At 40.0% G+C, this 142,051-nt stretch overlaps 11 protein-coding genes across 18 annotated transcripts; 7 read left to right on the top strand and 4 right to left on the bottom strand.

The window, feature by feature from the left end:
- Positions 1-5,657: 5,657 nt before the first annotated feature.
- LOC115666482 (wall-associated receptor kinase-like 1) lies at positions 5,658-9,317 on the bottom strand. Its single transcript, XM_056315498.1, has 3 exons — positions 8,201-9,317; positions 7,722-7,823; positions 5,658-7,183 (listed from the first exon to the last, which is right to left on the bottom strand). The coding sequence occupies exons 1-3, from the start codon at positions 9,084-9,086 to the stop codon at positions 5,991-5,993; spliced, it is 2,181 nt and encodes a 726-aa protein (XP_056171473.1). The 5' UTR covers positions 9,087-9,317; the 3' UTR covers positions 5,658-5,990.
- Positions 9,318-30,407: 21,090 nt separating this feature from the next.
- On the top strand, positions 30,408-32,561 carry LOC115683371 (NAC transcription factor 47-like). Its single transcript, XM_030607891.2, has 3 exons — positions 30,408-30,705; positions 30,821-31,125; positions 31,871-32,561. Exons 1-3 carry the CDS (start codon positions 30,540-30,542, stop codon positions 32,384-32,386), a joined length of 987 nt encoding a protein of 328 aa, XP_030463751.2. The 5' UTR covers positions 30,408-30,539; the 3' UTR covers positions 32,387-32,561.
- A 9,676-nt stretch (positions 32,562-42,237) lies between these two features.
- Positions 42,238-44,144, top strand: LOC115683270 (NAC domain-containing protein 87-like). Its single transcript, XM_030607739.2, has 3 exons — positions 42,238-42,691; positions 42,792-43,072; positions 43,323-44,144. The coding sequence occupies exons 1-3, from the start codon at positions 42,529-42,531 to the stop codon at positions 43,977-43,979; spliced, it is 1,101 nt and encodes a 366-aa protein (XP_030463599.2). The 5' UTR covers positions 42,238-42,528; the 3' UTR covers positions 43,980-44,144.
- An 18,272-nt stretch (positions 44,145-62,416) lies between these two features.
- Positions 62,417-65,261, bottom strand: LOC115683410 (uncharacterized). Its single transcript, XM_030607955.2, has 2 exons — positions 63,657-65,261; positions 62,417-62,689 (listed from the first exon to the last, which is right to left on the bottom strand). The coding sequence occupies exons 1-2, from the start codon at positions 65,198-65,200 to the stop codon at positions 62,611-62,613; spliced, it is 1,623 nt and encodes a 540-aa protein (XP_030463815.2). The 5' UTR covers positions 65,201-65,261; the 3' UTR covers positions 62,417-62,610.
- Positions 65,262-72,261: 7,000 nt separating this feature from the next.
- On the top strand, positions 72,262-75,652 carry LOC115683271 (thioredoxin-like 1-1, chloroplastic). The gene is made up of 3 exons (XM_030607740.2): positions 72,262-72,446; positions 72,822-73,160; positions 75,251-75,652. Exons 2-3 carry the CDS (start codon positions 72,879-72,881, stop codon positions 75,527-75,529), a joined length of 561 nt encoding a protein of 186 aa, XP_030463600.2. The 5' UTR covers positions 72,262-72,446; positions 72,822-72,878; the 3' UTR covers positions 75,530-75,652.
- A 6,475-nt stretch (positions 75,653-82,127) lies between these two features.
- LOC115683399 (uncharacterized) lies at positions 82,128-87,506 on the bottom strand. 2 transcript variants are annotated; one of them, XM_030607943.2, is made up of 8 exons: positions 87,324-87,498; positions 84,941-84,996; positions 84,049-84,198; positions 83,635-83,708; positions 83,395-83,449; positions 83,061-83,123; positions 82,843-82,970; positions 82,128-82,616 (listed from the first exon to the last, which is right to left on the bottom strand). In XM_030607943.2, the coding sequence occupies exons 1-8, from the start codon at positions 87,367-87,369 to the stop codon at positions 82,538-82,540; spliced, it is 651 nt and encodes a 216-aa protein (XP_030463803.2). In that variant the 5' UTR covers positions 87,370-87,498; the 3' UTR covers positions 82,128-82,537. The 2 variants fall into 2 exon arrangements, with proteins under 2 accessions (XP_030463803.2, XP_056171626.1); XM_056315651.1 differs by lacking the exons at positions 83,395-83,449; positions 83,635-83,708 and having other exon boundaries at positions 87,324-87,506.
- A 10,985-nt stretch (positions 87,507-98,491) lies between these two features.
- Positions 98,492-101,403, top strand: LOC115683398 (myb-related protein 2-like). Of its 2 annotated transcripts, none has more exons than XM_030607942.2 (7): positions 98,492-98,673; positions 98,766-98,986; positions 99,089-99,165; positions 99,510-99,567; positions 99,679-99,763; positions 99,889-99,943; positions 100,397-101,403. In XM_030607942.2, exons 2-7 carry the CDS (start codon positions 98,776-98,778, stop codon positions 101,150-101,152), a joined length of 1,242 nt encoding a protein of 413 aa, XP_030463802.1. In that variant the 5' UTR covers positions 98,492-98,673; positions 98,766-98,775; the 3' UTR covers positions 101,153-101,403. The 2 variants fall into 2 exon arrangements, with proteins under 2 accessions (XP_030463802.1, XP_030463800.1); XM_030607940.2 differs by having other exon boundaries at positions 99,874-99,943.
- A 3,782-nt stretch (positions 101,404-105,185) lies between these two features.
- LOC115683302 (uncharacterized) lies at positions 105,186-122,370 on the top strand. 3 transcript variants are annotated; one of them, XM_056315480.1, is made up of 17 exons: positions 105,186-105,289; positions 105,456-105,587; positions 110,293-110,430; positions 111,248-111,298; positions 111,444-111,533; positions 111,618-111,764; positions 112,999-113,109; positions 113,415-113,471; positions 113,624-114,355; positions 115,489-115,659; positions 116,756-116,906; positions 118,199-118,338; positions 119,952-120,212; positions 120,324-120,458; positions 120,600-120,781; positions 121,812-121,948; positions 122,081-122,370. In XM_056315480.1, the coding sequence occupies exons 1-16, from the start codon at positions 105,197-105,199 to the stop codon at positions 121,876-121,878; spliced, it is 2,658 nt and encodes an 885-aa protein (XP_056171455.1). In that variant the 5' UTR covers positions 105,186-105,196; the 3' UTR covers positions 121,879-121,948; positions 122,081-122,370. The 3 variants fall into 3 exon arrangements, with proteins under 3 accessions (XP_056171455.1, XP_056171454.1, XP_056171453.1); XM_056315479.1 differs by having other exon boundaries at positions 116,756-116,921; positions 122,086-122,370; XM_056315478.1 differs by having other exon boundaries at positions 116,756-116,921.
- A 3,451-nt stretch (positions 122,371-125,821) lies between these two features.
- LOC115683412 (glucan endo-1,3-beta-glucosidase 8-like) lies at positions 125,822-129,025 on the top strand. The gene is made up of 2 exons (XM_030607959.2): positions 125,822-126,899; positions 127,806-129,025. Exons 1-2 carry the CDS (start codon positions 126,556-126,558, stop codon positions 128,905-128,907), a joined length of 1,446 nt encoding a protein of 481 aa, XP_030463819.1. The 5' UTR covers positions 125,822-126,555; the 3' UTR covers positions 128,908-129,025.
- A 1,448-nt stretch (positions 129,026-130,473) lies between these two features.
- On the bottom strand, positions 130,474-135,314 carry LOC115683385 (uncharacterized). 2 transcript variants are annotated; one of them, XM_030607919.2, is made up of 7 exons: positions 134,597-135,291; positions 133,872-133,926; positions 133,413-133,487; positions 133,163-133,254; positions 132,006-132,087; positions 131,488-131,571; positions 130,474-130,819 (listed from the first exon to the last, which is right to left on the bottom strand). In XM_030607919.2, exons 1-7 carry the CDS (start codon positions 134,926-134,928, stop codon positions 130,694-130,696), a joined length of 846 nt encoding a protein of 281 aa, XP_030463779.2. In that variant the 5' UTR covers positions 134,929-135,291; the 3' UTR covers positions 130,474-130,693. The 2 variants fall into 2 exon arrangements, with proteins under 2 accessions (XP_030463779.2, XP_030463780.2); XM_030607920.2 differs by having other exon boundaries at positions 130,631-130,819; positions 131,463-131,571; positions 134,597-135,314.
- On the top strand, positions 135,284-139,249 carry LOC115683384 (uncharacterized). Of its 3 annotated transcripts, none has more exons than XM_056315574.1 (4): positions 135,284-135,413; positions 136,625-137,126; positions 137,954-138,198; positions 138,407-139,249. In XM_056315574.1, exons 2-4 carry the CDS (start codon positions 136,678-136,680, stop codon positions 138,640-138,642), a joined length of 930 nt encoding a protein of 309 aa, XP_056171549.1. In that variant the 5' UTR covers positions 135,284-135,413; positions 136,625-136,677; the 3' UTR covers positions 138,643-139,249. The 3 variants fall into 3 exon arrangements, with proteins under 3 accessions (XP_056171549.1, XP_056171548.1, XP_056171547.1); XM_056315573.1 differs by lacking the exon at positions 135,284-135,413 and adding an exon at positions 135,571-136,547; XM_056315572.1 differs by lacking the exon at positions 135,284-135,413 and having other exon boundaries at positions 135,571-137,126.
- The last annotated feature ends 2,802 nt before the right edge of the window (positions 139,250-142,051 follow it).

The following is a 142,051-nucleotide window of genomic DNA, read 5'->3' as shown; positions in this document are numbered from 1 at the left end:
ACATTAACTAGCTAAACTACCCAATGCAAGTTAAACATCCTAAACAAGGGATTAGATGCTAACTTACTCGTCTAAAAACGACGACAACGCGAGGACGACGGCAACGACACGAGTTGCCCGTGGCGGCCTCGGCTTGACACGGCAAGCGGCAAATGGCGGTGAACGGCACACGGCGATCTACGGGGCTCAAGGATGGTGGCGTGAGGGGCTGGTGGGTGCACGGCGGTGGTGAGGTGATTCAGCCGTGAGAGAGGGAGAGAGAGAATAAGAGAGAAAGTGAGGAGAGAGATCAATGGTTGAGATTAGTCCTTGATGCCCAAGCAAAGATCAAGGGCTAGGATGTGTTCTTGATGCCCAAGTTTAATCCAACGGCCAAGATCAAGCCTTGCTCTCCAAGTTCCATCCAACGGCCAAAATTTAATCTAACAAACAGGTTTCTAGAAGGGCAAGTTAGCAAATAATTTTCGATGGCCAATTCGTAAAAATTATGAGGCGACGTCCTATAGTTCGGGTGTGATATCCTTGAGCACTCGACACGCGAAATCGGATCATAATTCGTGGCTGAAATCGATCAATCACAACTATAATTTATCTCGAACTAACGGGCGGCCGCTAGAAATAAATTTTTCGATAGCCTTTCCCCTTTGGTTAGTATTCCCTAGGTGATCAGGCCAGAGCGAGAATTAACTAATAGAGCGTCGATGAAATCACCATTTCATAAATCACCAAATTTGGTCGAATTTTCAAGATATCACATGATCTTTCTCATAAAAAAGACTTGGAGTGTCACCAAGATGAATGACTTTTGTCACGCCCCGAACCCCATCGAGCACGCAACACACTTCTCTAGTCGATTAATGCGATGTCCCAGGGTATCGCCGACCCAATTAAACTTATCAGAGATTTAAAAACGATCAGCGAAAGCCACTAATACCCGACAAATAAAAACTGGGGTAAACAAAGGAGAAGATACATATTCATTTTTCTTCCAAACTTATACAATATTCACAATTTACAAAACCACCATACATATGCACCAGCACACCGAACTTATAACTATTAACCATCGACATCAAAAGGATCGATAGCCTGGATATCCTAACTTTCAAAAATGGTACACCTCAAAAGACCTACTCCCAACCCCTACTCTAGCCCCTACGTCCTCGAGATGGCGTCCAGTCCGAATCCGACTCCTTAGAACTCGAGTCTGAATCCTCCTGAGCCTCCTGCTTGTCTGTCGGGTACTCTACCACGTTATTGTCGGTGTGCAACGGTATTGTAAAACGCTGCGGCAGCGGCGGAAGGTTCATCGCTCAGGTCGGGATTCTGAAATTGTTGGTTGAAACAACCATAAGATCACATCTCAATAAGCACACACCCTAAATCCCACCTAGGCTATCACGTACCTCCAGACAATCACAAAACGCAACCACACACACAATCATCACATAGCAGGCACATCAATTGTGCTTACCTGGCCTATCCTGCTTGCATCCTGGACGTTAGTCATAATCACACCATATGCAATCACACGCATGTTCAATTCACATTTCACGTATTCCCGCTTGCCTCATCATATTCCTTTCCGTACCACTCGCCAGTGACCCGCGTTACAGTACACACCTCAGGCCATATATCTCGCCCGCGTTACAGTACACGCCTCAGGCTCAACATCTACCACCTACTGCGCAACCCGCGTTGAAGTACACGCCTTAGGTCGGCAGTCTTCCGGTAATACCGGGCATCGTCCCGTGTTGAAGTACACGCCTCAGGACGGCACAGTTCCCACGATCGCACATGCCACACCACATTCACTTTCTTGCTCATGCACATGCTCAACAACCACCTGCCACTCAGTTGGCCAATCACACGTGGCCCGTGCACGCAACAATTCACATACATTTTTCATGCTTACCAAGCATTCGACATGGCCTATTTGATAATTAATTCAGTCTGGCCCAAGCGTGCACACAAGCAAGCATATTTCAATCAATCAATTGCACAATCACACACACCCAATTTCACCATCACAATTCAGTCATAGTTCAAACACACATCGAACACAGAAATTGCCATTTTTCTCCAACCAAACGGCGGCAAATCAGTTCCGGCCCTTCACGACATTTTCTCACAACTAATCGCCGGTTCTAAATATCCAATTTTCACCCCGATTGGCACCTCACAGCCAAGACCATAGCATAATTTCGGCATTCCCAAGCTCATTTCCAACCATATTAAACACCACAATCCAGTCACACTACCACACACCAAACCGATACCATTTGTCCTTAAATCGAACCCTAAGCTCAGCAATTCCATCCCACAATGTCCGGCACTCTATTCAGTCTCACTCCAGCCCCGAAACATCTTCATTCATCCTCAAATGAACTCATATAACACACATTCAAGCATCAATTCCAGTCACGAGGGTAGCAACTAATCAACCTTGACACCCCCACTATTCCGCTCATAAAAATGAACATCCAAAGAATCGGGGTAAAATTGGGCAGTTTACACAGTGACTGAAATCCCATCAAAATAAATAGTAAATGAACTCCAAAAATTCTAAATTTTGGATATATAAAAAAAACATCTTGATAAACATTTCTTATAAAAAACACGAAATCCGGTTCAATCTGCAACCATGCCTTTTTGTCCCTCGAAGTCAGGCCAAAATCAATTCGCTCTAACAGACCGTTTTGTCCTCAAAATACATTTCTTTCAATACCCAAATCACCTTGAAAAGCCTTGAAATTTTTATATGTCATAGAAAAGAAAGTCTCCCACAACTTTTGTGAAGGAAGTTTATTGAAAATAGATCTCGAAAATTTTATAAAAATTCGGCAAGATAAGAAGGTCGGGATGAACAGTGTTCCGGGCAGTTTCAATACGGTCTGAAAATGGGTTTTCGTACGACCCAAATGGCCTCAAAAAATTCCAAATTTAAAATATGTTATACTTCAAGATGTTGGAAGCAACTTTCATGGAGAAAATTTCCTCAAATTCAGCCCACACAATTCTCCACAAAAATAACAAACCGGACGGGTACAGTAACCGCGAATCAGAGATTCACCTCAAATTTCAAAGATCTGAGCCTTAGTTAATATCCACCGAAATTCAAACCACAAAACTCATTCCCCTAAGCTCAAATGACCATCCAACAGCCACAAGAATGTCCAAGAACACAATAAAGGATCAAGCTCTCCTCTAATCCATTTACAATCACTTCCATCAACCCCTAAACTACCCTAAACCGCGCCTAAACGAGTCCGTTAATACCCGATATCCTAAATAGGGTTTAGGGGGTGACTTACCCGAACTCTAGGCTAACTCGGCTAGAGTGGAAAGCGGCGGCGATCGGCGGGGACGGCGGCGAGCGGCGGCGCAGCTCGGCGGTGGCACGGACGGCGACGGCCTCCTTGCCGTGAGTCACGGCCAAGGGAGAGGGGAGAGAGAGAGAGCTCACGATGAGGGGGGGGGCTGCCGTGAGGGAGAGAGAGAGAGGAAATGAGGAGAGAGAGAGTGGGTCTTAGTCTTAAATGGTCAAATTTGACCAATTCCGGCAAATTACCATCTTGCCCCTCTCTAATCTTTTTAATCGACGGCCCAGATTCGATCTTATCTTGAGACCGATGGCCGAGATCGAATCTTTCCCAAAAATATCCAAGGGCAATTTGGGAATTTCATAAAATTCCAAGGGCACAATTGTCCAACCAAAAAGTTAGGGCAAAATGACCAAAATGCCCCTCCCTCATAAAACATGCCCTTTATAAATCCCTAAGGGCAAAATGGTCATTTTCCTCATTTCTCATCGAAATCGAATTTTTCTGAAGGATCCGGGACAATCCAAAATCGCACGTACCAACCACAACGTCATCCTAACGTCCCATTGTGACTTCCTAATTTATCGATGTCCAATTTGGGCTCAATTAAATAATTAAATTTTATTAAACACAACTCGAGCGTTTCTCAAACTAACGGGCGGCTTGTTAGGGAAATTCGCGTATTCGACCTGTGACTGATAATAAATCGAGTCACGTGCAAGTTCATTCGGTTCGTGACGACTTCGGTTGTCATTTAAATCGCGAGGAACAATCGCTAGATCCGAGGGGCACGATCGTTTGGCATAGGTTCGGGATCGTTCGTCAATTCATTTCGTGGTCCAGCGGAATCACCCGCGATCCACTGCTATGACAGTGGCAAACTGACCCCTAGCTATCCTTGGATCGGCCTACAGTGGCTCAAAATGTCACATCGACGATTTTATGGTCGAAAATCAATTCACGATCGAATTTCCTCTTAGTCACACGAATTTAAATTCCCAGTTAGCCTTTCCCTATTGGTTAGTATCCCAGGAATGATCAGTTCCGAGCGAGAACTAACTACGAGCACATTCATAAAACCCAGTATTTCATAAATCTCAAATGGACAGATTTTCAAGATGTCACAACTTTTCTGGATCCTTTATCATCGACTTCGTTAAGCACATAAGAATTGAGTTATTTATTCATTTCTATACCGACTTAAATTATTCCTTGCATGCATTAATTCTTTTTTATTTTTCCTAGACCAAAATCATGTGAATTCTTGCTCAGTTACATTAGATTAAATATTTGTTCCGCGTAATTGATACAAAATTTCAAATATCATTGCCAATCTTTTTGTTTAGTATTGATTAGCTCGGTCGCTTACACCTTCTGATTTAAAATGAATATGGTCTTTCCTTGCTGTTCTCTTCTCCGTTTCCTGCTTTGATTGTTCCATTTTCTTCTAATGAGTTGTCTGAGAGTATTTAGTTTCTCTTTAATGCGGCTCCGAATTGTGTTGTGCGATTTCTGCAATTCCCAGATCTGTGATTCCAAATTTCTCTCTCTTTTTTTGTTTTTGTTATCGATGCTTTGTTATTTTTTTTTAAAATTTACGGGTCTATTTTCGGATGTGTGGCACCTCTAAATTAACATGAAAAAAATTCTTAGCTCACCATTTTCCATCCATCAATGTGGACAGAATGGACGGAGAAATTTGATTACATCAATTTGGCAAGTTTTAGGATTTGATTGCTCTTTTTGAAAGTTTCTTGACTCAATTGCACTTTTGTGATAGTTTTAGGACCTTCCGGTACACTTATCTCTATGTTTTATAACATTTGGAAGTCTTGTCTCTCTCCCTTGTGCCGGCCAAGATGTAACATGGTCAGTTTGACTGTTCATTTTAGAAGATTTCCACACGGTTTGGACCACACCAATAACATAGTTAGCATTCAGTCATTGTTAGGCAGAATAGAAGATTAAACGCACGTTGGTTTCTGATAAATGATCTTTCTACTGTTATTTATCTGTTACTAGTTCGAAACTTCAGTCATCACCACAAAGCAATCACACATACAATATAGATGGGGTGGTACTGGGAAGTGTATCGCATGATATAAATGGTCGTATGCTCAAATTTATTTTCTTGGTTGTGCTGAAGTCATTTTAACCATGATGAATAAATGCGACACATGACCATAACTGACTTGAACCCATGATACATCTCATGAAATTCTGCAAGTAACAAGCTAATTGATTAGTGAAGGCTGGTTCAACAAAGATGCTTCTCCGCAGGAATACCTGTGTGACTGATGTAATTTCTGCAATAATTATATTGACAGCAGGTAATTGATGAATCTCACGATCAAGTAAAATCACTGCATCATGCTCGATAAAGATGATTGCAATTTGCAAAGTATTTCCAAATTGGCACATCCACTGAATGATAACGCCTAGCTAACTACAAAGACCTAAATAAATTTGGGATAGTATAGTTTAACATTTGACCGATCCGAACTCCGAGAATATAACTTCATAACCAATGACTAACTAACCGAAGTCCTATTAGTAAAGGAACGAGTTTTCCTCCATTCTTTTTTTTCTCTTTCTTTTGGTCTGAAGACCGATTTCCATGACAAACGGAGCAATATGACTCATAAGGGTAAGAGGCAAAACAGATCTTCACCATGTCTCACTAGGTAAAAGCGGCTGAACATCCGAAAATGTAATGACATCCATGTCAATGTTTGACTTCTTAGATGGAAAAGCAGCATCATAAGATTTAGTTGCTTCGCAGTTCTCCTGATTTTGAAGTATATCCGAAGGATTTCGGAGCTTCCTTATCCCCTCCAACTCCACTGCCACTTCTTTCATTGCTGGTCGGTTCCTCCCATTCAAGTTTAAGCACCTTTTCGCAAGGTTAGCAACTGATGCAATCTCTTCCTTGTTACCTTCTTTCAAAACTTGAGCATCGACAATGTCAAACAAGCGATTTTCCTCCATCGAGATTATGAAATAGGTCGCGAGGCTTCTTCCTTCTTGTTCCCTCAGTGAAGAAATTGGTTTTTGCCCCGTTAAGAGTTCAACAAGTACCACTCCAAAGCTGTACACATCACTTTTGTCTGTGAATTGACTTGATTGGAAATACTCAGGATCTAAATAGCCGAAAGTGCCCCGCACCAATGTGGTTACATGAGTTTGATCAAGGGAAACCGACTTGGAAGTACCGAAATCTGCTACTTTTGCCCGATATTTCTCATCCAAAAGGATATTGGTGGACTTGATGTCTCGATGATAAATGGGAATAGAGGCTGCTGAATGCAAGTAGAATAATGCTCCTGCGATTTCAGTTGCGATTCGTAGCCGTGTGTCCCACGTTACATGAAACTCTTGATTTGGGTCATGCAGATATTGATATAGAGTCCCGTTAGATATGAACTCATATACTAAAAGCGGGACTTCCGTCTCCAAGCAACACCCCAATAACTTAACCACATTCCTATGGTTGATTTGTGAGAGAATGAGGACTTCATTTATGAATTGTTCGACTTTTCCCTCGTCGATCACTTTTGATTTCTTAATCGCAACTATTTTTCCATCTGTTAACATTCCCTTGTAAACAGTACCCTGTCCACCTTGCCCGAGTATCCTGTCATCATTGAAATTATCAGTTGCCTTCTCTAAATCCTTGGAATTGAACAATTTGCTTTTCTCAACATTGCCTTCCGGTGAAGATAGCTCGCTTTTCAACAAAAGGCCGCCATTGCGTTTGAAGTACTTCTCTTTAAGCTTGATTTCTTTTCTCTTCTTGATGTATTTGTACAACCTCCACAAGAAAATACACAAAACTAGTGCCCCAACGCCTGCCCCAACCCCTGAATTGCAAAAATTTAAGGGGTAAAAGTGTTGAAAATGTGCCCTGCTTGTCAAGAATCTATGAAGGCACTTATCATCAAGAATTAAAGTGACTCTGATTGATAGGAGTACATATGGAAGTGATCGACCTGACTCTCCAATCATATGGAATCATCTTAACAACCATGAAAAGTTAATTTGTCTCCAGTAATTTTTCAAACCATTGATGAAAGTGAAAAAGTTCCTTTGTAATAATTCCATTTCAAATATGACGAGAATAAGTAGGAATTTTTATATCTTTCGACAAATAAGAACCGACGACAAAAGAAAAGTTCAAGTGTTTTCTTATCTATCAAATATTAGGATGCATAGAAAGTTTCGCGACCGTTTCGATAGATACTGTCAATTGAAACTAACGTATAATCATCAATAAGCTAATGGGCAATCATGTTAAAACAAACGGTGAGGTAAAACAATACTCGAGAACAAGAAGCGGTCTGAAATTCATACTCGAGAACAAGAAGCGGTCTGAAATTCATAGTTACAAGATCAACTTACCAATAAGAATAGCTGTCTTTCTACCAGCGACGCAGTCATAGCCGCCCTGTTTGTTCACACAAATCCCGGAGCACTTATCTGGACCTTCACATTCATTAATATCTGATGACAGATGATAAAATAAACATATTAGAAGCAAAACCCATCTCCTTGAGTAAAATTAGCGAGACTATTAGGTCCCATTTCCTCAAAAGTTGTTAAATCCCAAGCTAAAATATCATGCTTGTAATGAAAGGACCGTCCTGTTCTCCTTTGTTTCCAGTAAGTTATTATCAATATAATTCAATCGATTTTGTTTGAAAGTGCATTCACTCTGTATAATCTTGGGCAGATAAACAAGAAAAAGAAGGCAGATAAGCATGTGTGTGATCACTAAACAGTGCGAATGCATTCTTTTCAGAGAAAAATCTGGGAATGAACAGGCCACTTCTCTGTCTGGTGCCCTTAAATACACGATGGGATAGCATGAAGTATATTACCTTGGCATCCTCCAATAAGATAGGGGTTCCCACTATAACCCCATCCGCAATAGCACTGCATAAATGGCATTTCACTTGAAAACCCTCCATAGAGGCTGTATCTGCTACATCTGAAGGGATCAAGATAGCCTGAGCCATAGCCTTGCAGGATAAGATCAAGTTTGTAGTTGGTATCGTTTGAAATCCCCCATTCCAACACCACTGGAACCGTGTCATTCAAACGCAAATCATATAGACCTGTATCGCTAGACCTCATGAACCATGATCTATCTGCCAGGAAAGCATACTTGCATCCCTGAGGTCCACCTTCTTCTTTGAAATCCACACTAAAGCCCTGAAGGTTAAAGGGGAGTGTAGTCTGGCAACATTGGTCCCTCCCGACACAAGCACTATACCGGCTAATGTTGGTGTTGGTTCCATCACATTTCGACCTGCAACCGACAACAGCAGATTCTGTACTATTCACTGTTGCCAGGGTGTTGCAACCGACGGACATAAAGACGTTCCATGTCTGGGAGAAGACAAATTGACTTCCTTCTAAGCTCACTGGCACGCCAAGTCCTTCGCCCCCACAGCTTGCATTTGAGTAAATTAATGGAAGACTGACCCTAATCATGCCGTTCATGGATCCACGATAATCGGGGAGTGAAATGTTGAGAACTTGTAAATTGATCTTCTTTAGTATGGGAACCGTGTTGTTTGGCTGGCAGACGATCTCGTACCAGTCATCCAAGAAACACCCGGTTCCTATCCCGAAGGGGAAGGGAATGGTGACGTTCCCACACGTTTCAGTACAGTTAGGCCTTGCAAGTCCAGATGCAGCCCCAGATGCTTGTACCGTGAGGGATACCAGAAGCACAAGAATTCGAAACACCGAGCTGGACATGATTTTCACTGTCTCGTGTGTGCATGGACCTAAACATATGGAGAAAGGGGATATGTATGGGCTGAGTCCCTTAATATTGTTATTTATGTGGAAGAGGGGAAGAATTCTGATGTTCTGTAAGCATAATTTTATTCCAGCTCCGCTACTTCCTAGTATCTCTGACGATGCTTCCTTGAGGATAGAAATATCAAAGCTTGATAGGTAGAGGACACCAATTTAAGCAGCCAAGTGTGACTTTTCCAAATTGTGGGGAGATGATTTTGTCATCATCATTCTCATGAGAAAGACACGGAGAGTTACCAAGCTAGACGAGGTCTCAGGCCCCTTTGTTCTGGACCCTATTAAGCATATTATAATTGAGATATTTATTCCTTTTCTTACTAACTTAAATTGTTTCGTGTACGCGTCAGTTCGTTTTAATTCATCCTAGACCAAAAATGTATGAATTCTTCCTCTTCCGCAATAAATTAAATATTGTTCAGCGTCTGCTTATTGTCACAAAGTTTCACATTTCATTGCCGATCTTTTTGTTTAGTATTGAGTAGCTCGGTCATTTACAGTTCCTGATTAAACATGAATGTGGTCTTTCTGTAAATTCTGAATATTAGTCTTAGTTTAGCACTGTTTAGGTTATTTATTAAATCAATTTCTGAGTTTAACCTCGTTTAGAGGCCTCGAACTTCACCGTGTTTCACGATGAGTGAATGGCTGCATTAGAGTAAATTACAGGAAATTATTGCCAATCATCCCCCATCCATGTTTCCAGAGGAACTGAAATGTTGAGCAATTGTAATTCAATCTTCCTGAGTATAGGATCCGTGTCTCCATAATATAGCCAATCTTTCGGGAACTTCCCAATATTTTCCGGATTTTTTCCAACAAAAAAAAATCTCAAGAAATTAACATGATGAGATTTGAAGATAGTTTCTTTTGTTCCCATTAAAGTGTCTCCTTTCAGAAAGGCTCTAAGTCATTTTCAGATTGGAGGAGTTTGAAGACACGTTTTTCGTTCTAAGACAGCCACATTAGGACAAGGCTTGAAAGGTACTGAGAAATGGGATATTTCGAAAACTTAGCTTTCGGAGTTAGAAAAATCCGAAAGTTCAAGACAACTGAACCGCAGAGGTGATCTTTGACTGGCATTTGAGGCGTTAAGGCCATTGCAGTTGTGGGATTAGCGAAAAGTCCTAAGTAATAATCATGTGATATACATATGCAGAAACGTGAATTTGGCATTGAGAAGTCTCTGTTTCCTTTCTTTTTTTGTGCCGCAAGTAGTTTGGTCATGAAAAGAGCAAATCCAATCTTCAAGTTTGACCGTTTAGATTGGACTTCTTCAAAGGCGTACGTTGCACGTTTCCAAGATAATATTTGGTGGCATATTGTCTAGTTCTTCAAGCCGCACAATGGACTCCAAAAGGGACGCACAGTGATACTCTCTTTGATCGCATAGAGGAAATCTGGCAAGGCTAAATTGTTGGAAACGATGAAAGATATCGATAAATATGACTTGATAAAAAGGGTAAAGAGTGTGATCGTATTAAACTTATCGGTATGAATTAATAGAGTTGGCCGAGGAAAATGATGTTTTATTGTTGGGGGCAAAACTTTAGGCCTTCATGATGTGGAGGACAAGGTATTTCTATCATAGCCCACCTAGATGAGTTTAATAAGCTCGTGATGAATTTGAACAACATTGAAGAGGCCCTAGATAATTAAAAAGTGGGGCATAATTCTTTGTTAGAGTCATGGGAGCACTACACTGGTTTTTATTACAAGGGCAAACTACAATTACCTTGGAAGATGTGAAATTCGTCTTATTTTATAATGAGTGGTAAAATAAGTTGCGAAATGATGGTAAGGAATAGGAAATAGCGCGGAGACCGGTGATTCAAGGTAAAGAATCAACATTGGGGGTCTAGCAATAGCAGAGGTAAAAGCAGGTCGAAATCACACCATATAAACTAAGGCAAGCTTGAAGTGCTATGAGTATCACAAGGAGGCCCATGAGGAGAGATTGCCTGAAGTTGAGGAACAAAGGTGATAGGCAAAATGCCAATGTGGTGAATTTTGCCGAGAAAAACAACAGTGATGTAGAGGTCATCCTGTGTGTGACTACCGGGTCATAAGGAGACGAAGGGATGCTAGATTCAATGTGTTCTTATAATATGATACCTCATAGGAACTAATTTACTACTTATCAGACTGAAGCCAAAGACAAGGTGAACTCGATAAGCATAAGCACGAAAGAAAGACAATCTTTCTGAATTGCACTCATCGGAAGCTCAAGCATCCCTATTTCTTTATCTCTTCTTCTCCAACCTCCGAACATACACCACCACTCCAATCATCACAAGATCTACTCAAAGTGGCTTCGTCCAAACAACAAAATTTGGCCAGAGAACATTCCAATTCGTATGGCAAAAGATTTCATCTCCACCAACTACCGCCTTCAACTCTCGTCACCATTAGACATCATTGGTCGCTGTTTCGACGCAAATAAGCCCTGGCATTGCCGTGGCCATTGATCAAATCAGTTCCAGCTTAAGCTCAGAAAACAGAGCAAGGGCTAGCCCTTGCCCATCCCTATTCTCTGTGCCTCTGTTTCTTTTTATCTTTTTACTTTTGTCTTTCTTTCTTTTCTTAATGGCTATTGGCTGAACATGTTTTTGTTCAGTAGTGAGTGGATTTTGTTGTTTAAGCACTCATCAGGTAATCGAAGACTAATGACTCCTTGCTCTTCTCTTTCTCTGTTTCCTGCTTTGATTACTCCATTTTCTTCTGATGAGTTGTATGAGCGTTTTTAGTTTCTCTTGGTGCGGCTCCGAATTGTGTTGTGTAATTTCTGCAATTCCCAGATCTGTGATTCCATATTTCTCTTCTTTCTTTTTTTATTTACTTTGTTTATGCTTCGTTATTATTATTTTTAAAAATTTATGGGCCTATTTTCGGATGTGACATCTCTAAATTACGTGAAAAAAAAATGTTAGGTAACCATTTTCCATCCATCAATGTGGACAGTTTGGCAAATTTAAGGATTTGATTGCACTTTTTGAAAATTTTAAGACTCAATTGCACTTCTGCAACAAGTGTTAAAACTCCGATGCACTTATCTCTACGTTTTATAACATTTGGAAGTCTTGTCTCTCTCCCTTGTGCCGGCCAAGATGCAACATGGTCAGTTTGATTGTTCATTTCAAAAGATTTCTACACGGTTTGGACCACACCAATGACATATTTAGACGTTGAGTCATCGTTTGGCAGAATAGAAAATTAAACGCATGGTGGTTTCTGATAAATGATCTGTCGACTGTTATTTATCTGCCACTAGTTCGAAACTCCAGTCATCACCACAAAGCAATCACACAAACAATATATATGGGATAGTACTAGGAAGCCTATCGCATGAGATAAATGGTCCAATGCACAAATTTATGTTTCCTTGATTTTGCCCACTCAAAATCTCCATTTTTCAGTGTCCTCGATAGATGGAACCTGCAACTTCAACCCTATCATCGCTCATGCCATGACAGAAAAATGAAATTTGAGCACCAACCGGTATAAAAAGCAATGTTGCATACAAAAAGGCGAGTCATCAAGCACTTGGTTGTTCACTTTGTAAATTCATGGAAGTCAAAAGAGATCTCTCAAAACATTTTGCTTCTGCATTCTTGAAACATTTTGCTTTTGATACATTAGGGGAGAAGAGCCAGACATATATGTCCCGGAAGAACATGTCGTATCCGCTTAGGATATCGATTGAAACATATTTCTTTTGCTTTCGCGTAAATAAAAATTAGACTGAGTATCGGGAGGCTAGGGTGGCAATGGCCACTGCTCGCCCCTTTAAGTTCATCAATACGCATACATACATATCTATGATAAGTCCCATACAACACTAATTGATCGGCACCCAAATTATATATGAGGAATACTCTTTTAAAGAGCAGAGGGTCGTCGACAACTACTTGGCGTCCAAGTAATTTCCTTCTTAGTAACAAGGAAGTCCATCATAAATAGATATGTCTCGCGTTTATGAAATGCTCCAACTAGCTTCATTGACCAAGGCGCCTCAAAAGTTGGATGGTCAATCTTATATTTGGTACTTGGTAATTTATGGATCAAACTGCGGTACTCAACCCACACACATAAACCAAAACTCGGCGAACCTTTTTCCCAGATCCTAGTCCATGGAACCAATATGCGATCACAGCCGTTGATCAAGTGCGACTCTCAAATTGGGCCCACATAGTTAGCGATTATGATGGATCCGGTCCACAGAGACCTGGATCCAGGCAAGAACTTTGCGCGAAACCTGCGCAAAACAGGTTAATTTAACAAACATCTATATGGAAACCAATTTGTACGTAAACAAACATGGAAAGATCGGCATGGTGCCAACCAATGATGACTTGTAAAATCCCATGGTCTTCAAGACCGTTATCAAATGAGAATTTATTTTAGAACTGACCATTGGCTTAGTCTCCAACAATGACTGAAGAAAGAAACGATCGTTCCACAGCTAGCTATTGCGCTCACGACGACTTTCTTTAGACAACAGGCTTCTTGGTGGTCGGCAACCCCACTGAGCTTGGCTGGGTCATTGGTCTCATCCTCGCCCGTTGTCCACGAGATCAATGATCTCGCTATTCGTAAGGAATCACGGACTTGTTCGAGGAATGAGCTCAAGACAGGGTTAGGTAGCTAGACGCCCTTTTCTTCTGTTACTTGTTGAACCCAGCATATCCGAGGATGCTTCCTAGAGCAGAATTGTCAAAGCTTCAGACCCTTCCTGGAGTAGAAAATTCTCCACTGAAGTGGTCGCCTATTTTTACCAGCCAAAATGAGAAGAATGTTTCGATCAGGTTTGCTTTGATGGCAATAGCGACGGACTACTTTTCAGTCTCGGTTAAGGATATGAGAAAGAAATTAATTGAAAAAGAAAACACAAACATGATGAGAATTGAAGATATTCTCTTTTGCTCCCCAGCGAAATGTCTCCTTTCAGAAGGGCTCCCAATCCATTTTCAGACTGGAGGAATTTTTTTTTTTTTTTTTTTGGTCTAGTGACTGGAGGACTTTGAAGATTCGTTTTTTGCTCTGGACAGCCACATCAGGACAACGGTAGGTGCTGAGAAATGAGATATTTCGAAAAAGTTAGCTTCCTGAGTCAGAAAAGTCGGAAAGTTTCAAGACAACTGAACCGAACACGCACAGGTGACCTTTGACCCGCACCAGGGCATTAAGGCCATTGCAGCTGTGGGATTAGCGAAAAGTCCAAAGTGAAATACATTTCAGAGTCCAATTCTTTGACTGAGAGAAGCAGAAGAAGACTCGTTTTAACTTGCTTCCATGCAGACTTAGACATCGATATCACCATAATTTAGCTACCAAAATGTCGCGGAGCGTCTTATGGCGTTTGATACGTGCACCAGTTCTCATATAATCCAGTTTAGGCTTTTTCCGAACCAAGTTTGACCAAAACTGGAGACTAATCGGGTTCGGATCGTTTTGGTACTATATAATATGAAGGGTAGTTACTTAATGGTATTCCAGCAAACGAAAAGAACAGAGTTATGCATATTATCATGCATGTTTAATGGATTTTTGACGATTGTAAGAATTCAGTGTTTCAGTTTGTGAGATTGGTTTATTGAGTTCTCTTGAGATTACAAACCATACTCAAGTTTTATATTATGATTGAAACCAAATCAACCAGAAAAGATCGAATGTTCGGGTTCAAACCTCATAGTAGCGAACATATGTGGAACATGTGCGGACGATCCCACAATCCGCTAACATGTCTGCATCGTTACACAACTCAATACATATATATCGAGGTTGTAGAGCTTCCTCATCATCAAAAAAAATAAGCACGCTGACCTTGTAGACAACCCATTTTCTGGAGAAATACCATTCGAAATTATATTATCCCGTGGCCTGAACTTCTTAGGTCGGATCATCTCACATAAAAATCTTCGACGGTGTAATTGCCACCATATCGGACTGCATTGGCACAGCGCGAATACTGCCTTCTCTGCCCCATTGTTGCATATGCACTGCAAATGGAGATAGAATCTTTCACTCCGCACACTTATTTCGCTGTTAGTAAGCAACACGCACTGTTACTTTCATTAATCGCTTCTCAACTGACTGTTTAGTGTTGCAGCATATTGGGAGCGCGCGGCAAAAGTTTGATACCTTCACCTGGGGAGATCGCCAAGAAGAGCACAATTCCCATCAACGTATTCAGTTGAACAAACATTCTCTCGAAAGCTTAAACTAATGAGTTATGGGCCAACTAGAATATATTAACTGTTTTACACTACATTAATACTCCGTTGTGGGGTTTTTCCTAACACAACTTACATGTACATCTCAACAATTTTTCCCTCACGTGTGAGCTCAGTGTTAGGTTTGCTCCCTCTTAATTCAGGCATCCTTATGCATCAACTTACCTCAACTTGAATCTCCAACATCTAACTTCTTCTTTGGTCTCTTTCTCCGGACCGAACCATGAAGCCCCACTTCATCATTGGTCTTTTTCTCCAAACCAAATCATGAAGTTTGTTATCGGGCCCACGTTGCTACACTACAATGCCCACTGCCCGGAAATTACGTAAGTCACTAGATTCCTTCCTCGAGCTATTCACCAAACACTAAAACAGATTAGGAAGCTCATTAATCCATCATCAGCTCTGATACCATTTGTTGAGAGCATGCAACAGAGCCCGATACTTTCATTCGGGAGATCACCATGAGGGAGCCCAAGTCCGAGCCCATCAACATATCCAGTTAAACCCATCTTTACTCAAAAGATTAAGCCAATGAGTTATGAGTCAACTAGGATGTATTAATTGCTCCACACCACATCAATTCTCCAATGTGGCAGTTTTATAACACAACTCACACGTGGATCTCAACAATCTTTCCCTCACGTAAGAGCTCAATGTTATGTCTGCTCCCCCTTAATCTAGATATCCTTTTGCATCAAAATATGAAGTTAGCCACTAGGCTTGCAATGTTACACGATAATGCGCACCGCCCGGAAATCACGTTCAACTTCATCGATCATTGGCTCTGATACCAATTTATTAGGAGCATACATAAGAAGCCTAATACCTTTCACTTGGGAAGATCACGAAGAGGGAGCCCAAGTCCACGCCTGTTAACATATCTAGTTAGACCCATATTTACTCAAAATTTTAAGTCAATGAGTTATGAGCCAGTTAGGATATATTAACTGTTTTCCGATATGAAATTTCTCTAATACAACTCACACGTGCATCCTAACAAGGCAACCCAGCAAATGCGACTAAGACAACCAAAGAAGTTTCTTTTTATCAAAGATATAATCATAAAAAAGTAAGATCTATGCTTAGACCACAATTCACTATAATGAAGTTTCTAATGCTCTCAAGAAGAAAACCTTATGACCGTTACAATCAATATTGTGGCATGCTTGTCAATTACGTCATGAAGAAATTGCAACCATTGTGGAGCCGTGACAAACTTTTGTGTGTTTCTCTGCGAGATTGATAGGGATTGTTTTACGAGTAATTGTTAGAGATAAACACTGTGTGAGTTACTCAGTGTAATTGTGAGCTGTGAAATATTGAGATTGTTTTAGTGATGCAGGTGTGTTGTAATCTTTGTTGGATCTCTTTGATCTATAATGAAATGATGTATTGCTTTCCCCTTGGAGTTAGTCACACCAACCAAATCATGTAAAATTCGGCACCCGATTTATTTCCTTATTTTGTATGTCATTATGTTCAATCTTTTGTTTTCGCAATTGATATCGAAGTCAGGTTAGGCTGAGTTGAAGTAGATTCAATGGCGACAGAAGAAGGAAATGTGAAAATCGACACATTTGATGAGAAGGATTTTTTATACTAAAAAATGCAAATTGAGGATTATCTATACCAAAAAAATCTGCACTTTCCCTTGTCTGTAGAGAAGGCACGATTGATGAAGCAAGCTAATTGAGATTTCTTGGATAGACAGGCCTTTATGTGTTATTTGACTGACGTTGTCTTGTAATATCGCTTTTAATATCGCATAAAAAAAGACCATTACGAGACTAATGAATGCACTGTCAAACGAGCATGACATGCAATTGACAAAGTCTACTTGATGGCACTTCAGCTTCATTTAAAGATGGCGGAAGGTGCATCGATTATAAAGCATGTTAATGAATTTGAGTAGGTGAAGATAGAGAAACTCGTTGTTTGATAGATGGGCTATGGATTTTGGTTGTTCTTTTCATGCTACACCAAGTAAAAACTGTTTTCCAACTTATTAGTGCATGGATAGTGGTAAAGTGCAATTGATGAACAACACTATGTGCAATGTGTTGGGTGTAGGCAATGTCAGAATCGGAATGCATGACAGTGTCTTGGAGACATTGACTAAAGTGAGGCATCTTCTACAGTTGAAGAAGAACTAGATTTCTTTGAATGCCCTGAATTTAGCTGTGTGTCAGTATAGTTTAGAAGGAGGAGTTATAAAGGTCATTCGAGATGCCCTAGTGATTATGAGAAGAATCAAGCGCACTAGCCTATGTGAGCTTCAAGGGTAGATAATGATGGATTTCACCATGTAGACATCAAATGCTCTACTCGAGAGGTTGTATTGTGTTGTACACGCTTGGGTCACGTTGGCAAGGGAAGCATGAAGGTTATGATTGAAAAGAATATGCTATGTAGTTATATGGCCAAGAAACTGAATGTATTCGAGTGCTCTAACTTGAGCAAACAACGGAAAGTACAATTCAATATGATTGTCAAATAAATCACAAAGTTGACAAAGTAGATTCACTTGAATATTTGAAGGGCATTGTGCTTTCCTTCAAGGAAGAGTGTCAAATTTATGCTAATAATTATATAGAACTACTCGAAGAGCACCTCAATGTTTGTGCTAAGGCACAAGATTGATGTTGTTATCAGGATCAAACCGTTGAGAGCTTTAATTGAAAGGAATACTGGTAAGACGATCAAACATGTACAGACTAACAGTACTATAGAGTTTTGCCCAAAATTGTTAAATGAATTCTACATAATAGAGGGCATAGTGAGAGATTGTACTAGTGCTAATGAACCACAACAAGTTATAGAATTGATGAGCAACAAATTACTAAAGACTACGCATAAAAATGCTCTTTAATGTTGGTATGGCTAGGACATTCAAGGTGGATGTACTTAATACGATGAGCTACTTAGTAAATACATCCCCATCGACTGTGATTGAATATTCTACTCCTAAGGAAGTGTGAGGTAACATTGCCTTTTATTTTATTCTTCGAATATTTGGTTGCTCATGTTATATTTGAGTGAGTGATAGTAAACTTGATGAGAGGACAAGAAAGTACATAATCTTAGGCTATCCACAAAGTGAGTAAGGATATCATTGTGGTGCCCATAACTAAATTCACATATTGTTAGCACAGAGATAACATTTGATACTTATGAGATGAGTGGTTGTTGCGGTGTTATGTGAATCTTAACGGTGTCAGGCTCAAAGTGGAGCTGCTACCAAAAACTTCTGAGGTAGCGAATGCTAGCGCGATGATTGGCATAGATGGTTCATGTGGTGAAATGAAACCTCTAGAGCCAACGGTTGTTGTTTCTATTGATTTTGACAAGGGATCTCCTAACAAATTTAAATGCAGTGGTTTTGTTTTATAGGTGATAGAGGAGCTTGTGTATGAAAATCCAGGTATGTAGCTAAAAATACAAGTAGATTTGGCATTCTAATGAGGTGCACAGTAATAGCAAAGTTCAAGCGCGACTTAGATTTAGAAGATGTAAGTGGCAGTTGAGGAGCTCATGAGAGATTGTTGGAGATTAGGAGCAAAATTCAAATTCCAATAAAGCCATTGTTACTTGGCTCAAGCTCAAGTCAATGTAGAGGTTTATTAATTTAAGCCGACTAATAGGAGCTTCTTATTTTGAATTTATATGGGTGGATTTTGTTAGTTCTTGCTATTGGTGGAACAATCAATTGTGCGGCTTGCTTATGAATTAGATCCTCAAAGATTGCGAGTGTTTTGGAGGAGTGACGAAACCTTGTGGGAAGAATATGTTTGTTTCTCAACGAGATGGATAGAGATTGTTCCGCAAGGTAACGTGAGGGTCAAATATTGACTAAGTTATTAGGTGTTATTGCGGTTGGGAAATACTTGGTGTTTGAACGACTCAAGGATCTACTGTCTGTTGTGTCACCTTGATCAATAGTAGAAGCCTATGATGTTCTTCTTGTGGAGTAGGTCACACTGACCGAACTATGCAAATTCGGTCTCCAATTTATTTCATTGTTCTCCTGTTTATTGTTGTGTTCAAGTGCTTCTTTTCGCAACAAATACTCTGATCATTTCTTTCAACACATAAAGCAGAATTGGGGGTCCATCACGGGTAATGAGCTAAGATACACTGCATGGCAGAAACTTCAGATGTGCTGGCTGCGCAAGATCGCCTTGATTGATGCAGCAGCATTGCTTCTCTAATGCCATGCCAAACTGAGCACGCAGTCAAATACGATATTTGGTTCAAGTCGGGCTAGAGCCCATGCAAAGAAGCATTTAGCCTTGGTTGAATCCAATGCCCAATGAAGCCCAAATTTGGAGGATATTAAAACTCCCCTCGGAGCCACATCAAAGGACGACCAATGCCTTGTTCAAGGAGTATTAGATAACCGAAAATGGGTCAGGCTCACAAATACCAAAATTTGCCACTGCATCCCGTTCAAGCAACTTACTCTCTACTTATTGACAGTGAAATTGGACTAGGAATATAAACAAAATTTGATTTGGAAACGAACGTGTTTTTGTTTTCTCTTTTTCAAAGTCTTTCATCAAACAGGCTGCATTTGAAATTTTAAGTTCATTACTTTACCACGACGGCAAAATCTGTGGATCGAAGTTTATGAAAACTCTAAGCACGATGTGTATCATTGTCTTAAATCGCTATATCGTACAAAAAACGTACCAGATTCTTGTATGCGGAAAGAGGGTCTGCAATATCCAGTGTTCTGCAGACTCGCTCCCATCCCCCATGCATGTCACAGTTCAGAGTTCACGCATTTCCTCTCAGTTTCTTCATAGGTAAAAGGTTTGAGGGAAAAGAACCCGTCCATACAATGTTGGTCTCTCAACTTTCAAACTCAGAAGGAGATTAATCTCTTAAACTTGCCTTTGCAATGAAAATGAGCTAACTGCCCCGTGCTTAATTTGCTAGCGTCACTTGAGAATGAATTAGGCGTCTTCACCAGATTTTGAGAGGTGTGTTTGGTGTTTCAAAAATAAATAAATAAAATCCGGTCACCAAAATGCATGTTTACTTTTATATTTGGGTTAGGTCGGGTATCAACGGAGACCCAACCCGTGTTGACCCATTAATACCCAACACTAGATGAGGTAAAGTTTAGTATCTGATGTCGACGAGATGTCAAGTATAAGCCAGAAAATTTGAAGATGGACCTTTTATAAGTTCTTTCCCTGAAAAATATAAAGCCCACGATTCTCCTCTAGCTAAAAAAATGAACAAGATGTCGACACACACTCCCCTCCACCTCCCCCCCCCCAACCCCGGGCTAAAGTTGCATCGAGTTAAACTCAAAACCATCATCCAATGAATCATGTCTGACTTCGACAAATTCAAATCCATATCAGATAAACTAATGGCCGTCAGCTCTTTCAAATTTTTATGACGTCGAAAATAAATTCCCTCTGATGATTGCAAAAACCTAACCAGAATGGTTTTCTAGCGTGCACCCTATCTTTGACCAAGTATAATCAACAGCTTACCATTTGTTGCTCCTATTATATTGCTATCCCTGATTCTGGGATTCAAACCCTAGTTAGATCATAAGAAGGTCTATTCTAACATAATATATCATATTTTAGGCTGCTCATTTCGTCATTGGCTATGTCTAAATTTGTTTATTGCATTGTACAGCTCATATCTGTGCGAATAATTGGACGAAGGACCGGCAAATTCCATCAAATCCGATTCAGTTTGGCCAATGCATTCTCTTTTTAATTATTTAATTAATTTCGAAGATTTACGCTCTGATATGGTCAAAATATGAGCATAGATGTCGATTACTTTGGAAGCGGTATTGACCGTAAACTTTTTGACTCTTTGATTATTTCTCTTTGTTTATAGCTTCGCAAAAGAAAATTCGATTAATTAAGTAGTATTACCCTCTTGTAGTATTAACAATTGCTATTGAGGTTTTATGTCCGAGGAAACATGAGATCTTATATGCGATTTCTGACGGGTGTTATTTTTTAAGTCTAGACAATGAGAAAGTAATTTTGCATAACAAAATGGGTTAATACCATTAAAAATGCCAAACTTATACCCCATGTCGCATTTGCCTTAAATTAATAGTCTCACTAAAAATCTCAAACCGGTATCCATGACATAATTACCCTGAACTAATTTCTGTATCACAAAAAATTCTAAATTGATGCTCCTAACCCAAATCTACCCTCAACGTCCGATTCCAAGCTGCTAACTATTAGTAGATTTGAGGTAGATGAGTTATGATGGGATTATTTGTGAGACGAAAAGTAATTTGGATAAAACTGTCATGTGGAAGGAAAATTACTTTTAAAAATCTTAATGACACTAATCCTAACGAACTCCTATTTTTGACCTGAATAATAAATTTTGATTGGTAAGAAGTTGAACTTAAGAAAAAAGCAAATTTTTGGTAAGTTTAAAATCGAAAATTATACGGGAATTAAATGGAGAGGCCATTTGCTTTTGTTTCACCATATACAAGATTCAAGAATATGAATATCTTCTTGTTCTCATTTCAACCTAGTTATCCACGATGAATTTCGTATATAAGACTTAAGACTTTCAAGAGAATTTCTAGTAATGAATGGACATGATTCTCTTTTGCCGAACGTAATCGGCCATCTTTTTTACATCTAAAATAAATTCACATCATAAACACGGTTCAAAATTTCAAAAGGGTACTATCCAAATGCCCAAATACAAGCAAATCTTGTAAATAAACTATTTGATGATTGAATTTTCAGCATTTTAACGATTGACCATTACATCGAATAGACAATCTGTTCATGTCTTCACAATCTTTTGGGCATGATTTTTCTCTACCAATTGTTATCGACCTCCTTTAAATTGTATACAATATAAATCCCCATCATATACATAGTTCAAAATTTTCAAGAGGGTCATATCGAAATCCCTAAATACCGGTAAATCTTATTAAATAAACTTTCTTATGATCGAAATTTCAGCGGCTTAACCATTGACCATTGCATTAAAGAGACAACTTCGTCGTGTACATATTTTTATATATGTACATCAAGTGAAGTTATTTTGGTTTGTTTTGCAATTTTCCCCGTTCTTGCGTGGCTGAGAAGGTGCACCGGAAAGACCAACAAGCGATGGAGGACTTTGTCTTTGGGAACGTAAATAATTAAATAAATATAATCCCATCAACCGATAATCGTCCCTTTTTTTAAAATATTTGGAGCATGTGATTAAATTGAAGATATGGATGGAGAAGCTGCGTCAACGTCGTATCTAGTGGAAATCTTTAGTGAGCCTCAATTTCAGTTTGCATCACGGACGACGTATGTCTAGCGAATAACTTAATGTAAAGCATGCCTTTTCGTTGCATGCCATAGAGTTGAAGGTAGTTTCGAAAGAAATCTTAGGACCGACGATCACCAAGACCCAAAAGACTTGTTCCGATCATCATCATCTCTATCTATTTATCTATATATCTATGCACACACTCACGTCACAAGTTCCTCAATTAATTATGCCTAAGTGCTTCCATTACATACAAGAGATATTGGATGCAAGTCCTAATTCTTTTTCTATAATATGTTGCCGAGTTCTAGACCTTTCAATTGATGCAATCAAGTCACACCATTTCCTAGAGATGAAAGCAAGTCACCATGTGTTTAACACCAAAAGTTACTTTAACTAGCAATCGAAATTGTCGATGTGACAACCTTATTGCATTTTCAGTTCATGTAAGACTTGATTGAACATTTCGGTTAAGATCTAGAATACCAATTAAAAGGTTTCAGACTCGATAGGAGATTGCCATGTGTAAGACTTTGGATTTTTAAATATTTCTTGTCATGACGATAGACCCCGAATGCCACGATATAAGCAGACCATGACACAAAATTTAGGACATGAAATCTCTAATTACCATGTGTGTTATCAAAGCTTTTCTGTGATAAGTGGAGAATCGATATTGCCCAAAATTTTGTGAATATGTGATTCACTTTGATCTTTTTCTCCCATAACCTAATGTCTCGCACTTAGGCAAGTCTTGATATGACCAACAAAAGACTTTACCACTCAAAGTTAGTTGACGACATCTTCAATAATATAAAGTCCAAAGTGAGCCGCTTATGGATTCCCACTTGACATAACCACCAAAGCTTTGCACGATTGTCCTTTAATTTATTACTTTATTAGGATCGAGGACAAATTGGATTAGGTAGACACCCTGAGTTAAAAGATGGGCGGCTTGAGCTAATCCGATGATTATCTAAATCTTGAGGAGGATGTAGAGATTTGAAATACCTCTTGCCACGATTTGTTGTCCTAAAATAAGAAATTCTCACCCACCACCAATGTACCTCCTCGATCCATCATCATTCGTGGAAACCAGGAATAAAATTCTCATTGCATTATCTACTTGAATTTTCTTTTTCAGTCTCCATTAAGACCCCTACACAAAGTATCATATCGTGTAATGTACCAAAAATAATATTATTAGGGTCTACACATATAGTTGAAGTCAATTTAGACGTGAGATGATAGATTCATTGGGAAAAATGGACAAGTACTTCGAATGCATTCACAAATAATCTCAACGAGGATCCATTGATTGAAAGGATTAAGATCCTCTAAAGTCAAAGCACAGTTAGGCCGACAGATTAAAACACGCTTGTGCTTTCGATAAATTTTATAAATATCATTATTAATTATAGATGTGTCGATGAACTTATAAGTATTAAATAGATAATGAACAATTTACGTCGTCGCACAGCATAAATAACATGTTATCAAAAAATTTAATGAAGTTAAAGTAAAATTTCCACACTCATAATTTATAAGTATCAAATTTTCTCGCCGCCTAATTAGTTATATAGCTTATAAACATAGAAATATTTTAATAGATGTTTTGGATAATGTATTTTAATTTTTTGAAACACTAAAACAAATTTTCTACCCTTAGATCATTGGTGTTCGGTCCAGAGGTAACCTCACCAAAAGAAAAGAGCCTAGCTCCTACAAGTGTCGGGAGGACTTCACAAATGTGTTCTTTATTTTAACGCCCCAATGCCCGCATGCCCTACACCTCCAATTCCCCATTATATCTTTATCTTCTCTAGAGAGAATGAATACCTTCCGAAAGTTTTACATCTAGGTGATCTTGAGGTCCGGATGAAAACCAAGAAGATGACCACTTTTAAGGATTTGCATGGGTCCCAGTTATATAGCTTATAAACAGAAATATGTTAATAGATGTTTTGGATAATGTATTGTAGTATTTTGAAAAAGTATATCAAAAAGGAGATTCAGAAGGTTTTAAGAAAGAATCTTCTTTGAGAAAAACAATGGTTATGCAAAAAATTTACATTCGCGGCATGGATGACTGTGACTTCAACAGGGTATGAACCAATGAGAACCAAGTGAAGAGGAGCACGAGTGTCTAGAGATAATCAGAAGAGGATGTAGTGGAAGGACATGGGATTAGCCTCATTCGTCCGCCACTTTTTCTCTCGATTGATCCTACGTGGGGTTGTAGGAATCCGAAACAAGCCGCCCTCATGTGACCCGATTCAATGTCGGATTTTGAGACAATCATACAAATGATTTCCAAACTTTAATTAATTCAATATGCAGTGTGGTCCATGAACTTTTAATTTATTCAATGCGGTCTCTAAGCTATAGTCCAATGTACAATATGGTTCTTAGATTTTTGGTACATATTTAACTCAACCCATAAAATACATGAATATGTTTAATGATGTCCTTTCATTAATTCAATATCATGGACGATATTGAACATAGTTTAGGGGCTAAATTGAACAAATACCAAAAATTTAGGAACCACATTGAACAAATTAAAAATATATAGACCACATTACACATTTAGCTACAGTTCAAGGTCCGCTATGAACAAATTAAAAATTCATGAGCCACATTGTATATTTGGTCAAAATTCAAGGACCATTTGTGCCATTTTTCCTCAGATTTTCTTAAAAACATTAGTCATAATTTCATATTTGCTAGAAGGAGAATATTTTTAGCATTCTATGTTCTCAATGTAAATTATCCAATATCCTCGGATATTTATTTTCAATACTTATCAAGGACCCTTCGACATTTATTAACATGACTCCTCGCACCTGAAGGTCTTCTTAATCGAAATATGTATGTATGAAAATTAAGATCAACAACTAATTCATTTTGCGTATCGTCTTTGTCTTTTGTGTTGTATCATTGTAATATATATTCATTTACGACAAGTGATTAAAAGTTCATATACATGAGCCTTTCTAAAAATATTTTGTATCCCTATTATTATCTTTGGATCTCATCAAAAAAAAAAAAAGAATAACACAATGATCTACATGGTCTTGGCCAGTTCACATTGTTGGAGCACTCCTCAGAATACTGAATAAACTCGACTACTGTTGAGTAGTGCACTTTTGATATCAGTCAGGGAGATGGATTAGTCGATATGCACGAGAACTAATTAAGACATCACATGATTGCTAAACCAAAAGGGACAGAAAGATGTAGTGCACAGTCTAGTATTAGCCATCGATCTTAAAAAGTTTCCGAAACTTGTTTGTAAAGCAAAAGGTACTCTATTACATTTCAGACAAAATTTAAAAATTATTCAAAGTGAAAGAAAATATGACAAATTGTACGTAAATCTACAAAACTTGTTTGTAAAGCAAAAGGTACTCTATCACATTTCAGACAAAATTTAAAAATTATTCAAAGTGTAAGCAAATATGACAAATTGTACGTAAATCTACATAACAACATGTACATTTTTGTGAAAGTTTCAAGTATTGCAGATTTTTAAAAGTCAAAGTGCCTCAACCGCAAAATTTTGATTAAGCAAAAATTAAAAGGTAAAATTTTTCTCGTGAAAATTGACCCACGGGCACAAGGCGAGACCATTAGCAGGGCGATGGGGGATAGTACTAGCCTCGCCTTGCACGTTAATCCAATGGATATGTCAATAGGGTCCAAAAAACTATCCTTTCATTGAATTTTAGAAATATATTTTTTAACTCTAGGTGTTTCAACGAACTTGTAAGTATAGGATAAATGATAAATAATTTTTGTCACCCAATAGCGTAAAAAGTGAGTCATAAAATAATTTAATGAAATTAATGCAAAATTTTGACACTCATAAATTATAAGCATCAAATTTTCTCGCTGTATAAAAATATATTTGCTTATACACATACAAATATTTTAATACATGTTGCAAATCAAGTACTTTAATTTTTATGAAAAAAGAGAAAAAAGAAAATTGAAGGAAAAAGAAAAAGAAACAGAAAGGATGAAAGAGAGAAAAGCCACAAAAGTGGAGTCGGTGAACTTAATTTCTGTCCAACCATTAGGGGGTTGCCTCAGTGGTCACCATTTCCCTTCCCAAGTGGAAAGGAGGGGATAGGAAGTTCGATTTCTCACCTTCTCAGAGAATTAGAGGTGGGGACGCATGAGTGAGGGAGCAGAGTTTCGATACGTATGCACGGCACATAGAACACATAGTAACTTATACAATAAAAATAGGATAGGATAGAACCAAACCAAAAATATATATATTAATTTTCATCCCACTTATTCTATACTCACATGACTCTGCCCAAATTTATTGGATAGCAGAAAACGATACCAAAAATTCCAAACTTGTACTTGTGTGACACATTTACCCTCTATCAAGGTTTTGTCGATAAGCACTGTAAAAAATCTGCCTACTTAGACGCCAAAAAACAAACGGTATTGATATGACAACCATTGCCTTAAGCGAAATAACAATGACGTTGTTTTGGCTGAAAAGCCATCTAACGAAAATTGACGGTAGGTAAATATGTCACATAGGTACAAGTTTGGGATTTTTTATGTTACAAAAAAAAAAGATAAATGTGTCACAATAAGTATGATTGAGATTTTTTATGTCGCAGAAAAAAATTTGAGGTAAACATGTCACAGTAGGCATAATTTGTGATTTTTTTCTTATATATTATAAAGCAGCACAAATTTTGAAAAGAGCAAAACTTTTCGGATTCAACGTGAGACAATTTAGTATTTCTTCATTCATTTCCATCCAATCATTTCTAGATCTTAACCCCTCTATTTGGAGAAAACTCATTTTTCTTTTCCTATACATATTAGTGGGAGAAAATAGTTGTGGGAAGTATATGCATTTTGAGGCATGGATGACTATGACTCGAACAACGTATGTGTTGAGATGCACTTGTGAGTTGTATTATAGAAAAGTCTCATATCGTAGAATTAGTGTGGTTTGGAGCAATTAATATATCTTAGTTGGCTTATAATTCATTGATTTAAGTTTTTGAGTAAATGTAGGTCCAATTAGAAATGTTAATGGACTCGAACTTGGGCTCCCTCTTGATGATCTCTGGATGACGGTATTGGGATTTTGCTACGCACTATTAACAAATGGTATTAAAGTCAATAGTAGATTGGTAAGCGCCCAATCTATTTCAATGTTTGGTGAATATCTCGATAAAGAGTCGGGTGACCAACGCGATTTTCGAATGTGGGTGTTGTTTGTAGCAACGCAGTCCCAAAGCAGCCTCCATGATTCGGTCTAGAGAAAGAGATCAAGATGAAGGTAGGCATTGGAGATTCAAGTTGAGCTTTCTTGATGCAAAAGGATACCTGAATCAAAAAAGAGAGCCAGACTTAATACTAAGCTCACACTTAAGAGAGAGATTGCTATAATAGATGTATGAGTTATGTTAAAAGAAAAGTCTCATATTAGAGAATTGGTCAATTAATATATTCTAATTAAATCATAACTCGTTGATTTAAACTTTTGAGTAAAGTAAGTCCAATTGAATATATTGATGAGCTCATAATTGAGCTTCATCTTGGCGATCTCTCTTGATAAAGGTATTGGCCCTCTTGCGTGCGCTCTCAATAGTGTCAACCAATGAGGACCAAGTGAATAGGAGCGCGTGTCTAGAGATTATCTGGAAAAAAATTTGACGTGACCTAACATGGGATGAGCCTCATTCGTCCACTATTCAGCCGCCATCTTTTTTTCTCTTGATTGATGATTCTACTTAGGATTCTGGGAATCTGACACAAGTCGCCCATGTGACCCTAACTATTATTAGGTTTCCTTAAAAACAGCCTGATGCACTTAATAACAAACATCAATAATTTTTAAAATATTGTTTTTTTTATGACATGCTCAAAAGAAAATGTTGTTTTTGTATTGCATAGTCGCAATATATGTTTGACACGTGATTAAGATTTTATATACAGGAGCCTTTCTAAAGACATTTTGTATCTTCAGAATTATCTTTGGATCAATCCATGCTTGATAATTAGTTTAAATGGATCGAAGGAAGCCAGTTATGATCAATCCATATCGGATCTCATAAACACAGAATAATACTATGATATACACTGTCTCGACCTGTTGGGAGCACTAAACCAAAATTCCGGATGCACTAGACTGATGTGGAGTAGTCTAGTGGAGTAGTGCGCCTTTGATATCAGTCAAGGAGATGCACAGAAGCTTTATCGAGACATCACCCGACTGCTAAACCGGAAAAAGAAAGAAAGATATAGTGCACAGTCTAGTATCCCATTGAACTCAAAAAGTTTCCGAGACTCGCTTGCTTCAGCTTATGTTAAAGCAAAAGGTACCCTTTTACTTTTCCACCAAAATTTAAATACTATTCAGATTTTAAGAAACAATGAAAAATTGTATGTAAATCTACGTAGCAACATGTACATTTTTGTGAAAGTTTCGAGTATTGCAGATTTTAAATAAGTCAAAATGCTTGAGATTAAAAGGTAAAAGTAGGTATTGGAAAGGGGGGGTGGGAAATCCGCGCCACGAAGTGCCTTGCCATGAATGGGGCAAATTTTCCTCATGAAAGTTGCTCCACAAAGCACGGGCGAGGCCATCGATGCCTATCAAGGGGGCGGCAGTTGAAGTACTAGCCCCGCCTTGGTCCTTAATCCAAGCAATATGTCAATATAAGGGAAAACTGTCCAAAAAACTTAAATCCATTTCACTTTTGCCAACTTAGTCCTAAACCTTTTAATTGTGTCAATTTTTTTTTAGTCTAATTGTGTCAATTGAGTCCCAAACATTTTCATGTTTTGCCAATTGAATCTATCTAGCCAATTTTGATCGAAATCACTAACATGGACGCCGGCCGTCCTACGTGATACGTTTGATGACAAATGTGACGTGGACATTTTTTAATGATATCCTAATATTTTTAATTTTTATTAATTTTTGTATTTTTCTTTTTTTCTTTAATTCTCTTTTCCTTCTTTAATTTTTTTCATATTTATTTTTTTTCTTTTCTTTTTCCATTTTCCCATCGCCAGCCTCAGGCAAGGGATGCCCGTGCCTAGCCTAGCGAGGGTCGCTTGATCCGGCAAGGGCGACCCTCACATGAAACCAATGACCTCTACCGACAATGGTGGCGGAGGGAAAAAGAAAAAAGAAAAGAAGGAAAAGAGAAGAAAAGAAAAAAAAAGAAAAGAAAAAATTAATAAAATATAGTCATGCCACGTAGGAGGGCCGACATCCACGTTAGCAATTTACGGCCAAAATTGGCCGGATGAATTCAATTAGTAAAACGTGAAACGAATAGTCACAATTAAAAGGTTTACGACTGAATTTACAAAAGTACAATAGGTTTATGATATTTTGGACAATTTTCCCGTCAATAGAATATAGTCATCAGCCACGTCATCAGCCACATCAACATCCACGTAACGTAAGGGGCAAAGCTCCATCTCACGGCGCCATGCGTGCCCTTCCCTAGGTAGAAGTCGATCCATTGGATAAATCTTTGCCCAACCGTGATAATTATATAAAATAAATAACCTCTTTAGCTTAAAATATGAGTTGATTAAGGCGATAGAGATGAAGTCTACATAACAATAATTAAACTTTTCCAGTTGATTTCTTCACATCTCTTGCATTGTTTTTCCATGTAAGAACAAGCTCCCACAACTATAAAAGGGGCTTCCCACATTCCCCCTCTCCCAATGGAAAAATCAAACTTGCCTTTCCCCTGAGTAGGAGGATTACAGCTTAAGTTGTTGTGATCATTGACAAGTTTGACTTCTTGCAATTTAGTTCTTAAGCTCTCCAAAAGAAAAAAGGCCAAGATTTTGAAACTTTGCTTCATCAAGAATGAAGAATTGCCTCCAACCCAATCTCCCACCAGGTTTCAGGTTCCATCCAACAGATGAAGAACTCATCCTCCATTACCTCAGAAAGAAGGTGACCTCCACTCCTCTTCCTGTCTCCATCATCGCTGAAGTTGATCTCTATAAGTTTGATCCATGGGAATTACCAGGTAGCTTTTTTCTTCCAGTGATAACAGCTTCAGTGTTTTTTTCGGATAATTCTTCGCATATATACAGAGCAACATGAATTGTGTTGTGATGCTAAATACTTCTGAATGTTATCAGGCAAGGCGGCATTTGGGGAGACGGAATGGTATTTCTTCAGTCCTAGGGACCGGAAGTACCCGAACGGTGCAAGGCCGAACAGATCGGCGGCGTCGGGGTACTGGAAGGCGACCGGGACGGACAAGATCGTCATGGACTCGTCCACCGGCGAGAATCTCGGCGTGAAGAAAGCGCTCGTGTTCTACAAGGGGAAACCTCCCAAAGGAATCAAGAGCCGTTGGATCATGCACGAGTATCGCCTGGCGAATTCTCCCGTTCCTGTCTACGGCGACAAACCCATCAAGCTGAAAGAGTTGTCCATGCGAGTATGTCAGCGATCTCTTATATTGACATGTGCCTTACGCATGCTTAACACCGATTCATAATTTTTCATGTCGTAAAAATACTTCATTGGGTATCGACCTAGGTGTGATGTTACCGAAGGTTAGGTGATTTTGAGATCATGTCTAAACATATAGATTGAATCGGATATCTCGTGATATGTATTAATCAGATAACTGTATGCCAAGTGTCATTACTTTATTGGTCTCTACATGCATTATTGGAACAAAACCACCTCAGAACTAGACATGAGAGTTTTGTCATTAAAGAAAAAACTTACTTCAAAGGGGACAAAGACATGTCCCTTTTATGGAAGCATTTACTTCTGATCCCCTCCACACAAAAATATACAGAAAAGAATATAATTACCAAGCCAGTAAGATAACAATATTCCCAATTATTAGGTCACCGCTAGGAGGCAATTAGCTAATGGACCCCATTTGCTATTTCTAGAGAGACTTGCTTTCATCACTAGCACCTTCTGGGGACCATATAGTTTAGTGCTAATCTCTCTTCCTGGAGCTGACATATGCCATCCTTATCCTAGTTATTTCTTTAGGAAATTATTGAAGTGATGATTGCTATTAAATAACATGCCAACGCACTCTCATAATTGAGGGTTTTTCTAATGTATAAGATGGAAAGGCCCCACCCAATTTACAGAAAAACTCTTTTGCCATGTGACTTTGATACAAAGATTAATTAAAAACGCACTAATCTTTGTCTCAGTTGGACGAGTGGGTTCTCTGTCGCATCTACAAAAGATCAAGCGCAGCATATGCCCCAGCACTAATGGCGACAACGAGTGATGATGCAGAAGAAGAACAGCACTTCACTCAAGAAAGCATCAGAAACGACCACAACAGCGTGGATGCGATCAAGCCCATGACGATGATGAACGGTTCTTCTTCATTCTCCAACTTGTTTGATGCCGTGGACTTCTCCATGCTGAGGAACATCCTGTCGGACGATTGTAATGGGCAGTGCAGCAATGCTAGTGATGTTAGCGACGTGTTGGTATCGACTCAGGGGGCGAATCAAGTGAGCTTGGATCAGAAGATGTTTCAAAGCCTTCCTCAGTTGACAAGCTACTCGGCTTCGCAAAATCCACTCAAGCGCAAGTATCCGTCGTACGCAGATTCAGAAGCGGCGAATTTGTCGAAGAGAAATCTGATGAGCCAGACATTCTTGGATCAGCCTTTGCTCTTGAACCCACATCTGCATCATCAGTTTCAAGGGTTTTGAATTGCAAGATCGCTAGAAAATTGAGGGAAAAAAAAAAAAAGAGAGGAAAAGTTGTTGCGAGGAGACTCATTGATTTAACTTAGCATATTGTCCCCAGTCCATTAGTGAAAAATATGTTGTGCCTCATAAATAAGAGATATAATGATTATGATGTTTGATCACCCAGATCGGAAAATGGTATGAGAGAAATCGGAAAATAAAGATATGCATATATGGGAAGTGATGGCATCGCCTCACCTCGATCATAGCATTTCGTGACCGAGAAACTAGCCCAATCGTGCCTCTATCATGACCTTGCCAAGTGATGGCGCGGTCGAGCCTCAGTCATTGTGGCCAAGTTTATCGATCGTGGCTCGGGCATGGCCTGGCTTGACCAAGCAAGTGGCCAAAGGCACTTGGTCATGGTCGAGTGCATGGACCGCGTCGAAGGTGATTTCACCATGAATAATTTATATAGCCATTTTTTTCCTTCCAATTTAGCCTTAATAAATACACAAGACATGTCTCTCTTCTAATTATAATTATGGGATAAGTGCACTGGAAATCATAAAACTTGTCACGAAAATGCAATTAAATCCTAAAACTCTCAAAAAAGTGCAATTGATCCGAAAACTTGTCACGAAAGTGCATTTCAATCTTAAAACTTTCAAAAAATGCAATCAAGTCATAAAACTTGTCAAATTGGTCCATCAAGTCCTTCCGTTGATTACACTTTTTGAAAATTTTAATACTCAAATGCACTTTTGTAACAAAGTTTTAGGATTTGATTGCATTTTGTGGAAAATTTTAGGGCTCAATTGCACTTTTGTAATAAATTTTAGAACTCCTAGTGCATTTATCCCTATAATTATCCTACAAGGTACTTCAGATGGGCCTAAGAAGCTTAATGAAAGCAATGGACCTCACATGGATGACCCATAAGACCAGAATTTCAGGCTGTATCTTTGTAATTTGTTTTGAGGGTTCACCAAGGGACAACGTCAGAATCTGTCTCCTGTAATTGATTAATCCAAAAAGAAGAAAGATTATACTGCGGACAAGCTCGGAATCAGTCGAACCGAAAAGTCTTTGGCATCGCATAATGTCGACAACGCAGAAGTCAATCATTTGTGCCAAATCGATTTCGTACTTGATAAACCTCTTTCTTGTCACGGAACCTTTCGTTAAACAAATAATTTGAAGATGTGTGGCCCTTAAAATGACCGCAGCTCGCTCGTTTTGACCTCCCTTGGGCACGATGAATGTCCATCGATTCGCTGTATTCGAATGCAAGTTTCGTGCATCAAGGTGGATACATTGACACTCTTCCCAGATCGTAAGCAATGCCTCTTGCCGTGGCTTTTTAGGAGCTTATTTTGCGTAAGGCCCAAGAGATGCCGAGGTGGTTTGAAGCCAAAAGATTCGCAGGATTTATCATCGACTCGAAAGGAATGTGAGTTGTGTTCGCGAGAACACGAGAACGAGGTCTCTGTAACTTAACCATGATCAAAAGTTATGGCCATGACAAGAATTCTTGCTTCGAGCCTCCTGTGAGAGTCGTGTTGTGTATCTGAAAGCTTCGATTTGAATGATAATCGAAAGAGAATAAATTCGAGAAAAACAGAAATTGACACACCACTGAATTTACATGGTCCGGCCATTTGAAAAGACATGAACAGGTGAACGAGAAGTAGAAGATACGCCAAGTAGTGTAGGTAAGCCTTATTTAATTACCAACTCTGTTCTCGAAATTGATTAGATCATTGCAAAATACAAATTTGACCGGTACAAAAATATTTCATGTCACGATATCTTGTGGGACCACTACCATGAAATATGTAATAGAAGAAGGAAGCAAATAGGAGCTTGAAAAAATTTGAACCCGGGACCAAATCACATATAACATGAGGCTCTTAAGGTTTTTTAAGAATTGCATACTCGGCAAAATTTTTATCGTGTTTTAAAAAAAAATTGCTTAAGATGGTACTTGACTGAAATTAAATGACTTATATTCTGCTTCGTTCCCATTAGAAATATTTCCCACAATCATTTCAAATCTAAATCAGAGTGAATTGCATATATACATGCACATAATTTTGAAAAAGAGTGAGAAAGTCTATTCAAATTGACTTCTACTTTCAATTTTTTAAAATTTCTCAAATTTTGCGGATCTCATTATTTAACTTTTATTAAACACGAAAGACTTTAGGTGGCTCAAAAATTTACGAATATTGACATCTGGAATCATATATAAACTTTTATATTCTCAAATCAAACTATAAGTTACAAGTAATTTGATCCGTGCCAAACATGAATGATCGGACCGCATGTGTGAAGCGAAAAAAGTAAACAAGCTACGGCGAATCTACACACGAAATGGTAAATGACTATACCTATCCTACTAGTCTCTGCTATATCTCAACCAAAAAGAGTGTGCCCTAGCCAGCCCCACGATTTTCTTGAAGTGTTAATGGATTGGGAAAACCCTCTTTTGTTCATCACATCAGTGGTTAAGCTTCAATTTGAAAAACGTGGAGCCACAGCCGTGAAACGATGCACAAAATCTCTTGTCCTTGTCTTCCCCTTTTCTCCCCAAAATGAAAACAACCTCAGTTACTACGAAGATGACACATAGCAACCCCATTATTGTCGTTGCTTTCTCCCTTTTGCTGTCCACTGTTAGTTGATGTATGGTTAGGGTAGTTAGGTGTAGAATTAGAGAGAGAGAGAGAGGGAGAGAGACTACCAACTGGAAAAAGAAAAGTCATGAACAATGACTTTCAAAGTCCCCACCTCAAATTAATCAAAGAAAGAGGATAAGAAGATGGAAAAGAGTATTGAAATCTCCCTTCTTTTCAAGGGTGACATGTGACCAGCAAGCGAAGCTTTCTCCCAATTACACAAGTATTAAATACCTGCTTTCCCGAGTCAATAATCCCATCTGTCCCCATTGGGGCCAACTGTCTCGAGTCTTGAAACAGTGGGTATCGATTGCACTGTTCTGCAAGGTTTTGAAGAATGTGTCCAGCCTTTAATAAAATCAAAACATCTGGTGTTCCACTTGGGTTCCCCCCAAGTCGTGGAGGGTTTATGAGGTTTTTGTGTCTCATCACCAGCTCGAATACAGACAGATGCTGCGCTTGTAAGATTGTTGACGATGGGATATTCTCTCCCCTCCCCTTGCAAGTTTGCCTTATTTTATTTGTTTGATCCATGTGTGTCCCAACTTTAAGTGATTATAATTAGGGGAAATCATTTGTTAGACAAATCCTTTTTCTCATAAATAAAATATATTCGAATGCGAGAAAACAGGTCGAGGGAAATACAGATTGTGGTGTTCGCGTTTAAACGGACTTTTCATGTGGGATACGAGATTTATGCGTCATCATATCAAACGGACAATCAAAGGCAAACCGGGAAAAAAACCGTGTAGAATAACTCGAGTAATTGGACAAATATGAGAAGGGGTGCCAATATTCTCACTCACGAGACCAACGTTAATTTTTTTTTTTTTAAGTTCAAGTTGGATATGCCATATCTTTTACCAATTATAACATATCGCGCATGCGAGGTACATGTATATAAAGATTAGGAATGAGACATGAAATTTGATGAACCGGTGAAATAAACAGAGATGGACTGTAGTTTTGTTATTATGTTATAAAGCCCAACCCAAAAGCTTAAACTTGTAACTTGAGGGAAATCGCGTACACATAAAGAGCATGTAAAATCATGTAAACAAGTTACGCATGATATTTTAATAGATTCAAATGAAAAGGATAACACAATTCCAAGATATTACGCAGTCAATAAAGAAACGGTATGCTTTTACGGTGGTTACATGATACAATTCCCTTCAACATATCAGGCGATTTTTTTAGCTCGTTCCAAATCAATTAACCGGGTTTGAATCTCTCATTCAAGATTTTGACCCTTGAATGCGTCCAAGTTATTTCTCAATAAAAGAGAGAGAGAGAGAGACGAGCACAATATGTAATTCAAAGCAAGCTAATCATATGATTAAACAATGTTGTCATCAATTCCCAAATCAAATAATAATTATCAGATAATGACGTCACCAACTCGTCACCCACCGTGGGGCCTAACTCCGATCCAAGTCCTTTTTATCTTTCATTTGCAGCTTTCGTTGTGGCAAAAGTCGTCACGAGTGACGGTGATTGATTAAAGCATTGTTTTGTTCTTTTTCCCCCCTTCCAATCTCTGCCGTGTTACGGGTCCACGTGATCTTGTGAATTGTGAATTATAATAACACATCATATCCACAGAAGTTTGGAAAACCTAAAACTCTATATTATACATACACACACTTCAATCATTTTCATTTTTCGCCCATTAAAAATTCGTAAGTTTTGTCTCCAAAACCTCAATGCTAGGTGAAAAAAATGGGAGGAAAATATTCGGGATTTCAAATTTTGTCCTTTTTTTTTATCTCGCGATGAATTTAAAACTTCTTCAAAAATTTCCACCCGAGTTTTCCCCTCCCTCGTTTTCTCCCATTTCCGAAACACGACATAAGTAATAAAGGGAACGGATTCACCACACGTATCTTGCATATTCTTTGCACTCTTTCTTGTACGAAAGCCAGGTATTACATGGGAAACACAAGATCGTAACGTTGACAACCAAATCAAACACGACCAACCTAATAGAAACACACACAAAATGACAACAAGTAGGTAGCAAACAATTTAAGTCAATCAAAACTCTCATACCATCTTCAATGTTTTTTTTCTTGTTATTCTATTAATGAGCGCTCCCGGTATACTTGTTACGTATACCAAACTCAGGGATAACTCCCTCTTTAAAATTACCGATCACGCACAACTCGAGACGATCGGCACATTGAAAAACCGGGAAGATTCTCTAATCAGCCACTTAATAAGCATGGCCGGTACATTCGTTAACGTGAATCGCATGTTAAAAAAAAATTAAAATAAGGAGGTGATTAGGTGGTGGGGAACTGCCTCGGGAATTACAGAAAAGCATATTCCCTCTCGGGGAAGAAGAAGCGTCGAGACAAAAACAACAACGTCGTTCTGGTCTCTCTCTCTCTCTCCTCTCTCGAGAGTATAACAGCAACACGTGTGTTGGATTCGCGCGGGCCCCCACATGACTATACTATTATTTGTTAATTGGATTAGCTAGTGCCTTGCATGATTAGCTAATGGCTTACACCACACGAGGTGGGGGGGATGAAGACTTTAATCGAGGTGGGATTAGTATAATCCCGAGAGTTCGTTCGGTTTTGATTTGTCGAAAGGTTGGTTGGTGGGGTTGCGTCGCTCACGAATTCAAAGCCCGATTATAAAAGGAGGGGGAAAAGAAAGAGAGAGAGAGAGTGCGATGAGCTGGCGCTGGAACCGCATTTGGCGGCGCCGGAATGTTTACTTTTCAGATTACGTCACCGCCGCGTTCTTTGCCTCTGTCGCTGGGGGGGCGGCGGCTCCAGCCGAGCCAGGTGGCCCGGCGGCCGCTCCTTTCGAGCCGCGAGCTGTCTGTGGAGGGCGCTCCTCGGGTGGTGATGGGCCGCTGCAGTTCGGTCGATTCTGCAGTCCCACCACCACCGCCACCCCAGTCTTTGGTTTCAACCCTCTCGATATTTTGAACTCTTTTTGTAGCTTTGTTAGACAGACTTCCGTGTAGGATTTTGATGGCGCCGATCGTATTCGATGCCTCTGTGAGAGAGAGAGAGAGAGAGATCGGGGACGGCGGCGGTGGCGGCAGCAATGTTGGGGAGCGAGCCATGGGACGACGATGAGTGAGCAACGGAGTGGCATTACATGGCTGGGCGCGGGGTGGAAGCGGAGAAGGGAGAAAGAGAGAGAGAGAGAGGGTCGAGCGAGATAGACGGAGATTTGAGGATTTGTACTTAAATTTCATCAAGTATGGTTATGTTGATAAATTTGAAATATGTTTATGCTGCGGAGGATCCTAATATGATCGGTCTTTACGATTTTTCATCCATGTGTTAACGAAAAACGATACCTTATTTGTCGTGACTTCTGTTATTATCTTCAGTACACACATTGATCGAAACAGGCTATGTTTTCTTCCATTTATAATTGACAAAACTTTTCTCTAACCAACCTTTAGATTGGTGAATTAGAAATATGTACATCACTTATATGAAAATTCAACTATACACGTGACCCAACTCCTCGGCCTTTTGCTTACCAGCAAAAAAAGGAAAAGAAGAAGAAGAGAAAAACTAAATCGCTTGTTTTGAACGAATGAGTAGTCCCTCAAGAATCCGTTACTGTATAAGATTACTATTTCGAGGCGCTTAATTAATTAGTTTGAACAACACCGATCCCATGTTCAAAGTAATCGGATCACGTCTCCCATTTAAAGTAACGTTGAAGGTCATGTCAAGGCACTTAATTAATTCGAATGGCACCGATCCCGCGTTCAAAGTATTTGAATCGTGTCTCCCATTTAAAAGTAATGTCAAAGGGTCGTGTCCTGGCAACCACCTGTAACTTAAGTCTCATTAAATGTGCATGGGCAGGGCGGTTTGTCGAGTTAAGAAGTTGAAATTCTCCGTGATACAACTATGTTCAAGCAGTCATTTATGCACGTTACATTTGACCAGTACTCATTGATAAAAGTCATAACTCCTGCGGACACATGCTTCTTTTTTCTATCTAGCCTCTCTTTGAGTTCCAATTGCATGTGCCCAACCCATTAGGTAGGCCAACTATAAAAGAGTGTGTTAATAAAGTCGCATTCGATAATTCATGCCATTAGAAAAAGTGCACCATGGTCAAACCAAAATTAAAAGAAACCACTAGAACTGCACTGGCCCAAAAAAAATTTAAATTTTTTTTTTGGGGTGGGCTGCATTGATGCAGTCAAAGTGGAGTTGTTATTGAAATTATTAATAGAAAATAAAGGAAATAAATTTTTTTTTTTTTGCTTTTAATGAGTTTATTTTTGACTTGATGTCTTATCTGAAAAATGTTTGGTGAGTGATTTCTACGGCGTCGGTGGTGGGTTGGCCTCTCCTTGTGTACGTGTGCAGAAGATGGGAATAAATTAGGGGTTTTTTAAGGAAGAGAAGAAACGATTCGATTTCATCTCTTATTGCCAAGAGTTGAAATTCAAAGCTAATCATTTTTGGTCGGTCCAACAGAAAAAAAAAGATTTGTCTATGTATATGGCCGCATAAATGGTGCTTTTCACGCGGGTTGTGTGTAATTTCTATGCTCGTGATATCCTAAGCAAACGAATGGATCGATCGGGTTAAAATTTCACCGCACTCATTAGTTATCTTTTGTAGAAATTGCGGGATCACATTGCTGTTTAAATAGGGGCGAGCAACCGAGCTAATTCAATCAGAAGTTGAACCAGATCGGTCTTACCAACCAATTCTAGGCAGGTCCTACGAGGGATTGGTAGACTCCCGAGTAAAAAATCGGGGAATCGGCCTCGACCGGTTCGGTTCCTGATTTTATACCGTGAATCGTATTTCTACTCCAGAATTGAAATATCATTTTTGAACCGGTCTTCAGCTCTTATTTTTATATTTGCATTGCTTAAAAAAAGATAAATACGTTGAAGATGGGTATTGAAATTCCATTCAATACCTTAACTATAATGTTATAGATTGTTCGCATGATCTATCTTTCTAAAATAGTAGATATTAAGTTAGGCCTGGTTTTCGGAGGTTCCGGGTTCTTGATCCGGAACTTACTTACCTCAAAAGCGATCACCCCTAATGTTAATCAATGTAATGATTAGCCTAAACTTTTGAATTTGACATTGGATAAAATAATTTAGTACTCTTAACATCTACTAGCTCTGACATACTTTATTTTTTTTTCTCTAAAACTGGGTCATAAGGCTAGTTATTAATTAATCTCTTCTGCGCATAAAGTAATTCTTCAAGAAATCGTCATAGACAGGTTTTATTTCCCTACACGGATTCGTCCATGCAAGCTAAGCTATCTTGTTTAAATCTTATAATACACGTGAAGTAATATAAACTTACAAAAAAAGGAAAAGAAAGAGGCTGCTAGATATCGACACGTGTCGCCGCCGGTATGGGGCCAAGTGTCGTCGGCTCGGCCAAACCCTGTGGTTTTGCTGTCCCGCGTTACTGCACGTGCTTTTGTCTCAGCTCTTTCACATGCCCAGCAAGTTATAACGACGTTCTCTCCAGCATAACATTACATTTAATGACACACTTAGCTCTTAATCCAAATTACTTTAGACCCACTAAGAACCAAGACGAACAAGGCTGAATCACACGTGGCTTCTCGAGCCCAGAAGTACATGCATGCGTACGCTCGATTTTCATATATTTAGAAAAGATCAAATCGGTGGGTTGGCTCGCGAAAGTTGCAAAGTACATAAGGGTACATGCCTCATTTTCATTGGAGGGGTGAAAACAGAACCGTCCCAGCCAAAACCCGAACTGAACAAAAATTTCGGATTTTTTCAAATCGGATTTCCTGTAACAATTAAAATGAAGTAAAACGGAATAAATTGCAAGCATATTCAGCGTCTTTGTTAGTATTAGATGTACAAACACAACGAAATAGAAAATAAATGCGAAAAAGAGAAATCAAAACACAATATTTTATCCTGGTTCGCCATTAAATTAGAGCTACATTCAACAGAGAATTTCACTATAATTAGTACCTCCCACCTCTTTATTACAATTTTTAATTATAAGAGAAAGAGATTATATATATATATGCGGCATAATAACTATTCATATGTCTAAACCTAAATTACCAATTAAATACGGATTTAAACTATAAAACCTATTTGGCAGCTCAGGGGCGCTACCCCCGCAGGACTTTCACCTGCTTACCGAAGAGCAGGATCCTTCACGCTTTTTTATCGATGCGAAGTATGAATTATACCTCAATAATCTCGAGTCGGATTTCCACGCGTCCAATTCGAATGTGTGAATACATTACGTTACGATCAAACGCGTTCGTATTCCAACTACACATGGTACATTCGGTCCACATAAAACAACTACTAAATAAAACCTTTCTCGAGATAACCCCGCCCCCTCAAAACATATAAAATTCTACCATCCTCCTCCCCGTTTTCAGACAATCATCCCTCGTGCGCACCTGTCGAGTCGCACCTGCAGCTCGGTCAAGCCCAGCCGGCGATATCGAGCCGAGCCTTCCCTCCCCCATTAAGCGTTGACCATCGACGTGCTTTCACCCTTAGGTTTTGAACGGAGACCAATTCCAAATTTAACCGCGCCTAGGGGAACGTGCAGTGGTAATCACCTCGCAGGGTTAAATTTTTGTTGCAGGTGATTGATTGGCTAGCGATGCGTGACCGAAGAAGCCAAAGAACGAAAAAGAAATGGGGAAATGGAAGTTGTCATGTAATAATTGAATTCAATCTAGACAAAAGGAAGAGGCAGACTTTGATGTCAAAAGGAGTGAAAAAGGGGTGGGTCCATTTCCGCGAAGGAACCTTGCTTTCTTAACCATTTCTTTTTGGTGAAAAAAGTTGATTTTGGTACTCAGCGTTCAAACCATAGAGATGGATAGATGATAGAAAGCCATGAGAAGCCACGAGAGATCGAAGTATTTAATACCCTTTATCCCGTAATTAATGTGAATGTTGAATCGACCATGTTGCTGCGAAGGATAAGGCGTATTCTGGCTAGATTCTACTATTGATTTTTTCTATCAATTGGACGCGTGATCGGCTCGGTTGGCGGATTTTTTGTACTGTTTTTTTCGATATGCTATTGGCTCAGTTGATGGAATGAGGTCTCAGATTAGGAGATTAGATAGCAATTAGTCGAATAAACAAATTAGAAATTCGTCGGAAAAAGAAAAAAGAAGAAAAGAAAAGGGAAACACATAGACATCTCGAAGAAGGTGCCTTGCCGGCCACGGATCTTCAAGAAACGCGAGCTGTGGAAGAAGCTCCCTCTATTTATGCCCCGTCTCCTCCCTCCTTTTACATTTTCTTAACTTCGTTCATCCCATTTCTTGTATCTCTCTCTCTCTCCCCTCATGATCTTCTTCTCCACAGTGCTCACTTTTGTGTGTGGATCGCTTTGATCTTGTTCTTTCCATATTGGGTGCTCTCTTTCTGCTGCAAAAGAGTTCGAGAGTTTGTGAGCTTTTGAGGGACAATCTGTTAGAATTCTAGCTACCATGGAAGACGACATCGTGGACTTGCCTCCAGGCTTCAGATTCCACCCCACAGACGAGGAGATCATCACTCACTACCTCACCAAGAAAGTCCTCAACCCCAATTTCGCTGCTTGCGCCATTGGAGAGGCTGATCTCAACAAGTGTGAGCCCTGGGATTTGCCTAGTAAGTCCTCATCATGTCCAATCTCTCTTCCGTAAAGATCAAACGAATGCGTACTCCGGTTTTCCTTATCCGTCGGTTTCGAATTCGCGGTTCACTGCAGGGAAAGCGCATATGGGGGAGAAGGAGCGGTACTTCTTCAACCAGAAGGACAGGAAGTACCCGACGGGGATGAGGACGAACCGGGCGACCGAGTCCGGCTACTGGAAGGCCACGGGCAAGGACAAGGAGATTTACCGAGGGAAGAACAACCTGGTCGGCATGAAGAAGACCCTTGTCTTCTACAAGGGAAGGGCTCCTAAGGGAGAGAAGACCAACTGGGTCATGCACGAGTACCGCCTCGAGGGAAAATTCTCTTACTACAATCTCCCAAAGGTCTCGAAGGTGCGTGTTCTTTATTAATGATTCGTCGTCTCTTTTGATCGATCTCGCCCTTTTTTGATTTCGCCTTACTTTTTTATATCGTAATTATTATTGGATGCTTTCGGAGCACATTAGTATTTTGTAAAGGCAAAGACCATGTAAAATGAACCTTTATGCTTCTTGCATCTGGTGTGACTTTCTCTGGTGCAAAGTGCTGATTTTGATTCAAGCCCAGAAAAAATCTGAACTTTGTGACACGTTCCTCGTGCAGGATGAGTGGGTGGTGTCGAGGATTTTCCACAAGAGCACAGGGATCACGAAGATCATCACCAGTCCAATTTCGGGCCTGTTTCCGATCGATCCTTCCGGTGATGATGAGCTGCTGAATCCTTCTTCTTCGCTTCCTCCTCTCATGGATGACTCTTATTTCTCGAGGCCGAGCTCAAGCTTCGCGAACAGTGAGAATGAATTCCCAGGCATGACTAGCGCTCCTGCACCAAGATCAGCCGAGGGAAATTACGGGGACGAAATTAATCGATTCCAAAGATTCAATCCAAGCAATACCAACTACCAAATGGACCCGAGTAGCTCGGCGTTCAGCTCGATGTTCTCAGGCCAAGTGCCGATCCCCAGCCCGTCTTTTCAAGGCTCGGTGAATCCGGACTACTACTTGGGATTTGGCTATGGAGGCGGCAATAATCAGGCAATCATCAGAGGGATGGCAGCGAGCCAACACGAGACGCCGGGCCTGGAGAAGATGCTGATCAAGGGAGAGCAGTTCGCGATGTCGAACAACAAGTCCATGGTCAGCCACTCGCAGGACACTGGGCTGAGCACCGACGCGAACGCCACCGAGATATCCTCGTCCGCAGTCTCGAAGCAAGAAGTCGGCAACTTCTCCGATTACCTCGAGTACTCGTGGGAATAGCAGATAGCGGATAGCCCCAGCTGGTCTCGTCACCCATATACATATGATTCATAGATCCACTAGTCTCTTCTCTTTGTTGTTTCGTAGGAATCTCAGCTAGATGATGAGTTGATTGGATTTGTAGCTGTGTTGTACAGATTGATGATGATTTCTGAACATTCTTCACATTCTATTCCCACTGACAGATGATTGCAAAAAACGAAAAAGAAAAAAATAGTTCACACTGATAAATATTAACCGTTCTTATTTATCAAATCGTTTTTACACTAGAGCATATAATATAATCTTCATTATTAGATTATCATGTTCATTTCATATGGTTCTAATATGCACTGATAATTTTCTCTCTCACCATCCTCATTGATAATCCCCAATCAAGACTGCCCAAAAATGCATATCTATGATGAGCTACAGCTGATGTGGGGGTGAGATTAGCAGATGTGCGTGTGTACAGAATCTTCTTGCATCGATCATTAAATCACCAATTCAACGTCGGGTTAACATCGAATTAAGACACGGTACGAATTAATTAATGCTTTGCTGGAGCATGTACGCGCACTGGAATCATCGGCAGGCCTAATTGATATAATGAAAACCCGAGTCATCAAGACCACGAGTTATTCCCTGATTTTGTGCCGTATTAGATGCCACCTCTTGTTATTATTATACGAATTGGGAATAATCAAGACTTTAGACTGGCAATTCTCCACCTTATGCATGAATCTTGGGTTTTCGTTTATTGTCATTTTCTCGAATCATATACAGCTGGCTGGGTATAATAGAAGATTAGACATATCGCACATCGTAAAATTTATTTTTTTCGGTCAACAATAAGGGCTTCGAGACTTCTAAAGTTTAGCGTTTTCGAACCCCGATCTCGAGCGAGGAAAATCATCGCATTCCCGATCCGGGTTTAATCTAATTTTCGGTCTTGAATGTTCTTCTAACTTTTTCCTAAGCTTGGTCCATTTATATTGCGTATGATGATGCAAGCGCTTCCTTCTTTTATTGAAATTCAGCTCAAGGCGAAAAGGGATTACAACAGAGGACAGAAACGTATAGAAAATGAAATTTGAAGTGACACATCGGGAAAACATTTCTTATAATTGGTTCATTTCATGAAGAAAATTAGCAAATCCTTCGGCCTAAGCAAGGCGAAGAAGCAATCGAAACGGCATATTCCTCCTCCTCCTTGCTTATCTCGAGCGCCAAGAGACCCAGATTTGCTGCATGAAAATATGGGAGCTAAGACAAGCTCGCAAGCCACCCCTACGTACTATTTAAGTACGAGTTTAGATTGGATACAATACACCTTCGATAAGCAAAGCAATTTTTCTTTGCCCTCGATGGCGATAGATTGGCATACACATCATCTAATCTTCGAATTATATCCCTTTACATTAACGGAACGCCGTGCCGCGAGACGAAACCAACGAAAGGGGAGAATAATCAAACGTTACGGGATGAAATATGTCGAATTGCCGATCTGTTACGAATTGGAAAGTATCCGAAATTCCAAATCCAAAAGCTTAAGCTGACGGGTGGAGGGGAACCCGCATGTATATAAAAAGCACATAAATCCCGTAGACAAGTTATGCAGGATTAAATTTTAACACTCCCCTCTCGCGTGCATGCCGGGTTAAGAACGACGCGTAAAATTTGGCGAAAGAGGCTACGCTCGCAAGATAAATTCGAGCACAATCTGGCTCTGATACCATGTTAGAATTGTTCAATCCAAAAGCCTACGCTAACGAAAATCATTTGTCGTCGAACGAAATTACATCGTTGCCCCCTTACGAGAGGGGGGAAGGCGCTCCTTTCACGGCTTACACGTCATTCTTATGTCATCTCTTTCTCTTTGTCATTGCTTTTTCTCGACACCTCCGCCAACGTTGAAGAAGATCCTGTATTATTATTTGGAGGAATCCAAGATATGGCGGATCCTTAAGCATTTACAAGACCCGTAGGTTGATGATTTTTCAAGATTCGAAAGGAGAGAGAGAGGGACAATAGAGAGAGAGAGAGAGAGAGAGAGAGAGAGAGAGAGAGAGAGAGAGAGAGAGAGCCTGGTTTCATGGCTTTTTTCCCTTGTGATTAGGGTTGGTTTTTAACATCATAAACCTCTGATCAATGTTGGATTATGTTGATGAGGGAATGATTTCTTTCCGGTTGAGGACAACAATCGTGAGAATTAAGATCTTCTGAACTTAAAGGTATCGAGAGTTTTTTCACAAATATTTATTTATAAATAATGTGTCAACTGTCGAGTAGATCTGATCATGGGTCTGGCGACTCGCAAGCTCCGTTTAAATTGCATGCCTCGCCCCAAGGACACTTATGAGCGAGTTTGAACAAGGATGTTTAGTTATAAAGTCTAACCCGATTTGAGTGAGCCTGCGGCGATACGGCTCGACCCAACCTGATTTTTTTTTTTTTATGTAGAGTTATTTATGCCGAGGTTGGGTAATGCATTAGGCCCGATTTTAGGACCCTACTCATTCTAGGTCCACCCATTGATCACCTCTAGTCAAGACACATTAGGCTAGACTTTTTCCATAATAGTTTTCGGTTGTGAATATGGGTAATTCATCTCTTATAAGGTGCCTGACAAACAGCTTATAGTTGCAACATTTCCATTGTATTATTTCTGTTTGGTATAGTTTTGTATGAATTATAAAAGTGCTGCAAAAGCACCGCAATTTGTATGTTTGTCATATATATTGAAGCCCTACCCACATCAAAACTAGGTGAGGTGGTTTCAAAAAATTTTTTTGTCACCTCCGATAGTTGTGAGGAGCCTGCCAAACACCTTAAGAAGCTGTCGCATACACAAGTTACAATATTTTACATATAACTACACCATAATATTAATTAGTATGAACTCAAGTCATACCAAATCGATTCTCCAAACAACTAAATAAGCTAACGAGTTACAAAAAATAGGAATTAGTGATCTCCGCTTGATATTTGCTATTACCAAAAGATAGATGCTTTTGATGAGTGTCACACACGATTCTCGAGTGTCACCTCAGCCTCCTATGTTCTTTTCATACCAGGCTGAGGTGATCCAAAAGCTTGCATCCCTTTCCTATTCAAATCAACATCACTTTTCCATTCAAATTGTGCATTATTCTTTAGGTGATCAATCGCATTCGTCCGATTCAATTGGGTCCAAAAGGGACATATAAAGTTCCCTAAGGACGTCCTTCACCCTGAAAAAGTATTATATAATATGTATTATTAAGCTTGAAGATATGGTTTACCCAATCACGAGTTCGACAGGCTTTAAATTCTTCGATATTTATCATAACGCAATTATTGGTACATACATGTAATGAATAAACGTCGAGATACTTATTCTTGAAGATACACGGTAGTAAGAGTGCGAATTGGTCTCGAGGTCATGACAAGATCGGTCGCATACGTTCCAGTTTCGACCTTCGCATCAACCCTCCGATGTTCATGTCAGTATGCATAAATAAGAGAAATGAAACAGTATAGTCATAATATGTGTCTTAGCATAAACAGAATAAAGGTGCTGAGTGGTCTTGGCACGTGCCCACTTGTTTGCACGATTCTTGCTATTTTAGTCTCTTTGTAATGTCATGTTCCTTATATTCCGGTTGTTTCGCGGAAATTGAACGACCTAAAAAATATTTTCCTAAAAATGATCGTTTGCATCTCTTGAAATAATCATTCGATGAAAGTTATTTCCATTATCGACACCAATTTATATCTAAATATTTTCGTAAGACGATAAAAAAATATTTCTCATTCTTTCATTTACGTAAGCGACACAAACGGACATTTTTAGAAAAAAATTTATCAAATCATTTATTTTTCGCGAAATGAGTACGCTCGTTTAATGTTAAACTTAATTAGATCCGCTGATCTTGCAAAATGGTTCATGACTCACCAACTAAGCGCAAAAGTTGCAAAAATAAATAAATAAATAAAAGAGAGAAAGAGAATAAAAGGACATCCAACTGTTCAAGGACTCGTTCGCGACTTTTTCATGGCGAATGAGAAACTTCCTTGAAATTTCCCGGAAACTGATAGAAAATGGCCTGTCTGAAAAAAACCTCCAAATAAAGTATTAATTTGTTCATTAAGGATCGAATTCAGGGATGGTCCTTTGCAAGACTCTTTCATATTGTACGAGGAGAGAACCATGAATACAAAATTGTGTTCTAATTTAATTTTCTGCTCGATTCGATCGGTTGAGGTAGAACCCGATGGAAAACGTCGTCTTCAAAACGATTGAATCCGTGGGGAAGAAAATTCGAAAAAGATGATACCTGATTCAAAAGAAAAAGAAATTGAAAGAGATCTTGAAATTATCCTAAGAAATTTCGTGTCCGAAAATAGGTTTTTATAGGGGAGATCACTAGTATTAATTTGTTCTTTGAGCAAAGAATAGTATTAATTTGTTTGTTCAGGATCAAATTCAGGGACGATCTTTTGCAAGACTCTTTCATACTGTATGGGAAGAGAACCATGAAGACAAAAGCGTGTTAAAGTAATTTTCTATTCGATTCGGATCGAGGTCGAACCCAATGGGAAACGTTGTTTTCGAAACGATTGAATTTGCTAGGACGATAATTCGAAAAAGACGATACTTGATTAAAAAAAGAAAAAAAAATTCAAAGAGAGATCTTGAATTATACAGAGAAATCTCGCGTCCTAAAATAGTTTTTTATGGGCAGATCACCAATATTTATTTGTTCTTCGACCAAACAAAATATTAATTTGTTTGTTAAGGATCAAATTCATCAAATTCAGGGACGGTCTTTTGCAAGACTCTTTCATATTCTACAAGGAGAGAAACATGGAGACAAAAGTGTGTTCTAACTCAATTTTCTATTCGATTCGGGTGTCGAGGTTGAACCCAATGGAAAACGTTGTTTACGAAACAATTGAACTCGTGAGGAAGATAATTCAAGAAAGATGATTCTCGATTAACAAAGAAAGAAAAAAGAAAGAAATTGAAAGAGAGATCTTGGAATTATCCTAAGAAATCTCGTGTCCTAAAACAGTTTTTTTTTTGGCCAGATCACCAGTTTAAGAAAGGGAATGTACAGTAAAAAAGACGTGTGGGGCTTTATGCTAGAAAAAGAAAAAGAAGTAGGAATAAGAGGAAAGACGTGTGGGGCTCAGAGAGATCATTAGCCCACGAAAGGACGCATCACATTTTTCCTCACCGCTTGGACAAAATAAACTAAATAAACAAAGATCATTAGCCCACGATTTGTTGATACCATAAAAAATTTCAAATTGGTACACATCGCATTTATCTTAAACTAATTCTAGTGTCACAAAAATTCTCAAATTAATACATTTATGCCACATTTACCAAAAACTGATTTTTGTGTTATTGAAAATTCCCAAACTGATACGCCCGTGCCAAATTTTTCCCAAATTTTTCTTTAAGATTTCGGTAAATTTATTGTCGGTGTACCAATTTAGGATTTTTTTCGTAACACAAAAATTAGTTAAGGGGTAAATGCGGCACGGATGTGTCGGCTTGGGATTTTTTGTGACACGAGATCCAATTTGGGATAAATGTAGCACAAATATATTATGATTTGGAAAATCATTTTATGCTAATTGTGGCACGGGCATATCGATTTGGGATTTTTTGTGACGCGAAAATCAGTTTAGGTGTAAATGCAGTACGAGTGTACCAGCTTGGGATTTTCGGTGATATCCATATTGGGGCGTCTTTGTTTGAATGAAAGAATTTTCCACGAATCACTTTTCCAGACATTCATGCGTCTGGTTTGCTGAAAATGATCAATCGACATACGAGACCATTCACGATCAAAGAGAACCCGCATATTTAAAGTGTGGACATTGGATTCCCAAACCTGAAAGGGGGCAAACATTTTTCTAGAAAAAGATTTTCTTTCATCGTGAAATTTTCTCCCGAAACAAACAGGCCCTCGAATCGGAACGGGTTTAAACATCCTTTTCAGATAAGTCAAGAGGGGAAATTTGAGAAATGTCGCCACCACTCGTGTGGGCTGAGGTCGGCAGCAGAGCAGCCACCAGGCTCGAGGAGCTGGTGCGGTTGGCCCATCACTTTTCAATGAAAAAGGATTGATTGATGGGCTAATAATTAGCCATTTCTTGATTGGGAGTGGGACCTCTCCTTCGAGTCTATCCATCAACCCACATGCCCTTCTCCTTCTAATTCTAGAAACTCTTCTATCCATTTTAAATTTTTTAATTTTTTTAAAGTTTTCTTTATATATTTATGTGTGTATATATATTTGTGGCCCCCCAAGAAATGGACAGATCTTTTGTCCAAATGGCCTCTGTGAATAATTTATGATGCATCATCAGCTCGTGGACCCTTCCTTGCAGATGATTCCTAAAATCTTGCTAACAGTGCAATTAGTATCCATTAGTAGCATGATGGGGGACATTTCGTTTCTCTTCCAACCTTATATGTCTTCCATTTGACATAATGAATTCAAAAAGACGAACCCCGCGAGGTGACGCTCGCGTGCCGAGCCGCAACACGCAGTCGCGACATTAAAAAGCAAATGAAGAATAAATTTCACAACTAATGAAGTGAAGTTCGTATAATATGTACGGATAGATCAATAGATATGTGATTCCATCGTACAAATTATTATTATTCGCGAAGCATTATCTCGGGCACGAGTATTTTGTATGAAAGTTGATATTAGAAGAGAGCCATGTCGTATTGAGTTTCCCGGGCTCAGTATCAATATGACATTGAGCTATGTAGAATGAAAGAAGCTCCCGCCTCGAGCTGCGCTTGAAATCCTCGAAGCTGATGACGATTCAAGACAATGAATCGATCCCGACTTGGCTCCACATGGAGCCAAGTAGTTGGCTGGGGCTCATGCATGCAAAGGCAATGCTCCCCCTAGATCTGTTAAACGGGTGGGTCGGGTCGGGTTTGGGTCGGGTCATAAATGGTCCGACCCAAATTGACCCATTAACCCGCTTTATGACCCATTTATTCATAGTGTAAATATCTCGACCCATACCCGACCCGACCCATATTGCTAAAACACTTTTATATTTAACCTAATCTAGGAATACTTGTTTCTTATGATTTTTTTTTAAAATTATACTGCTAAAACATTTTATGCAATACAAAGCTAGTGAAAATTTTTTATAATTTTTTTTAAAATTGAGGTTCCGTTTGTTTTACGAAAAATGCGACATTTCTAGAAAATATTTTCCATAAAGTCATTATCCAAGAAAATAAAAAAATTAATATTTTTTTTATTTTTAAATCAATTTTTAATTATTTTTTATTTTTATTTTTCCTTTATTTTTGGCCGATCGCGCCGCCGTGGCCTGCGACCGACCACAAAGGCGAGGACGAGCTTGCCGGAGGCCGGCGAAGCTCGTTCTCGCCGATCTCGCGAGGCCGAGGCCTCGCCGGGCCTCGAGCAAGGCTCCTGCCTCGCCTGGGCGAGACTCGAGCTCGCCGGCCTCGGCGAGCTCGACCTCGCGGATCTGGCGAGGTGGAGCCTCGCCCGAGGCCGCGAAGCTCGAGCTCGCCACCTCCGGCGAGCTCCACCTCGCTGGATCCGGCGAGTCGAGCTCGCCGAGGCCGGCGAGCTCGAGTCTCACCACGCATCGGCGAGGCCGGAGCCTCGCCGGGGCGAGCCTCGAGGCCGCCGGATCGGGCGAGCTCGAGCCGCCGGCCTCCGGGCGAGGTCGTCCCGCCCCGGTGGCCGGTCACCGTGGCCGACCACCGGTCGGAATAAAAAAAAAAAGAAAAAGAAAGAAGAGAAAAGAAAAAGAGAAAAATAAAAATAATTAAATTTTGATTTTTTTTAAACGTCTTTATAAAGAGGGAGAGAGTGTGTGGATGGGTCTAGTGGGTGGGTTGGACATGGGTTCCAAACTCAACCCATTTAGACCCATTTATCTTTAAGCTTTAAAATTTAAAACCCATTTAAGGTTGACTCTTTAAAATTAAAGTGACCCATATATGACCCATTTATTTTTAAATGGGTCATATATGAGTTTAAGACCCATTTTGACACCTCTAGAGCCTCCCCCTCTCACATTTCTGTTATAACCCCACACTCTCTCTCTCCTTCCTCTCCCTCTAATATATAAACCAACGACGATGCAAAAGATGAAAGCACACTCTCGCAAAGCATTCCTCTGGCAATTTGCTTTCATCAATCTCTTCTCCATGTTTTCTGCTTTATGATGTACTGTTGTTTCTGCTTCTCACCCCTTCCTTTGTTAGTCTTTGTTTCTAGTATCTTAGAGCGAGATGTTCATTTCCCGTTTCTTTTTGCAGGCTCCGATGGCCAGAGGAGGACATGCCGTATGGGAAATCGACGAACTCTTAAGTGACATCCCTCTGAGAGTGCCCTGTTAGATTAATAGGATTTTTTAATCACATGAACATGAGATCAAATTGATAAATATAACGTACCCGAATCAAAAGAAGTCATCATTGATTCAATGAAAAAGAAGCTATCTCTGTGGGTATGAATCTTCACCACTCTCCTCTATAATGTTCGTGATGGGTGTATATTTTTCTCTCAATAATTTAGTGGAGAATAGCGGAAGCGTGATAATTAGATGCATTCATTCTCCACCAAAGAGAGACCTTATATAGAGGAGTGATGGGACCAACCCTAATCTCAACCGTCCATCATGGTTTAAAATATACCTCATTGGATGTCACAAATATAAAACCCATAATATATTTAATTAAATTGGGCTTGTGTCAAATGTTAAACAATAGACCTGATAAACCACATAAATGGGTTAGACCTCGTCAAGTCCAACATTCTCCCACTTGGCTAAAGGTTCTATTATCGATTTAATTCATGAGATTTAACCCAATATAATCAAGCATATACAACATTCCTTAAGTAAAGTCATGTCTGCCATTTATACAGAAAAGAAATTGAGCTAATAACCATGTTCCAATGCCACAGTACCGTTCTCCGGTTACTATCCCTTCATAAACATTAAATACAACATTTAATGGTTTAATAGTCACGAACTGTAATGTTCATGAGGTCCATGCATAATTGTTTGTTTAAAAAAGCTTTAAAGGTGCACATATAATAAGAAGCAACAAACGATAAATCCAAATCCATTATATAAGGTGATCACAAAATAAATAAAATATGTCATGTGTCCAAAACCATGGTCTAAACTAAAAACTATTAACCAAACCCATACTAGCAACATGTTCTCGAAAGAGATTGGGTGGTAAGCCTTTCGTCATGAGATCCCCAAATATGGCTTTTGTACTAATATGCTGAATGGACACAATTTGATTTTGGACTCTTTCTCTCATAACTAGGTACTTAATGTTGATGTGTTTGAATGCATCACTCGACTTGTTGTTCTTTGAGAAGAAAATAGCTGCCTGATTGTCATAGTAAATCTTCAATGGTCTCGAAATAGTATTAACTACCTTAAGCCCCATAATGAAGTTCCTCAACCATAAACCATGAGAACTCGCCTCATAACATGCTATGAATTTAGCCTCCATAGTGGAAGATGCAGTTAAGGATTGCTTTGCACTCTTCAATGAGATTAGTCCTCCAACGAGCATAACAATGTAACATAATATGGATATCTTGGTATCGATGCACCTCGCATAATCAAAATCATAACAACCAATAACTCAGGACTCTCTTCTCTTGTAAGTAAGCATAATATATTTTGTACCCTGCAAGTAATGAATCACTTTCTTAGCTGCTTTCCAATGACCCATTCCTGGGTTTATTTGGTAACGGCCAAGCATTCGAACAACATACGCTATGTCTGGGTGAGTACATACTTGAGCGTACATAAGACTCCCTCCAGCAGATGCATGGGGAACATGCTCCATTTGTCCAAGCTCCAGTTGATTTTTAGGGCATTAAAGTAAGCTGAATTTGTTACCCTTAACAACAGGGCTACACTGGAAGAGTAGTTATGCATGTTGAATCTCTTGAGAATCTTTTCAATAAAGGCTCTCTAGATAATCTTAAGATCCCTCGAGATCTATCTCTATGAATCTCAATGCCTATCACCAAGGTCTTTAATCTCAAAGTTATGTGAAAGAAAACTCTTGGTCTCATACAACATGTCCTTATCACTGCTAGCAAGTAGTATATCATCTACATACAATACTAGAATAATGAATTTACTTCCACTGATCTTAAGGTATATACATTGATCCACTGCATTTTCTTTAAAGCCACAATTATTGATCATATCATGAAACTTAAGATACCACTATCTTGAGGCTTATTTCAAACCATAGATGGATTTTTTTAGTTTGCATTTCATGTGTTCCTTGCCCTCAACCATAAAAATTTGTCGTTGTGCCATATAGACATCCTCTTGCAAGTCTCCATTAAGAAATGGCGTTTTCGCGTCCATTTGATGTAGCTCTAAATCATAATGAGCTACTAAAGTCATGACTATTTTGAAAGAGTTCTTCTTTGACACAGGAGAAAAAGTATCATTATAATCCACTCCTTCTCTTTGAGTGAAACCTTTTGTGACCAGTTTGGCTTCATACCTTTCAACATTACCTTTAGAGTTTAGCTTAGTTTTGTAGACCCATTTACAGCCTACAACTTTGGCCCCTTTAGGCAAGTTTACTAGATCCCAGACATCATTAGTTTTCGTTGAGTTCAACTCATCTTTCATGGCGTCAAGCCACTGAGTTGAATGATCACTTGTAATGGCTTCATCATAAGAGATAGGATCAATTCCTATGCCAACAGCATGGTCTGACTCATCTAGATACACGATGTAATCATTAGAGATAGCTGATTTCCTTTCTCGTCCCGATCTCCTAAAAGGTTGTTCATCAACGGGAGGGAGAATAGTCTCTATATTGTGAGGTTCTTCATTAGGTACCTCCTCTGGTGGACTGGAACCTCTTGGTGAAGGTAATGCTACACTGGACCCTTGAATAATAGGAGCCAAAACACGATCCCGAGTAGAAACTTAATCTCGGGTTTCCTCAACGTTTACCGTTCTAGTGGTACTATATCAGCATCTTCCAAAAACACAACATTTCTTGTTTCAACAAATTTAGTGGTATGTGAATGGTAGTAAAATCTAAACCCTTTGATCTTTCAGGGTAACCAACGAAATAGCAACTTATCGTTCTTGGGTCGAGTTTCTTAATTTGCGGGTTCTCTATTTTTGCCTAAGCCAAACAACCCCATATATAAAAATATCCCAAACTCGGTTTCCTTTGTGTCCATAGTTCATAAATTGTTTTAATCACAGATTTACTAAGGACTCGATTAAGGATATGCACGGCTGTTTTGAGAGCTTCAACCCAAAGACATTATGGTAGAGTGCTATGGCATATCATACTTCGTACCATATCCATTAGAGTACGATTTCGTCGCTCGGCAAGACCATTTTGTTGGGGAGTACCTAGCATTGTATGCTAAGCAACTATGCCACATCTCTCCAAAAATAAAGCAAAATCACCAGAATTATGACCTGTGTCGGAGAACCTCTCGTAATAGTCTCCTCCACAGTCAGACCTTACAACTTTAATCTTTAAGTCAAGTTGATTTTCAACTTCAGCTTTGTAAATCTTAAACATGTTTACCGCTTCAGATTTATCATGGATAAGATAGACATAGCCATAACGTGAGTAGTCATCGATGAAAGTGATAAAATACTTATGATCATTAATACCAGGAATATGAAAATGTCCACAAATATCAATGTGGATGATTTGTAAAAGTCCCCACTCCTTGTGGCACCATGTTTATTGCCCTTTGGGAATTTTCCTTTAATACATTTAATACGGGTGTCAAAATAAGAGAAATCTAGAGAATGCAGAATTCCATCCTAAATGAGGCGTTCCATCCTGCCTTGTGATATATGGCCCAAACGCTTGTGCCATAATTTTGAGGAATCCTCATTCTCCGATTTCCGTTCCTTATCAGTTTTAGTAACTTCATCATTCACATTTATTGAAACCAATGATTCAGTAAACAAAGAATCTAAACACAGTTTATAGAGGTTTCCCTCTAACAAACCATAATCAATAGTCTCACCATAATAAGAAATGGAACAACTTTTATTCTCAAACTTAAACAAATAACCATAAAGTGTCAAGTTTTGAAACATAAATTAAGTTTATAATAATACTGGGAACATAAACAGTATCGATTAAATCCAAATTGAAATCACTCCCCAACACCAAACGGAGAGTGCCAATAGCTTCAACTGGAACTTTTCCTCCAATTCCCAAGATAATGTTACGGTCCCCTTTATTTTGTTTCTTCCTTGAAAGGAATCCATGTAATAAATTAGTTTTATGTAGAGTTGCACCAGTATAAATTCACCATGTATTTAAAGGAGCATCAACAATATAGGACTCATAACAAACATGACTTAATAAAATATTACCTTTCTTTTCCATCCACTGTCGAAATTTCGAGCATTCTTTCCTTAAATGTCCTTTAGCTCTATAAAAATGACACTTAGGATCGCCTGGTCCTTTCTAATAAGAAGAACTTGCCTTGTCAATCGTAAGGTTCGGAGTACCCTTGTTTCCACAATTACGACCCTTGCCATGCATCTTTCTTTTTCCTTTATATGAACCGGAGGTAATTACGTGAGCACCATCAAGTTGTTTGGATTTCAGCCGCTCTACTTCTTGGACACACATAGAAATTAGTTCGCTCAACTTTTATTTCTCTTTTTGTGTATTATAGTTTATCTTAAAAGGACCAAACTGTGCAAGAAGAGATGTTATGATGAAATGAACAAGGAAACCTTCAAAGATTTCCATATCCAAGAACTAAGTTGAGTGGCAGTATCATTCATCCGCATAATGTGCTCACGAACACTATTGATTCCATTATACTTGAGAGTAATCATTTTGGAAATAAGAGCAGTAGCCTATGCCTTGAAAGTGCCCTCATATTGCTCCTCAATGTGAGCTAGGTACTCAGCATTAGCAGAATCAGGAATGGCTCCCCGGATAGCGATCGTTATGAAATGTTTCATACTCATCAAAGATATGCGGTTGGATCGCTCCCACTTTTTATGAGAAACTTTCTGCTCATTTGAGCTTTCAGCCGTGAGCTCAGCGGGAGTGTCAAGTCATAATGCATAGTCCAAATCCATGACCCAAGAATGATACTCATTTGCTCTTTCCATTTCTTAAAATCTGTACCACTCAGTTATTCAATAGAGGAAAGATAACTCATAATTGCAGTAGGATTGTATGTTAGATCATAAATATTAAATTTATGCACATTAGTACCTTTAGGAAATCCACAAAAATAAATAAAATAATTTAATTCATCATCACAATAAATTGAAAAATAAATAGTTCATTTACATGGAAAGGTTAAATACACAAAACCTTACCCAAAGAAATCCAAGAATCATCTATAGCCTTCCGTTGGGCTGACTATAAACAGGTTCTTTCATAATTTACCAGAAAATTTCATAAGGCAAGAATAAATCAAATTAAATCACTGTTGGGACGTATCAACAATTTATTTGCTTATCAAATTATCATTATACTCAAAATTAAATATCCGTTAGGCCAGTTACGAATTTAATAATGAACATAACATGAGACGATTTTTATCATAATCTAAATCTATTTAAAACAATAATCTTCCGTTGGGCCAATTACTGCGTAAATAGTTTAGATCCACAAAAATAAATAAATAAATGAAATTATTCGACATCATAGATTCGTCCTTGAAAAGTTTAACATAATCCAATCGTCAAATGAATATAAGCAAGTTTTTGATAAAATAATCACATACGATGCCAACGCATCCACGCCATTAACAATATTCGCTTTCCAAATACATGTGTACTGAATAAAAGAGAAGGGATAACACAAAATTAGGCCATTCAATTACCAGATCACGGAACGATAACTAGAATTTACGACAGTAGCTATCGATTTCAGACGTTTTGTTAATACAAACTCAAAAAACATCATAATCAAATACATTATTTGCATAAGATATTTGAAAAAATTGATTATCATCATATATTTATTCCATAATCAATGAAATACTATAAATCAATCATAAAAGGAGCTGAAAGATCATAATAAACCTTATAACCATGTTCATGCGTTGAATAACCAAAGCTTTGATACCACATGTTAGATTAATAGGATTTTTTAATCACATGAACATGAGATCAAATTGGTAAATATAAGATACACAAATCAAAGGAAGCCATTTTTTATTCAATGAGAAAGAGCTTGTGTCTGTGGGTATGAATCCACCACTCTCCTCTGTAATGGTTGTGATGATTGTGTATTTTTCTTTCAACAATTTAATAGAGAATAACAGAAGCGTGATAATTAGATGTCATTCTCCGCCAAATAGAGACCTTATATAGAAGGAGTGATGACTAACCCTAGTGCTGCCAAATCTCAACCGTCCATCAATGTTTAAGATATGGCTAATTGGATGTCACAAATATAAAGCCCATAATATATTTAATTAAATTGGGTTTGTGTCAAATGTTAAATAATAGACCTAATAAGCCACATAAATGGGTTGGACCTCGTCAAGTCCAACATGCCCCTTGGGAAAATCGATGAACTCAGGCGTGTGTTGAAGCTGTGGAAGTCCTACCTCGACGGGCCGCTCTTCGCTAGAAATTTGTAGCTCGGTACGGCCCCACCTCTCTCATCTCTTTCAATGGCCTCTTTGAGCCGGACCGCCTCTTTCTTCCGAAGCACCTCTTTGGTCTCGACAGCGAGCTTGATCCAAACTTTGACCTTGAGCTACTAGACAGCGCCTCCACCACTAGGTTCTACCTTTTGTACCATGAACTCGGCCATGCCGAATTGTTGCACATACCTCCTAGCTTGGACAAGGAGGATCAACGTCTACTGAGCATAAAGGCTGCTTCGACGAGGGCCAAGTCACCTGGCTATGGAACCCCATGACCACGCTTCTCAAAAAACTCCCCACTACTCATCCTGATTTCTCCCTACTTTGGGAGGATTGACCCCAAATGGTTCCGCATGCACAGCGCCTTGGGCTACGATCCGAACACCCAAGAGCATGTGATATTGAAGATCTGGGTTCACATCAACCCCAAAGATAGGGAGGAGCGGCACTACGTGGGGACGGAGCTCATAGAGCTAGGAGGACATGTGGTGCTGTCGGAGCTGAGGGCAGGTGAAAATGGGAATGAGGTGGCTATATCTCTGTATATTCGGTAGCCACATGTGGGGGAAACTAGATAGTGCACCGGATCTAGGTGACGGAAGACATGTACCGCGCGGGGCTTATGGGGAGCATCCCTGGCTGAGAACTTGTTATTGATCCGTATATTCAAGAAGACAAAGTTTGAGAGTTGCTATATGAGAACTTGTTATTGTTCCATATATTCAAGAAAATAGAGTTCGAGAGCTGCTGTATGACGTAGAAAACAGAGTTCGAGAGCTGCTGTATGACATGGAGGAGGAGCATTCGAGGGAGGTGATTGTCCAAGTCTTGCATCGCCCAGATACTTTGCCTGTCTCCCATGCCCCTATCCATTATCTACCTACCACTCTCTGGGTTTGAGTACGAGGTTTTTTCTTTTCTTTTTCTTTCGTATTATACAGCCGCACTTAGTAGCAGCCAGTTTTGTGACTGTTCACTTTGAGCCACTAAATACATCTCTTTTGCTTTGTTATGATGTGTTCACTCTGAGCCACTAAATATATCTCTTTTGCTTTGTTATGATGTGTTCACTCTGAGCCACTAAATATATCTCTTTTGCTTTGTTATGATGTTTGTTATGTGCTCTGGTTGCTCTGTTCACTTTGAGTCACTGAACATATATCTCTTTTGCTCTGTTAGTTGCTCTGTTATGTGTTAATTTTATGATATGTGAGGTGGCGAACTCTATGGGGTTGAATATGAGCATATGGTGAAGAAGGATTAAATACAAGTGTCACAGGTTGATCGATCTAGCGTTCCCTAACCCGTGTGGCCTTAGGAATTTCTTCCCAAGTGAGCCTTCCCACACTCACTTAAAGCTCTGGAATGTATTTTACTTAAGAATGAGATGTGTACAAATGAGGGGGATGAAACCCCTTTATATACAAATACAAGACTAAACGTATCCGTAGATCTCTCCTTGATCTAACGGTGGAGATTGCAACTCCCTATCGGCCAATCAAAAGCCACCTATCTATCGGCCAATCAAAGGTCACCTCCCTATCGGCAATAAAATTACAAGGATGAGATACAATTACAAAAATGACCGCCCCTAGGAGTATTCTAGAGCACATTAAGAAACCTTAGCCTATAATTTGTTTAATATCATCACTGAACTTTAGCCTATTATTCAATGTGGTTCCTAAACTTTTAATTTGTTCAATGTGGACCCTAGATTTTTTATACATGTTTAATATAGTCCCTGAACTATATGAAAATGTTTAATGTAATCCCTGAATTTGAATTAATGGAAGGAATACATTGAACATTTTTATATAGTTCAGGGACTAAATAGAACATGTACAAAAAGTTTAGGTTTAGACCCAATTAATTTACTACATGTTCAAACAAAATTTCCAACTCCATGCCCCCACGGACAACCCCACAATACCAATGTTCTCTCCCTTGCCCCCGCCCCCCAATGATAAAAATTTCCAATTCCAACACCTATGTATCATAACTCGCCATTTCTTTACCAAAGTGTGATTACTAGACCGTGACCAGCAATGCGCCGCGTCGACATTAAAAAGAAAATGAACAATAAGTTTCGCAACTAATGAAGTGAAGTTGATATGAAATGTACGGATAGATCAATAGACATGTGATTCCATCGTACAAATTATTATTATTCGCGAAGCATTATCTCGGGCACGCGTATTTCATGTGAAAGTTGATATTAGAAGAGAACCATGTCGTATTGAGTTTCCCGGGCTCGGTATCAATATGACATTGAGCTATGCGGAATGAAACAAGCTCCCGCCTCAAGCTGCATTTGAAATCCTCGGAGCTGATGACGATTCAGGACACTGAATCGATCCCGATTTGGCTCCATGTGGAGCCAAGTAGTTGGTTGGGGCTCATGCATGCCAAGGTAATGCTCCCTCTCGCACATTTATGTTATAACCCCACGCTCTCTCTCTCCTTCCTCTCCCTCTAACATATAAAACAACGACGATGCAAAGGATGAAAGCGCACTCTCGCAAAGCATTCCTCTGGTAATTTGCTTTCATCAATCTCTTCTCCTTGTTTTCTATTTTCTTATGTACTGTTGTTTCTGCTTCTCACCCTTCCTCTGTTAGTCTTTGTTTTTAGTATCTTAGAGTGAGGTGTTCATTTCCCGCTTCTTTTTGCAAGCTCCGATGGCCGGAGGAGGACATGCCATCTGGAAAATTGACGAACTCGTCAGTGACATACTTCTAAGAGTGCCCTGTTAGATTAATAGGATTTTTTAATCACATGGACATGAGATCAAATTGATAAATATAACATACCCGAATCAAAGGAAGCTATTATTTGGTAACGGCCAAGTATTCCAACAACATACGCTATGTCTGGGCGTAGGTAACTGAAAAATGGGAAAAAAATTACCATCTCATGCAGCCAAAAGATAAAATAAAAAGCCCTCGAATTTTTTTGTTTTCTTGTACAAAAAATTTTCATATAGACTTGAGCATGTCCTTAAAAGACTTCATCTGGATTTTGAGATGTCAAAATAAGAGGGTATTTCAGACCTCCTACCATAAGAAAAACACTCTCGGGAGGAACAGGGGTGTGAAGGTAACTCTTTGCCAACATTTCACCAAGCTCTGATCTAGTTGCTTGGAATCGTCGTCCATTGCCTGCTATACTTTACATTCGCTCTGCTACATACAAGAGCAAAAGGTTCCCATTTGCAGCCTCAATGCCCGATGATCTTCCCATTACTGTGTTAAGGCTTTTTCTAGAGAGATTTAACGGCACTTCAGCGAAGCTACGAGATGGAGATGAGAGGCTCGGCATCTCAAGGGAGACGAGTATCTCTTCTCAGTTCTTCTTATTTCCCCTGACGCAATCGACATATGTAATCTCAGTTCTTGTTTCCCTTGATGCAATCGACATATACAATCAGCGTCGCATTAGGGAGTGTCCTATCAAGAGACTGAGACCATTTCTTCAAAGCTTGATTGGCCTCATTTTGTTACTCAACAAATGCTCTGAGGGTACTCGTTTACAAAATCAACAGTATTTGTCTGGCATTTTCGATGAAACTTCACATTCAGTTTGTTCTCTAGCAGTGTACTTAGTTCTATATATATACCCTTTTAGATCAAGTACCTACTACTTTATGATTCATCTGACTGTGAAAGTCCAAAGTTATAGTTTTAACCAAAAGTTCCATAACTAGTTTTCTTATAGAATCATGAAAATTCAGAAGTTAATGACCAGAAGTCAATAGATGATTAATCCCATTCAAATTATCCGACCAAATGAATGGGTCCATAATGTCGACGATTGGACTAAAAATGTCCATACATCTCCTTCATGCAGTTCCTATCTGGCCGAGAGAAAGCAACAATAATCGTCTCAAGAGATCTGAACCGCAAGAAGAAAATGAACCAGAAATAGGTGAGGTGAGCCTCGACTTGTTTGAGGCGCTGGTTTGTCATTACTAGGTGTGCTTAATGCCAAATTCCTAAAGCAACAGCAACGCTAAAGAGTAACAGAAGAGCAACATTTCCTCCCGGTAGAATCTCTCGCCTGCAAAATGCAAAGCTTGTTTTCAGATATAATTTGTCCATCTATAAAAGGTGAACAATAGCATGATGACACGTGTGGTGATGAGAAATGACCGGCGCATGCTTTTGTTGAAAGCATTTTAGATACTTCTCAGAGAATGTTCATGTGTGTTACTCTATAGTTTTCCACTATACCACATACATCACTGGTTCAAAGCAAGTTCAACAAAGAAGAACCAAACCATATTAATAATCATATACCTTCACCACCCATGAACCCGCTTGGAAAGGATGAAGCAGTTGACATGTAATCTGGATATGAGTAAATTACTATACAAGCAAAACATATTGAGAATCATATTCTTTAGATACAGAATATGAGTAGAATCTTCCTGTCGCCTCATGAAGCATATGCAGAGAGATAAGAGAGAGTATGATTCAATCAGGAGCTCGTTAAAAAGTTTGTCTTGTGCTTTAATCAGTAATACACGAAAATATTCATCTCTGCAACTTGGCAGCTCTCACTGATGCCTATCTCATCGGTTTTTATTGATTTGGAAAAACTGAAAGTATAACCAGATGAATCAATCGGTCCAGCAATCTCTGAGCAACATATAGAACTAGTGATTTATTGGTCTCCACCTGCCAACCTATAAAGAGCCCACCGATAAGACTCTTGGCTAACTTTGTGCACTGCCATTTTCATTAGTATACTACAGAGAATATTTTCGAACATCCTTGATGTTTACATCAAACCAAATATATACATCTAATTATCCATCATATTTGTAGCTTTTCCAGCTTTTCCAAAGGGTGAGATCAGTGACATTGGCAACTACTCAAAACAGAGGTTGCAATGCGGAAAATGAATGTGCAGGGTGAATAGATGTTCCTATAGACCATGTTTTGCGCCTAAAGATAATAATTGGATCCATGAAAACCATCAAATAGAGATGAAAGTGGAACTAGCTTGAGATTTGGGGCTGTACCTGAGCTTCTTCCTGGATTGCTGAATGTATGCCATCAATGGAGGAAGGATCCCAAATAGGAAACAGTTAGCATATACCCCAGCAAAATCAAGTGCTCTAGAAAAAGTCGAGCGAAAGAAGGACACTATAAGAACCGAAGCACCAAGTACCACTGGCAATACAAGAACTTCAATGGAATCAAATGCCCTTATGCTCGATGTTGCATAATTTTCTGGAGCTGATGAATGTTGTAATCTACTAAATGAGATGATGCCAGGATTACCAACATAATCCAACCTCAAATATCCTAGAGAACCAACTCTACCAGCTCCATTTCCATGACAGATCATTGGAGCAGGACTCAAATTTTTCCCTCCGTTGTTCTTCTGGAAAATCAAGTCTAGGGTATCAACGAGCTGCTTTGGGAAACTTACAGCATAGCCTATCAAGCTAGTACCAAGAGCAGAAAAGGCAAAACCTTGAACCGCTGACAGAGCAGAGGACTTCACAGAGAGCAAAAGGGTTATGGGATCTCCAGGTGAAGCAGTGGGATTAGTCCCAGAAAGCCCCAGAACAATCAAATTCCACGACAAAACCATAATCAATGGAATGCAACCACCAATTAGAATAGCTTTCCTAGCATCATGAACTGAATTTCCGGCAATCTTGCAAATGAAAGGGGTGATCACATGGAACCCCAGCGTCAGTACCATGACTGGTATGGCCGGCAAAATTGATGACATGCTCCAAGAGGCATGAGAAAAGGAAGCAACCACATTACTCCTAGCCACAGACAAACCAAACCCCACCAGTGCACTTATAGACACGAGCATAACAAAGCACAAGAGCCTATTTGCAGCATCAATTGCATAAAAGGGGAAGAACCCAATGACAACCCCGACAGCCAGAGGGAACAACCCAAAGGCCAATGCAACATCCATCCATGGGAACCACTGAGAGAAAATGGAACCAATCCCAGAAACGCATGCCACCAACAGAGAAAAGCTCAGGGAAGCATACACAATGGCCACAAGAGCCCCAAAACCGCTCCCCAAGGCCTTAGTAGCAAGGCCAGTGAAGCTCACCTCCCCAACCCCTTCTTCCTCCATGGCTGCAAAAGTGAGCTCTGCAACAAGAACTATGGACGACACAACATAAACCCATGATAAGAGAATTGCAATGGTTGAAGGGAATGGACCAGATTTGATGGTCAGGGCAGGGAGGCTCAGCATCCCTGGTCCCACTGCCGTGCCAATGATCAAGCTGACAGCTCCCCAGAAGCTCTTCTTCTGGGTCTGTTCTTGAGTTTCTGAGGGTTGTGAAAGATGCAGAGACTCGCTAGGGTCTGCGCAGTTTAAGACTGAAGTGGATTTCTGGGTTTTTGAGGTAAAGATTGGGTTTTTGGTCAATGCTAGAGTGGGATTGTGAAGTGGGGTTTTGACGGGGATGAAGAGGTTGTGGAGATGGGAGGGGGCAGTGCGAGCGTGATTGAGGTAGTGTCTTGGGTGGTTGAATCTTGATGCTGTGACTGAGTTTGCGAGTCTGGATGAAAGGGAGAGAGGCATTTTTTTCTGAAATGAATAAAACCAGTTGGGTGTTTTGTCTTTTGCGAGGTTCTGTTTGATTAATGTCCCCTTTTCACGAGAAAATATTTGGTGGTATGATATCAACACGTCACTTGCCTATGTGGCACCATTAAAAGAGTGACATGTGTCACTGACGTGGAAATATAAAAAGAGAAAAACTTGAAATCTTCCCGGGTTGCCAGCGTCCCCCCCTCTCTCTCTCCTTTCTGCATCTTCATCCCCTCTCTCTCTCTCTCTCTCTTACTTCATTTCAAATTTCACACCTCTCATCTCTCTCCTCCCTCAGTCTTGGAAAATCCTCCGACCACCTCCGACGAGCACCGCCGGACGCTCCCTCTCAACTGCTGGAAAAAGGACGGAGGCTTCGTGGAATCGGGTCGGGGTCGGAGGGCTCCCTCTGAAGAACTGGTCATCGAAGAGATCGAGCCGTGGTTCTACCCAGAGGACCCAGAAGATAGGCGAAGTTGAACTCCCTGTTGACGGCGTCGCCTTGCCATCCTCGTCGCCATCTCCGCATTGACTGGCACTAACCGTCTTCTTAATTGCCCGTTCATCCTCTCCTCTTCCTCCTCCTCCTCTGCCTCCTCCCATTGAGGTGATTAGTTGAGCACCACCCATCGGTGAGCTCCGCTGCTCTTGACTTGTGCATCTTCCGCTACTGTTGACTATTGCTTGAAATTTGTTGACGATTAGTTGCCTTGATTTGTGCATCCTTAAGAGAGAAAATCGCTTGAGAAAAAAAAAAAGTCCTTTTTCCTCACTGCGTTCGAACCTCGCTCACCTTCGCCCGTTGTCGTTAGCCATGGGGTCTCAGGAGGGTACAAAACCATCCCTGTTCTTCTTTGTTTTGTGTCCGGAACTGATTTTTTATGATTTGGGCTGTTGTTGTTTGATGCGTAAGTATGATGGGTAATTGTTGTTTATATTGTTTTTTTGTTTTATTTTTTGCTGATGAGTAATTGTTGTTTCTATTATCAGAAGCCGTGATATGATAAAAAAATCACTGAATTAAGTGTATCATACTAAAGGCAAGATGTGCAAGGAACCATTATAGAGACTCGTAAGCAGATGGGTTTTTTCATGCTTCATTTTCATTCTTCTGGATTCTTTGATTGGTAATGGACAGGCTTCTTGTTTACGAGTTCATGAAAAACGGGTCCTTGGACAAGTGGATTTTCCCTTCGTTCAGCTCGCGAGACAGATTGCTAGATTGGCAAACCCACTTCCAAATAGCCATTGGGATGGCACAAGGGATCTCATACTTTCACGAGCAGTGTAGGAACAGGATCATACACTGCGACATTAAGCCGGAAAATATTCTACTGGATGAGAATTTCTGTCCCAAAGTTTCAGATTTCGGGCTAGCTAAGTTGATGGGGAGAGAGCATTCACAAGTCATGACCATGGTTAGAGGAACCAGAGGCTACTTTGCTCCGGAATGGGTTAGTAATCGGCCTATTACATAACCGGAATGGGTTAGTAACCGGCCTATAACTACGTCTATAGTTATGGGATGCTTCTTTTGGAGATCGTCGGAGGACGGAGAAACTTGGACAAATGTAGAGAACATAGAGTTGAAATGAATATGGTCAGGGGTGGGAATCAGCAAGGCTTGATCTTGTGTAGGCAAGTTCGTGCCAAGTCTGCTTGTTCATGCCACTCCTTAGCAAACTTGTAAGCGGATGTGCTACTCCATTGATAGCCCATTGCAATTGTACTTAGAGTGAGTGGTTATTGCCCTGTCATGATATCGAAAGGACTTTGGCTCTTGTACTCACTCCACTACTAATTATAGGAGAACTAGGCTACACCGATTAGCTTCTCCTAATCCTTTTGCGTTGTACTCGCATAATGTTGGAGGTACAACTCCAAGAGTGCATTCACCCTCTCCGTCTGACCGTCGATTTGGGGATGTAGGCTTGTGAAGAAGTTGAGGTCCAATGCTAGCAGCTTGAAGAGCTCGGTCGAGAATATCCCCGTGAAACGAGGATCGCAATTGCTCATGATCGTCTGTGGTACATCCCAATACTTGACAATATGCTTTAGAAATAGCCGAGCCGCCTTCTCAGCTGGGTAGTCTTTTGTAGCGAGCATGAATGTCGCGTACTTGGTGAATCGATCCACCGACATCGTCGCATAGGTGTGGCCAAAGGTACCGATTCTCTACAAGTGCCATCTTGCGGTGGATCCCCGCATGACCCACCCATTTGGAATCGTGACACTCTCATTGTACCTCCTTTCGCAACTTCCCATAGAGATGCAAGTACAGTTGTCGCCCCTTGGTGTAGAGTAAATTGCCCTCATACTAGAATTGCCAAGTCTTGCCCTCCCGTGTATATTCCAAAAGGGCCCTAGCAAAAGGGCCCTAGCAGTTGGGCCATGTTGTAGCCCCTCTTTGATTCACTCGGTCCATGGGCACTCGAGTTGACTGATGGTTGCCATCTCTATCTTTCGGCTAAGTGCATCGGCTACGGAGTTGACCTTCTCAGGCTTGTACTACATCACGTAGTCGAATTCTGCAATGAAGTCTTGCCAACAAGCTTGCTTTGGGCTTAGCTTCTTCAATGCTTGGAAGTAGCTCGTGGCCACGTAATCTGTCCTCAAAATGAACCGCGATCCCAATAGGTAGTGTCGCCATGTATGAAGGCAGTACACCACCTCCGTCATCTCTTCCTCTTGGACCATGTATCGTTGTTCGGTCTCGCTCAACTTCCTTGATTTAAATGCCACTAGGTGTCCTTCCTACATTAGAACACCCCAATAGCATAATTTGAGTCGTCCATTTCTACTTCATATGGTTTGAGTGATCGGCTGGGTGTGAGCACTAGTTCCTCAGTCAATCGCCTACTTGAGTCAGATTGAACGCCTCTTGACATCCAACCCATCCTCCCATGGCTTCCTTTATTTTTAGCATGTCCGTAAGTGGCATGGTGATGCTCGGGAAGTTTCGAATAAACCGCGATAGTAGCTGGTGAGGCCAAGGAACGACCGCAGTGCCATTATCTTGGTTGGCAGCTCCCCTGCATGATGGCCTAGATCTTTATTGAATCCATGTGCACTCGTCCACCCCCAATGATGTGGCCCAAGAATGGCACTTTCCGATGCTTAAACGCGCACTTCTAGCGCTTCACATATAGGTCATCCTCTCGTAGTACTTGGAAGATCCATCTGAGATACTCGATGTGCTCCTCGAGCGTTCGACTGAACATCACAATATCATCTAGGTAAACCACAACAAATCGATCAAGGAATAGGCGGAATACCTTATACATTAGTGTGTAAAATGTTGCCGGTGTGCTGGTTAAGCCAAAAGGCATCACTAGGAACTTGTACGAGCCATATCGTGTACATATGCGGTTTTCAGCTCATCCCCCTCGGCAATTTGCACTTGATAGTATCCCGATCGCAAATTTAGCTTCGTGAACCACTGCGCACCACCATGTTGGTTGAACAAATCAGCGATGAGCAAGATTGGGTACTTATTCTTTATCCTCAGCTTATTCAACACACGGTAGTCGATACACAACCAACGTGACCCATCGCATTTCTTTTGGAAAAGGTTCGGGGCTCCAAATGGAGCCTTTGGTGGTTGGATATAGCCATCATCGAGCAACCATTTAAGTTGTTTGTGCAACCCCTCCAACTCCGGGGGTGCCATATAGTAGGGTACCATGGCAAGTGGTCGATTATCAAGGACTAGCTCAATCCGATGATCTACCTCCCTCCGAGGTGGTAGCTTCTTTGATAGTTCAAGAGGCATCGCGTTCTTGAATTAGTCAAGGGTTTGGGCTACCTCAATAGGGATCTCATTCCCATTGCCCTTGGGGCCTTCAAAGCTGCCAAGGAAGTCACTTCTATTATCTTTGCCCCTTTGGAGACTTGCATTGCCAATTACACTTTTAGGTCACGTTCCGATTCATGCTTTACCGGGATAACACCTTGACCATGTGTATCCAAGATGCATATATAATTGTCGAACATAACAAAAAGAGCACCTATCCTATTAAGGAAACCAAACTGATAACATAGTCACACTTGTCAAGTGGGATTACCTCGAGAGTCTCCTTGCTTCTCCATTGTCCGATGTGAACTTCCACGTCCCTCGCCACGCCGCATGTAGGGACTTCCTTTGAATTCACGGTTTTGAGACACCCGGCTCCTTTCTCGACTTGAAGGTTGAGTTTTCTTGTGACCTCCTTTGAGATAAAGAGATCGGATGCGTCGGTATCCACAAGTGTACTCATCGTGGTACCCTCAATTGTCACGTCTGCAAACATGAGGCCCTTCGGTTTGTTTGACTTCTTTGCCTTGATAGAACTTAGGATTCACAACAAACTGAGTTGTGTATCATCTCGCTCCTCTTCGTGGGCCTTGACAAGCGCACGCAAGTTTTCCTCATGTTGGGCAATCACGAGCCTTGTGCAACTTGTGCGCCCCATCGCACAAGAAACACTTGAAAGAGAAGTGTTCTTTCTTGTGTCCTCCATCACTCGACTCCGACTTCTCCTTTGCAGGGACCGCTGGCGGTTTGCCTCCACTTGGGCGGTGGAACTTGTTGCGATCTCCCCACCATGCCTTTGTTCGTAGGTCAAGAATCCGATTTGTCTTGGGACTTCCCCTTGTATTCCACGAGTGTCTCAGCCACAGACAAGGCCGTCAAGAGGTCTCTCGCATTATGCTGCTTCAACTCTTGCTTCACCCATGATTTGAGACCACCCATGAATTGGAAATAAGCTTCCACATCATTCATAGAGGGGATTTGTAGCAACAACTCTGAGAACTTCTTCACATACTCTCAGACTCCACCTCTTTGCTCCAAGCAACAGAGTTCTTCTTGAGCTTCTTCCTTCGCATACGCGGGGTAGTATTGTCATTGGAATTTGTTGACGAACATCTTCCAAGTTGTGATGGGTTTCCCACTCCTATCATCACACTTGTGATGCCACCATAATAGGGCATTGTCAATCAAATACATAACCGCGATAGTTACCCGAAGCGCACCATCAATAACTCCCATTGCTTGGAAGTACTGCTCTATGTACCATAGGAAGTTGTCCACATCCTTAGCTACCTTGAGCCCTTGAACTGTTTTCGCTTAGGGGCGTCCACTCGTGGACCTGGTTGCATGGTGATAACCCCGTTGACATCTGCAGCTTCTATTTCGATGAGCTTCGCCTTAAGTTCGATCATCTCCGCACTCAAAGCCTCCACTAAGGCCTTCAAGGTATCATCCCGCTACCGAAGTTCATCAGCTGTGGTGCTCAAGGTGCCCAACATCTCTCCTTAGAGCTCACCCATGACAGATTCAAGCCCTTGCACCTCTGCCTAGAGCTCTCGCTTCCTGGACTCAAGCCCATTGGTGCTCTCGGACATTTCCTCGACCAACCCTTGGACAGCCCCCTGACGATCTTCATCTTCGCCACGTGGGCCTCCAACTCATGTAAAACATCACTCGATTTCCCGTGGCCCTTCTTTGCCTTGACGCTTTGACATGCTAAGGCTTATCGATCGAATATACTTGTTAAATTATGTGGCAGACATCTATCGGGGGCTTAAATAGGCCCATTATCTTAATCAACTACTCACACACGCTATATAACGTATTAAACCAAATTTAGTTTAGAAATGTTAGTATCTTTAGCATTGCCTCATTGAGATTTTTTAGGCAAAAATAATGTGTGATCCTGTTCGCTTTTAAGAGAAGAAAGTATGTAAACAAGCTTTGCATTATCTTTACTCTATTTTTTTGGTCAAGAATTATCTTTACTCTACTTTTTTTTGGGTCGCTATCTTTACTCTATTACAAAGCAAATTCATAAGCAATTTAAATCTTAATTTTTTACCAATGAATTATACTAAAGGCATTCACAAATGTCCAACATTGATTATGGATCAAATCTTGTAATTCAAAAGTAGCCAAGATAATAAGACGACTATCATTTGCGTCACCTGAGCTATCATCACGTGCATCGACTATATCTAATCAATGCACGATTCCTGATTGGCCGGACGTAGTGTTGGATCTTAAACCCTTCCTTTTAATAAGGGGAAAAGATTCAATCTTGATATAAAATTGATTGGGCATGGCCAAGCATAACTAGCAAGTGGAGCCGGATTAAAAGAGGGAATGACTTGTTTAGACTCGCCTATTTCGTCCTTTGGATCAGTCAAGCTCAAGTGGCCCATAATCATCTCCTACGTTGTGGACATGTATCTAAATGTATCTGGTACATGTAATCCAAGTTCACCTATCTTATGCCAAACAATATCGAGTGACTATAATTTTGACAAGTTTTCGAGCGTTTCTTGCATGCTCTCGGATCATGCGAGCCTAGTTGGTCGTGGTAGCTCGATAATGCGGCTATCACATGAGACTCGCGTGATCCAATCGACGGGATGAATTGGCTCACATCCTTCAAGTGCTCATGAGAAATCTTCTAGTTTTTTTGCTTCCCTCATGTTCAATTCAACGATGTGGCAAGAAGAACTGCCATTCGCGAGTTTTATCCGGGAAGAATATCCAAATCCAACGGCTTCCCCTTTCACCGTCCTTGCCCAGGGCTTCAGATGCCGCCACGTGTATGATCTTCCACTGCTCACGTGCGCCTCCCCCGCATCATGAAAGCCACTTGATTTCACACTTTAACGACTTGTCGGGTGGTAAAAATCTATGACGTCCTTCTCCGCTGATCACCACCGTCGGATTCACATCCTGTTAACTGCCCAACGGTTAATCCAACGGTCACCCCAAATTTCTCATTTTTTTTCGCCCTATCACTCCACTTTTTCCATCCATCAAAGGCTGAAAAGAACAACATATTCTCCTCATCTCTCTCTCTGTTGAATGAGCAAATCCTTCAACCCAACCGCCCCTTTCGTTTGCAGTTCGATCAACAGGCCGAAGGAAGATCCGGGTCTGTTTCTTTTGCTCTGCGACGTGAGGAAATGGCCGAGCTCCTGAGCAGATCAAGCCTGTGCTCGTCGCACCACCCTCGGGACACTGGCGAATGCTGCGGCGCCCCCGTGTTCCCCAGAGGCTTCAGGGCCGGCAGGTTTGCAGCGGGGTTTCGGCTCAGGTTCCGCCCCGTCGCGATGTCGAGGCCTCCGGGGCTGAGATCTTCCGTCTCCAGATCGGAGCGGTATTTTCGGTGACGGGGTTGTGCACAAGCAACGTGAATGTGTGCCGAAGAGGAGGATATCGCGAAATTACTCCTCGAATGTGCAGGTTTGGCTTTTTTCCCCGCACCTCACGATTCGTCTGTTGCTTGGATATTGTTCAGATTGCTCGTTACATTCGGGTTCTGTTTTTTGAGAAGTTTTTGTGCGTGGTCTCCGTTTTATCTTGTATCTGTCCAATCTTGGTCTCCATTTATGGTGGTATTTCTTTCTGATGTTCTTTTTCTGTTTTCTTTAAAAAACGGAATAATTTCTCGGTTGAATAATGATATGTCAAAATTGGTCTACAAACGTGTGAAGAAAGTGTAAATCTCAGCATATTAGTTCTTAGTAAATTTTCAGCACTTTATTCTCACCGATCAGTGTGAAGAAAGTGTAGATAATTGAAATAATTGAGTGTCTCTTGCAATATGAAATGGCACAGGGTAATTTAAGAATAGGGAAGGCTCAGAAATGTTGGGAGAAGGGGCTTCAACCGAACATGAGAGAGGTCAATGGTGCGCAAGACCTCGTGGAGTGTCTGTCGAGCGCCGGAGATAAGCTGGTGGTTGTGGACTTCTCCCCGGGGTGCGGCGGATGCAGGGCCCTGCATCCGAAGATATGCCAATTGGTGGAGACGAACCCGGACGTGCAGTTCCTTCAGGTGAACTATGAGGAGCACAAGTCCATGTGCTATAGCCTCAACGTTCATGTTCTCCCGTTTTTCCGATTATATAGAGGCGCTCATGGCCGGCTCTGCAGTTTCAGCTGCACTAATGCCACGGTTAGTTTCTCGGGATCTCTTCTATCTCTGCTGATGGTCCAGTGATTGGTGCTTTTGTTTGGTAGTGGTCTGACTGGTGCGGTTTTGACTTTTCTTATTACTTCAGTCTTCACCAATCTGCTGAGTTTACATATGTTGTTTTATGGGTTTATAAAGTTAGAATTACCGCGAGGCTGTACAGTGCAAATCTTATGGAGTGAAGGAATACCTTGTGTCATAGCCCTAAGACTCCACGTCAGGCGTGGCTAGTGATGCTGGATTATGTTGTTATCAAGTATCATTTGTCTATATGATCATTTTTAGGGGTATGGGGTAGGTTTCGAGGTTATCTTGTATTACTTGGGAAAAGGACACCACAAGTGCCAAAAGTTGTGTACGGCGCTCACTTTAGTTCCAAAAGTTTTTTTCGAATCACTTAAGTGCTACTTTAAAAAAAAACAATAACTTAAGTGCTAAATCCTATTTAGGTCGCCGGAAATCCGACGTTGCAATATTTTAATATTTCTTTTGATCAACGTGGCTTGCCGGTATAGTGAGTCAGCATATATTAACCCAAACAACGCTATTTACCACATATTTGCCCCAAATTCAACCTCCCTTCAAACCCTAATCTCAAAATCAGTGATTTGGGGACAAATTTAGCTTCTCCCTCAAACCCTATCTCATAATAGAGGATTTGGTGGAAAATTAGTTGCTGAAACTCTTGGTGATGAAAGTGAACAAGGAGCCTTTTTGAAGCTTTGGATGCTAACGATGATGGCGGCACCAAGGGCATGACGGCGAGGTAGACGACGAGAGGAGAGGAGGAAGACGACAGTTGCCCTTTCAGATGCCCATGGCGGAGAGGCACGAGGCGAGGGAGTCAACGGAGCGGGACCTCCCAAAATCGCAATTTTAATCTCAAAAAAATTTTAAAAAATGGAGCTAAAAACTAGAAAACAACCTCTTTGCCTCATGTTTTCCCTTTTCTGTAGATTTTACCTTCAAAATCGCAACCCACTTAAGCAAAACGCTCATCTAGGTATTTTGTTTTTGTTTGTGGGATGGCTTACCTCAAGTTTGCCCCTTTCTGTTGATTTCACCTTCAAAATCGCAACCCAGTGAAGCAAAACCCTCATGTGGGTATTTTGCTTTTGTTTGTCGGATGGCTGCTTTTTGTTCACCGGAAAATCATGAACACTTTCATCTCAGATATTCTACGGATCTAATATTTTGCCGAATCAAGCGTGCTTTTAAGATTTGATTCGTGTTGTAATGGTTTTGTCTTCTAATCGTGTGATTTATGTGCTCTCCATAAAAGGAGCTCCGTAATGCCGCTGGAATCAAGAGAGAGAAGAGAGAAGCGAGAACCCGAAAGAGAGAGAAAGAATGAGTTTAGAACTTGAAGTGACATTGTGTTGTCAAGAAAGGCCAGGTCATCATCCACGTTAGGAATTCATTTTTTATATAAAAAAAAAGCCACATAGACATTAAAATTTTATAAGAAATGCCACGAGGGTCGAATTGTCGGAATTTCTCGGCAGAGGCACTTAAGTGATCGTTTTTTCTCCGATTTGGCACTTAAGTGAGCCGAAGAAAACTTTTAACACTAAAGTGAGCACCGTACACAACTTTTGGCACTTCTAGGGTTCTTCTCCCCGTATTACTTTGATTGGAAATTTTTTTTGAAAATGTTTTCTTCTTCAAGCTGTCAATTTTTTAAAAGGACACTCGTCCTTTTTTTTGTCCCAACGACATCATCTTAGATTGGAAGTTAACATGATCGTGCTTCATGAAATTTCAGTTCCTTCTCAAGATTGTCAGAAAATTATGTGAAATAGATGTTGTGGTTCCCTGGAAACTGCTCTTCGGTTTCTTAACCAGAGGCACTCGTAAAGAAGACCCATAACATTAATTAGCCTTTCTTTTCTAGCCAAAATATTAATTAGTTTACTCTTTAGGATCAACTTTCTTGCCAATAAATCCTGAGAATTCTGGCTACCATGTTGCTTTCATTGACTGTTGGATAATGATATGCTATGCACACTATTTTGTTTTGTCCTGTCAAGTTTATTGCTGATGTAAAAATTGCTTGTGTTGGTGTTTCTCAGATAAAGAAATTCAAAGATGCATTGGCCAAGCACACCCCAGACCGTTGTAGCCTCGGCCCAACAAAAGGTCTGGAAGAGAAAGAGCTCCTGGCGCTCGCAGCCAACAAAGATTTGTCTTTCAACTACACGCCAAAGCCAGTTCCCGCCATGGAGCAGGAGGAAGCAGTGGCCGAACCTGTGGTGTCTCCCGGCCATCCGGACCTTCCTCTCCCCGTTTCACTTCCCCTTCCCTCATCAACCTCTTCGGACCAAAAACCTTTGGTTAATACAGCAAGATGAGGTTGTCAACTATAGTATTTGGCCTACATCTCTCTTCTTCTTGTACAGGCATTTTCTGTTTTTCTTTTTTTCTGGGCTTGTTTCCCTCTTTACGGTGCTTACGAAACAAGAAAGTGGTAAAGATAATAGTGTATAGCCAGTGGTTTGCGAGCTTTGGATTTATATATTTTTGGATCCAAGCTTGCTGGTCTCTCAGTACCTAATAGAATACCGGTTAGTTTGTGAGTTGCCTTGTTGTTCTCTTTTATGCTAGGGGAAGAAGCTGTTGTAATGTGAAGATCTATTCATTTTATATTCTAATGTAACGTGCCTTGTATGTTTGTCCCGTGGCCAGCTAGGAAGCACGGACAGTCTCCGGGGGCTTCCGTGTCGTGTCGGACGTGTCGGACACCAACACTCGTCCGACACTCTTATTTATTTATTTATTTATGGATTTGAATCAAATTAATTTGATTGAATAATCATAAAAATGATCATTTATTATGTATATCTAAAAATATACATTAAATATACAATATGTCCCAACGTGTCGGATTTCTCTATTTTTTGAGAAATGATGTGTCGTGTCGCGTCGTGTCGCATTGCGTGTCAGTGCTACTTAGGTGGCCAGAATGGCGGTGGTGTGCGTTGAGACTTGCGATATGTCACTGCTTGTTCGTTTTAGGAAGAAATCACCGTTTTCTGTTTGACGCGTCCACAAGAATGTATGTACCTAGGAAACATTGTCTGGGTTGTTTTTTGCGTACATGGACCGTGCTCGGCCTGGGGTTAGGAATTTTACATCAGATGGAATAGCAAACCCAAGCAGTCGGAACATCGACCATTTGAGTTTCGAAATGCTTAATATTGCAATGAGGAAGCAAGTACAGAGGACATTTGAATGAGAAAACTCCGACGATGTAGTAACTGCAATTACTCAAAAGGAGCATATTCTTGTATCTCTCTAATTAACTTCACTCCGAACTCGTCGCCCAAGTGGTGGTGCTCAAAGTTAAGCAGGTTGAGAAAAATAACCAGCAAATTTTTCTCATAAAACTCTGCACAAAACCATCGAAGGCTCTTAGCTAAAGTTTTGATTTTTGTTAACACATTCTCAAGGACCTTTGGTGCGAAGTCGAGCTTTGCAAGCTCGATGCAACTTGGTACCAGCTTCGGCTTTCTGCATTCCGATAATGTCAATTGATAGGGTGGACGAATTTTTGTTTTTCTAATCTTGCCCTCACTAGTATTTTCGTAATCCCGTTTTACCCCTACTGTTACTCCGGACACAGTTCCTCATCTCTTTCATATAGAGATGATCCTCGCTCTAGATCTAGCTCGCCGGCCTTTGATCAATGCTTGCCTCCGGTCTTCATATTTAGCTCACCTGAGGTTGCGTGATGCTCGCCAAGGATCAGTGAGGGTCGTTGAGGGTCAGCACTCACCTCTGATCTCCAAATCTAGCATGCCTGGGCTGCGCGACCCTAGTGGCCCGTCACCTGGAGTTGCATGACTTCCGTGGCCCTTCACCTAGGCTTTCCTCCGTTTCCGAAGCTCATCCATTCTCCTTTTTCTTAATTTAAAAATTATGTTACAATGAAAATTTTTACAAGTGCTCACTAAACACTCTTTACTTTTCATAAAATCCCTTTGGTCTAAAGTACTTTACACAACCACAAATTCTTTGTGCAAAAGCTGAATCAAACGCAACCCACTGTTATCAAGCTTAACACCTGTCTAGCATTTTTGGATTCTTGTGTCTTCAAGAAGTTGCCACAGCTAGAGAATTTCGGTTAACACTACTCAAGATGAAAGCAAATTGAAGAATCAACCATTAAAAGTTGATTACAAGAAGTGATCGTTGAGATGCTTTCCCCGTTTTATTGTTCTATCAATCACATCATGGCTTCGCCTGACGGAAGATACTGAGCTCGTGTTTGAAACTGAAACACGAGTCACTTCAGGAAGTTAATTTACCCTCTCAAACGTATGCAATCTTAATTAATTCACCGCCTTTCTAACCGGAAAAGCATACACTTCACTAATCATTGCTGCTTGTTAAAGAACTGCTTGCCAAATATTTACTATCCAGTGCTAGATTAGCACGAATATACAATAAAACAAGGTTACAGAATCTATAATCTCAGAACCTAATCAAAGAATACTAAAGGAAGGGAAAGTTACAACCATCTAAGGTTGCAAAAGTGTGAATTGCCAAACATGGAGATAACCAGATTTCCATACATAAGTATGATAGGGGGTGCAAAGACAATGTATAAAACTCGGTTAGTAAACTGATGCGATAATTCAGTAGAACAAAGTGATGTGATAAACTATATGTCTTTGCCACATCATTTGTAGACCAAGCTTTGCTTTAGCTCTAACAAGGGAATGCTTCAATATTCAATAGCGGTTTTAGAAGAACGGACAATGATCCTATTCGGCTGATGTACATTGCTAGCATCAGGAAATGGAGAAATCGAGAATCTTGAGTACCTAGCCGAGCCGCAAAAAACATAGCTAAAGCGGCGCTAGGAAACAAATTTCCATTAGGTCCACAAATGCAGGTAAAGAAAGGATTTCTCTCAAGGCCCCTCACAATTCTTAATGAAATCTCACTCAAGGAATTATACAAATTCTACTCATAAGAATTTAATTGGCTAAATCACTCGGGTATAATTACAACAAGAAAATCCCTCACAAGAAGAACTCTCTCTTCTCTCGGCCACCGAATGGAACTTGGCACACCTTCGTTGGACGTCTCTCTCTCTTTTATAATGCACAAGAGATAGTCTACATCATTCAATGGTCATCATTGCACTTCATCTTCTCTTTCTCTCTCTATGTGAAGAAGTCCCACTCGCATGCTATTCTCCTTCCACTCTCAGAGAATTCAACACCAATTAAGACTCAGCCGAATAGAACAACAGAAAGGGCTCCTATTTGCATTAAATGAAAGCAGCAACGGCGCCCTCCATTTTCATGGCATGCACATGGCCATGTGCATGCATTAACGGCGCCCTCCGATTTATTTTCTTATTATGTTAAATTTATTGTTCGATTGCCTAACTTTCGAAACCCATGTCCTCTTTATTTGACCCACGGAGTGAATGCCCATTGCACTTTCTTCACACACACAAACTTCAATGTTTTCTTTGTCTTCGTCTTCTTTCTTCCTTTCACATGCGGAGCATTTAATATGGGAAGTATGGCCGGTGTGCTTAAGAAAATCGTAGACAATCACAAAAGTCCAAAATGGACTTAATTTTCTTGAGACAAACTCGCACGCTTAATTTTTGGTATTTATTCAATGAGCTCAAACTCAAGATATATTTCAACAATATTAGTAGACAAAGCGGTTTTACTGGTGGAAACTAACAATCCCATCAAACAGATCTTGATTATTGTGTTATTCTGAGTCGAATTGATCGTCGTTCATATCCTACTGATCATCAATGAAAGCCAACTATAAATGGAGATGATTGGTTCTAGTAGAATAAGACATGGACAATCTGCAATGTGGACCTCTCAAAATCAATCAGAAAAGTACATTGCCAAAAAGATCAGGCAAAGAAAGGTTGTTCAGATAGCATGTATAGTACATAATGGCAAAGGTTTTTCCCCGTGGCTCCCCACTCCTGTGCAATATATACTAATCCTCCTTCTCAAGACTAACTTTCAGATATATCTATATCAGAAGTGGATGTGAGTAGACCGCACAAGTATGCAGTATTGTCGGATCAACCATCAACTTCTCTAGATCGCGCTGTTGCATTCTCAAACAAAGAATGCTACGAATGTACAACACTACTTACAAAATAGTATAACGAGTCAGAAAACAATCTAATAAAGTATATATGCATGCCCGTTGAGAAAAAACGACTTTTTGGATTGGAAATCTAGAAAAGTTTCATCTTTCCAAGTGATGTGTCAGTTGCATAAGATTCTCCTTCTTGCGAGCTGAAGTAGGCTCACGTTTAAATGAACATCGAATGTCTGGGCACGAGATAACGTACCGAATGAAGAATCAAGAATCTCGGAGAAGCACCGGATGCAGACCACGACCGTGAGTGATTAGCAATGATCACCAAGAGCCAAACATGAGGCTCAAGAAAGAAGCATGTAGCCAAGAACAACTTGCCGATTGATCTTCGAGGTTTTGTTCGAATGACTGGTCAAGAGCCAACTCAAAATCCAGATCGAAAGATGCTTTCCAGAAATAAGGGAATGTAATTCGGCAAGTCATCCTTGGCTGCATCATTCTCTCTGAGCAAACATGCGAGGTCCTTGATGAGAGATGATGGGACGCGAAAACTCGGTCGCCGATGCGCCAATGCCTGTCTCTTCGTCCTTGCCTTCCTCTATTATCCACAAGTGTCAGCACATATTTTGAGAGAGAAACAGAGAGAGGATGAGTCACGATAAGGCCTTCAAGGTTCGAAAGAGGTTGCTCCAAATATTTATAAAAAAAACAAAGTCATTTCTATATGCATATCTACATTAGTGGCCACAAATATCAGTGACACCTGCATATTCGAGCAACCTATCTTTTTCAGAAACAAAATGTGATATTTCTATTTAAGAAGTCAATAGATACACGCCGTCCATTCGAAAATCCATTTTAAGATGGTGTATGAATTACTAATGTCTACATCGAAAAAGCTAGTTGATCATGATTGGTGCTTTGGGCTTTTCATCGGAAAGTTGGATTCCTTCTTTCTTTTGCACTGTTTTCTAAGGAGGTGATGAGGACGGCTCTCTTTGTATGCACCTTCTGTTATGGCCCTATGGCCAGATAAATGGATAAGGGTTGCCGGCATCACCCTCTCTCATTCTTCAACATAAATTGTGACAAATACAGCGAAATATGTACAGATTAATGGTTGGCTTGAATGGGTTTAACCTCTCCTTTTTACTACTCTCACCCATGGATGAGAAATATTGGCACTTGGACATGGGAGTGCTCATCTTCAAACGGTTTAGGGGCATGATGCAAGAGGAAAAAGGAGAATCATGTGAACCGTATGTAGCCGGAACAACTTTTTAAATAAAAAATGAAGCTTGTTGGGATATATAAAATGCCGCCAATTTGATTGGTCGGTTACATCACACCGACCGTATAATTGGCACATGCATGATATATTCTTTTGATTGAAAGTAAGAGTCAGATCTATTGTGATTGTTAAGTAAAAGCCAAGATCTATTGCAATTGTTAGGTGGAATCGGTGGTGTGGGGTCAATGAATTATTGCAAAAAATCTCCATCCATCCAACCAACTGCATAGACACCAAAAACCTCAACTTAATAAAATGGGTATTGTGAAAATCTCCATCCAACCAACTGCATAGACACCAAGAACCACAACTGAATAAAACGGGAACTTCTATATATACATAAGGCCCAGGAGTGACTCACTTTTCAATGATATAACTTGCTGCAGACGATGAGTAAAGAACAATATTTCCCTGGGATGACGCCTAGGGTTTCGTCAACCATGCATGTCTCTTTGAGAGAGAGAGAGCATCAAAGAGCAAGGTGACCCATACTTCCATGGCCATTGAATCCCTGAAAGGAGATCAACTCTTGGGAAGTGATGGAGACTCGTAGATCAAGAACTCTGTTTGGCACTCAAAACGATATGCAGTACAGATTCCTCGGTTTTTGCTCTGTCCGAGGTTTGCAGAATTGTCTCCCTCACCCTCAACTGCTTTCCCATCTAGATCATCTCTCGTAGCGCATGCAGTGATCTATGGGCGCTTTCATTCGAATTACTGTGGATTGGATGATAGATGAACCAACAAGTACGAAAAGGTCACTCCTCATTAGTGGCAGTACTACTCCATCTTAAAATAATTGAAGTTTCATGTTGTAAGAATCGCGCGATTTCACGTTCAATTCTTATTCGATTAAGCTGTTTCGGCCATACCACATAATAGTAGTTTACCAACTTCCTATTCACACGTAGATGGATTGCCTTTAATCGGACTTAGGTGTTGGATATAACTCGGAAAGCGAAATACCTTGCCTAACCGTCGCATCAAAAAGAGAGAGGAGGATTCCAGCTCCTCATAATATTCCTTCACTAGACATTGATGTACCAGAATGTGGCCAGCATTTTTTCCTTAGCTTATAAACCTATAAACCTATGATGATAAAGTTTCATCTATATTTCCTCCATTCATTTTCCAACTCCTAGATGAATCAAACAATTGATTTTTATTTTAATTGTTGAAATTATAGAAAAGGAGCGACAGTTGAAATCATAAGATCTTTCTATTAAGCAACCAAACAAAATTGCATTGCATTTTTCAATGCACCGACTTTTCCCGTGATACATAAAGTCACTGCGTTGAAAATTATATATTCTTCTAATCTGACCCGAGATCACAAACCTAATAATCGGCTCGCAAGTTGCCGGGTATCCGCCCTTGCGTTCGATCACGTGGATGTCATTCCCAGTGCACGCATCGAAACCCAAACTTAATTTGTGCAGAATTTAAAAGAAGTTCTTCCTAACAATCATATGGAGCATATGACCAAAAATGTGTTAAGCCCGAGAAAACATGATGCTCTTGAAAATTGTACCGCCTGCTTTCTTGTTCCCTCGACACAACATAAAGGATCGGAATCGGAACTTGCACCAGATTATAAATATGTCAACATGGTTTTTAAAACATATTGCACAGTAAAATCAGAAAGGCCAAAAAATCAACTAATTTTCTTTTCTCCCCTTCCCGAGAGATGGATGAGAAACTGTGGCATAGGCCAGTTCACTATCAATCATAGACTACTCTCAACCTGTCATTTGTTAATCACACATCCAGGAAACCGGCACACAAGAGTAATTCAGTACAGAGACAGATCACTACCACAGAAAAGCAGGGACCGACTAGTACGACGATGAAATGCTTGCGGTCCTCTGGATTCTGGACGTGGCATTCTAGTTGCCCAAGTCGTACTTCCGCCCTTCGCGTCACAAACTCATTTAAAGCGCTAGCCTGCGTATTGACATCGCCTGCAAGCTTCAGTTCACTGGAACTCATAAGTGGAAAAACCGAAACCCGATCTTCCTGCATTTGTGGCCTTAAGCTCGAGCTTCTGAAATGGACTGTGATTGAGACAAGAACACAGGTTGTTCATATATATCCGAAAAATGAAGAAGTATGTGAAAGCAAGAGTATTCCGATCATGAATAATTACATAATCAACACAACACAAATGCAATTCTCTCCCAGATATTTTGCCTTTCGAATTTTGATGATCTTGGCATGAGAATAACAATTAATGTACTTAGAAGGCCAAAGCAAGACACAGGAGAGGATTGATGCATCAACCTGCTTTTAGGATCATAATAGAACCCACTGATGGATCCATCACTGCATGAGAAGCAAACGTAGTAAAAGCCAGCTATTGTCAATCCACAGTCCTCTCCAACATTCACAAAGTACTGCTCTTTCCATCTCTGGCCAACACATGAGCAAGTGAGAAATTGCACCAAAGAAACAAGAAACTCCACAATTGGTGGTCCCTAATGTAGCTTTTAATTTGTTACCATAAATATGTATTGACAACTGCTCAGGTCCAAAGTTTTGCCACCATCAGCTTCCACCCGGCTCTGGAAGAAACATGGCCAATATTTGAAAAAATTAATGCCATATCACAGAGCAATGATTAATATATCCATTTGAAGTAATTTAAGCAACTTGTGGATGTGCATTACATGTAGGCACATATATCTATGCACAGGAATATGGCATATCGCATATGTCCTGAATACTTGTAGCTTCTATGTTGAATGAATATAACAGATGTTCTGAATACTTTCAGCTTCTATGTTGTATGCATATACATATGCATGCATATGTTTCTGAAGTCTGACTACTTACCAGAAGGGGTGAGAAAGATGGGAACTTCGTCCAGTGTCTTATATCGTCCTCTGGCCTAATAAATAGTTCCAATCATTAGACAATCTTCTATATGGGATCCTAGTCCTAATAATGAAAGGATAGACACAGCTTTGTCCTCCCATTTCCACAAGACCGGCAGAAGCCACATGTCTGGGGAAGCATCTTTAAGAATAATTAGAGGTTTGAACTTGAGTGAAGCAAGAGAAAAAATGAACATACGTTGCTTCCCACTTGCCAGTGAAGAATGTATAATTCTTGCTATCGACGATCTCTCCTTCCCAGAAGGTCACTACCTGATAAAATTGCAAATAAGCGAATCCTAAAGAGGAGCCATGTTGGTGAAAGATCACTAAAACTTAACCCATAAGCACCCTATTTTCAGAGGCAAAAAGATACATATGTCTATAGGGATTTCCATGACCTTGGTTCATCAAATGAAGCAATCTCTATCACAGCTTAAATTCCAATAAAAGATGATTTAGATTAAGCAGAATTTAAAAAAAAATTAAGAATTCCAATCCCCAACTCAAAAAGCAGTTGCTTCCAGCAGACAGCAGAACCTTACTTAAGCAGTTTTGAAGTGCACAGAGTTATTCAAGAATCTAAATTGGTTGGGTGGAAAATCCAACTTACCGGCGTGTCTGCCATTGGAACATTCAGGGCTTCCATGGTACCACAGAGATAACCATGATCAAGGTCACATCCTTGAATACAGACATTGACTCTCCAAGCTTCATCTTTCTCATTCTGCAGACTAGAGACGTTCTGAGTGCCAGAGAAGGTCTGAGTAATATTTGAAGGAGAGACTATCAGAACATAACCTTCAAGTAGACTTAGATTGTGCATTTGAAGTCCCATCATTGATAATTTAGAGAAATAATTAAAAAAAAAGTACATATGGAATTTTCATCTCTAGTGCTAAAACCTCCAAATAAAGTTCATCACATGCAAATGTCGTTAATCTAAGCAACCATTATGCATGGTCCCCTATATTCCTTTTACTTAAGAGGGGCAACTGCATAAAAGGTCAAGAGATCAGCATGCTAGTCAAGCGTATAATTGAATCCTTAAATAGGTAATATTGAAGCTGTCATGCTTTTCCTGAATATGCTTTTACAAATATAAACAGACATGATTATCCGTTCAACATTGCTGGCAGAACCTAGCTGCCAAGCAGAAAAATCCATATCTATCTATTATTGGAGAAAAACCGTAAAGAGCATGTTGTAGTCTTGTTAAAATTAATGTAAAAGAGCAAAAAATACAAAATAGTCTAGTTTACGCACAATGTCTGGCTCTAGGAAATATGTCCATACTTAGCAGTTATTCCACGAACAAATAAGCAAGAATGTGGAGAAGCAAGAGGACATAAACGGTCATAGCTACTATCAGAATGCAGCTCTGCCACAATACAAGACATTATTGGAGCAATTCCTTAAAGAGCTTGTCTAAGCCACCATTAAATTGGAATATTTCCATCAAATTTATAGCTACGGCATTCATTTGATCGAGAATGAAGATTCACCTGTCCAACAGTTAAAAGAGAACAAGCTTGGGGTAATGTATTTCCAGAATTTGCACCTTCAAAGTCGAGCAATCTCTCATCAGTACCTCAAAGAGTTCAATTACTTTCAAAGCCAAATAAAAGAAGGTGATAATGTGGTCAGCAACAATGAGTACTAAGGGTGTGTTTGTCTTGCTGAAAACTTCATGATAAAGGAAAATTCTTTCCGTAAAAATCATTTTCAAGAAAAATAGTTAATTTCATTTGTTTGGTGGTATGCTGAAAAGCAAATAAAACTCTATCTTAAGATAGAAGGTGAAGAAGTTACTAAAAATTTGTGGTAAGATACTTGTTAAGTTTGGAAAATGATTTTCCGTATTCAACATTGGAAATTCGTTTTCCTAATTTTAAATGGGAAAAAAGCCACCAAAAATCCCAAACTATGCCCACCGTGACACATTTACCCTGAACTTTTTTTTGTGACATAAAAAACCCCAAACTATGCCCACTGTGACACATTTACCCTGAACTTTTTCTTGTGACATAAGAAACCCCAAATTTGTAACTAAGTGACCCATTTATCCTCCGTAAAGGTTCCGCTAGATGATTTTTTAGCCAAATAAACGTCATTTTTATTTCACTTAAGCCACATGGACGCCATGTCAACACCGTTTGCTTCCCAACGTCCATGTAGGCAGATTTTTAACGGTGCTCATTAACGGAAGGTAAATATGTCACAGAAGTACAAGTTTGGGATTTTTTGTGTCACATAAAAACGTTTAGTGTAAATGTATCACAATGGGCATAGTTTGGGGTTTTTGGTGGCTTTTGCCCCTTTTAAATGTGGGTGTTCTCTCTAACTATAAATGTTTTTCCATTGACTGACCATATTCAACCAACCAAACACGTAGAAGTCCGGAAAACTAAATAGCGGAAAGATCTTTCAGTGAAACAAACACGCCCTAAGTTCAACTCACAAATATACAAATAACTAGACCTCTAAAGGCTGGTATTAATCAATAAAAGAACAACTTGCCTACGAAGAGATCAAAATTCCACATTTTAGCATTTGAAAGAGCCTTAGGACAAGGGATGTCATTTGAGCTTGGAGCCAATCAGTCCACGAAAGGGAAAAGGAACAATAAAAAAAACATTTGTGTGCAAAACGCTCACAAAATTAGGTTTCTCTATCAGTCAGCTGCAGAGGCAAGTAAACCATCAATTCAGCAGATAAAGACGCTATGATTGATTTGTCCATGCACTTATAGACTTAGCCTTCTTTAGTTTAATAGACTGGAAACAAACAAATACAAGTAATTCCTAGGCATCTTCAAGGTTGCCCAATAGCTTAACCTGATTGAGTTTATAAATGGAAGAGGGGCAAATGAGGTAAAATGCAGAGCAAAAAAACCATGGATTCTTCTGATGAGATGGTCCTGTATCATTTCATCACTAAACTTCCCATGCTTCAAAATAGCAGCTGCTAGCTATGATCACATTTGGTGCCAATTGATCCCCCAACAGTCTCTCAGCCTCAGATAGTTGCTGATCGGTTTTCATCTAGGCCATTCAATCTGAGGAAATCGTTGGTCGGTACCAGGTGACTATGACATATTCTGGGTCCGTGCCCATCGATCTCATAGCTTCATTCCTAAGTCTCTTACGTCAAGGGTTAGCATGCATTGATCACTGGTAACCGTCAATTGGTCCACAGTTGTTGTCTATTAACCCAGCTGTCACTAATACGTACAGAGTATTCATGGTAGTCCAAAGTATACGATTAGTTCAATCGGATACACTTTAACAGAATCTAGGGGTGAATTGACAAAAAAAAGTACTTCCGGGGCCATTTTGAACTCTTATGCCACGACTTCACCATTATATCATTATCATAGCATCAACTCAACCCGCCATCACTGATATTGTGGCCACCATTCAATACAAGAATGAGGATGGTGGGCAAGTTCAACAAAGTAGGTCAAGTCGAAGGGCAAGTTCAACAAAGTAGGTCGAGCCAAAGGTTCGAATTTTCGCATTTTACAAAAAAAGGGGTTCAATTTGATATAAATTGTATTTATCATGATCAAATCTGTGAATGGAGGGTACATTGAGATTCATAGCTAACATCCCCAAACTGCAAGTGAGGCATTGCAATACAAAACCTCCAAAAACCAGCAACTGGAAGCGAAATAGCAAACACCCTCCAACAGATCTTAACCCCTTCGCAAAAAGCAACCGCGACTCCAATACATATTAATCCAAAACACAACACATCGCCCGAATCCTCACCATGTGCATGCACGATTCCAACGCAAAGACCGACCCAAGCAACGTGCAAAGGCAGCAAAACTCGTTGAAACGCAAAGAAACTGCACCGGATCGAAAGCAGAAACTAGAGACTCACCCGACACTTGAGAAGGTGTTGAGCTCTCCACGACCCTCACCGGCATCTTTCTCTTGACTTTTCTTCTCGCAAACAGTGGAGTCGACGATCAAGACGAAGATGGGTATGCGTAGATTTCGTTCCCGAACCTTTCTCGCGAATTGGCACGCTGAAATGTCGATGAAGTCCCATATATGATTTGAGGCCACTTCGAGGTCCAGTTCTTGTCTCCCGTGGTTTCATCGCTCTACCCATTTGGGCTTTTTCTGAATGCACTCCGTTCGCAATCAAAGAACACCCACAAGCCCACAACGATGGTGAACCAATTTTTTCTTTTCGTTTTGCTGGAAGCGATTATCTTTTCGTGTTATTCTTTTGGGATCAAATTTAGGTGAGGATCTCAATCTAATAGTTGGCAAATAGCATTGCTTTCCCCCCTGTCTTTTCGTCAATACACATCTGTCGTTCCCGCATTCGTAAGCACATTTCGTTTTCGATGGATTTATTCTGCACAGGGAAAAAAGGGTGGATTCTTGCTTTAGAAATACTCCAAGTTCCCGCCCGCGAATCGCTTTGCACCGTCTTCTTTTGGGAGCCGCCATTCTGCATCTCGAACGTTTACTGTCGAGCTAAAGGCGCGAATCCGATTACGGGCGATTGGGAATCCGAAACTCGAATTCGCCCTCCGTCCGAGTTCCGGGCTCTAAACAAAGTGTCCGAGCCGGAGGCGGCGTGCCGGCTCTTGAGAACAAGATGGAAAATGCTTGAGAACGTGCTTCGGATCGGAGATTGGCATCCTAGAAACTTAAAGCGCTGGGAAATGTGAATGCGAACCGAAATCAAGAGCAGGGAACTATAAAGACTCGATATCAAAGTGCGAGAAACGTAAATCGCAGGCCATTCTACTTCACTGAATCTAAGGGTTTATTTGTTTTGCGAAAAAAATAATGATTAGGAAAAAAAATTCCTAAAAATGATCGCTTATGTTGCTTACAAAAATGAACGAATGAAAAATATTTTCATCGTTTGCGGAAATATTTAGACATAAATTGTTGAGCACTCAGGAGCTTAAAAGCTAATGGTTTACTAAGTCTAAACTTGAGACTTTAACTCGCGCTCTCTCAAGACGATATCAACTAGCGACTTAAGGTTCAACGGAGTTGGGAGCAACACGAAGAATCCAAACCCCTTACCGCCAAGGGCCAGGTTGACTTGGTCCCGACCCAACCCGATTCGAAGGGCACTTTTTGTTTAGGTTTTTTGCTTTATTGTTTTGGTCCTCGGCCGGTGATGTAGAGGTCGGCCGGGGAATTTCGGAGTTCGATGTTCAAATAGCGTCACAAAAGTCAGTCAAGGGTCGAGTGATTGCTGATATGTCTTGTTCCAGGTGATGGACATCCCTACTACATTCAACTTCATGTTGGACCGCCCGTGGATCCACTCCGCCATGCCGGTAAAGAAGAAGGATGGTCGAATTCGGAACCGGGTTCAGGGAGGTCGTGACGTCAATAATAAAAGTATTTTTCATTAACAAATTATTTCAAGTAATACAAACGATATTTTTAGGAAAATAGTTTTCAAATCATTTATTTTTCCGCGAAATCTACATACAGACATTAAAATTGAAATTAAAGGCATTTATTGGAAATGGGGAAGTGTTTTAAGACGCTCAGATGAAAACACTAAGCCAAGCACGAATCTAGTATTTACAAACGACATTGCGAGAAGAAAAGCTTGAACGAAATTTGGGACTATAACCTACACATCTATGGAAACATTAAGATTACGTTTGGTCGTCCGAATTTTTAGTCAAGATAGGATTGGATAGGATATGATATGAAATCCAAGGGATTTGTTATATCCTATCTACTGTTTGGTGAATCACAATAATAAAGCTGGATATTTTCACATATTAATATGTACATTATTTGCTATGAATGTTATATCAATGTAAATGAACCTAAAAATTGCACAAACGGAGATGACAAAAATTTCTCACGACACTCTTACCTATTTCATTTTTATTTATTTTTTATTATTTTTCCCTCTCTTTTTAATTATTTTCTTTTTTATTTCTTCCCCTTCCATCATTCTCTAATAAAATTTTATTGAATAGTAAACTATACAAATATGCCTAAAATATGTAATAAATATAAATACTAAATGTGTGTGTGTGTGTGTATATATATATATATATATATATATATATATATATATATATATATATGAAATTTATATCATAAGATAGAAAGAAACTTTAATATATAAATAAAAATAAGTATAAATAAAAACGAATTTATTGTTATTTTGAATTTTTTAAAATGTAAATATTATTTATATTCAAATATTATTTTTATTTTATTAATTTAACAAGTTTGTTATTCGATAAAAATAACTTTTATATTATGTATATTAGAAATCCTATCCACATTTATCCCACCTCCTCCTTGGGATAATTTTATCCGGGTCATATCCTTCATATATCCAACTTTATCCTATCTTAAGTACACATCAAACACACGATAGGATAAAATTTATCATATCCCGAATTTTATCATGACTATCAAACGTAGCCTAAGTGACACAAGAAACGTAAAAGGAGACATTTGCATAAAACTAAAAGAATGGAAATTTGGCAGAGTCATTGTATAGGTTGAGCGTGTTTTTGTTCTTTGTTCTCCAAATTTAAACTTGTTTCGTCGGAACTCGATTCTGCAATGAAATACCTTTCATCGAAAGTGATTTTTCGATTTTTATTAGAGGAGACATGTTCTATGGTAATTTCGAACAGGAAATATCACAGGTAGATAAGAGAATCGATAACTTCACTTCAAAAGGAACCGAACGTACACAAACTATGCCAGAATTTAATCAACGATGCAACTTGAGAATGTGAAGATGTAACGCAAAATTTAACTAATGACGAGGCACCCGAGAATTACCGCAAAGATACACACCGGCATTTAATCGACGATGCGGATCCAAAAACTATAGCTAAGAAACACACCAGAATTTAATTAACGATGCGAATCAAGAAATTATAACTACAGTGCAGGATTTAAAAGATAATTGCAAGATAATATGTTTGTTTGTTTGTGCACGAGAGTCTCCGAAGAGTACAATGTGGCTATTTAAAGCCTATAATTGATGGCTATCAACAAAGGTTACAAAGGGAGAGTACAAAGAAAGGTTACGAACAAATATTACAAAGGGTTATATCGATGGTTACATTGACTCCATTACATTGACAGTTTCTTTGACTCCACTATCTTGACAGTTGCTTTATTCCACTACATTACGATTACTTCTTTGACGGTTGGATCCGAGATTGTCGACTCCACTTTTTATCGATTTCTTCTTACCGTCAATTCTTTGAGTTGTCGATAATTCTGTTAATAAATGACCAAAATTTGCTCTCATCGATTAAATCTATCATATGTCGATAATAACCAAAAGTTGGTCATTTTTTTGTGTAAACAACATTCTGCTTTGATAGCTCTTCAAACTACTTTCACAAATTCCTCTAAGTCTCGATTCATATCCTGATCGGTTCACAACGAGATAGTCACCAATAAATTCCAGACCTATTGTATGAATGCTAATTCAGTCCTAAACTTTTCAAGTCAACAATGTAGTCCTAAATATTTGCGCAAAATTTCAATGTGGTCCTTACGACCAATTGCTGTCGAAAATTGACTTACCACATGAGCCATTTCAGGCAACAATTGGAAGAAATGACCACTTTGAAATTTCGCACAAATTTTTAGAGCAAAATTGGAAAGTTTGGACTGAACCGATATTCATACAACATGTTAAGAATTTAATTGGTAATGTTCCCCTTCTCATTTCCAAACAGTTATAAAATCTTGTGTCACTTCAACTTATATGCACATCCCAAAAAGTCGCTCTGAATATAAACGCCTTAGTAATGGAGAATTAGTAAGTCAAGTTTGTTGGGGTGTGGTTCATACTCTCCAGTGATAGGACAGCACAGGGTCCTGCTCCCCAATGAGTGGATGGGCGTCCGAGGGGGCCGCCACGACGGGGGTTGCGGGGCTGCGCCCCTAAACCGCTAGAGGACTTTTATAGTTTGAGCCTGAAAAAGGAAAATTTTCTAATTCAAATAGGATTCTTATTTTGAATAGGTTTCCTAATTGAAGTAGGTTTCCTAGAAAGAAGTTTCTTATTTTGAATCAAATTATTACCTATACATATTCTCTTTCTCTTGTAATTAAGAGATATAATAGTGAGGCGTAAGGTGCTAATTATAGTGGAATCCTTAGCTGGACGTAGCCCTAGTTTAAGGGTGAACCTTGATAAAACCTTACGTCTCAAATTCTCTTTCTCACTTTTACTCTCTATTTTCTTTATGATTATGCAACGAATCCTAACAAAGTTTATCACCCTCTTCCTTCGTTGAGTTTTTGTTGTTGGTCGAGGACCCTGCTAAGTCAAGTTCTCAACAGCCGAGTGTATTTCCTGTGCAATTTTTGACCGCACCCTATTTGATTAGGGAAAAAGTCATAAAAAAAAAACTCCAAACTATGTTCATTGTAACATATTTACCTTGAAATTTTTTTGTGACATCAAACCCCAAACTATGCCCATAGTGACACATTTACCCTAACCTTTTTTTTGTGACATAAAAAATCCCAAACTTGTACCTATGTGACACATTTACCGTGTGTCAATATTCCGTTAAATGATTTTTCAGCTAAAACATCGTCGTTTTTATTTCACTTAAGACACATGGGCACCATGTCAACACTGTTTGCTTTTCTGACGTCCATGTAAGTAGATTTTTAACGGCTCTCATTGACAGAGGGTGAATATGTCATAATGGTGCAAGTTTGGGATTTTCAAGGTAAATGTGTCACAGTGGGTATAATTTAGAGTTTTTGGTGGCGTTTGTCCATTTGATTATGTACGGTGATTTTGACCTCTAATAATTTCAAGGGAAAATCCCATAAAAAATTTTAAACTTTTTCCCACAGGACACCAATAACCGTAATTTTTTTGGTTTTTAATTTGCCTTAGTATGCAAATAAACTATAAAAAAACTTGTACAAGTTTTAGGTTTCGATTAAACAAATTGTTCAAGGACTTGATTCCAAAGAAATGCGCAAGTTCCCGGAACGTAAAAAAGGACATTTACCTTTCATAATGCTAGAGTCGGTGCAACTAACGATCATTGCGCGGAGATAACAGGGAGGGGAAAGAAGAAAAGAGAAAAGAAGGATAAAATGAAACTGGACCACAACCTAGTACTGGTACTATGGACATGGTATAGTATCTAAACAACTTGGCAAGTGAGCAATACAATAAAGAAACGAAGAAAGAAAGGGAAGAACTAAAGGAATGGTGGGGGAATATATGCGCGAAATGGACATCTTGACTTGTGACAAACTGTACAGAAAAGGGATTGTGCTGGAATCGAACTAGCCATTTGTCTCCAGTGCTTATCAAGGAGTTATTTTTAGGGGAATTTCAAAAGGAGGAATTGAAGATATGAAAAGGGATGGGGATTGGTTGGTAATCATGAAGATGAGGGGCTTTGAGTTCTCTTCCTAGGCACAAAGGTCACAACAGGGACTACACAAAGCACAAGAACACAGAAACGCTGATGAGAATAGGCATCTCAGGAACAAATCTTGCTTATAATATTGAGAGATCTTATGCAGTTTGACATGGGTTAAGTTGATAGTTCTTTCTATCTTTCTTATGTGGTTGAACCACACCCAGCTGAAAAAGTGCAGCAGATTTTGTTGAAGATGCTCTTTTTTTCTCACATAAAGAGGCACCCCCAAATTTGAAGGAATAAAGATTTGTGCACTGACATAAAAAAAGAGGAAAGAGGGAATAAGAGGCCTGTGCATGCATAGGTGAATGACAGTCTTGTAAATTTGTGAGACCACTTTAAGCTGTTAAGCCTGTTAGACAAGTGTGGGATTTGACATATGAATGTTCTAACATGCCCCCTCATGTATAGGTTGTGGCTTGGCCTAATATCAAAGCATGAATGTTGGTTGTAAAAGAGAGATGGGCGATGTGAAAATTCAACACTTTCTACTCCGATATCACCTGGAAACTTGAGATTTATATATGCAACTGTTTACTCAAAAAACTTAAACTATTAGAGTACGAAACTAAATACGGTATTTTATATCACAATGCTCCGCCTCATGCAATGGAGATCTAATGATGAAGGATCTAAGTATGCAAACTCGATTCGAGTGGGTGAAAGATTTGGGGAAGCTCATCTCCCATAATAATCAGGAAACCCATAAATGGGTGAGAAGGGAGTCTAGGGAATCGAACTCAAGACCCTCTCTTTGATGTGCATAACTGTTTACTCCAAAAGTTTAAGTTACTGAATCATGACATGGAATATATTTCATATCTTAGTATGGAAACTTTAAGGTGTTAAGTGCACTTGTTATGCGTGAATACAAATAAGAATCTCACATCAAGTGTTTCAAGTGAAAAAGAATCAATTTACATATCTAGTTGGCTCATAATTCAATAGCTTAAGTTTTTTTGTCAAATTAGTTTCAACTATGGATGCTAGCAGGCTCAAGCTTTGGCCTCACTTTTAATGATGGCATCGGAATTTTGTAGCTCTTCCTCATCACAAGGCTATTGTAAATATTGTTGTGTATTCGTGTTCACGTGTCAAATTTTGTTATGAATTCATGTAAAATATCGACATCTTTAATTGCCAACTTGTCTGCTGATTTTAATTTTTTGGATTGGACTTCTTAACGATAAAGAAATCGCTTTTCCAAAAGTTTAAGCTATTAGGAAATCAACCAATAATGTGTATAACATATTATTCAATATTCCTCGTATATAAACCGGTCCTTCCATGCCAATACGATGTGGACATGATCACTTCAAACTAGAGACAAATAGAATATAGGGATAAGAGATGGGAGAAAGATAAGTGAGGGTGTTATACTATATACTCTTGATATTTTCTCCAATATCATGTTAGATAAATTATTTTTGCAGAAGTTAAATTGTTAGGAAACGGGCAACAATATGTTAACAAATTTATTAAATGCCAAACTTGCATGGTTTAATGAAAAGATACTCTTAAGATTAATCTACTGGGAGACCGCACTTCAAACTTGGGGTTCTGCAACACTTCCCCCAAGTTTCCTTTTCTCCTCCATTTCTTCAATTAATTCAATTGCTCTTATCCTACGCTTTTCACATGCAAATGAAAGAATATATTGCCTTAACAGTGGTAGAAAGAAGCTCAAGTTTTTTTTCTAAAGTTCAATTAGTAAATAATTATTTTCAATTTCTATGTCCAATAACATACTTCATCTTTCTTTCCTCTGTCAGTGACATCATGCTGATCTCTGGGAAACTTCTTAGTAAGTTGGGAGAGAAAAGACCGCTACTTCAACCACTTGAAGCTTACAGTTCAGTTCACATACATATATTCTTTTGTCCTGGCAATGATGTTTTCTGTACACTCTCTCTCTCTCTCTCTCTCTCTCTCTTTTGAGTATTGCTCTCTATCTTTCCTTTTCCAAACAAAAGGTAACATGTCTCAAAGAATTTTCCTTTTCCTAATGCTTAAATTTATCTTCACCCACAAGGGATCAAAAAAACTTAAAGACAATACACATTGGGGGAATATCGGTGTGGCAATTTAGAATACATGGCTCTTCAGATGCTCGAAATTATAGCAGATTGTAGTAAGCCTTTGGACACCATTATGTGCAACTATGTCTGCATAATATGCTTTTATTCACTTAACACACTTGACATGCTTGAGTTGAGAATAATATCTGAATAGTACACTTAGGACAGTGCATTAACGAGTATCGGTTCATTATCTTAATTTCGGCGCGCTATGATAAAACGAGGTGCTTATGAGCACATGATTCCGATCATGGGTTAATGAAAGGCGCCCCAATAAAATTTGCTAAAAGGGATAAAGAGAACCCATTTTATGTGGCTTTGGGTAGAGAGGAATAATCCAATTCTTGACTTGAGAATACGACTTGTTGCTTTATAGGTTTTGAGTTAAGATTCTCATATTCCATTCCATTGGAATTGGAATCTGCCAACTTTTTCTTTCCTCTCTCTATTCCTCATAACTTTTTTCCCTCCTCCACAAGGAATATCATTCCGTGGCCATTTCTCACTTTCGATTTGAGCCATAGCAAATCCCCTGTGGTCAGAAATTTGTAACCAATCAGAATTTCACAAGTTTTTTTTTCTGTCCTTGTGATGGACTAGTCGTATGATGATTCTCATATACGTTTAAATTGCTTCTCTTTCAGGGCTTGGTCTCACCCCAAAAGTGGCTTTACATATTAATGTATAAGCGCACAAAAGGCAATGTAACTTGCAAGTACAAAGCAGGAACATTTAAGTCTATGTTCTGTCTAAAAAGTGTCAGAATAGCATCAATTGATGTGGAAGAGAAACAACAGTTAGTTACAGGTAGTCAAAGGTGAGCGTTCCTCTGTTTCGGGCAATGTAATGTGAAGTTAAGTGCTCCAGATGTGCCGTTTTGGTCATCGAGTGTACAGAGACATTAAGTGAAAGCCACAGTATCCTGATTGTTCTGTTCATGATTTGAGATGACTTTTGAACAGTTCGTGGGGTATGGTGATTCGGTCAAACCAATCATTGAACATTACGCACGGGTTAGAACCGTTATGCCAATTGATGAGGATTCATCAAAGTTACATCTGCTCCTGCTCTTTCTAAAAGGTGCAACCTGTTGCATTTAGATCTATGGTTTGGGTACAATCATAGTTTAACTTTTTGGGACAGTCAGCTGCTTATCGGCCTTACAAATTTATAGAAGCAAGAGTCCATTGTGTAATCTTGCTGCATGTCCTATAAACTCAGCTTAAAACAGAAGGAGCATGAAGAAATAAGCTTGCTCTAACGTTCTTGGCCATCTCGTGACAACTTAGAGTTTATTGGAACAGATGGTTGTTTGATGGCATCAAATTTAGGTCACGCTTTTGGTTTTCATCACTGCCTTGTCTGTTTAAAGCTTTTCACATTTCATTATTGTCTCGCGCTTTCCAGTGTCCTTTCTCTCTGGTCAATTTTACACACCATAATTCACGCGTAAAGTCCGGTATACACATGGAAAAATTTTATGGCTCAATATGCAGAGAGTATGTTTTTTACTTGTTTGAGTTTTACGGGACAAACAATTGCCATCCAGATTTGGTAGGATAATTCAATTTGTACAATCTCATTCGTTTAATGTTCTGTCGCAGGATTAAGTATTCTTCTCTCTTTCTTGGGTGTGTTGGGGTCGTCTCCCGGTCAATCTCTTTTGTAAAACAAACACAAATTGAACACATGAGAAGAGGGCAAGCAGTTTTTAGTCTCTCAAAAAATCTTATATGTGACATTCATGTTATCTTTCAATATGCATGATAAAAGTGCAAAAACATTTGGCAAATCCAATGCAAAATAAATTATGTTGCAGAAAAAGTTGACTTTAAGGTGAAACTGAGTTTGTAGAGTAGCTGCAATTTCATGTTGCAACTGTCAGTGTATCGGAACGCTCCTGTACAACTTATTCCTATCCACATGCCAGACAATTATTCAGAAATCCCACCTTTAAAAAGCTTTAGCAAAAGCCTGTCACTTCAGGGGATTCTCCCGATCTGGATAAATATCTTTGCATTATCAGAATTCAATGATTTTCCAGGAAGAGACCTTCTGGAACTAACGGGGACGGTATTGTTCCAGCGATGCGATTGTAAAGCATGATTTATTGTCTATTGTTGAGCAATGTTCCACTCTGCGAGTTCGCCGGTGTCCTTTGAAGGATTTCAATGCAAAGTTTTTCCTCAAGACATGCTCCAAGTAGATATCATCTAAAAACCCACCAGTTATTCAATTTGAGGAAGTATCAGATGCTTACAAATAATGCAAATGTGACTGTTTGACAATGGAACACTGCGCAGACAATATTTCTCAGCGGAAACCTTATATACGTGATTTTTAGAATTTAAGCAGACATTTATGTCTTTCCACACTGTTTGTATGCACAGACAATGCAAAAGGTTTTATGAATGAGTAACTTTATATTCGGTGGCAATGAGCACCCCTGCGCTGCGATACAAGTCCCTGTGAAACAGCATATAAACATCAACAAAAGGGAAAAACAGCAAGCGAAAAGTGTAGAGATTCACGCAATGCAGGAGAATCCAAAAAGCCAAACGGCAGGAGTCAAGGGCAAGGTCATGGGACTCTCTACGCCAGAGATTGTCCTGTCTTTCATCAACTGCAAGTATGGAAGCAAGTACAATTCCTTTTTTCCCCCCTCTCCAATGGGTCCCAGGATTTTAGGATTCTCCAATTCGCCAGTGCGGGGCCGGCTATTTTACGCCAATTGAAGTATGAAAAAGATTTTGGACCAGCATCCTTCTAATATTATGCGCTATGCGGGCTGAATAAGTACCAAACTTCTGAAGAAGACAAAGTGGGAATGTATTCCTTATTCCATGCCTTGCTTCCAACACTCCAAGGAAGAGCATCTCATTACCGAATTTTTGATCTCCCTTCTGTAATGTATCCATTTCCAATGCTCCAGTCAACAGAATCTTCTAACATTCTGCAAATACAGCCAATAAAAGCATTTTCTTAGGGTCTAAATTAATATGAAGAAACGAAAAAAAATCCCATCACAATCAGATTTAACTTATTTACTTGTGATCGCGTAACCCCAACAAGAGGATAAAAATGTTTGTGAGTTCTTCAGAATCTTCCCTAAAGGTGAGAAGGCGAAACAAGGTCTTTGGAGCTTTCAAGGCACACAGAGTTAGTGGATTCTCCTAATCCAAGTCAGAAATTCCCCTATAAAAATCCGGGAATCAGGTTCCTACCTTTGCCAGGTGGAGATATATGAATTGCCTACGAAAAAAAAATTAGACAGAGGGATCAATTCTGGTGCTCGTTGCGAGGCTCAAGGGGCTATGGAAAGGTGTATTGAAGAGGAATTCAAACTGGTGGGCACTGTCTGAGAATGGAAACTAAAGAAGGCGTGTAGGGCCCGGCGCTTAACAATGTAGGAAGGACAATATCTCCTTTTGATGTCGCTATGAATATTGAATTGGGTCCAGCCCTCCCCATGGCTCTGTCGAAGATTCTGTCCTGTCTCGCTAACCTTCCTTTATAAAGGTCCTTCGCAGGCCAAACCTTTCATTGAGCAAGATCAGAAGGCTAAGGATCAACAGTATAAGTGAGAGTTCTTAGGAAGTTGTGTCTGAATTTACTCCAATTCAGGACTAGACGTTGCGTGGTGTGGAAGAAAGAAGAAGCGAGTTTGGTTCAGAGCATAAACATTGGATCACAAGAAGAGTGAAACGCGATTCAGGTAAATCCTAGAGCTCATTTTTAATTGGGCAATCTTGTTGCCTGAGCTCGTGCATCGAGCTTGACTTGAGCCAGGGTGTCATTGCGCTACAGAAAAGAAAACATGTACCATCATAACCAGCATCTGGGAAAGAACATCAATCCTTCTTCAAGAATGTCAATCCCTTCAGACAGGCATTTGTTTCTACAAGGTGGTAATGGTCCTGGAGATTCGGGACTCGTCCTGTCGACTGATGCGAAGCCTAGACTAAAATGGACACCTGATCTTCACGAGAGATTCGTCGAAGCAGTCACCCAGCTTGGCGGAGCAGATAGTGAGTAAAGAAACGTTATGATGCCGAGTTCATTCTGAAATTTATGCGGCAAAAAATGCTGTGAACATCCGCTGATGCAAGTATTATCCTTTCATATTGCAGAGGCCACTCCCAAAACAGTCATGAAGCTTATGGGAATTCCAGGCCTCACCCTATACCACTTGAAGAGTCATCTCCAGGTAAATTGTTCATCTTCGCTGAGCTTTCATTCTAGTGCTTTCAGTGATTTGACTTCCATTTCCTACTCCTTGGTTAAGCCATTTCAAACTCATGGCATGTTACTTTATTGCTCGTCAAATAATGGACGAAGTCACTCTTCTTATTGTTGAAATCTATATCTTTTCCAAGATTGTTGAGAATGAGAAAGTCAGGATATGCGGAAAATTTCAGGTTCTTATATGTTCTGCAAATGATTCTAAGGACGTTATAGCATGACGTTTTAAAACAAGACACGACCTTTCGCTTCTTAGGTCTTATGTATGTTGTAACTTCGTAAAGTAACCTCAGCTTTTTTCCGGTGCAGAAATACAGGCTCAGTAAGAATCTGCATGGACAAGCAAACAGCGGAAACAACAAAATCGGTATGTGGAGATTATTCTATTCTCTGCAGATTCTATACATGACAAGAAACCTAGAGATTTGTGGGGGATTCTCATAGAGATAATCTAACTGGAACTAATCGCCTGGCACAGGTACTGTCGCTGTTGGAGGAGACAGAGTACCAGAGACAAACGGATCTCACGTCCACAATTTAAACATCGTACCGCAAACAAACAAGTAAGAACACAAACATTCTCCGAGTGGCAACGATTTTCGTAACCAACTTGAAGCTGTCACCTATCTACTTATACTAGACATATTTCCTGAGTAAACCTTTTCCGACACAGAAACTTGCATTTCAGTGAGGCGCTCCAGATGCAAATTGAAGTGCAGAGGAGACTCCATGAACAGCTGGAGGTAAAGAAGATTTCAAGCTTTTATTTCACATATCATTCATTATGAGCATTAGTAGTGACGAAGAACCAAAGGAAGTTTAAGCCACAAAGATAAAAATGATCATGCTGGTGTATTATTGCCATTAGAAGCAGAAATAGTAGAACCTAGAAAGCCAAAAACCAAAAAATGGTTGATAGAGTGCAGATTTGGATTGATATTTGAATATGTAACGACTTAACATGGATAGACCAACTCGTGGCAAAAATTATTATCAAAGGTCACAGTCCGATCACTTCTATCAAGATTTTGTAAGGACAGTCACTTCTGTTTCCATCTAAATTCAGATTTTCTCGCAACTCTTTGCATGTAGATGTTATTGTTAGGATAAAGTTCGTGATCTCCCTTCTTTGTTTGTCATTCTACTGTCTGTATTGGTAGAAAAACATCCTGAGAAACCTGTCCAAACTCGCTCAGGTACAGAGACACTTGCAGCTCCGGATAGAGGCTCAAGGAAAGTATCTCCAGTCAGTGCTCGAGAAAGCTCAAGAGACTCTAGGGAGACAAAACTTGGGCTCAGCGAGCCTCGAAGCCGCCAAGCTTCAGCTTTCCGAGCTGGTGTCCAAAGTATCTACGCAAAGCCTGAACTCCGCATTCCCGGACTTGAAGGAACTTCAGGGCTTATGTGCACAGCAAATGCAGATGAACCCGCCTACCGATTGTTCCGTTGACAGCTGCCTCACCTCCTGCGAAGGATCACATAAAGACCAAGAGATTCACAACAACGGCATTGGGCTGAGACCATATAGCGGTGGTAGCATGCTCTTGGACCCAAAAGAAATCGCAGACGAGCCCAGAACAGAGAAAATTGAATTCAAGTGGGGTGGGGATGTGAAAGAAGACAGGATGTTTCTTTCATATGGAGTGAAGGAAATGGAGAGGAGATCTTTCCCTGGAGGACTAGGACAAAGCCACTTGTCCATGAGCATAGGCCTTGAAGGAGGACAGGGCTGTTCCGAGGTGAAAAACAAAGCCAAAGAAGGCGGAGGGAGCGTGGATTTCCTTGAAAGACTGCACTCCAGAGCGGATTCGGTGAAGCTGGATAGCGATCAGAGATCCTGTGGGAATCGAATGCATTACTTCGACGCGAAACTTGACCTGAATGCCCACGAAGAAAATGACGTCGCCTCGAGCTGCAAACAGTTCGATTTGAATGGATTCAGCTGGAGCTGAGAAGGGTCTCTCGGGCTAAACCAGATCGATTCAACGGACAAACGCTTCCCAAGCTCACCTTCCCCTGCAGTGAAGGATCGGTGGCTGGGAAGATGGCCAGCCACTGGCCGTTCAGTCAGGAAATAATTTGCATCACCCAAATGTGTACACTATTTATAAGTAGATAAGCAATGAGGGGCTTCTAAAGCATGCAAAACTATATTGTCGTAGATAATTTTTCAAGAATGCCAAGTTATATACTTGGTGCACAATTCATGCTTGTTTAATCTGAATAGAAATGGTTGATGCATACTCAACCATTGATCTGTAGATCGCAAGTGCTTAGTCTCATCAGATAGGGAAAGAAAAGGGACAGCAAACCCTTTCTCAAACTTCTAACGAAACTTAACAGCAGACAACATATATAAAATGATCATTCCATTTTGTAAAAGCTCAGCAACATGGGATATCTCATTCCCACGATCAATTAAGATCAAGTTCCTCTGTTCTAGGCTTTTAGAAGACCTTTCGTTCTGACACGCGCATCAATTACCACTGAGAAAATGTTTACTTCAAGATTTGAATTTCAGAACTAAAACTTCTTCTCTAGCCATAGAAACTATTCATCAATCAATGGATATGGTGATTAGCTTGATCATCATTTGGAGAGCTCTTCTTCACAGTTCACAGCTTGTGAACTATATAGGATATATCCGACACCGTCGGTACTGGTATGCTTACCAGGGTTTTCACATGATTATTCGCGTCTTTATTTTCACAGATAGAGCGAGGATATGTGGATCGAGAGGTGATAGTTTCCTTCTCTCCCGGGTACTAGAATTAGGCTCTGCCGGCGTTGCTTGGTGTATTTTCTGCTTCTCCTTCTTCACGCTCATTCAAATTGAAGCCTTCAGATATACAGAACTCTCCTAGGGGCAAGAAGCGAGAATTATTGCAATGACCATAACTTTTGGTCCCGATGGAGTTACGAAATTGAAGGACCAGTAAACAAATCCACGGTCTAGAGTAACCGTCAAACCTTTTATACCCGTTCCTTTATAACCTCAAAATCCACTCATTTTCGTAAATTTCGGGGTCATTTTCTTCAATCGTTGATTACATAGTTAATATTCTCAGTTCCGTTATTTTCTCTTGACCTTGCGGAAAATAAATGATTTAGAAAATATTTTCCTAAATATTATCGCTTTCAAAAAATGAATGAATGAAATGTATCTTCACTACCCACAAAAATGTTTAGACATGAATTGTTGTCAATAATGAAAATGTTTTTTCATTGACCAATTATTTCAAATGATATAAGCTATCGTCTTGAGGACTCCGTTTGTTTTGCGAATAACATTTTCCTATTTTTTGACAGTTGGATCGCTTAGGAAAATAAGTCAACATAAAAACCTCTACTTAAATTCAGGAAAATGATTTCCTCTTTAAAAAATCAAAAATCATTTTTCAAAATATGACTAAATAACAATGCTTGGATCAAAAACGCTGCGTTTGGGCACAGAAACCCCAACACTCATTTCATGGGCCCTTGGCAGCAGACTCAAGTCCGGGTCTAAAGAGATTGGGCCTAGGACCCTGGTGCTTGTGCTTGGGACCCCAGTGCCTAAACCAGAGTCCATCAAGGCTGGGGCCGAGACCAACGGAGTCCATCAAGGCCAAGCCTGGGTCTAAAGAAGCCGGGCCAAGAACCCCAGTGCTGGTGCTTGGGACCCCAACGCCCAAGTCCATCGAGGCCGAGCCCAGGACATCAATGCTTGTGCCTAAATCCTTGGCTATCGCACCCGGGTCCATCGAGGCCAAGCCCGAAACTTCTGGCACTTGGGACCGAGTCTTTGGGCGAGTGCCCGAGTCCTTCAAGACCAGGCCTAGGTCCCCCTGGTCCATCATGGTTGGGCTTGAGTTTATCGGGGCCAAGTCTGAGAGCTCAACGCTCGAGGTCGGGCTCGAGTCTATCAAGACTGGGGGACCCCAATGCTCACAAACGAATCCGTCAAGGCTAGGCTTGGGACCCCGGCACCCGCACCCAGGTCTGTCCATGCTGAGACTAGGATCCAGGCTCATGCGCTCGATTCCGTCGAGGCCAAGCTCGAGTCCTGACATTCGCACCTGGGTCCATCTAGGCTAGGCCTTAGACCTCAACACCTAGGCTTAGGTTTTGGCATGGGCACTGTGGTCTAGGTTATGAGTCCAGCCTCGATGGACTTGGGCTCGGGCGCGAGGGTCCAAGGCTTGACCTTGATTTAATATTTAATATTTAGCATAAGGGGGAGTGTTGGAATAATTAAATATTAAATCACGCATTCATCTAACAGCTTAAGTTTTTTAAAACAGTAAACAACGATCCCACGAAATCTCACATTTATATTCAAGAAATTAACTATACCTTATCTTCCATAAGAAATTACCGAATGTTATGCTGAACTACCTTATTTTTCAAACCAAAATAGCTAATGCTACCAAATTGCTATAATCGTAATCCATGTTGAATACTTCAATTTTCAAAATTTAATCAACTTACCTAAGAAGACCTAAATTAATCGAATTAGCAGATTTGGTTGAAATAATCATGAGCTTGATATCCAGCACAATTTGTCATGGGACAAACGCATTGTACTAACTCAATGAAACACACGACAAACAAGGATATTATTTTCTTTTTCTATTTTAATTTAAATCAATAAGCAGATCCTCTCACGAAAAGTTAAGGACGGCGCAATTTATAAATTATATTAAGCTCCATTTATTTTACGAAAAATGAATAATCTATAAAATATTTTATTAAAAATGACTCCTTGTATTATTTTATAAAAATGAATAAACGAAAAAATTTCCATCTTCGGCGAAAATGATTAGATATAAATTGTTGTCAGTTATGACATCATTTTTCATTGACTAATTATTTTAAGGGAAATAAGCGATCGTTTTTATGAAAACGTTTTCAAAACCATTTATTTTCCGCAAAACAAATGGAGCCTTAAATTCAATTATATTTCAAGTGATAAATACCGAACCGAGAGCTTGTTTGGTTGGCTTTTTAAATTCAAAAAAGTTACTTATCGACATGATACCGAAAATCCCAAAAAAAATATTTTAGCTTCAAAGAGTTACGAAAATATCTCGAATGTGTTGGTATAATTTTTATAAAAAGAAAAAGATCGAGGTGATTTATATTAAAAATAAATTCACTAAACCTATACGTGGAAATAAAAATTTGAAAACGAAAATCGCTCCAATAATAACAATACACCCTTTTGCCTCGGTAGTATTAAGGATAACGACATAAATGATTCTTGAACTTTCGCTTATTGTGCAGTGTGGTCCCCTAATCTCCATACTATATGAAAACAATTAATATTATCTTTCCATCAATTTAAGTACATGAACGATATTAAACATTTTCATACAATATAAGGACTGATTTAAATGGATACCAAAAGTTCATGGACCGTATCGAATAAATTAAAAGTTTAGAAATAGTATTGTATGTTAGCCTAAAGTTTAAAGACCGCATCGGACGAATGAAAATTTCATGAATTTACATTGTACACCGAGTCGCAGTCCAATGACCATATCGAACCGAGGTGGTAATTCTTTTAATGTTTCGGCTAAGGGAGAGATTTCTCTTCCCTTTCTCGCCGGGTCGCCTCTACCCCCCCCAAAAAAAAGACAAAAAGCCCGAAAAAGCGAAATCCGAGCAGGGCCCCCCCGGGGGGCTTAATGCCATGCAGCGGGCCCCGCAGCGACGTCGTCCGCCACCCTCCCTCCTTCCCTCGCTCTCGCTTCCCGAAGCGAACAACAAAATCCTCTCTCCCTCTCTCTTTCTCTCATTATTTGGCGTTACGAGCATTCCATTCGAGCAAAAACACTCCCCTCACTTCAAATTCCCAAGCTCTCCCTCTCTACCTCTCTCTCTCTCTCTCTCTCTCGCTCTCGCTCTCGCGCTCTGCGCGTCCTCCTCTTCGCCGTAGCCGTCGCCGCCGGACCGGTACGCGACCGCCGCCGCCGCCGCCGCCGGCTGGCTCGGGGCCTGGCCCGGAATTCGCAATGGGAGCGAGCCGGAAGCTCCAGGCGGAGATCGACCGCGTGCTGAAGAAGGTCCAGGAAGGCGTCGAGGTCTTCGACGGCATATGGAACAAGGTCGGCGCAACGACCGCTCGCGCGGCGAGAATTCCTCGCCTCCGGCTCTCTCTCTCTCTCTCCTTCCTTTCCGCGATCGGAGCGTGCGCGGGCCTTGCTTTCGCGTTCGGTTGATCGTCGGTTGATTTTTTCGTTTCGTGTTTTCTCGTTTGCCTTGCGCCTTCAGGTTTACGACACGGACAATGCGAACCAGAAGGAGAAGCTGGAGGCGGACTTGAAGAAGGAGATTAAGAAGCTGCAGAGGTACCGCGACCAGATTAAGACGTGGACGCAGTCGAGCGAGATCAAGGATAAGAAGGTCTCTCTCTCTCTCTCTCTCTCTCTCTCTCTCTCTCTCTCTCTCTCTCTCTCTCTCTCTCTCTCTCCTTACTCTTGAGCATGCGTTCGTCCTCGATTGTCGTCGTTTTTCTTTGCGGCGCGCTCGCGATCGGTGATCATCCCGCCACCATTTCTGTTTCGATCGAGACATTATCGTCACCCTCGTTTAGTTTTTGTTGTTCGCTTTCGGTTGCTGTAATAATAATTTGCATGCAGAGTGGCTTTGTCCATTTCGGTTTATGAAATGTCGCGCGTTCGCGCTGGCTGAATTTTTTTAGCCTATGATTATTCATTGTGTAATTCTTTTTTTCGTGCGTTTGATCACGCTTGATTTCATAAGTTGTAGGTGGTCCAGAGACTTTCGCTGGCACAACACTGTACTCTGTTTGATTTAGTCTCAGAATCTTTTCAAACAGGGTTAAGCATTTAATTCCCTGGAATGGATTTGCATATTGATGTATGACACACAACATCTGCTATCCTGGGAATCAGTTTTTTATATTAATTTGTCCTCCTAGATTCAGATTGATGTTAATTGAAGCGGCGTGTGATGATCTTAGGGCAGAGCACCACGCCGTGGTGAATATTGATGCAGAATCATATTTTAGTTGAAGCTGCTTGGAGTTCATTTGGGGTAAATATATTGCTTCTGTGGTAAGGTTTGGCAACTAGTAGTCTTTGGTGTTTGTGTATGAAGCATAGTGTGGGCCATATGTCCATAAGAGCATCTACAATAGTTATTGACCTGACTTTTTTGTCATTCCGTGGCCGGTGGCTAACTCATTCCACAAAGGTCGTAAGTATTCTGTAGGCAGCTTCTGTTTTCGAAGTTTAATGTTCTTTCTAAGTAACCATTTTATTTTGTGTGTTAGTTTTGGCATTTCCCTCCGTCACGGGAAAAGGATTGGTGTTATGATAGCTATTGTGTTTCACAAGTTTTGGTAGTTCTCAAAATAGTCTAAGTTCAATCAAATTCTGTAGTAATGCAGCATTCAATGTAGATAACAGGAAGCCTTTCTTGGAGAATAAGTTTCTCAGCTATGGTAATAAAATCATGCTGGAAATTTAACGGCTACTTCTTCCTTCCAAGATTTCATTGTGAAATCTTCATTCAGTAATATTGACTCCATAATTTTTCATCTCCCTCTCGTGTGCACGCACGTCGAGTCGCTTGCTCTTAGCCATCTAAGATCTGCTGTTGTATTGAAAATTGCATTTTTATAGCTGCCTGCAAAAAATAGATTTTCCATTGTTCCTTATATTTTCAGAAATGGTCTGTATACGGCATCGGCCAAACGTCTATTCCTCAACCCAGATTATGGGATAGCAATGAGTGGTTCTTCAATTTTCAATTCCTAATATCTGTGTTTATTATCAAATTTAACTAATATCCGCTTCATCAGATCTCAACAAGGCACAAATTAATTCGAAGTGCAATTCTGGTTCCTCGCTCTTACAAGGGGGTATTTGATAAACATTACAGTGAATCTTTTCTGTCATGTCAGAGGTCCGACTAGAAGTAATCTTAAATTATTAGGTAATAAAACAATGTGAACTAGGTTCCCCTTGGATGTACAATGGTAACAAATCTAGGTTCATAGTTGATTTTCTATTTCTTCTTGGAAAGGCTTTGGTCTTGATAATGACAAACTGAATTCGTCCTTTCTTTTTCTTTCTCTCTCTCTTTTTTAATCCTTTTGAGGGGTGTGGTTATGGACAATGCAGTTAATTTGCTTGTGCTGGCGGCTTCAATGTTTCAGTTGAAGATTGAGCAATGAGTTACGACTTCACTATTCAGTTTGGTTGGGTGCACACATGATTTCTACTTATGTATGCTTATTCTTCTATATGAGATTTGCACGAAACCGTGTTTGGTTGTGGGTCTTTTTATGCTCAAAAAGCAATGTTTCAAAGATAAAAATGAGTCCCATTAATGAGCTAAAGCAAAGAGGCAAAGCTTTTGGACGTCCTTATATTTGAACAGGAGTTGTTGACCGAGCTCTTTAAATTTGTAATTTATTTATTTAGGGAAAGGGCTTATCAAAATAATTGAAAAGATGAAATCCATTCTTTCCATCCAATCACGAATATTGTGACTAGGCCTTTGTAGACTATTTCAGGTGTTTTTAATTGCTGTCAATTCTGACATTCCTTTTCCTTTTTGTATTTTCAATTTGTTCATTGTCGTTGACATTTCTCTCTTTGATTCTTATGGGATAAGGTCTTTCTTTGATATAGCCGGAGAAGAGAAAATACCGATATTGAATACATCCAACATATGACAATAATGATTATTTTTCTTTTTTCATATGGACAAACTTAAAAATGTGTCTTCAGAAGTATCAAGAGACTATTTTGTGGTTTAATGAGTCTTTCAAATATTATTCGAATAAATGTCAACGTGCCAATTGTGTGATAATTTCTTATAATGGCCACATAACATGATTTTTTACAATGGCCACCTTTTGGAAGTTGTGTCTGTTCCCGCTGCCCGACTTTTGTCTTTATAACATGGACAATGTCCTATGAGTTGGATTAATTGTCGAATTCCACCAGATATCTGATTATTGGTGTCAATGGCAACCACGTAGGAATCTTTCATAAGTTAAGACTTCCCCACAATGTACCGAGCTATCAAAGTGTCTCACATCGCTTGCATTTGAGGTTTAAAATTGCCTTGTATACAGGTAGTACCCCTCCACTTGATAGTTTAAGCTTTTGGGCTTGAATGTACTAACATTGGACTCAGGTCAAGTTTCAATTTCTCTTGATTTTCTTTGAATTGCCAAAAAAATGATTGGAAATATCATCAACTTCTGGGGATGGTAGGAGCTCCAGTTGGTCCAACCACTCCAATGGACCAGGAGAGTCCCACTTTATTTGTTGCATGTGGATTCTTGTTGATCTTGTTCACTAATCTCCAACTTCATGCTCGTTAGACGATGTCATTCTGGTTTGCACATGAAGGGAGTTAAAGTACCCCACATTGCTAGCATATCGGATTCGCATATGTGTAGTATTTCTCCACTTAATGACTTAAGTTTTCATGATATGCAAAGATAAGTTAATTAGAGCTTTGTTAGATTCCATGCCAAATAAAAGTTGCTACAACGTCTATTTTGACTGGACTTAAGGTTTGTAAACGCAAGTAACTAAAATTACTACACATGAGGGATTGCGAGTTGTGGAAAGTATGATCTAGAGTTTTGTCTGGATGGAGAAACTAGGAGCTAACATGTCATTTTTCTGAGATGTTCATGATAAGCCAGAGTAAGGTTGTGTTTTACTTATTAGTCTTTAATTGCTTCCATTTTCCCTAAGATTTAAGTAGGCAATGAGTATGGATTGCACAATATCATTAACTATAGGCATCCTCTGCTAAATAACTTTACCAACTAGGTAAATATTTCTTTAGCGTTCCTTTTGCTTCGACTTTTCTAGATAAAGTAGATATAGAGCTGGAGGTGTTTTACCAAAGCTTTCGGGCACAAGGAGCATTAATTTTGTATACTGACATGCTTATTGAGTAGATTAAGAGAATTAAAGTGTAGTGGTTTTCGAACAAGCATTTACGTAAAATATATATAGGTTTATGTTTCATGATTAGTTACTCATATAGGATGTCGTATTTGTTGGTTGAAGACTGGAAATTGGCTGGACAGTGGAGAGCACGCATCACTGGTTACTACAGACAACATTAATTAGGAATTTATTCCTTCTCGATTTTCTTGTAAACGTTTTCAGTTTTCTCATAGGTTTTGAAGCCAAAAGTACACTGAAAATTTCCGTTCTGTTCCTTAGCATTTATATAGTATGAAGGCAGTAATTTTAATAATGTCCAATTATTTTATCTATTTCTTTTTTTGAAATATCCCCCCCAACCCCACAAAGCAAAAGAAGAAGTTTAGCATAGTTGTCATTTTATTTGGTAGCTTGTTCATAATAGGGAGGAAATATAGTCACGACAATGCAAATGAATTACGCCCTTCAGTTTCTTCTAAATAGAGTTAGAAGATAATAGTTGAAAACCTGGAAAATTTCCTGCTTCCCATAGCCCATTTTGGTGTAAAGATGTCTGCATGGATCCAATTGAAAGATCAAATGATTATATTCAATGACTACGAGAATCCTGATGTTTGGATAAAAGAAATTACATGCTTCTTTAATACAATGTCCCTTGCTCGATAAATAATCCAGTATATTTTTAGTTCTGCATTGGGTGTGCTAAATCAAGTGATACCGTAGTAACTGAAATCATAAATATGATGCTATTGGAGTTTCTTTCCTTTAAGACGGTCTACAGTGCCTATATTTCTGAGTGCATGTATTGGTGCTGTGCTTTGAAGTTGACGATGTTCGTTTCGGAACTACAAGTCCATCACTAATGTTCTCTGTATTGTCCATCTTGCTGCATTATCGTTCCTTTTGGCCGATAATTCGGTGCATGTATCATCTACAGTATACTTTTTCCTTTGCACAGTGTTTCTTTAAGGTAGCGAATATACTAACTAAATTATGGTTTTCTATTTTTGACCTTTCTGGTGAGACTAAATTATGATTTCCTTTTGAGGTTAACCAATATCGGGTGCTGCTTGAGATGGTCTTTTTGCCATAACATTGGTTCTTTTAGCCAAAGTCAGTTATTAAGTTAGTTGACTATAACATACTTTCTTTTGTTGATCTAGGTTAGTGCCTCTTATGAGCAGTCTCTGGTGGATGCCCGAAAACTTATCGAGCGTGAAATGGAGAGATTTAAGATCTGCGAGAAGGAAACAAAGACGAAAGCATTCTCTAAAGAAGGCCTTGGTCAACAACCTAGAACCGTAAGAATTGCACACTTGCATTGCCCTTTTGCATGGTGTTTAAAGAACTAGTCCTCTCCTGGTGGGACATTACGTTAATTTGGCTATATATACAAAATTTTGAATATGCCCTTTTTAATTTTTGTAGATGAGCATCGTGACTCTGGGCGTTTGTTTTCTGTTTTTCACTAGTGTTCAAAGAATTAATGCACCTTTTGTCTACTTGATGCAACTCTCTTTCTGAAAAGAAAAGAACTTGAGAAATCTCAAAGGCATAGGCTATTTTAAGTTTTGATGAATGTCTGTTATTACCACAATTTGTACTCTTATGAAAAAAATTAATTCGGGTTGAAAAGAAGGGGTCTCTAGAAATACAGGGAAATTGCTGTCAAACTAAATTTGAAGAAACTCCTTAGGAAATCTGTTATCCTTTCTTTGAATTCCATCTGGAAATTCCTCTACTCAGTGTCTGCTTCTTTATCATTTTTTGTTAAACTTCATGGCAGTTCCCCCTTTGGTTGCTATAAAGATAAGGATGCTTGAAGGACATGTCTGATGTTCAAGTCTCTTATGCTTTGTTTGTGGAACATGGAGGGTAGGAAAGGGGCGAGAAAATTCAAAATCTTCCCCAGTCTCTCCTCATTGAAATCTTAAGATTTTCCCATTTTCTACACCCACCTCCCATTTTTCTGCCCCTCCCCTCCTTCCTAAATGAAGCATTGATTTTACTTCTCTTGGCCTGCCGTTACTCTATTTTAGCGAGAATGGACATTTATTTGCTTAATTGAGCCCCATTAATATTTGTGTGTTTGCTTGCCTATTCATCTTATTGCAATAGGATCCAAAGGAGAAAGCTAAGTCAGAGACAAGGGATTGGATAAACAATGTGGTAAGGGATTAATCTTTTGTTACTTCATTTTTTTTCCATACTGCTTCAGCACCAGAGAAAACTAAGTCACATGAAAATGCTACTTGCCCTCTAAGATCTATATGCAGTACTTTCAAAAAGAACTTTTAACTCTCTCCTTGGACAGGTTGGCGAGTTGGAAACCCAGATTGATATTTTTGAAGCCGAGATTGAGGGGCTTTCTGTAAAGAAAGGAAAGACAAGGCCTCCTAGACTGGTAGGAACTATAAGGGAAAATCCAGTATTTTGTTAGTAATTTAGCTGAGTGTGGATTCACTTGGTTAATATTGCTCTTTTACAGACACATTTAGAGACATCCATTTCTCGCCATAAGGCTCATATTATGAAGTTGGAATTGATTTTGAGGCTGCTGGATAATGATGAATTGAGTCCTGAGCAAGTTAATGATGTCAAAGACTTTTTGGACGACTATGTGGAACGAAATCAGGTTAATTTTCAGTTTCTTCTGTTGTTAATTATTGCATGGACTTGGCTGCTAATATGACAGCATTGATCCTACAACATATGCGTACAAATGTGAGATGCATGCAGTACCACCTTGTAACATTGGACATGTTAATAAAAACATTTTGCTGCCCTGTTCTTTCACTTTGTTTTCTTTTAAAGAACAATATTGCATGAACTGGAGATAGGATTGTTGGTGTACACAAAGGAAAACTATGCTTAAACACAGTCATGCTGTTGCATGTTTAAAGGAATGCAGGTAATGCTTGCAGACAATATGGGCTTATGCATGGTTTTTTCCATTGAATAGTATTCAGATAGATTGCAACTCATTTCATTCGACTGAATCAGGGATGTTATGATGTTTTGGCGAGTTCATTTCGAGAAGCAATAATATTTCGATTAATTAAATTTTGCAGCATGGTGTACTCAACTTTGATTTTCTTTAAACAACAATACCTTTCCAATTCGTATTGAACCAAAGAAAATTTGTTGTGCTCTTCCATATTCTTAAGAAGACACCATTTTCCTCATTTAGTTGATGCATCTGTTTGTAATGGATTAGAAATTCTGATAATACTTGATCTTTTTCTTTGGCGCCCTTATTGGATAAAATTGTGAATGTAATACAGAAATTTTCAGTCTGTGGGCACAAGTTGTATTTTTATGTCACTTTTGTATAACGAGTGCTGTGAAACCCAGTTAATGGGACAATTGTTAATAAGCAAGTAGCCCTGGAGCACCTACTGTTATAAGGTCCGCAGTGCTTGCATTATATACTGAACTGTTTATGCACAGTCCAATCTGATGGCAATTCCATCTGATTTGTGGCTGCCAACTTATGTCATATAGTCAAGTAAATATTTTTGCAAATAGTAGTTGGGAAAGCGTATGAATGAAGTAGCAATTTATTTTCCTACTTGGATGTACCACAGCACCTACCTGGCCATTTTTTTTCCTCAATAAAGATTTATGCTTTTCTCATATAACAACCTAGTTTGGAGACATTAGAGCCAAGTCATTTTCTATATAAGACAACTGCATATACCTCCGACAACTTTACCTGATACAGTAATTTTAGTCCACGCTTAAGATGTTCTGCAGGTGGGGCATCTTTATCTGTTTATTTACTTCTAATATAGTTCTGACAAATAAGTCCTTGACTTAAGTTGATATATATTTGTTTTGTTGTTCACACTGGACAACTATCTCTGCAGGATGACTTTGATGAATTTGGGGATGTAGACGAGTTTTACAACTCATTACCATTGGAGAAGGTGGAAGCTCTTGAAGAGCTGGTTACCCTTGGTCCTCCTGGTCTCTTGAAGGTGTAGTAGCCATGCTATTAATATTTTTCAAGCTTCAGAGTGATATTTTTCTTTTTTCTGTTTTGAGGTGCTGCACTATGAATGATGCAGGCAGCCATTGATGTGAAATGGTTAAATCCATTTCAGAAAAACTCATAACATGGTGTATGTGGATAGGTCTTCATGTATGTCAAGTGTTATTTTTTGTTTAGAAACTGGAAGACCCTTTTCTTTGCTCCACATAATTGTTGGAGTCCGGGGATTAGGATATGAGATACTCTAATATCTTGAAAATATGTGACGGAAGGCATTCTATTGTTTGACAGGGGACACCAGTTCTGAGCTTGAAGAATTCTCCAATGGCAGCACCACCTCACCTGGCAGTAAATCTTTATTTTCTATTTACAACTTGATTACAGAAATGTGGATTATATGATAAGGCCATGATTATGCTGCTGAAGTTTTGCTTGTTTCCTTCAAAATTGCTGTGCTTCAACTTTATTTTAATGTTGCCTGCTGATTATTTCATCTTCAGGCTACTACTACAACTGCTCATCAACAAGAAGGTTCCTTGGTCCAAGAGAAAGTTGAAGACACAATCTCTAAAGATGCCAATTCAGATGTTACCGCTGGAATTCGGCCAACCAAAACTAGTACCATAACTTATGCCGTTTCAACACCTATGGGAATTCATGCTGATTCTGTTTCATCAAACATTCTTTCTCGTAGCCCATCTGGTGCATCAACTACTTCAACAATTCTGCCCGGTCCTACTCAAGTTTGTGGTGTCCTGGAAAATGCAGGTTCTGCCGATTCATCTACTTTAAATTTTTCTACTTCAGGCAAAGAGGAAGAAAATGTGAACTTCCCGGGTCACCAACTGTCTCCCTCTCTTAATGAGGCTGGGATTTTGAGTGGAATGGCTGGGGGTGCTCTATCCAGTCAATCGTCATCTAGACTAGCATCAGCCGACATGCTTTCTGGTAGTGGAACCAATGTTGTGCCCCCTTCTACTTCAGACATAGCAAAGAGGAATATTTTAGAAGCTGAGGAAAGACTTGGAAGTAGTGGAACAATGCAGTCTCTAGTGTCCCCATTGGACAATAGAATCATCTTACCTCAGGGGCTGAAGGCCAATGAAGTTACTGGATTTGTTGATTCGGGTAGCGGTGCTGAGGGTGCATCCTTGGTTGGCAGGATTTTTTCACCTCCTGTAGTTACTGGCATGGAGTGGAGGCCTGGAAGTTCTTTTAACCAGAATCAATCGGTATGCTATTGTGTACCTTTTTCAAAGCTTGATTGCGCATTATGTCATTTTTTAATTCTTAATTGTGCTTTGCCGACTCATGTTCCAAATTTGCAACCGTAATTCCTATTTGGTTTCTCTAATTTGATCGTACAGCAGAAATCTATCATGTGCATGCCGGCCTTCTTCTTTTTTTTTTTATAGTTTATTGGGTTAACTGAATCCTTAGGTTCATATCATTATGCATGTGTGTGAAAGACTTTGCTCTGGGGTTGTGCAAGAATTTAAATCTTACTTTTGATGTCTGATTATCTGTCTTACCATGTGTAGATATCCGTATAGCCACTTTTGAGTGCCATGGCTATTGGCATGTAATTGATCTTTGTTTGAGAGTAATGCAAGAATTCATCTCGGACTCTGCTTTCATTTATATTTTGTTGTCTTTATCTACCACATTTGAGGTGTATTTACACCTGTTTTATGTTTATAATGCCATGGCTTGCATATGTTTGTTTAGGTTCGGAATCTGTCCCTCTTTCTTTTCTTGGAGGTGGTGAAATATATGTATTTTACTGCATCTGCTTCACCATAGTATAGTAATTATTTCTCTTCAGAATAAATAGTTCAAAATCATTAGTAGTGGTTACCAAAGACACCCTTGGAGAATTTTTTCGCAAACAAAGGCATCCCCTGAGGTTGCTTTTTTTGTGCCGAAGATTGCTTGAGACGATATGGGGGGTTATTAGCTATAAATGATTTGAGAAGGGTTGTATAGTAGTCAACAGCACTATATCAGCACAATTGGTGGAACTTGTTACTCTATTTTCCATTGACCAGAGATCCGGAAAGTGGACCGGTTATGACTTGTTCTCTCCATGCAGAACTTTGGTATGCAAAAGTCTTCCCAGAAGTTAAAGAAAAATGGAAAGAATTTTTTGTCCTTAATCCTCTCTACTTTTTTCTGTAAGGAGAGCGTAATGGCAGAGTTTTTAAAGGGAAAGAGTCATAATTAGACAAAGATGGTTAGGCAGTCCTCATTGGGTTGGCAACTGAGCATTTTGTATATAGAGAGGCTACCACTGTGACGGCTGGCATACCTTTGATGCTTGTTTAATATAAATGCTCATATGGCTTGCTGTACTACACTCTGCCAGGGGCCTGCCCGCGGGAGAACTGAAATAGCCCCTGATCAAAGGGAGAGATTTTTACAACGTTTCCAGCAAATGCAGCAACAAGGTCACAGCATCTTTTTGGGCATGCCTCCCTTGACTGGAGGAAATCAGAAGCAGTTTTCTGCACAACAGCAAGGCCCACCCTTGCAGCAGGTTCTTCCTTCTCGATTAATTTTCTCTATTCTTTCTTTTATATGTTAATGATCTCTGTATGGATTTCATCTATCAAATACCGTTTCCTCAATAATGAGTATATTAGGACACGATCTTCAGTTATCAATGGAAATTAGTTGTTCTGCGATAGATTCTGAATCTCTCTCTAGTACTCGGTGGACATGCCCACTGTGTGCATTTGACAGTAATTTGTGTTGGATAATTTGTGTATTTTCAACCGTACTGATAAAAATGATCAACCCATACGAGCAGTCACAAGTACTGCCTTTTGATTACCGGGAATACACTGGGATTAAGTATTTTACGTGCCCCATGGGCATATTGAGCATAAGAATGTGCTTCGCACTATGTACTAGGGTTGAAATTGTTATACTTCAACCTGTCATTTCATGCTATTGTGCTGTATGAATGATGGTTGCCATATGTATCTTGAATGTTTATTGTCTATCAAATCAAGATCACCTGTAACATGGGGGGAAATCCACCCTATAGAAAAGAGAGGCTTATTAGTGTTTTTAACCTTCTTCCTATTTCTCAAAACACCCTTGTCTCGTTAAATGTTATGGATTGTTTGAACTTTGCTAAAGCAACCAACACGCGATAGCACTCTTATGTGTATTACAACTTTCCCACATTTATATCGCTTTGAGGTGTTATTTATCACCTGCTGAAGTCGTATGATTAGATACCTTGTTCTTAGTCATGAGTCTTGTCATTTTTTTACTATCTATTGAGCCAACACTAGAATTTAGTTTTAGCCCCAATAAGTCCATCTCACACTTGCTATCTATTCCACACTCTTAATACCTATTGAAGATACAATAGTATATTCGATTCCTGGCTTGAAGTAGGATCAGTGTATTCATAGTGTTATTATGAGACGGTTTTTACTTAACAGTTTACAAGCATTTCATATGCCGTAATCTTTGCGTTGTATTTTTTAGTAATTGCCCCATACATGTAGCTTTTTTTTCTTTCTGTGGTACAAGTGGCATATGTCTTTTTCTTTGTGGTCATTTTAGGCTTTGTTCTGAAGCTCAATTATTTTTTCCATATCCTTTCTACAACTGTGCAGTTCAATTCTCAAAGCTCATCCATCTCTCCTCAAGTCAGTATGGGGCTTGGTTTACAAATGCCAGGTCTTAACACTGTATCTGGCTTGGCTCTGCAACAACAACTGGGTTCCATCCATCAACAGTTCAGTCAGCAACCTTTTGCACTTTCAGGTCCAAGAGATTCCGGTACATAGATCTTATTTGCAATAATATAGATTACTATTTTATATTGGAGGTTCTGAATCATTGGAGGCAGTTAATGGCTCCAATTTCTGAAATTTGATCTTCTTTTGTCTTTTCGGGCTTTTAGTACTGGGAGGAAGGGCCTGCTTTGTAGCCATTGGGTCATGAACATTCATAGTTGCTACCTGTATACTCTTGCTGGTCTGTGTGGTTGTGCAGGGAGGCATGGTGCTTTATTATTCAATTTAAAACTCAATTTGAATATTCCCAAATGGTAGGACTGCATGGAGGCAGCCTAACACAATCTTGAATACTTCTTCCATGAAAGGACGTAATGGTAGATGGAACGGACTGTTTTATTGTTTCCCATACTTATATTTTATTATAGTTAGTCATAGAAGTCTTTCATTCATTGCCCATTTCTTCAGATTATTTTCTTTTTTTCCCATAACTTGACTTTTAAATGAAGTCCTGTCACTTCATTTGCGAATCTTGCAAAGCTACTTAAGGGTATACCTATTGATTGACAAATTAACTTCATATAATATTTTTGCCTCGATGAATTCAAGATTCCCAAGTTACACTTTCTGATCCAAACGCTGATAATATGCCTGGCATCTTATATCAAACTCTCAAGTTTTGTTCATCCTTTTCAAAAGGTAATGTACCTCTTAAACCCCATCGATAGTCAAATGGTAAACCCATTTCTGTACTACAGCTTTAAACTATTGCTACATTCTATGTTTTATTTTTTCTAGATAATTGATTGTGCATACAAAGACCTTCCCACTCTTTTTCACAGTGCAATCTCAATCTATATCTATTAAATACTCCAACCATCCACTGTCTTTTGTAATTTTGTGTGTTTGGAGTGACTCATGTTTTCAGCCTTCTTTTTTGTTTGTGTGGAGAGCCTTGTGCACTGGGACTTCTTTTTTACTTTTATTTAATGTCAAATACTTCAAAACTTTGAAACATTTAAATATGAGTTTCTAAAATCATGTTTTCCCATCATTTTTTTCTTTGTTTTGCGACGAAATCAAATGTTTGTATTTGATCTTTTTAATTTCTTATGTTGATGAAAAATATCAGGTAACTGATTGGGTGTGAGGCCACTTTATTTATTTTTTCAACTTTGTTCTTCCAGAATGCTTAAGCAAGGTTAAACTCCAATTGGAGTTATTTTAAGATCAGTTGTCGTTGTGGTTTTACTTCGAAAATATTTTTGTCAGCCTGTTTTGAAGACCACAGTTAGTTGATACCAGGCATGCATCATGCAGAAGTTGGCAATGGGAAAATTCTGGAGCAGCTGGGAGAGCAGAATCTTCCTGAATTTTCAGGTGCTGATTCTGCTGTTAGGTCTGGAGCAGGCAAGAATACAATGAATGAGAATGATCTGATATTCCCCCAAGCATCAGATGTACGTTTATACATTTAAACATTGATGAAGCAGCTTTACTTTTCAATCTTCTGTTTCTCTTCTTCCTAGAACTAGAATGCCTTTTAGTATATTTCTTTTAAAATCAATGGATGCCATTTTCTTTTTCTTCATCATGTAATGTCATGTGAAGCTTTGGTGTCAAATATTTAGAGAATAATACTTCTCATCTGAAGTCATACTCAATCTAATTTGAGCCATGTGGTTCAGTGTTGTGCTTAGTGACATTAATCCAAACATTTATTTCATCATGCTGGACCACTGGTTTTGCGTCTGGTTTATCTACGCAACAAAGTCATGTTGTCTGGCAGATTATCTAATGGCCACCAATGTATGGCCTTGCTTGTGATGGCTTGCGTCCCTGTTTTCTTGTTTTCTTCCCAATGCCCATGTGGATTGCTTGTGCCGTATCAAGCTATTGCATGACTGTTGAGGTTTAAACGCTTCTAGCTCCACGAGTTTTATAAAAGGACAATTCTTTTTCTTTCACAGAAAAACATGTTTCTGGTGGACCTTACGCAACTATAGTATAGTTTTGACAATGTGATGCTTCAAAAGATGCTACTGAGAATCGCTTGTTCATAATATTCTTGTGAGGGAAAATACTTAAATGTGCTAATTTTAAACAGCCATGGACCCTTGGACATTTCAATTTGGCATTTGGGCTGTAAGAGGTGAACTAGCTAACATTGATGATGCAGTGCCTTATAATGTATTCTGTTTTTGGATGACACAGTACAATATATGCTTAAGTGCTATGAACCTAATAACAAAAGTCTGACTTTATTTAGCGTTGGTTATTTAGCTATAGATGGATCCGATCAGATCATACATATACCTGGCATATTTGTGTAATAGAATCAATACTTAGGACCTTAGATTCATAGGATGCAGGAATTATATCAGAGAATTTGGTTTTACTTTTAATGGCATCTAATCTTTTATATTTGTTGGTTGTTCGCTTTATTTTATTGCTTACTGAAGTCAGAATCATGATCCAGTTGACTATGCTTGAACTTGTGTGCTCCCCGAGACGACATAAACTTATAATTTTCAAACTGAATGAATAGTGAAATAACCTGGTAAGTTACGTGGGGACTCTGATCTGTCTATTTGAGCGCAGACTTGTGACTCAGCATTGGGCAGGCAGGGGTTCATGACAAGTGGGCTTGAACTGTAACCAAGCAAACATTACTAAGCCAACCATGAATTCCTGAGCCGTAGAGGGAACCATCTGAGTGATGAGGGCAATGTTAAATCTTTCTGAGAAAAATTCTTACCTGGCTTTTGCTCGCCTCTTGGTTCTATATTGGCTGGTTTCATACGTAAAGAATCTAATGGATTGTTAACTGTAGTAAGATTGGTCTGATGCTGTGCATCTTGTGATCCAGTTCTCTTGATTAAGTGTTTCTGACGTTTCTTGATCTTCATACATGTGCTTGCTTCTGGTGCATTTCGTGAATGTTTCATCAGTATCACCTAAACACAACTGCACCACATCCATGTGCATCTAATGTATATGCATACATGCTTGTGTAAGTTTCAGTGCTAAACATGGCGTGAACATAGGCTATTGTGTCTGTTTTATGCCACAGGCTGGATTAGTGGGCTCTTTTCTGGAGCCTGCTGAGGTTCCTAGAGATTCTGACCTATCCCCTGGGCAACTTTATCGGCCCACTCAACCTTCTCGAAACCTTGGATTTATTGGGCGAAGAAGTATCTCTGACCTTGGTGCTGTTGGTGATAATTTTAGTTCATCAAGTTTCAGTCATGGAGGCTATCATGATCAGATATACAATCAGGCGATGCTTGAGGCTGCGTTTCATAAGCTTCCTCAACCCAAGGACTCAGACAGGGCAAGGAGTTATATACCTGTGTTATACAATTTCATATTTCGTTTTGTTTATTAAACTTACAGTAATTCTAGTATATGCTCATAGAATGATCTGTATGTTTGTCTACTACAGAGGCGCCCTGTTGACACACCTCCTAGCTTTCCTCAAGTACAAGCACCCATCGTGAAGACAAAAGCTTTTTGGGAACGATTAGGCAGGGACCCTTGTTCTGTGGATACCCTTTTCTTTGCATTTTACTATCAACAGGTATCTCCTTATATAGATGACATATTTTTTGACACCTTGCATGTGCCTGCCCTTGAACGAGTGCTTTCTTGAGTCCTCTTCCATTAGGTAATACTTTCTCCGATTCACTCAATCGTAACTTACTGGAATGGTGTTCTGCAGAATACTTTTCAACAATCTATGGCTGCAAAGGAGTTGAAGAAGCAATCTTGGAGATATCACAAGAAACACAACACATGGTTTCAGCGGCATGAGGAGCCAACAGTAGCCACAGCTCAATATGAACAGGGAAGTTACATTTATTTTGACTTTCATGCTTCAGAAGACGAGACGCAGGCTGGATGGTAAGTTTAATAGACTTGCAAGTCACATACGTGCTCTATCTGGTAGCCTTTACTTGGTAAATAACATGCATATTATCAGGACTATAGAAAACCCTTGTCTCAGCCATTCATCTTTTGAATGTGATAAGAGGATGTTGATTAAAAGGTTCCTAACCCCAAGGGATTACTCAAGTGGCAAGTGTGTTCATTCTCCTCACTCATGGCTTGGGTTTAAATCACCACGCTTGTGCATTTTTTTGGGGCCACGCCCAGGAGAACAGACCTATGTGTCTCTTGTAATTAGGCAGTATGTATGGGAGGGGAGACTTGTCACACCCGGTGTAGATTACTTGGGTGCTTAAAGAACCCCGCATACCCATTGATATCGACAAAAAGGAAAAGATTAGAGAGGTCCCATGCAATGGGCAGATAGTTATATCCTTATCGAAGTGAATTTCAAACCAATTATTTTGAGCCAGTGAGAAAATTTTGTAGATCTATATCTGTGATAGCAATGTGGTTAAGATAGACATATATACTATTCACATGCAATAGATGAATCGGATATCCTCTTAGTTGCCTACATCATAGTCCACTTGGCTTTAATATTGTAAGAAAATAGATTCCCATTGCTTACACCTGTATATTAAGTAGAGTCTGATCGAAGTTCTTCACTCGTGAAAGTGTCTCTTTTATTATACCACGTCTGCTTTTTGCATTTGCCTCTGCATGCTTTTTGGGATAAAGTCTGTAAGCAACATACTGATAATAAAATCTTTACCTCTTCCCTTTTGTCAGAAATTTTGTTACTATTTCAAAATTTTGTGCCCTTAGGGAGTGCGTGCATGCCTGTGTGTCGCAAGGCATGTGCCTGAAAATGCTCGGCTGGTCAGTCTGCCTGAGCTACGCATGTTCAGTGCATGTTTGTGTGACTGTTTTCTACAGTCTTGATGAATAAGTTATGTTGATTTCCAAGCCATAAATAGTTTGGAAAAATGCAAGATAGAACTTTTACTAATTGTTTGCATGCCTTCTTCAATTTGATTTTCAGGTGCCAGAGGATCAAGAAGGACTTCACATTTGACTACCGTTACCTTGAAGACGAAATAGTATTATAGGTGACCTGTAGATTCTGCTGCAGTGGTTATCAACCCTGACTTCATTGTTCGTTTTATACCGATTATACTGGTAATATTCCAAAAGCCTTCTGTTTTCGTTAATTTGCAGACAGTGTCGTTCTTTTTACATTTTGTTTTTAAGCTTAACTCCATGACATTTGCTTTCTCTGAGCTTTGCTTACACGACCTTCGGCTTTGCCAGTGCAGATAGCCAGAAACACCCAGTGTCCTCATGTGCATAACAATCCGGTTACAGGTTTACTGCTTCATTGAGATTCTTACCTTTCTCCTCTTTCCTTGGACCATTTGAGTTTCTCGGGATGCTGAAATGTCATCCCTTTTTCACAGCAACTTGTATCCTCATTTCGGGACCGTTCTGTAAAATTTGATCTGTGTCCTTATGCACTTATATGACGAATAGTTCTATCAGTTACCCTCACCTTTAACTTTCTCTGGACAGCTTGAATTTGAGGGAGAAACTTTTCTGCTTTTTACTGGAATCCTCCTTCATTCAGATATTTACTTTTGGCCCGTGGGAATAATTTCTTGAAGAGCTGTTACAGATATCTTGTTTCGTACGTATTGAAATTGGGGTTGGCTTAGACGCTAAATGCGCCAAGATACACCTTACAATCCGAAGGACTAGTCAAAAGGCTTGGGTATGTTGACATCTCGAGTAAAATGGCACTTGCCGAGCCTGCCCGTCTCTAATTTGGTGGTAATATGACCAAAGCAACTACCACATTCGAGTGGATTGAGGCTGCTAAATTTGCTTGGGGTAATTGTTAGTGTTCAGTTATTTACCATCACGCGGTTTTGTAATTTGAAGTTGGCACTTATGTTGTCAACATTATTCTTGTGGAAATTCCGACAAGTAGGAAACATACAAGGTCTGCGTGCTTTCTTCCCGCAGATGCATAAAACATAGTCGGGCAACAATGTGTACAGGCAGATTGCTTTTTGTTCCATGGATAGAAAACATCGTTTCATGTTGGTAAATCAATGATAATGTTGGTAGCTTTTCACACGCGATCAAATTTTGACTGGCAACTTGTTTAGTCCGTTAAGTGATGGTAAGTTACCAACATGTTGGTTTTCCTAATCAGGTAGTCGGTAAAGTGATCCAAGACTTAGTTTGTTAGTTAAAGGTCTCAGGTTTATCGTCGGTCTCAAAAAACTTGGTTGTAGTTTTCAAATGACTAGTTTGGGCTTGGGTGTATCGTTGGTTTTCAATTGCTGTTTCGCCAGTACCTTAACGTTCCATTAATGGGTGAGGTAGGTCTCAATCTTGTTTAAGAAGAAGAAGAATTTCGTAACAAATGAATCATTTTTAAACTTCGGTAGCTTTAATCAAATAGATTTTACTGTGACACACAAAACAAGGGAAAATACCACAAAAAACCTCAAATTATGCCATTTGTGATAAATTTACCTTGAACTTTTTTTAATGACACGAAAAACCTCAAACTATGCTACTTGTGACACATTTACCCCACAATACATTTGTCCAAGGGCATTTTTGTCCTTTTTTTTTCTTCTCTCTTCCCTCCGCCGTGGTCGGCGAGGGAAGCCGGCGAGGGCAAAGGGAAGAGAGAAGAAAAAAAAACAAAAAAAAGAAAAAGATGAAAATGCCCTTAGACAAATGTATTGTGGGGTAAATATGTCATAAGTGATATAGTTTGGGATTTTTCGTATCACAAAAAAAGTTCAGGATAAATTCATCACAAGTGGTAATATTTTGGGATTTTTGGTGGTGTTTTCCCACAAAACAATCACACTTGTGCTTTCATTGCACGCGGGTTGTATTTCACTTAAAGGATTCAATTCAAGAGTTCACACTATTTAGCAAGTAAAGGCAGACATTTATTAATTCAAGATAAATTATGTAGGAACAACGGCATTTGGTGGAACGAAATCAAAAGCTCGGGGGAGATAGCTCTAAATTTTTGGATGAAATTTCACAAGTTGTAGCATATCCATACATATTATTTGCATCAAGAACCAACCAGTCAACAAAGTCAGCAACCCTTAGGCTAGCCATCGTATTGAGGTGAAGGACAAGTTTCGAGTTCGACCCGAAAGGAAGACACTTCAGTCTCATGCAGGGCCACCACTTCATCAACAAATTTAAAAAACTAAAAAAAGTTATAGAAGAAAAAACGAAAACGACATGAATCAATATTGGGGCTATAATCAAATTTTCACATTAGCCATCACCTTTAGACTAATGAGTTGATTTTAGTAAGATGGATCAATGAAATCGATACGTGATGTTGAACCTTACTTTTGGTATTGTTGTGGGAATGATCTTCTTGATCACAGCATGCAGCAAACGCTTGCATTTGGCCATCCAAACAAGAGCAGGAATACTGCAGGTGCACTTTGCCAAACACAGCAGCAGGGCATCATCATCACCTCTCGCACCCCTCTCTCTCTCTCTCTACGAAGAATCTCAGCAACAACGGCTCTCTCGGTCGCCCTCGCCCTCGCCGACGCCGACCACCCACCTATAAAGGTGGTGTTGTTGGATTTTACTGTATTATCAATGTTGTCCAACTTCGCAATCCAAAACACTTTGGAAACAGTGAACCAGAGAGACAGAGAGAGAGAGAGACTCGGCAAGCTTGAACTCATGCAACGTGTGACTGTCTCTCTCTCTCTTTCTGACTATCTGACAACTCAGTTCGCACTTTTTTTCTGGTTTTCACACTGCCCGAAGCAAAAGGACTGGTAAATACCGCAGACAAAGGTCTTACAAAAGGACGGATAGTGGACAAAAGCCCCTTCTCTTTCGCTTACGAGTTCTTCATAAAATAAAATAAAAGTGAACTTTCACCAAAATTCTATAGCATTTTCTGTCATCAAGAAAGATTCCGAAGGAACAGTTGAGTGTAAGTAAAATAGGCAGGACAAATGCAACTTTTGCTTCGACCAAAGAAAAAAATGGCAACTTTTGTAAAGTCTCGACTTTAAATCGATTCGATCTATAAAATATCAAATTTTCAGGGTACTGAGATAATTTGATTCATTGAATTCAAGCCCTTTTAATTTTAATGCGATTATCTCTTCATCGCACTCAGTTGTGTGAATTCGTCATTTCATTATAGCCTCATTTGCGCACTTTGTAAGATGTATAACGATTTTTATTTACAGAAAGTTAAAGAAGAGAGCGGAGAGTAAGATGAGATTTTTTTTCTTTAAAATTTTTTTTATTATCTCCCCGCGTGGTTTTCTATAAACCCACCTTTTAATTGATTAACGTCAATGTCACTACTTTTCTAGGATGAGAATTTCTTCCCCCCATCCCACTTTTTGCAGGTCAAATTTGTCTCGAGAGCTGGAATCCACGAGACATATAGCCGTTGCATAGCGGGAGGCGCTCCCATTTTAATCAGCTAAAGCGGCAGCACGCATGACAATGACAACGACACCATCCCACTGATTATGGACAGAAATGACAGAATGCTGATCTCAGTTTTACTCCAACCATTTGTCCTTTTATATTCACTGTTTCCCGTTTTTTTTGGGTCAAATTCACCGTTTCCCTTTCGTAACCTTCATTTTCTTCCTTTTTTTTTTTACTCTTTTTGGTTAAGAAATCAGGACAAAATCTTAGAATTACGCTGTTGCTCGCTTGATAAAACTTTCGATCCCGTCTCGTTTCTTATCAATAAAGGAAGCAAATCTGTCATGTCTAATGCTGAAGTATCAATTACATCACATATTATGGAAGTGTCCAATTTGTAAAATCATGTACGATTCATTTGCTTCTTTTCCATTTCTCAGAATGCTCCTAGCTTTTGGAGCTTAACGCGGTTTCGGGTTTTCATATGCGTGTGCTCTGCTCTCCCTTCCCTGCTCTCTGTTCTTTTTTTCTTCACTTTCGTCGTGGGAGGGGGAACGTCCCCTGTTCTTCATCTTCTAGTTTTCCTTTGGCTTCTCACATTCTCCTCTGGCAAGTCGGAAAGCTCCCAGCTTTTTGCATCCATAACCTCTCTCTCTCTCGCTGTTTTAGCTTGTGGTTGGGTGCGTCGTATCTTCTTGCAGTTGTTGCGTTCTCCCATTCTGTTCAGTTGCTTCGCTGGTCCAACCATAACGTTTTTGCTCTTCCATTCAATACCTTCATTACTTCTCTCTCTCTCTCTCTTTCTCTCCGTATAATTACCTCAACTCCAGAAACCTACGGATACACAAACCAGAGCTCGACGTTCTACGCAACGCCCCACATTTCTCCATTTTCCTTCTTCTGTTCTTTGTTTTTTTTTTCCCTTTGGGGTTACTCCGAAATCACTTCTTCTTCATCATCGTCGCGTTCTTCCCTTCAGTCGTTTACCCGTGATTCTTCCTCCTTTTTTTTTTTTTTAATTTTACAACGATTCCCAAATTGTTCTCCTCTGTTTCTGTTACATATGTTCCTGTAATGACGTGATCGGCGTTGGGATCTTTCTCTCGCGTTCCTCCACGATCGCACTTTACGTGCGTGTGAACTGCGCACTTTTCGCCCATATTCCAAAACCCACCTCGCGGAAAGCCGTTTTTTTCTCTCCCCTTTCTCTTTCTCTTTCTAAAGTGAACCTGTCAATAAAGAGGAGCTGCTCATCTTTCGCCTTTTCCATTCCCTCCCTCTCTTTCCGATAAAAGTCCCTGCATTTCCCGGGAGAATTTAAGGCGGGGAAGATGGAAAAATTCGATCTTTTCAAGTGGGTCTTGTGCGGTAGTATCGTTCTCTTCGGGTTCGGTTGTGATGAAGTCGATGGGCTCGGCGTGAATTGGGGGACAATGGCAACCCACAAGTTGCCTCCCAAGACGGTGGTGCAGATGTTGAAGGACAATGGGATTCAAAAGGTGAAGCTTTTCGACGCGGACCGGTCCACGATGAGCGCCCTCGCGGGGAGCGGGATCGAAGTCATGGTCGCGATTCCGAACGATCAGCTCGCTGTCATGAACAGCTATGATCGGGCCCAAGAGTGGGTGAAGAAGAATGTCACCACCTATAACTTCACTGGAGGAGTTGATGTCAGGTGAGCCTCTCTTAGGCCCTTGTGACAATTGAGTTGGAATTTTGCTGGTCTGAATCAATGGTTTGGCTTAATCTTAAGTCGAAACGTAATTGATATTCATGCGGTAGTTGCTCGTTTTTGCTTTCTTTACATGTCAGCATAGTAGCATATGAAACATAAGCTGTGGTAATAGTTTTTCCATACCTGGAACAACTCGTGATTTTGTCGCTTGAAGTGAGGTATGTGCATTGGCATTGTTCATCCCTTTTACCCTGTGTCGGTATTTTTACATGGTTGTTTGGTTCCAATTTGCGTATGCGACATTGAGCATGACTTTGTTCATTTCGTTCTGCATTCTCTTTAGGCGTTGCGCTTTCTATTTGTTGCTAAACATTTGTCTATCAAGGTGGACTGGAGATTGTAATCTTTCTGAAGTCATCGTTAATGATGGGCACCGTGTCATTGGATTGGAAGTTGTCTGATTTTGTAACTGAGGGTCTTTTGTGCGGTTGCAGTACCTTTAAGTTAATATGCATCCCTGTTCGTACGCAACTTGCTTGACATTTGTATAAAGTGATGAAGCTTTCTACATTCTTCTAACGAATCAATGGAATGACGACCGCTTTTATATCTCTTGACTCTTGTGCTCCACATGCGTCTCTTGATGTTATGCATATGGATACGCCAGGCCGGAAGTGTGTTGATGCAATTTGTTTCGAGTGGTAATTTAGTTGAAGAAATGTGATTTTTTATTCTTGTAGCAATTATATCTTACACTCGAATTGATAGCAGTACTATTCATGATGTCTAATTTGCAGTAGATACAAATTGAGAAGACTAAAATGACACAAGCAATCTGCATTTCATGTATCGATTTGTTTGCTATTCTTGTTGGCTTGGTCCTGACATATTTCCTGGTTTGTTCAGATATGTCGCTGTTGGAAATGAGCCTTTCCTCAAATCCTACAATGGCTCATTTTTGAATGTCACCTTTCCGGCCGTTCAGAACATTCAAAATGCCCTGAATGAAGCTGGGCTGGGAGACACTGTGAAGGTGACAGTTCCTCTAAATGCCGATGTATACGACTCGCCAGCAGACAATCCAGTTCCATCTGCTGGAAGGTTCCGAAGTGACATAAGTGAAGTCATGACACAAATTGTGAAGTTCATGGCCAAGAACAACGCTCCCTTCACTGTGAACATTTACCCATTTCTGAGTCTTTACGGCAATAATGACTTCCCATTCAATTATGCTTTCTTTGACGGCGCAACTCCAATCGTTGACAATGGGATTCAATACACCAATGTCTTTGACGCCAACTTCGACACTTTGGTGTCGGCTCTTAAAGCGGCTGGAACCGGGAACATGACCATCATGGTAGGGGAGGTGGGCTGGCCCACGGAAGGTGACATAAATGCAAACAACGGTAACGCGTACAGGTTTTATAATGGGCTCTTATCAAGACTTGCAGCAAATACGGGGACTCCACTTCGGCCAGGCTATATAGAAGTGTATTTGTTCGGTCTTATTGACGAGGACGCCAAGAGCATTGCACCGGGCAACTTCGAGCGGCACTGGGGCCTTTTCAGATACGATGGACAGCCTAAATTTCCGATCGATCTCTCTGGTCAGGGTCAAAATAAGTTGCTAATTCCTGCGCAAAATGTGGAATATCAGTCTCAGAAGTGGTGCATGTTTAATCCGAATGCCAAGGACCTGAGCAAACTAGCAGATAACATAAACTTTGCTTGCACGTATGCAGACTGCACAACTCTCGGATACGGGTCTTCCTGTAACACATTGGATGCCAATGGGAACGCCTCATATGCGTTCAATGTGTATTTCCAGGTTCAGAATCAGGATCCTGACAGCTGTAATTTCCAAGGTTTGGCGATGGTTACCGCTCAAAATATATCACAAGGGAACTGCAATTTCACAATTCAGCTAGCTTCATCCTCCACTTCTATATTGCCCCCGCTGATTGCGTTGGCAGCAATTTCAATGGCTTATACCTTTTTGTTACTATAGTCTTGATTGTAGATATCAGTGTGATGATTTATTTGTTAAATTGAAAGTCTCTTGTATCTCCCATTTGATTGATTTGTAGTTTGACATGACAATGTTAACAGAGCTCATCTTCCTTCTATTTCTTATGGTCAGTGGTTTGCATACCAACCCTCTGAAGCTGGCCTGTGAAAGAAAATTGGGTTTGCGGCCATTTGTGCTCGACATGAGAGTTTCGAATCCGAGTGCATGAGATCATGATGTAAGAATTCAATGAAGGGGGCATACTTTGAATGGCTAATCCTGTTGGGTTTGACTCGACAAAAATTTTGCCGAAACAGAGCCGAATCTCCTTTCTGTGGCAGTGGAAGTGAGTGGAGATGAGAAGTTGCTTTTGACATCAGGGGAGCTTTTTTCTGTGCCAAAGCAAGCTGGTGATGAACAGAATCGGATATCTAACTGCAATGTGCATCTGACTCATACATGAAGTCAGGATCAAACGGTTGGAATTGGATTTCACTGCTGAATTCGCGCAGTCTAGGACATTGAGGTGAATGCTTGCTTGCACGTGCGTGACTAGATGCTAATGTGGTCCTCCCTAGTCCTAGTGTATTTCTCAGCTCAATCCGATTAGATTAGCTTCAGTCCAACAATGTACCCGACAAGGCAATGGACATGACTAGATGCAAACTGAAGCTGAATGTATCGCTCCAGGAGTTCAGCAATATGAAAAATCTGACTGCTTCTACTTATCCCGAAAGGACATAGAGATGCTTTGTTCTGTCGCATTCTTGGGCGAAATGCCACAATCTTTCCTCAAGCTTTGCAATTTCATCCCTAAAATTAAGATGTCCTTTTCTTTCCCTCCTAAGTTTGATTTTCTTTGACAAGAACATATGTTAACATGAAGCTTTAAAGCCACTAGAAGCACTCTGCCCTAGACTCCTGTCGTGCTGTAACTGCAGTCGGAAACGGTTACCGAAATGAAGAGCATGACTCCTGTCCTTCCCGAGCCTTAAGAGTATAATCTTAGGTCGACCCATCAAGGTCATGCATTAGTTTTGCTTTTCTTTTTCTAATCTTCACTCAAAAAGCCCGAAGTGCCAAAATTCATGTTCTTGACATCAAGGGCCGACGGAAAGGGTGGGTCACCATTGTTTAATACCCTAATATTCCATTTCAATAAGTGAAGATAAGGGATGACAACTTACGGATGGTAGCCCCCTTGAGTGCACAAGATGACCCAAGGGCCAAGAGCCAAGCGCCTATAGAGCTCAGCATGCGAGTTAAAAAAAAGTCAACATTGAGAACTCTAGTGTTCCATTGTTAAAGAACGCATAAATTCCGATTTACTGTCCTTTTCAAGCCAATCTAGGGATCTTGATACAGTGGGTCATGAAATTCTGTGTGCCAACAATGAGACAGAAGCAATGACAGCAACGAATGGTTCTCAAAAATAGAAATCAGAGAGAAAGGAACATTGACCTATACCACAATTATGGATGGGCCTCAATTACCAGGCTCAGAACTCTGCAGTTTTCCTGGTGACCGAAAGCATACAATTGAGTGCGAAAGACTCCGGAAAGAATGAACAAAAACTACCCAAGATTACTCAATTTTTCATATTGTACAGTAAACAATCATCGTTGTGGGGTCCTCGCAAAAGCAGATGAGTCAGAGAGGCCATAAATGCTTTTACCCCAATGGCAGATATGGAGTATCATAGATCGCAGCAAAGAGAACCCTATTCCATCAACATTTCTTACTGCTGCAAATACAAGGAACATCACAAATGCCATCATATATAGTATCAGGGCAAAGACGAACGCTTTGCTAGATATTGAAGCCACTCTTCGGGCGTTTCCTTCCTCAATTTCAGCATCTTTATTGTGGCACTTGTCAGGGGTATGGCTAGTATATCATAGTCCTTTGGAGCCTGCAACACAAGTTACATCATTTTTGAGTTAGTAGGATAAAATTATGAGCAGCTCATTCAATCGAGACTGCAAAAAGTACATCAGAACAAGAATTAAGCAAAATTTAAAATGTCGAGTTTCGCCAATGCAGCAAGCTTCTTCTGGAAATGGACTTGTGATGACAATGGAACCGATCAATGGAATGAAATCAGCTCGATAAAGTTTGTACAATTAGCTTTCTCAAGTTAATCAGAAGGACATGGAGAGCGAGTTCACACAGCTCGGTCAAAAACGAGTTTTAAACATCAGGAATCCACTTTATACAAGGTGCATAATCTTCTTCTGCTAATGGACTTGTGACAACAATGGAACTGATCACTGAAGGGAAACCAGCTCGATAGAGTTTGTACAATAGCTTTTTTGAGTTAATCAGCAAGGACAGAGAGTGAGTTCACACAGCTTGGTCAAAAGAAGAGTTTTAAACATCAGGAATCCATTTTATACAAGGTGCATATCACTCATCTTCCACGTAAAGGTCATAGTCTCATAGCCAAAAAGATCATTCTACGATTTTTTGACAAGTTCACGCATAGTAAAATTTGGAGAATTTGTGTTCTCTGTGCTCCACCAACAGCTCTATAACTGGAAGACTTAACATCTTACAGCAGTAATGGCCTTAGATATAAACCTTGGGGACATTAATCAGTTTCATATTGGCTTCCTCCAATGTTTTCTGACCTTTCCTTGAGTTGCATCTGGCACAAGCCGTGACCTGTCAAAAAATCAAGCACATTAATAAAGATTCCTTGGGTACTCTCTAAAATAGAAATTTGTATATTTGATGCTTCACATATTACTCAGTTTCAAACAGAATGGTAATGATTTCTTTTATAGCATCAAGAAAAAATCATTTTATGCAATCACATCTACAATGTGGTATATTATCCTACACTTACAGGACCTACATTATTAGTCCTCTTGCTCATGTTTCTACAAAACCATTTCCCCAGGCATCGTCTTCTCATTTGTGTGTTTAATTTGTCATTGAAATGACGGCAATGCATGTATGTGGAGACATGATGAACAAGATAAAGGCCATAAAATTCTCAGTCACAAGAACACTCTAAACAAATGGTCAATTCCAAAATAAAACTAAGCTACAATTAGACTTCCCAATAATCAGTTATACCGAGCATATCATTTTACCAAATTTTCCCATTTCCATTCTCCACCTCGTGCAATTGGAAGAACATGATCAATTGTCAAATTCTCACTTGACGAACAATACCTGTGGAATGACAAAGCATGATGTCAACATGCAGAAACTTCAAATGGTAGAAGTGCAGAGTCCCTTCTGGGATAAGCTTTTTCTCTACAGTGCTGAAGAATATGGAGTTGTATCTGACTGACATGATTTTGTCCGATTACTCTAGAGGGAAAGAAAAGTTACAAGAAAAAGATTGCAGGTAATTGCCATTATAAATCAACTAGAACTTACCAAAAGAAACAGCATATTACTTAATTCCAGTTAGCAAAGTTTGGGAATCCAGCCTCAGAAAGAATGATTAAATGGGGGACAGGAAAAATATAGAAGAAAAAAGATCATGCTTTATGATTTTGAAAGAGAACATTTACAATGACTTATTTTGGCCACATTTATACATGACCTGAGTCCAAATCTGTTAAGCTTTTATTTTCCCTCTTCTCTGTTAACAATAATTTACTATTCTAATACAAGGATCAAAGTTCTCATCCCATCTCATTTTAGCAATAGTACAATAGTACAACGCTAGACCAGAAATGACTCCAAAAGGCAGATTAGGCATCCATTTCGTCTAACAGTCGCAGTAATTGCAGCCTTTCGTCCCAGAAGCAGATTATCACCAAAAGGGATAATAACACAAACAGTCCCTGAACTTTGGCTCAATGTGCAATTTGGTCCCTGAACTTTTAATTTGTTCAATGTCATCCCTGAACTTTTAGTACATATTCAATTCAGTCTCTGAACTATATGAAAATGTTCATCATAGTCCCTGAACTTGAATTAATGGAAAGGACTGCATTGAACAATTTCATATAGTTTAGGGACTGAATTGAACATGTACCAAAAGTTCAGGGATGACATTGAACAAATTAAAAATTTAGGGACCACATTGCACATTAGATTAAAGTTCAGGAACTACATTGAATAAATTAAAAGTTCATGACCAAATTGCACATTAGGACAAAATTCAGGGACTATTCGTGTCATTTTCCCTCACCAAAACTAGACAATGAGTTGCAGTACCTGTCCTGATCTTCTACCAACTACCACCAATTAAAATACGAGGGGCAACAAAATGCTCTGAAAAGAAAATACTTACTGGCAACTATAACTATCTCGATGGAATATGTTTTTACGGATAAGATTAGTTCTGATTCTTCTCCTCTTGACAACTTGCAGTAGATGAGGAACCTGAAGCAGAATGGATATGGTATTTAAGCAATAAAGAGAATACAGTAGGAGATTAGATCAATGTTCATATTAGAAATGAAAAGAGTCGCCTGCCAGAAGTAAAAGCGGACAAAGTGGAAAATACAGAAGGAAGCCCAAAAGAGCTCCAGAGTTTATACCCGTAAAACAGCAGGTATGTAGAATGAACCGCTTGGAGAGTCTACAGTTTGATCATAATACTCAAGCACATCAGCCTGGAATGAAGGGCCCAGCAGTCAACTTTTAAAAGCTAAATCCTTGAATGTCAGCTAGTATGAAGTAGCTATGAAGAGGGCAAGATGGATAAGCAGGCATTTGTTGAGACAAAGATAAAGAAAAAAAAATAGATGACAAACTGGAAGTCCAATTAATGCCAACCACTGCACTTACGATGCTTGCTAAAACATCACTACTAGTCAGTTGTGGCGTGAAATATAGAAGGAATTCTTCTTCAATTGACTCCAAAACACCAAGAACTTCCTTGATAATTAACTTTGAATGATAAAGCAATTATTGTTATAAAAAATGACCTTCTAGCATAACGTGTAAGCAAGATACAAATTAATTTCGTCTGCTCTTAAAAATAACAAAGGTCCGACCTTCTCCATGAATTCCATGCAAATAGCACGTCTCCAGCTGACGACATCAACAGGCCTGGAGCAGTGTAAAAGCAGTTAGAACTTCTCTTCTTCATGGGTAAGAGGCAATTTGGACTTCGAGGAAACAACTAGGTGCCTATGCTCCTCACAAAAAGCACAGACACGGTATCATAACAGAAAAAAGGGAGGAAGAACTTATCGACAACTTATGCACATAAACAAGCTCGCGTGAATTGCCGCTACTTCTAACACCAACTATCAACTATCAGGTAATGGCACCAAGACAACATACTTTTAACTCCATCACAGCAAACCGAAGAAACTTTCGAGAATCGGTACCATCGATCTTCTTACACAATCAATGCCCTCCGGGAGCGAAACACCCGCCGAAAATTACGCGGGAGAATGTCATGTGTGGTTCTTACTCCTATCTAGTTCACTCTCTGAATACTTCCTCGATTCTACCAAGCAGGTCCAACAAACAAGCGACGGCGGACGTAACAAACGAGCTACACGATCCATTATCAAGCAAGTTATGAGTTGCCCTATGAACAGGGGAAATCTACCAGAGGAGCTTAGAATGTGATAATCAACTAGTTGACGTATCCCCACGTGGTTACATCGAACTAAGAAGACAATGCTCATTCAAAGCTACGATTTTGCAGAGGCCAAAAGCAATGACAGACAACACAATCAACGGGAAATCAAAGAGATTAACGAGGGACCTGTAAGCGATGTCCAAGACGAGGCCTCGGAAACACGCCAAGTCGTCGGTCTCGGCGTCGCTGTCGTAATCGTAGTCGTCGAGACCGTCCGCCCCGACGCTCGACCGCGCGAGCTCCGCTCCGAGACGTCGAGCTTCGCCGGCGGCGGAGCGCGAGCCAAGTCTCGCGGGAGGCGACCGGAGAAGCCCGAAGCCGCGCCTCCGGAGCCGGGCCGACGCGCGGTTGTTGCAGAAAAACAAGTCTTTCGGCTCCAATGCGGCGGAGGAGGAGGACACTCCATCGCCGTTGAAGAGGAGCTTCACGCGTCCTTGAGCCGCGGCGAACTGAGCCATTGCCGAAGCCGAAGAGCTCTTCCTCGCCGACCCAGAAGCTCCTTAGAGAGAGAGAAAGCGACGGGGTGGTCTCCTTCCTCGACGAACGACTCCACTCACGTCCCTACCAGTCGACAGTCGTCATCTCTCGCTCTCTGCGACTCCATGACCATGTCTGCATCACCATATCCCCATCACCCAGACCCCCACCGTCTTGCTTTCTTCAGGCGGTGTAACGTGCGCTGAAATGCAAGAACTTGCCCATCTCCAACCAAGCCCAAGCAAATTGGAGCCCACTATCGGCCCAAGAAAAGTACCATCGTCTCTTCCGAGCCCTGTCGTCGTCTTCAGGCATCGCTCTTTCGCGCGCGCGGCAGCTGAATCATCGCGGTCGCGATTGCTGTCGTTCGTGTTGCAGAGCTGTCCCTTCTGCGGTCGGTGCGACGAAGCTGCTGTCGTCCTCAGCAGGAGAGCCAATCTTGAGGCAGTCGAATTGGATCGGGAGGGTGAGTCTCTCTGCCTTAGTCCTCTTCCTTTTCTAGATGTTCCCTGCGGTTCCCCTGTTCTGCCTGCGAGGTTGTAGCTGGATTTGGTTTCATTTTTAAGTTGTTTAACATGCCTGTGTATTCACATGTATTACAAATGACATCTAGTTGCACTTGTGTGTACGATGCGAAAGTGTTAGTTTATTGGACTGAAGTCGAGTAGAGTTGCTTTGCGAGTCGGGACATTGTAAACTAATTCTGACCTTAGGGAGTTATTGATGTTGGTGTCCCTAAGTGAGGATCATATACACATTGACAGTAGAACGTGCCGAGAAGATCATGTATGTCGTGTGTGCCGACAGAATGATCAAAGCGAATCAGTTGATGTCTGAACTAATTCGTAAGTTTATCCAGGTTGAAAACAGTGACCCCAATCCAAGTCAACTTTGCACTGAATAAACTGAATTTTGGAATCTAGGAGGCAAGTTTGAAGAGGATATCTATCGGTAGGAAATCAAAACACCATTCGACAGAAGCTCGCGAACAAAATGTGCCAGCTCCACTCACCTGTCCACAAAACTAGTTGCATCGACATTATATGTTCGTAGGTGTAGCTAAGATATATAGAGGCAAGCAGCTGGAGAAAATGCAAGGAGCATAAAATCTTTGTTAGAGTCCTGTGAAAGGAAGTTTTTTGTTTTTTGACGGATCTGGTAGTTGTCTTGTTCAACAGAAAACTGGGCCTTGAATGGACAAAAATTGAAAATCTCATGAAACTTCAATTTCCCTTTTTTTATTGGAAATATCTGAACCTAATTCGGATAAAGCAGCTGCCGCCGCTGCCCTCCGTATCTGCCATCTCTGGGTGCATCTCTCTGTCTCTGTTTTCTCTCTGTCTCTATCCATCTCCATCTTTGGTCTCTTACTCCCTCTTGTCTCACAGCTCCAACTGTTGCTGGATGGTTGAGCTCCTTGCCACAACAAAGCTCGATGCTGTTCAAGTTTCGTCTGGTCTCCCTCGACGAGCTGTATCTCATCGACAGCAGTGAATTCAGTGGCTTTCACCCACTCGATGGCCTCAAAGGCGTCGAGCTCCATGCCATCAAGGGAGCTTGACGCTGGGGGAGCTTCTCGCTGTCACAATCACAAGAACAAGTGATTTCCTCAGATATGTGCTATGTGCTATTGGCATTATGCGGATTAGCTAATCCTTGTACTTCGTGCTCTTTCAGGTAATTATTCGTGTTGATTTGCAATAAGCAAATCGAGATCTTCAAAAAGAATAATGTTGGCTCTTGACACCTCGAAGAAACTATCCTTCAATAAGCTCATTGCCGATGGAGATTTGGTGATTGTGTACGAGAGACACGATACAATGAAGGCTGTTAACGTGTGCGAGGGGTCAGTTTTCCAGAACCGTTTCGGCGTGTTCAAACATTCCGATTGGATAGGGTTACCCTTTGGGTCCAAGGTGTATAGCAACAGGAGCAGATATGTCTACTTGCTGGCTCCTTCTCCGGAGTTGTGGACTCTGGTATTAAGCCACAGGACTCAAATACTTTACATCACGGACATAAGCTTCGTGATCATGTACTTGGAAATAGTTCCTGGTTGTCTGGTTCTCGAATCGGGAACAGGAAGCGGGTCGTTAACCACATCGCTGACAAGGGCTGTGGCTCCTACAGGTCATGTGTATACATTTGATTTTCATGAACAAAGAGCTGCATCTGCTAGGTAATATTCATGAGTCCTCACTATGGTGGTGTCCCTTACATGTTGTAAATGGGTATGCCTTGCTGTTTTGTTTGGCTGCTTGGCTTGATCTTTTGGTATCTTAGATTCTGTGGCTACTTTTGCCAAACAGGTTTGTTGATTCCTGTTTGTAGTTTTGAGTTTTGGCTTGCTTAAGTTACTCCTTGAGATCTCCTAAGCTAAAACAGAGTGTATGCAAAATTTCACTGTTTTCTTAATGTCTTCCTTCATAAAAGCTTTTACACTATGTTTGGTAGGGGTGACGAGAAAGAAAAAGAAGAGACTCGGATAACTACCGGATAAAAGAAGGGAAAATGGTTTGAAAGGATCGAGTTACAATGATGTTTGGATGCTAATGACTAATGAGAGAAAAGGAAGGGAAAAAATGCGTTATGACTTAAATCAAATAAGAATAAAAGTGACAAATAAGAAAAAGCTTTTTTGTTAATGCGGAAACCCCTCCTAATCCTCCCTATATGGACGGATTTAGAGGGATTTACAATGTACGTAAAAATGACTTTACCAGTCCCTCCTATTCCTTTCCTTCTTTTTCCCTCCATACAAACATGATCGTATTTTTAAAATCCTTCTCTTCCTTTCTTATCCCTCCTTCAAACTGTGTTAAGGTAGAGCTGAACTAGTCGTGGGTGAAGTAATATCTGTGTAATTGGACCTGAGTTTGAGAGTTTTTCTGATTTCAAACAATAAGAATTCGCCTAGAGAGTTTCTGGTTTTATTGCTGCAAACTCGAAAGTCTATTGCCCTTTGTATTCTCTAAACATGCTGACTTGACTTTTTCCTTCCGACAGGGAGGACTTCGAGAGAACAGGAGTGAGCAGCATGGTCACGGTTGGGGTTAGGGACATCCAGGGCAAGGGATTTCCTGATGAACTCTGTGGCATGGCCGATGCTGTGTTCTTGGACCTCCCGCGACCTTGGTTGGTCATAGTGTCTGCTGCGAAAATGCTCAAACCAGATGCCACTTTATGCTCTTTCTCACCTTGCATTGAACAAGTGCAGCGCTCATGTGAAGCACTCAGAATGAACTTTACTGGTAAACGCTCTCATTTCTACTAACTCTTCCACGTTACTATATTTTTTATGGATTGATTTTTTATTTTTTTTTTTTTGTCTGTATTATGGATTGAGTTGACCGTACAGGATTTCCCTTGTCTATAGGCAATCTAATTTTGTTGGATATTCTTGCTGTAATTGTCTTTCACTCTAACATTGATGGCCATGGATCCGTTTCACGTGTCTAGACATACGGACCTTTGAGGTGCTTCTTCGCACATTCGAAGTTCGGGAGGCTAAGATCAATAGTATGCGAGGTAAGGGAGGCAGCCCTCGTCGGCAGCCTCCATGCAAGAGAAGGCAGACTAGTGAAGGAAGCGACAAGCAGGAGAGCATGAGTTCAGTTGTCATGGCAAGGCCGTCTGCTGAAGCCAGAGGCCATACCGGGTATTTGACATTTGCCAGACTCAAATGCTCCACATAAAAGCTGTAGCAAGCCTGAGATACTATGAAGAGTTATGCGTGCATATTCAAATCTCTACGGGAATTCCCTCTTCGGAATATTTGTGGTTGGTTGGTGGCTCTGTCTGTTCTTGACTCAGGCAACCTAGAATTGCCGCCTCCCGAATTGATAGGAGTTGCGATATTTGCTCACAGAGAGCTTGTTCGAAGGTGCTCTATGAAGAAGCTCCAGAGTTGCATCTCAAATCAGGGAACTTTAGGCCCGAAGAGTCTTCTCCTTTCTGCCAATCCTCATCTCTGATATACTTTCATTTCGCATTCTTTTGTGCAATATCTGAGGTTTACCGGAGTTGAGGTTGGGGCCATTGCTCACGAGGACCGCAAGAACGTCTCAGCTGATGATAAGGAACGCGATTCTTTAAAGATCTCTTTCATCCTAGTTCTAATATGCCGATGTTTGACTGTTCTTGCGATATGTTGCACGATATACTCCGCAAAACAGAGGACGTCTATTGACACCCGGAATCGTAATGCCGATGACTAGTTCGTCCTAGTTCTGATATCCTGATGTTAACTGTAATAGGGATTTGTTGCGCGACATATATATTTTATATTCCTCTCTGGATGGAGGATTTCAATGACTAGTTGGACATGGAATTTTGTCTCGAGGGCGTGCGCTTTGTGAAGGGTTATACCTATTCCCTTCTTGTGATCTAGATCATTTCCTTCGGGACATGGAAGACGACTACTCAAGCCTTTGCGTTACCTTTTGGGGGATTCGAAGGACCACATTCATGAAAAATCGTGTAATGAAAAATCAGACTAGTTCCAAAAAAGGAGCCGCCTATGTCTCACAATTTAAGAGTCTAAATGATTTGGAAAACATTTTCCTAAAAATGATAGCTTCTATTGCTTCCAACAATGAATGAATGAAAAGTATCATCATCATTCATAAAAATGGGGAAAATTGTAAACAGTCCTAAACTTGTACTTTTGTCAATTCATCTTAAACCTTTCAACTTTACCAATTGAGTCTAAACCTTTTCATTTCTTGCAGTTGAGTCCTAAACCTTTTCATTTCTTGCCAATTGAGTCCATCCGACCAATTTTGGCCGAAATCGCTGACGTTGACGCCGGACGGCCACGTGGCGCGACGTTGACATTTTTAAATAATTTTTAAATAATTTTTATGCTTTTTCTTTTCTTTTTTTCCTTTTCTCTGTTTTTTCTGGGTTTGCAATTAGGGCTCGGCGAGGATGGCCGGCCGACCCTCACCGGCCACGGGTGAGGGCCGGCGACCCTCGCCGGCTCTAGGCGAGGGCCGTGATGCCCTCCCTTAGAGATGGCGAGGGTCGCCGGCCCTTGCTCGTGGCCGGCGAGGGTCGGCCGGCCACCTTTGCCGGCCCTAAGTTGAAACCCAGACAAAAAACAGAGCAAAAGGTAAGAAGAAAAAAGCATAAAAAAATCATAAAATTATTAAAATATTATTGGACAATTTTCCCCATAAAAATGTTTAGACCTAAATTGTTATCAATAATGAAAACATTTATTATTAACTAATTATTTTAAACAATATAAGCAATCCTTTTTAGGAAAATATTTTTCGAATTATTCATTTTTCACGAAATAAACGGAGTAATGAACTTGTTTAAATCGGGAGTCCATATCATACAAATATAAAGTCAAGCAAAGCAAGTGCAAATAATGGGTTCAATGGACCGCATGACCCGATAGTACCCTGGTCAAGGTTCAGCTCTAACGGGGCCTCAAAAGCGCTAAAAGATGGGGTTGTCACCATGTTTCCATGCAAATTATCTCATCATGCTGCTTTAGCAATAATAATAACAATTAAAATATAAAAATTTAGTGTCCTTGATAATCTTTTTCTGGTTGGGAATGCATTTAGCTTCAAACATGCATAAGGCAGTTGACCAATCGAAGCTAAAGAATTGAAAATTCAAACTGTACTTATATCATATGATCTTTCCAAAGTTACAGTATCTTTTCACTTATGTATGCATCCACGACGCTAAAGGGTCGAACAAAAGTTCTATTGTTAGAGAATTTCCAACTTCCAAACTTTATAATCATTCAGAAGCTTCTTACATGACTAAAAGAGGTAGGGTTTGATCTTTTCCTGAAAAGAGGAGTAATTAATAAGATTCTCTCACTTAATACTTTGTGAAAGGTTTTTGGTGACACTATGAATATAATTCTTAATTGGTCTCATTGTAGAAATTACATGCATATATTTTGCTCAAATACATCTCCAGTTCCATTACCTTTTCTGCTTTGTTTCCATCTAGCAAATTAGTTAATAGTGGAGAGATAGTGATGGAAGCCTTAATCTATTACCGAAGCCGTCAAGGCAAACAGAGAATAACCAAAGCTAAACACATGCATATGTAATAGTATTAGACCTCTCCCCGGTCTATCTCATAAACCCTAACATAGTCTCCACATAGAGAAAATAAAATACGAAAGAAGTCTCTATCTCACATGCTATTATTACTAGAACAACAACATTAGATCTCAGATAAGCAAACTGGGCCCAGAAGATTAACACAAGGACAACAATTTTCGGAAGCAGCTATACTGTAAGGGTATTCACTACCTACTGGGGCTTTTATGAATTCGGAATTAGCCACTTCGCTGAGCGATCATCTCGAGCAAGTCCAGCTCCCTCTTCTCCTGATGGTGATGGTGATTAGGGTGATGATGGCAACGATGGTGGTGGCTATCGCCAATCTCCAAGCTCATCTCCAAGTCCAACTCACGATCATCATAATCGCTCTCTTCGCTCCCACCACCGCCACCTTCACTCAGCACATGATGGTGATAATTTTGATGATAATGATGATGGTCCATCACCGGATAAAGCCCAAGATTCCCATTCCCATCGACCATCGGAAACCCCAAGACACTGCCGGCTGGCCTCTGAGTTGGCAGCGGCTGGTGGTGGTGATGGGTCTCCGGCACCTGCCGGGGGTGGTTGGCTGCTTCAGGCTGCACGTCCGAGCCACGGAAATTGACCGCTGCCAACGAGGATAACGACTGCTTCTTGGTCTTGTGGCGGTAGCGGTCGCCAAGGTCGTGACCACGAGCTGGTGTCGACTGTTTTGGAGGAGTTGGAGTGGTGACACTCCTGATGTAGTTTTGCAAGAGGTTGGAGCTGTTGGTGTGGGGGAGCAACTTGCGCTTACAGTATTGCCTGCGCTTGATGGCATTCCAGTGGTTCTTGATGGTGTTTTCGGTCCTCCCGGCCAATCTCTTGGCTATCTCAGCCCATCTGTTCCCAATCTCCTTGTGTGACTGAATCAGGATCTTGTCTTCCTCGATGCTCCAAGCGTCCTTCTGCTAAGAAAATGATGAGAGCCAAACGAAGAAGAGGAGGAGGAGGAGAGAGAAAAACTTACTCTAGGGTTTGAGTT

This window comes from Syzygium oleosum, unplaced genomic scaffold (assembly GCF_021117445.2).
Source record: "Syzygium oleosum isolate NSW1041296 unplaced genomic scaffold, Sole_v2.1 Sole_v2.10, whole genome shotgun sequence".
NCBI lineage: Eukaryota > Viridiplantae > Streptophyta > Magnoliopsida > Myrtales > Myrtaceae > Syzygium > Syzygium oleosum.
The sequence above is the reverse complement of the archived record's forward strand: the minus strand, read 5'-3'. Positions and strand labels throughout refer to the sequence as shown.

Coding starts and splice junctions, on each gene's coding strand:
- LOC115666482 (XM_056315498.1), bottom strand. CDS start 9,086: ATGTCCAGCTCGGTGTTTCGAATTCTTGTGCTTCTGGTATCCCTCACG. Junction 7,824..8,200: donor TCTTATTGGAGGATGCCAAG/GTAATATACTTC, acceptor ATCTGTCATCAG/ATATTAATGAATGTGAAGGT. Junction 7,184..7,721: donor AAAGACAGCTATTCTTATTG/GTAAGTTGATCT, acceptor TTTGCAATTCAG/GGGTTGGGGCAGGCGTTGGG.
- LOC115683371 (XM_030607891.2), top strand. CDS start 30,540: ATGAAGAATTGCCTCCAACCCAATCTCCCACCAGGTTTCAGGTTCCAT. Junction 30,706..30,820: donor TGATCCATGGGAATTACCAG/GTAGCTTTTTTC, acceptor GAATGTTATCAG/GCAAGGCGGCATTTGGGGAG. Junction 31,126..31,870: donor TGAAAGAGTTGTCCATGCGA/GTATGTCAGCGA, acceptor TCTTTGTCTCAG/TTGGACGAGTGGGTTCTCTG.
- LOC115683270 (XM_030607739.2), top strand. CDS start 42,529: ATGGAAGACGACATCGTGGACTTGCCTCCAGGCTTCAGATTCCACCCC. Junction 42,692..42,791: donor TGAGCCCTGGGATTTGCCTA/GTAAGTCCTCAT, acceptor GGTTCACTGCAG/GGAAAGCGCATATGGGGGAG. Junction 43,073..43,322: donor ATCTCCCAAAGGTCTCGAAG/GTGCGTGTTCTT, acceptor TTCCTCGTGCAG/GATGAGTGGGTGGTGTCGAG.
- LOC115683410 (XM_030607955.2), bottom strand. CDS start 65,200: ATGCCTCTCTCCCTTTCATCCAGACTCGCAAACTCAGTCACAGCATCA. Junction 62,690..63,656: donor CAATCCAGGAAGAAGCTCAG/GTACAGCCCCAA, acceptor TGCATTTTGCAG/GCGAGAGATTCTACCGGGAG.
- LOC115683271 (XM_030607740.2), top strand. CDS start 72,879: ATGAGAGAGGTCAATGGTGCGCAAGACCTCGTGGAGTGTCTGTCGAGC. Junction 73,161..75,250: donor TCAGCTGCACTAATGCCACG/GTTAGTTTCTCG, acceptor GGTGTTTCTCAG/ATAAAGAAATTCAAAGATGC.
- LOC115683399 (XM_030607943.2), bottom strand. CDS start 87,369: ATGCCGGTGAGGGTCGTGGAGAGCTCAACACCTTCTCAAGTGTCGG. Junction 83,450..83,634: donor ACTGGCAAGTGGGAAGCAAC/GTATGTTCATTT, acceptor ACTATTTATTAG/GCCAGAGGACGATATAAGAC. Junction 82,617..82,842: donor TATTATGATCCTAAAAGCAG/GTTGATGCATCA, acceptor TCTCAATCACAG/TCCATTTCAGAAGCTCGAGC.
- LOC115683398 (XM_030607940.2), top strand. CDS start 98,776: ATGTACCATCATAACCAGCATCTGGGAAAGAACATCAATCCTTCTTCA. Junction 99,568..99,678: donor CAGCGGAAACAACAAAATCG/GTATGTGGAGAT, acceptor CGCCTGGCACAG/GTACTGTCGCTGTTGGAGGA. Junction 99,944..100,396: donor GACTCCATGAACAGCTGGAG/GTAAAGAAGATT, acceptor AAACTCGCTCAG/GTACAGAGACACTTGCAGCT.
- LOC115683302 (XM_056315479.1), top strand. CDS start 105,197: ATGGGAGCGAGCCGGAAGCTCCAGGCGGAGATCGACCGCGTGCTGAAG. Junction 105,290..105,455: donor TCGACGGCATATGGAACAAG/GTCGGCGCAACG, acceptor TTGCGCCTTCAG/GTTTACGACACGGACAATGC. Junction 111,534..111,617: donor AGACAAGGCCTCCTAGACTG/GTAGGAACTATA, acceptor GCTCTTTTACAG/ACACATTTAGAGACATCCAT.
- LOC115683412 (XM_030607959.2), top strand. CDS start 126,556: ATGGAAAAATTCGATCTTTTCAAGTGGGTCTTGTGCGGTAGTATCGTT. Junction 126,900..127,805: donor ACTGGAGGAGTTGATGTCAG/GTGAGCCTCTCT, acceptor TGGTTTGTTCAG/ATATGTCGCTGTTGGAAATG.
- LOC115683385 (XM_030607919.2), bottom strand. CDS start 134,928: ATGGCTCAGTTCGCCGCGGCTCAAGGACGCGTGAAGCTCCTCTTCAAC. Junction 133,927..134,596: donor GTCTTGGACATCGCTTACAG/GTCCCTCGTTAA, acceptor ACACTGCTCCAG/GCCTGTTGATGTCGTCAGCT. Junction 133,255..133,412: donor ACATACCTGCTGTTTTACGG/GTATAAACTCTG, acceptor ATTCTGCTTCAG/GTTCCTCATCTACTGCAAGT.
- LOC115683384 (XM_056315574.1), top strand. CDS start 136,678: ATGTTGGCTCTTGACACCTCGAAGAAACTATCCTTCAATAAGCTCATT. Junction 137,127..137,953: donor CAAAGAGCTGCATCTGCTAG/GTAATATTCATG, acceptor TCCTTCCGACAG/GGAGGACTTCGAGAGAACAG. Junction 138,199..138,406: donor ACTCAGAATGAACTTTACTG/GTAAACGCTCTC, acceptor TCACGTGTCTAG/ACATACGGACCTTTGAGGTG.